Source organism: Lampris incognitus, chromosome 11, assembly GCF_029633865.1.
Source record: "Lampris incognitus isolate fLamInc1 chromosome 11, fLamInc1.hap2, whole genome shotgun sequence".
Taxonomy (NCBI): domain Eukaryota; kingdom Metazoa; phylum Chordata; class Actinopteri; order Lampriformes; family Lampridae; genus Lampris; species Lampris incognitus.
The window spans coordinates 57860153-57962179 of record NC_079221.1 but is presented as its reverse complement, the minus strand read 5'-3'; the positions used below and the strand labels follow the sequence as shown (position 1 = coordinate 57962179).

The 102027-nt window shown below is 48.0% G+C and overlaps 1 protein-coding gene across 1 annotated transcript; it reads right to left on the bottom strand.

Annotated features, from left to right (window-relative positions):
* Positions 1-11018: 11018 nt before the first annotated feature.
* sestd1 (SEC14 and spectrin domains 1) lies at positions 11019-74498 on the bottom strand. Its single transcript, XM_056289263.1, has 19 exons — positions 74244-74498; positions 62551-62620; positions 62318-62426; positions 59157-59247; positions 58607-58720; positions 56374-56487; positions 51733-51827; positions 50661-50716; positions 43811-43885; positions 43439-43596; positions 26201-26323; positions 21186-21380; positions 20718-20832; positions 16516-16675; positions 16237-16318; positions 13704-13826; positions 12722-12913; positions 12436-12545; positions 11019-11922 (listed from the first exon to the last, which is right to left on the bottom strand). Exons 2-19 carry the CDS (start codon positions 62618-62620, stop codon positions 11667-11669), a joined length of 2238 nt encoding a protein of 745 aa, XP_056145238.1. The 5' UTR covers positions 74244-74498; the 3' UTR covers positions 11019-11666.
* Between the last annotated feature and the right edge of the window lie 27529 nt (positions 74499-102027).

Below are 102027 nucleotides of genomic sequence, written 5' to 3'. Positions count from 1 at the left end.
TACCTGACTGGCTCCCCAGCAGCTGCCCTCACTCTCTGTCATACTGACTGTGCTGACTCCTGTCATTTCTGTTATTAGTATTTTGAAACTATAGTGCCACCTACTGGCGGAAGGGTTATTGCTCCTGCAAGGAAGTGATGCGGTGGCAGCCCATGTTGTCATAAGGGCATCATGTCCTGTCAGTATGAGCTCGCCTGAAAACAGCAAACCAACGCTGATGGATGTGCTCTGCAGTGGTTTGTGTGTCCGTAGAGTAGACCTACCTATCAGTACGTATGGCGCTAGCTCGTGTTGAAGTTACAAATGGATGTGTGTTGTGGGAACAGTTAAGTCATGGGGTTCTATGAGTGTTTAACGTTACGTCGGTTGTAGTGTGTGTGTGTGTGTGTGTGTGTGTGTGTGTGTGTGTGTGTGTGAGCTATGTACCGTTAGCCTAGCCTCGTGCAGGTAGCCTGACGTCACTTGCTGATAGCTGTGCATCACATTCACTGTTCTGTTTAGTGTGCTCTGTAGTTTACCTACCATATACTTCCCCAGCATTATTTGAAACTGGAAGGAAGTTCTCTAGTAATACAGCTATAGTTTACTGTTACATAGGAAAGGTTTGTTATGTTGAAGCTTGGATTGTACTTACCCTTGTGAATGTTGATCCTGGTGAGGGTACCTGTAAAAGAAACATGTTAATTGAGGTCACAATTGTTTAATATTCCTATTTTAATGTCTTAACATTGTGCTTTGTGTGTTTCAGTTTTACAAAATTGCAACAAGTGATTAAACTACTCCAGTGGAAAGCTTTGTCCCTCGTTCGTGTTAGCTATCTGTCTAGGCACTGCACAGAACTCGTGTGCCGAGGACAGAATACTGACTCTTTGTCATACTGACTCTTTGTCATATTGACTCTTTGTCATATTGACTCTTTGTCATACTGACTATCATATTGACTCTTTATCATATTGACTCTTTATCATATTGACTCTTTGTCATACTGACTCTTTATCATAGTGACTCTTTGTCATATTGACTCTTTGTCATACTGACTCTTTGTCATACTGACTCTTTATCATACTGACTTTGTCATACTGACTATCATATTGACTCTTTGTCATACTGACTCTAAGTCAAATTGACTCTTTGTCATACTATCATATTGACTCTTTATCATATTGACTCTCTGTCATATTGACTCTTTGTCATACTGACTATCATATTGACTCTTTATCATATTGACTCTTTGTCATATTGACTCTTTGTCATATTGACTCTTTATCATATTGACTCTTTGTCATACGGACTCTTTATCATATTGACTCTTTATCATATTGACTCTCTGTCATATTGACTCTCTGTCATACTGACTCTTTATCATATTGACTCTATCATATTGACCCATGTCATATTGACTCTTTAACATATTGACTCTTTCTCATATTGACTCTTTATCATATTGACTCTTTGTCATATTGACTCTTTGTCATACTATCATATTGACTCTTTATCATATTGACTCTTTGTCATATTGACTGTTTAACATATTGACTTTATCATATTGACTCTTTGTGATATTGACTCTTTGTCATACTGACTCTTTATCATATTGATTCTCTGTCATACTGACTCTTTATCATATTGACTCTTTATCATATTGACTCTATCATATTGACCCATGTCATATTGACTCTTTATCATATTGACTCTTTGTCATACTGACTCTTTGTCATACTGACTCTTTATCATACTGACTTTGTCATACTATCATATTGACTCTTTGTCATACTGACTCTCTGTCATATTGACTCTTTGTCATACTATCATATTGACTCTTCATCATATTGACTCTCTGTCATATTGACTCTTTGTCATACTGACTATCATATTGACTCTTTATCATATTGACTCTTTGTCATATTGACTCTTTGTCATATTGACTCTTTAACATATTGACTCTTTATCATATTGACTCTTTATCATATTGACTCTTTGTCATACTGACTCTTTGTCATACTGACTCTTTATCATATTGACTCTTTGTCATACTGACTCTATCATATTGACTCTTTATCATATTGACTCTTTAACATATTGACTCTTTGTCATACTGACTATCATATTGACTGTCATATTGACTCTTTATCATATTGACTCTGTCATACTGACTCTTTATCATATTGACTCTTTATCATATTGACTCTCTGTCATATTGACTCTTTGTCATACTGACTATCATATTGACTCTTTATCATATTGACTCTTTGTCATATTGACTCTTTGTCATATTGACTCTTTAACATATTGACTCTTTATCATATTGACTCTTTATCATATTGACTCTTTGTCATATTGACTCTTTGTCATACTGACTCTTTATCATATTGACTCTCTGTCATACTGACTCTTTATCATATTGACTCTTTATCATATTGACTCTATCATATTGACCCATGTCATATTGACTCTTTAACATATTGACTCTTTGTCATACTGACTCTTTATCATATTGACTCTTTATCATATTGACTCTTTAACATATTGACTCTTTGTCATACTGACTCTTTATCATATTGACTGTCATATTGACTCTTTATCATATTGACTCTTTATCATATTGACTCTTTGCCATATTGACTCTTTATCATATTGACTCTTTATCATATTGACTCTGTCATATTGACTATCATATTGACTCTTTGTCATACTGACTCTTTATCATATTGACTGTCATATTGACTCTGTCATACTGACTCTTTATTGTATTGACTCTTTGTCATACTGACTCTTTATCATACTGACTTTGTCATACTGACTATCATATTGACTCTTTGTCATACTGACTCTCTGTCATATTGACTCTTTGTCATACTATCATATTGACTCTTTATCATATTGACTCTCTGTCATATTGACTCTTTGTCATACTGACTATCATATTGACTCTTTATCATATTGACTCTTTGTCATATTGACTCTTTGTCATATTGACTCTTTAACATATTGACTCTTTATCATATTGACTCTTTGTCATATTGACTCTTTGTCATACTGACTCTTTATCATATTGACTCTCTGTCATACTGACTCTTTATCATATTGACTCTTTATCATATTGACCCATGTCATATTGACTCTAACATATTGACTCTTTGTCATACTGACTCTTTGTCATACTGACTCTTTATCATATTGACTAACATATTGACTCTTTGTCATACTGACTCTTTATCATATTGACTCTTTGTCATATTGACTCTTTATCATATTGACTCTTTATCATATTGACTCTGTCATATTGACTATCATATTGACTCTTTGTCATACTGACTCTTTATCATATTGACTGTCATATTGACTTTGTCATACTGACTCTTTATCGTATTGACTCTTTATCATATTGACTCTTTATCATATTGACTCTTTGTCATACTGACTCTTTATCATATTGACTCTTTATCATATTGACTCTTTATCATACTGACTCTTTGTCATACTGACTGTTGGTAGCCAGATGCGTCACGTCCCGTCTCGAGCCTTCCTTGCTGTGTGTAGGTGTGTTTGTTTTATCAAAACGTTCTGTGTCTGCTGTCTGCATGTGGGTCCTCAATTCCTGCTCCCAGTGTGACAACAGGTTGCTATTAGTAAAGGCAAATTATTAGCAGAATTAAAATCATCCAAGAAATTTTAGATCTGCAAATGAAAAACTGTGGTAATTTAACTAGTCAAAAGGTAGTGAATATTAATGTGCTACAAAGCCAGTTAGACAATATTTACAAGGCGAAAACTAGGGGTGTCTTTATTAGATCAGACATAAATGGCTTGAACAAATACAAAATACAAAAAAAAAAAATTGGGGTTAGAAGAGAAACGCTGAATTTACATCAGCAAGTAAGCTGATGGTTTATGCCATGGTAACTAATTATCCTGAAGTAATTTCTCAATATGTAGCTCAGTTTTATCTTCCTCGGCCCTTGCACCTTCTCATATTGAGTTCTGCTTAGACAATATTTCGATGGAGACAAATAAAATAAATAATGACTTTAGAGGTTTTTGTGGAAAGGAGATATCGTTATCCGAAACTGGCTTAAAGACAATACATCCCCAGGTAATGATGGTCTGACAGGGGAATTTTATAAAACCTTCACCTCGAAACTTACACCTTTCATGTTTACAGAATCTATTCAAAAGGGTGAGCTTCCCAGTACATTAACGCAAGGGCCATTGACTGAATTCCCAAGACAGAGATAGACTACACATTGAAAATTGGAGACCTATTAGTCTACTTAACAATGATGGTAAACTGTTTGCTTTGGTTTTTGCTAAGAGACTAAAACAAGAATCAAATCAGATGAAGTGCAATCCGGTTTTATGCAAAAGAGATGTATTAGTGATCATATTCGTTTGATACTGGATATGATAGATTATAATAGTCTAATACCTGGTGAGTTTTATTATGTTTATTGACTTCTACAAGGCTTCTGACATGACTGAACATGAGTTGATTTTTAAAGCCATTCCCTTTTTTGGTTTTGGGAAATATTTTCAAAATGCAGTTCAGACACTATATAATGGCTGTTCCAGCTCTGTGAAGTTAATGTATGTACATCAGAAATATTTAACAGCCATCGTGGTGTTAGATAGGGCTGTCCAGTATCTTCTCTCCATTTTTATTTTTGTTACCCAAACAATGGCTACACCTACTAAAAAGAAAAATCACCCTTCCTACGAATAAATGCAGAGGGGAAGAATTTCAAACTCTGTTAACTAGCAGTTGATACCACCATTTTTCTGAAAGACCAAAGTCAAGTTTCAAAAAAAGTGGCTTGTATAAATGAGTTTACTAATGTTTCAGGTTTAAAGATGTACTTGGATAAATCTTATTCCCAGTTAAACCTTGTGATCTGTCAGATTGTTACGGGATCCCAATTAAAGGAAAGGTGACTTACTTAAGTATTGTTATTTGTAAGAATTTGGAACAACAATCTAAATTAAATTTTGATCCGCTTATTGATAAAAAGCAATATTGAAATTGAATTCGTGGTTAATTAGAGATATTTCCATCTTTGGTAGGGTTCTGTTATCCAAACCAGAAGGGATCTCTAGATCAGTATATGTATCATTGTGGCTCAGTGTCCCAACAAATGTTACCAGGAAGTGGATAAGATGCTATGTGATTACATTTGGGGAGAAAAAACCCCCATTATCTTAAAAAAGAAGTTATTGGAGGTAGTAAAGAACAAGGTGGTCTTGAAGTCTTGGATATTAATTTATTGAATAATACTTTTAAGATTAAGTGGCTTATAGATTTATATTTATTTATTTTGCATGTATACACATCCTTTTTTATACTTTATTTTTATAAAGAAGCCCAGAGATGCAACAAAACGGTGGACTAAATTGTTGGTCTATGCAACACCTACGTATGTAGATGTTATACTGTTATGTCATACATGTCCGTACACACAGTAATGAGCAGTAATCATCTCGTGATTTCACAAATACAATCAATTTTTCCCAGTATTGCAAAAATGTATCAACCCTTAGATTTAGCAAAAAAGTAATTCCCTCCATACTTTGAATATTAGCCACAATATGTAGCCAGTAAGTCTTTGTTGGAGGTTTGGTCTGTAACCATTTTGGTGTTACAGCTTTCCAGCTGGCTGGCTTAAAGACCTTTTAAAGAATCCCAACAGTATCTGGTATGCTTTTCCCGCATATCTATTTAATTCTACTGGTGGCTTTGATTTTTTTTGTTAAAATGTAATTTTTCTGTTGACAAAATCCCAATTAAATTAGCCAACTTCCACAGACAAGCTCTTTTAGCATGGGTATTGGTATAAAAACACATCGTCAGTCCTCATAGATACTTTACCTGGAACAATAAGGATATTTTATACAAAAATAAATCAGTGTTTTATCGCTCATGGATTGACAACTGAATTTTAGTGGTTGGTCAGTTGATAGATAGAAATGGTGAGTTACTGTCATGTTAAGAAATTCTTCAAAATTTTAAGATACAATCACACCCAAATAATAGGCTGTTATTTTTGATGCTATTTCCATGGGTTCTCTTCAGCTTTTAACGAGTTGTAACCTCACAGAACTGAACATTATTAGCTTTAAGCAAATCTTTATTGGAGATATTGATATTCGCAATAAAACATGCAGTAACCGACACACCAGAAACGCTTTGGACTGTGTGTCACCTCCTGCAGCAAGACTCTTTTGGTCTTCTGTCATGATGGCTTTACAGTGGGAAAAGGCTTGTTGTATTCTAAACAACTATTGTGTTAATAACAAAGTGAAAGAAGTATCCTTCAAGGTCTTACATCCAACATACCTGCTAAAGAAGTCTTGGAAAGGTTGAAGCTAAATATGGAATATACCTGTGTTTTGTAATTCAGAGAAACTGTATTTCTTTTGTTTTTATCGCTGTGCCCACTCAGAGTTATGTTGGGTTGCTATGCAAAACTTTATAAATGGAGAAATGGTACTAATGTACAGATTAGTGTATTTGATGTGATGTTATATTTTGTGTTTTATGGAACGGAAAGAAATATTACCTACAGTTAAAGTCAAAATTACTAGCCCCCAAGGAACTATGGAACATTTCCCTAAAATTCTGCCCAATGTTTGCATCATTCATAAAACTTTACATAGTAAAACATTCATCAATGTTAAGGCCCCTATTTGGTACATTTTGGAATGTAATATAAACCAAAATAAACCATACCAAATGTAGTGAAAAGTGGTCAAAATTATTAGCACCCATGTGATTTTTTTTTTTTTTTTTGCTTTCAAACCACACCTGAGCAATCAATCAGCATTGAACTTAACTTAAGGGACTCCAGTGAACAGGGCTAGTGGCACTTGAACACTTGACTGAGAGGGACTCCTCTTAAATTCTTGGTAAGAAGTAATTTCATCATGCCAAAAAGTAAAGAAACCAGTCTGCAACTCAGAAAGAAGATAGTGGATGCTCATCTTAAGGGGGAAGGCTATACTGCCATTTCCAAGCGTGTCACGGTGTCTAGAACAGCTGTGCGTTGCATCATTGCAAAGCACAAGGAGACAAATTGTGTTAGAAACAAACCTGGGCCTGGTCCAAAGTGCAAGATTTCAAAAACTTTGGAGAGGAAAATAGTCAGAGATGTCAACAACAATCCCCGGATCTCTGCCAAGATGATTGTTGCTGAACCGGCCTCTTCTGGACTTGATGTTTCAAGGAAGACTGTTGTGAGGGCTCTTCATCGGGGTGGGCTTCGAGGTCATCATCCAAGAAAAAACTCCATTGCTCACACAGCGGCGGCACATCAGAGCCAGACTGACGTTTGCCCGTGAACATTTAAAACATGGACATGAGTTTTGGAAGTGTGTCCTTTGGTCTGATGAGACTAAACTTGAGCTGTTTGGGCACAGGGATGTTGCTTTTGTTTGGCGAAGGAAGGGAGAGGCCTTCAACCCTAAAAACACAGTTGCCCCAGTTAAACATGGTGGTGGGAGCTTAATGCTGTGGGGCTGTTTTGCTGCTTCAGGCACAGGGAACCTTGTTGGGGTGCATGGGATCATGAAGAAAGAAGACTATGTTGACATTTTGATAATGTAAAGACATCTGCTGCCAGTCTAGCTTTAGGTCGCTGCTGGGTCTTCCAGCAAAACAGTGACCCGAAGCATACATCCAAGTTGGTCCAAAACCTTTTGAAGGACACCAAAATCCAGGTCCTGGAGTGGCCCTCTCAGAGCCCAGATCTCAACCCTATTGAGAATCTGTGGCAGGAGCTCAAGGTTCATGTCCATGCTGGAAAACCACACAATGTGGATGAGCTGGAACAGTTTGCCGTGGAAGAATGGGCTGAGATCCCTCAAGAGACATGTGCCAACCTAGTTAGGAACCACCACAAGAGGTTGTTGTCAGTTGGGAGTCAGAAAGGTTACACTATTGACTATTAATTGCCAGAGGGCTAATCATTTTGGCCTTGTCATTTTAGTTTTTTCTTGTTTCAGTTCAGCGCATCAGTAAAATATCTTAATCAAGCTTAGTGGAGATTTTGTCTTTGTTCTTTTGGACGCCATTAAACTGTAAACACTTTAGGTTATGGTCATTTCCATGGAAAGTTAAGGGTTTGTTTGATTTCATAAAGGGGGCTAATCATTTTGACCTTAACTGTAAATAACTCAGCTTGTGGTTATTCTTGGTAAATTCCACGTCCACAGATCTGAACGGTCTGACTCCAGTCCTGCTGTCAGGGATTTGTTGGTGAACTCCGGCAGTACGGCACCTCAACTACAAATGTGGAAAACTACAAAGCTATGAAGACTTTCCATATTTTAAAGAAAGTAGACTTAAAACGAGTGGACTTTGACCTCTCCTGGTCTACACAAACTTTTTTTTCCTGTATGACAATTGTACACCTTTGTGTTGTAAATACAAATGTTTGAAGGAAAGAAAAAGCGCCATGTCAGCGCAGTCCAGCGGGGGAGGGTCATCGTGCTCGGGCCCGGTACAAGACCACCACGCCTCGGGATGAGGACGGCCTTAACTAAATGTTTTGTATTCTACGTGACTGTTGGGTGTGTGAACTGTGCTACTCTGCTACTTCTGTGTGTTTTGTTCCTGAGGTTTCGTCCATGTTTTTCCTGATAAGATGTTTTCGTCATTCATGTCTAGGGTCAAAGGTCAGTGTGTTGTGTATCGTATATTGCACTGACTGTAAAGCCCTTCAGGACTACTTTTTCATTTTGGGCAAACTTGGCTTCACCTGTGAGTGATGTCCGCAGTGGTTTCCTGAGGTTTTTGGAGGTTCACCTGCGCTCTAATCCACCAGTCTGGAGACCGTTATGCTGACCTGAGACACGCGTCACTGATCACTGTGATGAAAAGGTGTCATCGCTCTATCTGTCCTCTGCTATCGGACCTGTCTTCTCCTGTCTAGCCTGTGTGGTTCTTCCATAGTGCCCATGAGCAGCTTCAATCCTCTGAATCTAACAGGCATCACGTTAAAAAAACTCCTCTCAGGGGCGTCCGGGTAGTGCAGTGGTCTACTCCGTTGCCTACCAACATGGGGATCGCTGGTTCGAACCCCCGTTTTACCTCCAGCTTGGTCGGGCATCCCTACAGACACAATTGGCCGTGTCTTCGGGTGGGAAGCCAGATGTGGGTATGTGTCCTGGTCGCTGCACTGGCGCCTCCTCTGGTCGGTCGGGGCGCCTGTTCAGGGGGTACTGGGGGGAATAGCGTGATCCTCCCACGCGCTACGTCCCCCTGGTGAAACTCCTCACTGTCAGGTGAAAAGAAGCGGCTGGTGACTCCACATGTATGGGAGGAGGCACGTGGTAGTCTGCAGCCCTCCCCGGGTCAGCAGAGGGGGTGGAGCAGAGACCGGGACGGCTCGGAAGAGTGGGGTAATTGGCTGGAAACAACTGGGTGGGGGGAAAACAGGGGGGGGGGGCCCTCCTCTCATCATCCACAACAATACCTTGTGTTGTACCGTCCCTTCTAACACTACTCTGATAAAAGTCTTGTCACCATTTTTTCCATCACTCTACAGATACCAGATGCATTAGCCTGGGACTTGCGGTCTCGGTTTGACTTTTCCAGAAGGATCATGTGCCTATAAAACCTTGTGAGACAGAAACAGCTTTACTGAGAAGGACATCCACAGACACACAGCTTGAAATGACCTGAAGGATTTGAACCTCTAAGTACATGTTACTGACCCGTGTAAAAGAAGGCAGGGAGAATTTACTCTGCAGGCAAAGCTTGGACATTTTAATGAGGAGTAGTTTTTGCTCATTACTTTATAAATAATCTTCTAATTCCATGACAGGGTATGTTGAATTAAAGCACCATCTGTTACAGACTTTGGCAAAGGGAATGCCATCAGTTTGTAGCTACATCCACGAGCTGGGGATTCATGGGCACTGGTGGTGTAGCTACATCCACGAGCTGGGGATTCATGGGCACTGGTGGTGTAGCTACATCCACGAGCTGGGGATTCATGGGCACTGGTGGTGTAGCTACATCCACGAGCTGGGGATTCATGGGCACTGTTGGTGTAGCTACATCCACGAGCTGGGGATTCATGGGCACTGGTGGTGTAGCTACATCCACGAGCTGGGGATTCATGGGCACTGGTGGTGTCTGAAGAAAGAACAGTTCTCACAGCTTTTCTGAGCGTCTCAGAAACACTTTTCAAAAAACCTTTCTCAAAATGGTTCAAATCAACAAGCCGACTTGAAGGTGGCAGGTTTCCTGGACAGAAGAGTAACATCAAAGTGCCTCCTGTTGGACACAATACAGTACTGCAGTCAAAATGTCACTACTGTTCAGCTGGTTGACCTACAGAGGAAACATGAACCACATCTCCGATATCAGCCTCCATCTGTTCTGGACACAGACGTGAAGCAGCTACTTTATTCAGATGACGATATGGTTATTTATACACATGAAGGCCATGGCAACACTTAAACAGGTCTGCTGCTCAAACACACAGACCACACTTACAGATACAAAACAGCAAATAAACTGAAGTTTAGTGTCTCTGGTAATCAAATACTCAGCTGTCAGCGTCCGACTCAAACTTTCTGAGGACACGATCTGCCTTCTGACTGACAGATGACCTCACCTCCTCTCTGGACAGCGTATTTGGTGGCCATGGGGTAGAAAGAGCACTGATACTACTGTGTTAAAGCTCAGAGGTACAAGTCAACGACGGGGGAATCTCAATTTGTAGACATCTGGTGTTGTGGCCGTTTGCTTCTGGACACACGGGGCGACAATGGGAGACGAGGCAGGACAAACTTAGCAACATTGTGACCGCTCGCCTCCATGGTGACCTCTGCAGGGACCTTGTCTTCTCCTGTCCTTCCGGAGACTACCATGACGTCTGACCTCTTTAAAGGCATGAATACAGGATGACAAGATGATCAGTCACTAGGTTCTTCTGGATATGTCTGTATCTCTTCCAGACATGAAATATGGAGTTATGGGAAAATGAAGGGAATAAAAAGAAGACATGAGCTAATCCCAGCAGACCCAGCAGGAGAACTGGGAGACGACACTGGAGTCGGCCCAGTATTCCCAGTCTGTATCTCAGATTGGTAGGTGGTCCATCTGTTGTCCAGTCACCTCCTATACCCACAGGACTGTCCTAGTCTGATTCCCACAGACTGCCACGTGCCTTTGAGCAAGGCACTCTGGAAAACAGCAGCAGCAGCTCTAAATGGATCATGGGATGTCTGCGAAGCCAACTAGCCTTGGTAAGAGTTAGCACCACAGAGACGCCAAACACAGATAAAGACAGGGGCATGCTGGGAAAGTATACTTGGGAAACTACATTTCACATACACTCAATCACTCACTCACTCACTCACTCACACTCACACACACACACACAAACACACACACACACACACACACACACACACACACACACACACACACACACACACACAGCTTAGCTTTCTTATCCTAAATGTACAAATGCTGCGTTTTATGTTTGGGCATCAGTTTCTGGCGCAGTCCTGTGTTGTGAGTAACTGAGGCGCTCCATTAGAAGTAGATGATGATAATAATAATGATAACAACAATATCATCGTCATCATCATCATCATCATTGTTATTATTATTATGATTATTATTACTGCCATCATCAGGGGTTGCTAGGTGTTACTGATGACTAGCCATCCTGGGTACTTCTCTCCAAATCCTCCTCTTGTAGCTCGTCCTCCTCTCTCTCGTTTAACTCCTCCCCAATCACATCCAGCCCCGTCTCCTGATGGTCCACGCCCTGTGAATCCAGCTCCTCCCCCTGTGTGTGCAGCTCCGCCCCTTCATGTAGCTGAAGCCTGCGCTCCTCCACCAGCAGCAGACGCTCTTTGATGACCTCAGCAGCTGATGTCATCTCCCCTGGACTCCCAAAATACTGCTCACTCCTGAAGAGACAGAGAGACAGAGACAGGGAGACAGAGAGAGAGAGAGAGAGAGAGAGACAGAGAGATGGAGAGACAGAGACAGGGAGACAGGGAGACAGAGAGATGGAGAGACAGGGAGACAGAGAGAGAGAGAGAGACAGAGAGATGGAGAGACAGAGACAGGGAGACAGAGAGAGACAGAGAGACAGAGAGACAGAGAGACAGAGACAGGGAGACAGAGAGATGGAGAGACAGGGAGACAGAGAGAGAGAGAGAGAGAGAGAGATGGAGAGACAGAGACAGGGAGACAGAGAGATGGACAGACAGAGAGACAGAGACAGAGACAGAGAGAGAGAGAGATGGAGAGACAGAGAGACAGAGAGAGACAGAGAGACAGAGAGAGAGAGACAGAGAGAGAGAGATGGAAAGACAGAGAGATGACATGTGGAAGTAAAAGTCCAACCAATTAACAGAAAATGATAGTATACACACGTGTGTGTGTGTGTGTGTGTGTGTGTGTGTGTGCGCGCTTACCCATCGGGGAATATGACTGGTATGGCGAGCCTGTCCAGTAGCGTCTTCCCCACTGTGTCCACTTCCTCGAAAACCTCCTCCTCGGCCGGCCCATCCTCCTCTTGGAGGACCTGAACATTGAGGTCAAAGTTCAGGAAGTTTTCTGTCAGCCTAGCAGGACTCTTACACACTCTGCCTCTTATAATCACACACTACACTACAACTAATATCACAATATGACTGAGCAGTAAACACATCAGTGTGAGGGAGGGTGGACATCAAGGTACAGCGAGCAGTGTGTGCGTACTCTCTCGGCGGCGGTGTGGAAGGTGAAGGCCAGCTCCAGGCGGTGGAGTCTCTCCTCGGCCGTGACGCTGAAGTGTTTCCAGACACGGTGGAGGCGGGGCAGCGTGTCACCTGATGAGCGTGTCGTACAGCGGAGCGACTGACACAACACCACCGTGGCCTGCAGCAGCTGGCGGCCATAGTCATAGGTACTCTACAGACACACACACAGACACACAGAGAGGTCAGCGGATACCACTGGACTCGTCTACTGGGGTAGACACCAGTCCAGCCTTGACTTACGGACACTTGTGGTATTTTTTTCTTGCTGTGTGTGTGTGACGGCATCAGAATCTTTCCATTACAAACAACTGGGCATCCATGTTGCAACCACCTCCGCCCTAATTTTCACATGTATGTACACCTCCAACGGAGCTAACAACAGACTAACAACAACTAGCAGGCAAATTTCCAGCGGTGTGATGAATGTAGAATGTGTGCTAAACGTAGGACGTGTGATAAACGTAGGATGTGTGATAAACGTAGGATGTGTGATAAATGTAGGATGTGTGATAAATGTAGAATGTGTGATAAACGTAGGACGTGTGATAAACGTAGGCTGTGTGATGAATATAGGATGTGTGATAAACGTAGGCTGTGTGATGAATATAGGATGTGTGATAAACGCAGGATGTGTGATATATGTAGGATGTGTGATATATGTAGGATGTGTGATAATTGCACAATGTATGATAAATGCAGGATGTGTGATGAATGCAGGATGTGTGATGAATGCAGGATGTGTGATGAATGCAGGATGTGTGATGAATATAGGATGTGTGATAAACGCAGGATGTGTGATATATGTAGGATGTGTGATATATGTAGGATGTGTGATAATTGCACAATGTATGATAAATGCAGGATGTGTGATGAATGCAGGATGTGTGATGAATGCAGGATGTGTGATGAATGTAGGATGTGTGAGGACAAATGTAGCTGACCTGAGCAACGTCAACAAACTTCCTGTGTTTGTCCAGCATGCTCTTGGTCTCCTGAGAGTCCTCTCCCAGCCGGATATGAGTCTTCAACAAGGCCTCTAGCAACTCCCCTAACCACTCCACCGCCTGCAAGGACAGACACACACACACACGCACGCACGCACGCAAACACACACACACACACACACATATATATACACGTGTGTGTGTGTACATAGTAACAAACACACAAGTGAATCATTAGGTGGAGTGGAGGTGGTGTACAACTACTAATACTAGTACTACTACTACTATGACATGACAGAATAACAGAGAGGGAGGAACCACTAGAAGGTTCTGACATGACAGAACAACAGAGAGGGAGGAACCTCTGGAAGGTTCTGACATGACAGAACAACAGAGAAGGAAGAACCACTAGAAGGTTCTGACATGCCAGAATAGCAGAGAGGGAGGAACCACTAGAAGGTTCTGACATGACAAAGCAACAGAGAGGAAGGAACCACTAGAAGGTTCTGACATGACAGAATTACAGAGAGGGAGGAACCACTAGAAGGTTCTGACATGACAAAGCAACAGAGAAGAAGGAACCACTAGAAAGTTCTGAAAGCAACAGAGAAGGAAGAACCACTAGAAGGTTCTGACATGACAGAATAACAGAGAGGGAGGAACCACTAGAAGGTTCTGACATGACAGAATAACAGAGAGGAAGGAACCACTAGAAGGTTCTGACATGACAGAATAACAGACAGGGAGGAACCACTAGAAGGTTCTGACATGACAAAATTACAGAGAGGGAGGAACCACTAGAAGGTTCTGACATGACAGAACAACAGAGAGGGAGGAACCACTAGAAAGTTCTGACATGACAAAGCAACAGAGAAGAAGGAACCACTAGAAGGTTCCGACATGACAGAATTACAGAGAGGGAGGAACCACTAGAAGGTTCTGACATGACAGACTAACAGAGACGGAGGAACCACTAGAAGGTTCTGACATGACAGAATAACAGACAGGGAGGAACCACTAGAAGGTTCTGACATGACAAAGCAACAGAGAAGAAGGAACCACTAGAAGGTTCTGACATGACAGAATAACAGAGAGGGAGGAACCACTAGAAGGTTCTGACATGCCAGAACAACAGAGAGGGAGGAACCTCTAGAAGGTTCTGACATGACAGAACAACAGAGAAGGAAGAACCGCTAGAAGGTTCTGACATGACAGAACAACAGAGAGGGAGGAACCACTAGAAGGTTCTGACATGACAGAACAACAGAGAAGGAAGAACCACTAGAAGGTTCTGACATGCCAGAACAACAGAGAGGGAGGAACCTCTAGAAGGTTCTGACATGACAGAACAACAGAGAAGGAAGAACCACTAGAAGGTTCTGACATGCCAGAACAACAGAGAGGGAGGAACCACTAGAAGGTTCTGACATGACAGAATTACAGAACAACAGAGAGGGAGGAAGCACTAGAAGGTTCTGACATGCCAGAACAACAGAGAGGGAGGAACCTCTAGAAGGTTCTGACATGACAGAACAACAGAGAGGGAGGAACCACTAGAAGGTTCTGACATGCCAGAACAACAGAGAGGGAGGAACCACTAGAAGGTTCTGACATGCCAGAACAACACCTGGAATGAATGCTATTAGAAGAGTCCAATGTTTAAAAGGGGCAGTAAATGTTTTGAATCACCTGAGTTACATAGGCTAATGCAATGAAGCGTCTTCTAAGAACATCCTTTCCCTTTTACACGACGGTAAACCAACAGTACGGATGCAGTCCGACACTACGTGAGGTTTGATGGGGGGGTGGGGGGGTAAATACAGTGGATGTCTTCTTTTAAGGTTAACAATAGTAACGGATTACATTTTATAGCACTTTATCTAGACACCCAAAGTGCTTCACAGTGAAGGGGGAAACTCACCTCAACCACCACCAATGTGTAGCACCACCTGGTGGTGCATAGCAGAACGCTCACCCCACATCCGCTTGAGGTGGAGAGGGAGGAATCATTGAGCCAATTACATGGGGGGTGATTAGGTGGCCAGATGGAGAGAGCCAGGTTGGGAATGTTGCCAGGACACCGGGGAAACCCCTACTCTCTGTGATAAGTGCCACGGGGTCTTTAATGACCACAGTGAGTCAGGACCTCGGTTTAACGTCTCATCCCAAGGACGGCATCTCCTACAGCACAGTGTCCCCATCACTGCACTGGGGCATTGGGATTTTTTTTATCTATTAGGACCAGAGGGAAGACTGCCCCCTACTGACCCACCAACACCACTTCCAGTAGCAACGCAGTTTTGCTGGGAGGTCTCCCATCCAAGTACTAGCCAAGCCCACACCTGCTTAGCTTCCGTCATGCAGCAGAACCAGGGTCCATGTTGGTATGGCCGCTGGTTATGACCCTAGTGAAGCTACAGGTTGATTGGATCAGGAAAGACACGTGAGACGGGTTTCTACCAGCGATGGCATGAGTTAACTGGAGACACGAGGTGATGACAAGATGAAGACACCGGAGGGGGCTGCTGACCTGCAAGGCGTCTTCCTCACATTTAAAGAGCTGAACCATTTGTAGCATCTTCAGTCTCCTGACATCTACCATGTCCTCACATCTGCGTGCACACACACACACACACACACACACACACACACACACACACACACACACACACACACACACACACACACACACACACACACACACACCAGCATAAGTGAACATGAACAAATACATGTTGACTGCAGTGGAGTGTGGACGAGTGTAAGCAGCAGAGGATCCGGTCTGTCCCTCTGTTTGTGGATGTGGTACCTCTGTTTGCGGAGCTGCATGTCCTCCATGACAGCCTGGACATGCTGGATGTTGTCTTTGGTCTCAGGGCTGTCTTTGTCTTCCAGGGACCAGGAAGGCTGGTTAGCTATCTGGTCCAACAAAACCCGACCCTTTTCTCTCAGAGATGCCAGGGTGGCTTCTGCAGACAGGCAGGCAGACAGACAGACAGACAGACAGACAGACAGACAGACAGGCAGACAGGCAGACAGACAGGCAGACAGCAACACCACGTGTGAGACATTAAGGTATTTTAGTTAAAGGTGATGGACCTGGTGTTATATGTTAAAGCTGCATTAAGTAATCACAGGAAGTTGAATCAGTTCATCTGGACACGTTTATTGAGAGGGAAAAGTTTCATCACTCATCACTGACCTCTTCACTCATCACTGACCTCTTCACTGATCACTGACCTCTTCACTCATCACTGACCTCTTCACTCATCACTGACCTCTTCACTCATCACTGACCTCTTCACTGATCACTGACCTCTTCACTCATCACTGACCTCTTCACTGATCACTGACCTCTTCACTCATCACTGACCTCTTCACTGATCACTGACCTCTTCACTCATCACTGACCTCTTCACTGGTCACTGACCTCTTCACTCATCACTGACCTCTTCACTCATCACTGACCTCTTCACTCATCACTGACCTCTTCACTGATCACTGACCTCTTCACTCATCACTGACCTCTTCACTCATCACTGACCTCTTCACTCATCACTGACCTCTTCCCTGATCACTGACCTCTTCACTCATCACTGACCTCTTCACTCATCACTGACCTCTTCACTCATCACTGACCTCTTCCCTGATCACTGACCTCTTCACTCATCACTGACCTCTTCACTCATCACTGACCTCTTCACTCATCACTGACCTCTTCACTCATCACTGACCTCTTCCCTGATCACTGACCTCTTCACTCATCACTGACCTCTTCACTCATCACTGACCTCTTCACTCATCACTGACCTCTTCACTGATCACTGACCTCTTCACTGATCACTGACCTCTTCACTCATCACTGACCTCTTCACTCATCACTGACCTCTTCACTCATCACTGACCTCTTCACTGATCACTGACCTCTTCACTCATCACTGACCTCTTCACTCATCACTGACCTCTTCACTCATCACTGACCTCTTCACTGATCACTGACCTCTTCACTCATCACTGACCTCTTCACTCATCACTGACCTCTTCACTCATCACTGACCTCTTCACTCATCACTGACCTCTTCACTGATCACTGACCTCTTCACTGATCACTGACCTCTTCACTCATCACTGACCTCTTCACTCATCACTGACCTCTTCACTGATCACTGACCTCTTCACTGATCACTGACCTCTTCCCTGATCACTGACCTCTTCACTCATCACTGACCTCTTCCCTGATCACTGACCTCTTCACTCATCACTGACCTCTTCACTCATCCCTGACCTCTTCACTGATCACTGACCTCTTGACTCATCACTGACCTCTTCACTCATCACTGACCTCTTCACTGATCACTGACCTCTTCACTCATCACTGACCTCTTCACTCATCACTGACCTCTTGACTCATCACTGACCTCTTCACTGATCACTGACCTCTTCACTGATCACTGACCTCTTCACTCATCACTGACCTCTTCACTCATCACTGACCTCTTCACTGATCACTGACCTCTTCACTCATCACTGACCTCTTCACTGATCACTGACCTCTTCACTCATCACTGACCTCTTCACTGATCACTGACCTCTTCACTCATCACTGACCTCTTCACTGATCACTGACCTCTTCACTCATCACTGACCTCTTCACTGATCACTGACCTCTTCACTGACCTCTTCACTCATCACTGACCTCTTCACTGATCACTGACCTCTTGACTCATCACTGACCTCTTGACTCATCACTGACCTCTTGACTCATCACTGACCTCTTGACTCATCACTGACCTCTTCCCTGATCACTGACCTCTTCCCTGATCACTGACCTCTTCACTCATCACTGACCTCTTCACTCATCACTGACCTCTTCACTCATCACTGACCTCTTCACTCATCACCGACCTCTTCACTGATCACTGACCTCTGAAGACTGAAGAGGTCAGTGATGAAAGACTTAACGGACAGTGTCTTTAAGCATGCTCAATAATCCAGGTAAGGAAATCAAAAGAAGGTTGAATCAGTTCATCTGGTCTACACCATCTACAGGCCAGGACTCCACAATCTACACCATCTACAGGCCAGGACTCCACAGTCTACACCATCTACAGGCCAGGACTCCACAATCTACACCATCTACAGACCAGAACTCCACAGTCTACATCATCTACAGACCAGGACTCCACAGTCTACACCATCTACAGACCAGGACTCCACAGTCTACACCATCTACAGACCAGGACTCCACAGTCTACACCATCTACAGACCAGGACTCCACAGTCTACACCATCTACAGGCCAGGACTCCACAGTCTACACCATCTACAGGCCAGTGGCCACTCTTTCAAGGATGAGGATGTGACCATCCTTGATAGGGAGGAACGCTGGTTTGAATGGGGAGTCAAAGAGGCCATCTATGTGAAGAGGGAACAACCATTCCCGAAACGGGGGGGGGGGGGGGCTAAGAGTACATCTGTCACCATCTTACAATGCTGTGATTGCAACTATTCCCCAACCCTCTGTGAGTAGTACACATGACCACTGTAACTCTAGTTAATGGCCCAGACACACCAGGCCGACAGTCGGGCAACGTTGGGCCGCCGGTGAGCATCTGTGACCTTAGTGTTTGTGGTGTGTTCCGCACTGTCGGCACTAGTCGGACCCGTCGGCAGCTTTTTGGCCAATTCAGCAGGTTGAATCGGCGGAGCCCGTCATGGAGAGAGATCACTCTGACTGGCTGTTCCGCTTAGTGAATCAGTGTGGAGTGTACATGCTAGTTGGCTGTAGTCTTTGTGGTGTGTTCAATTGCTACTTTTTGGCCCAGATGGCAGGCGACGCAACAGTTGGCCTTCGTCAGCACTAGTCAGCTTGGTGTGTCTGGGCCCTTACTTTCCTTAATAGTCATGGTAATTTGCATATGAAACTGGTGGTTGGTTTGGGTGGTTGTACCACTGTATTGTTTATAAGGGTGGGGACACCTGCAGTCACTGTATTGTTTATAAGGGTGGGGACACCTGCATTCACTGTATTGTTTATAAGGGTGGGGACACCTGCAGTCACTGTATTTTTTATAAGGGTGGGGACACCTGCAGTCACTGTATTGTTTATAAGGGTGGGGACACCTGCAGTCACTGTATTGGTTATAAGGGTGGGGACACCTGCAGTCACTGTATTGTTTATAAGGGTGGGGACACCTGCAGTCACTGTATTGTTTATAAGGGTGGGGTACCTGCAGTCTCTGTATTGATTATAAGGGTGGGGACACCTGCAGTCACTGTATTGTTTATAAGGGTGGGGTACCTGCAGTCACTGTATTGTTTATAAGGGTGGGGTACCTGCAGTCACTGTATTGTTTATAAGGGTGGGGACACCTGCAGTCACTGTATTGTTTATAAGGGTGGGGACACCTGCAGTCACTGTATTTTTTATAAGGGTGGGGACACCTGCAGTCACTGTATTGTTTATAAGGGTGGGGACACCTGCAGTCACTGTATTGGTTATAAGGGTGGGGACACCTGCAGTCACTGTATTGTTTATAAGGGTGGGGACACCTGCAGTCACTGTATTGTTTATAAGGGTGGGGTACCTGCAGTCTCTGTATTGATTATAAGGGTGGGGACACCTGCAGTCACTGTATTGTTTATAAGGGTGGGGTACCTGCAGTCACTGTATTGTTTATAAGGGTGGGGTACCTGCAGTCACTGTATTGTTTATAAGGGTGGGGACACCTGCAGTCACTGTATTGTTTATAAGGGTGGGGTACCTGCAGTCACTGTATTGTTTATAAGGGTGGGGACACCTGCAGTCACTGTATTGTTTATAAGGGTGGGGACACCTGCAGTCAGGTGAGACTGAAGAGGTCACTTAGATGATGATGAAACGTTTCGTCTCTATAAACGTTGTGTCCAGATGACCTGATTCAACCTTCTTTGACTTAATGGACATGTATTAACGGACATTTATTGGAGAATCTTCCAGACTGACCAAGTCGTAATATTTAAAACAACTGACCAACTGTCTTTAGTTTCTCCTCCAGCAGTTTGAGGTTGAGCTGGATGGACGCGCCATCTGCTGGTGCAACATCAACACACAGCATGCCCAGTAGACTGTCCAGCTGCTGAGACAACTAGAGAGAGACACACAGAGAGACACAGAGACAGAGACAGAGAGACACACACACAGAGAGACAGAGACAGAGAGAGACACAGAGAGACAGACAAAGAGACAGAGAGACAGACAAAGACACAGAGAGACAGACAAGGAGACAGAGAGACAGACAAAGAGACAGAGAGACAGAAAAAGAGACAGAGAGACAGACAAAGAGACAGAGAGACAGACAGAGAGACAGAGAGAGACAGAGAGAGACAGAGAGACAGACAGAGACAGAGAGACAGACAGAGAGAAAGACTTAGCACTACAAAAGATGAATGCATACATTTATCTGTATGTATGTGTGTGTGTGTGTGTGTGTGCGCTCACATCATGGGCAGTGCTGTGGAAGGTGTGAGCAGACTGCAGGACACTCTGTCTGCTCTCCAGCTGTGTTGCCTGCCTGTAGCAGACGTCACTCAGCTGCTGCTGTAAACCCTTCAGCTCCAGCAGGTCTTCCTCATCACCTGCACTGAGCAAGGCAGCGATCTGCTGGTTCAACTCCACATACACCGCAAACCACTCCTGCACAGACACACACACAGGCAGGGACCAGATTGGAAACCCTGCTCACAGACAGTACTGGTTCCGGATGGGCTGGAAGGTACCAGTTAAAACGCGATAAAATGGAGAGCGTGAATCAAGCGATCTGATTGGCTCTTTAACATGACTCTTTAAGATGGCTCTTTAACATGACTCTAACAAGACTCTTTAAGATGACTCTTTAACAAGACTCTTTAAGATTACTCTAACATGATTCTTTAAGATGACTCTTTAATGACTCTAAGATGGCTCTTTAAGATGACTCTAACATGAATCTTTAAGATGACTCTAACATGACTCTAACATGACTCTTTAAGATGGCTCTTTAAGATGACTCTAACATGAATCTTTAAGATGACTCTTTAAGATGGCTCTTTAACATGACTCTAAGATGACTCTTTAACCTGACTCTAACATGACTCTTTAAGATGACTCTTTAATGACTCTAAGATGGCTCTTTAAGATTACTCTTTAAGATGGCTCTTTAAGATGACTCATTAAGATGACTCTTTAACATGACTCTTTAACATGACTAACAAGACTCTTTAACATGACTCTAACATTACTCTTTAAGATGGCTCTTTAAGATGACTCTTTAACATGACTCTAACATGACTCTTTAAGATGACTCGTTCAGATGACTCTAACATTACTCTTTAAGACGACTCTTTAAGATGATTCTTTAACATGACTCTAAGACGACTCTTTAACATGACTCTTTAAGACGACTCTTTAAGATGATTCTTTAACATGACTCTAACATGACTCTTTAAGATGACTCTTTAACATGACTCGTTCAGATGACTCTAACATGACTCTTTAAGATGATTCTTTAACATGACTCGTTCAGATGACCAACATTACTCTTTAAGACGACTCTTTAAGATGATTCTTTAACATGACTCTAAGACGACTCTTTAACATGACTCTAACATGATTCTTTAAGATGACTCTTTAAGATGACTCTTTAACATGACTCTTTAACAAGACTCTTTCACATGACTCTAAGATGACTCTAAGATGACTCTTTCACATGACTATTTAACATGACTCTCTAACATGACTCTTTAACATGACTCTTTAACATGACTCTAAGATGAGTCTTTAACATGACTCTAACATTACTCTTTAAGATGACTCTTTAATGACTCTAAGATGGCTCTTTAAGATGACTCTTTAAGATAACTCTTTAATGACTCTAAGATGGCTCTTTAAGATGACTCTTTAAGATGGCTCCTTAAGATGACTCTTTAAGATGACTCCTTAACATGACTCTAACATGACTCTAACATGACTCTAACATGACTCTTTAACATGACTCTAACATGACTCTTTAAGATGACTCCTTAACATTACTCTTTAGGATGACTCTTTAACATGACTCTAACATGACTCTTTAACATGACTCTAACATGACTCTTTAACATGACTCTAACATGACTCTTTAAGATGACTCCTTAACATTACTCTTTAGGATGACTCTTTAACATGACTCTAACATGACTCTTTAACATGACTCTAACATGACTCTTTAACATGACTCTTTAACATGACTCTTTAACATGACTCTAACATTACTCTTTAAGATGACTCTTTAAGATGATTCTAACATGACTCTTTAACATGACTCTCTAAGATGACTCTTTGACATGACTCTAACATTACTCTTTAAGATGACTCTTTAAGATGACTCTAACATGACTCTTTAAGATGATTCTTTAACATGACTCTAAGACGACTCTTTAACATGACTCTTTAAGATGACTTTTTAAGATGATTCTTTAACATGACTCTAAGATGGCACTTTAACATGACTGTTTAACATAACTTAAAGATTAATCTTTAACGTGACTCTTTTAACATGACTACGAGGACTCTATAAGATGACTCTTTAACATGACTCTAAGATGACTCTTTAACATGACTTTAACATGACTCAAGATGACTCTTTAAGATGGCTCTTTAAGATGACTCTTTAAGATGACTCCGTAAGATGACTTTAACATGACTCTTAAGGATGACTCTTTAAGATGACTGTTTATGATGACTTTAAGAAAATTTTTTAACATGACTCTTTAACATGACTCTTTAACAAGACTCTTTAAGATGACTCTTTAAGATGACTCTTTAAGATGATTCTTTAATGACTCTAAGATGACTCTTTAACATGACTCTTTAAGATGATTCTTTAACATGACTCTAACATGACTCTTTCAGATGACTCTTTAACATGACTCGGTCAGATGACTCTAACATGACTCTTTAAGATGACTCTTTAAGATGATTCTTTAACATGACTCTAACATTACTCTTTAACATGACTCGTTCAGATGACTCTAACATGACTCTTTAAGATGACTCTTTAACATGACTCTTTAAGATGACTCGTTCAGATGACCAACATTACTCTTTAAGACGACTCTTTAAGATGATTCTTTAACATGACTCTAAGACGACTCTTTAACATGACTCTAACATGATTCTTTAAGATGACTCTTTAAGATGACTCTTTAACATGACTCTTTAACAAGACTCTTTCACATGACTCTAAGATGACTCTTTCACATGACTATTTAACATGACTCTCTAACATGACTCTTTAACATGACTCTTTAACATGACTCTAAGATGAGTCTTTAACATGACTCTAACATTACTCTTTAAGATGACTCTTTAATGACTCTAAGATGGCTCTTTAAGATGACTCTTTAAGATAACTCTTTAATGACTCTAAGATGGCTCTTTAAGATGACTCTTTAAGATGGCTCCTTAAGATGACTCTTTAAGATGACTCTTTAAGATGACTCCTTAACATGACTCTAACATGACTCTAACATGACTCTAACATGACTCTTTAACATGACTCTAACATGACTCTTTAAGATGACTCCTTAACATTACTCTTTAGGATGACTCTTTAACATGACTCTAACATGACTCTTTAACATGACTCTAACATGACTCTTTAACATGACTCTAACATGACTCTTTAAGATGACTCCTTAACATTACTCTTTAGGATGACTCTTTAACATGACTCTAACATGACTCTTTAACATGACTCTAACATGACTCTTTAACATGACTCTTTAACATGACTCTAACATTACTCTTTAAGATGACTCTTTAAGATGATTCTAACATGACTCTTTAACATGACTCTCTAAGATGACTCTTTGACATGACTCTAACATTACTCTTTAAGATGACTCTTTAAGATGACTCTAACATGACTCTTTAAGATGATTCTTTAACATGACTCTCTAAGATGACTCTTTGACATGACTCTAACATTACTCTTTAAGATGACTCTTTAAGATGACTCTAACATGACTCTTTAAGATGACTTTTTAAGATGATTCTTTAACATGACTCTAAGATGGCACTTTAACATGACTGTTTAACATAACTTAAAGATTAATCTTTAACGTGACTCTTTTAACATGACTACGAGGACTCTATAAGATGACTCTTTAACATGACTCTAAGATGACTCTTTAACATGACTTTAACATGACTCAAGATGACTCTTTAAGATGGCTCTTTAAGATGACTCTTTAAGATGACTCCGTAAGATGACTTTAACATGACTCTTAAGGATGACTCTTTAAGATGACTGTTTATGATGACTTTAAGAAAATTTTTTAACATGACTCTTTAACATGACTCTTTAACAAGACTCTTTAAGATGACTCTTTAAGATGACTCTTTAAGATGATTCTTTAAGATGACTCTTTAATGACTCTAAGATGACTCTTTAAGATGACTCTATGACATGACTCTTAAACATGACTCTAACATGACTCTTTAACATGACTCTTTCACATGACTATTTAACATGACTCTTTAACATGACTCTTTAACATGACTCTAAGATGACTCCTTAAAATTACTGTAAGATGACTCTTTAAGATGACTAACATTACTCTTTAAGATGACTCTTTAAGATGACTCTTTAACATGACTCTAAGATGACTCTTTAACATGACTCTAACATGATTCTTTAAGATGACTCTTTAATGACTCTAAGATGGCTCTTTAAGATGACTCTTTAACATGACTCTTTAAGATGACTATGACATGACTCTTAAACATGACTCTAACATGACTCTTTAACATGACTCTTTCACATGACTATTTCACATGACTCTTTAACATGACTCTTTAAGATGACTCTAACATGACTCTAAGATGAGTCTAACATGAGTCTTTAAGATGACTCTTTAACATGACTCTAAGATGACTCTTTAAGATGACTCTAACATGACTCTAAGATGAGTCTTTAACATGACTCTTTAACATGACTCTTTAAGATGACTCTTTAACATGACTCTAAGATGACTCTTTAATATGACTCTAACATGACTCTAAGATGAGTCTTTAACATGAGTCTTTAAGATGACTCTTTAAGATGACTCTAAGATGACTCTTTAAGATAACTCTAACATGACTCTAAGATGAGTCTTTAACATGACTCTTTAACATGACTCTAAGATGACTCTTTAAGATGACTCTAACATGACTCTAAGATGAGTCTTTAAGATGACTCTTTAAACTGACTAGGCCGGGGTCTTCTGTGGCATGGGTCCCCCCTGGGCCTTGGGCCGGGGTCTTCTGTACTCTTTGACACCCCCCGACAGTCAGCAGAATTATTCATTTCTACTTATGAGACTCAGCCAGATTATTAACATAACATCCAGCAGAGGGAGCTGTCTCACTGGAGACACAACAGCATGGAGAGTGTGTGCATGTGTGTGTGTGCGTGTGTGTGTGTGTGTGTGTGTGTGTGTGTGTGTACCCACACTGTGCTGACTTTCGATCTCTTCGTGTTTCTGCTGCAGGGCCTGAGAAGCTCTGATGGAGTCTCCGATGGCCCAGTGAGACTTCAGCTGGTCACAGCCCGGACCCTCCAGCCAGTTCACCACCTGCACAGAGACAGTCAGCAGGTTAGTGGGTGTGAGACGGTGTGTGGACTGTGTGTAGTGTGTGTGAGACGGTGTGTGGACTGTGTGTAGTGTGTGTGAGACGATGTGTGGACTGTGTGTAGTGTGTGTGAGACGATGTGTGGACTGTGTGTAGTGTGTGTGAGACGGTGTGTGGACTGTGTGTAGTGTGTGTGAGACGGTGTGTGGACTGTGTGTAGTGTGTGTGAGACGGTGTGAGACGGTGTGTAGTGTGTGTGAGACGGTGTGAGACGGTGTGTAGTGTGTGTGAGACGGTGTGTGGACTGTGTGTAGTGTGTGTGAGACGATGTATGGACTGTGTGTAGTGTGTGTGAGACGGTGTGTGGACTGTGTGTAGTTTGTGTGAGACGGTGTGTGGACTGTGTGTAGTGTGTGTGAGACGGTGTGTGGACTGTGTGTAGTGTGTGTGAGACGGTGTGTGGACTGTGTGTAGTGTGTGTGAGACGGTGTGTGGACTGTGTGTAGTGTGTGTGAGACGGTGTGTGGACTGTGTGTAGTGTGTGTGAGACGGTGTGTGGACTGTGTGTAGTGTGTGTGAGACGGTGTGTGGACTGTGTGTAGTGTGTGTGGACTGTGTGTAGTGTGTGTGAGACGGTGTGTGGACTGTGTGTAGTGTGTGTGAGACGGTGTATGAGACGGTGTGTGTAGTGTGTGTGTGAGACGGTGTGTGAGATGGTGTGTGTAGTGTGTGTGAGACGGTGTGTGGACTGTGTGTAGTGTGTGTGAGACGGTGTGTGGACTGTGTGTAGTGTGTGTGAGACGGTGTGTGGACTGTGTGTAGTGTGTGTGAGACGATGTGTGGACTGTGTGTAGTGTGTGTGAGACGGTGTGTGGACTGTGTGTAGTGTGTGTGAGACGGTGTGTGGACTGTGTGTAGTGTCTGTGAGACGGTGTGTGGACTGTGTGTAGTGTGTGTGAGACGGTGTATGAGACGGTGTGTGTAGTGTGTGTGTGAGACGGTGTGTGAGATGGTGTGTGTAGTGTGTGTGAGACGGTGTGTGGACTGTGTGTAGTGTGTGTGAGACGGTGTGTGAGATGGTGTGTGTAGTGTGTGTGTGTGAGACGGTGTGTGAGATGGTGTGTGTAATGTGTGTGTGTGAGACGGTGTGTGAGATGGTGTGTGTAGTGTGTGTGTGAGACGGTGTGTGAGATGGTGTGTGTAGTGTGTGTGAGACGGTGTGTGGACTGTGTGTAGTGTGTGTGAGACGGTGTGTGAGATGGTGTGTGTAGTGTGTGTGTGTGAGACGGTGTGTGAGATGGTGTGTGTAGTGTGTGTGTGAGACGGTGTGTGAGATGGTGTGTGTAGTGTGTGTGAGACGGTGTGTGGACTGTGTGTAGTGTGTGTGAGACGGTGTGTGAGATGGTGTGTGTAGTGTGTGTGTGTGAGACGGTGTGTGAGATGGTGTGTGTAGTGTGTGTGAGACGGTGTGTGGACTGTGTGTAGTGTGTGTGAGACGGTGTGTGGACTGTGTGTAGTGTGTGTGAGACGGTGTGTGAGATGGTGTGTGTAGTGTGTGTGTGTGAGACGGTGTGTGAGATGGTGTGTGTAATGTGTGTGTGTGAGACGGTGTGTGAGATGGTGTGTGTAGTGTGTGTGAGACGGTGTGTGGACTGTGTGTAGTGTGTGTGAGACGGTGTGTGAGATGGTGTGTGTAGTGTGTGTGTGTGAGACGGTGTGTGAGATGGTGTGTGTAATGTGTGTGTGTGAGACGGTGTGTGAGATGGTGTGTGTAGTGTGTGTGTGAGACGGTGTGTGAGATGGTGTGTGTAGTGTGTGTGAGACGGTGTGTGGACTGTGTGTAGTGTGTGTGAGACGGTGTGTGAGATGGTGTGTGTAGTGTGTGTGAGACGGTGTGTGGACTGTGTGTAGTGTGTGTGAGACGGTGTGTGAGATGGTGTGTGTAGTGTGTGTGTGTGAGACGGTGTGTGAGATGGTGTGTGTAATGTGTGTGTGTGAGACGGTGTGTGAGATGGTGTGTGTAGTGTGTGTGTGAGACGGTGTGTGAGATGGTGTGTGTAGTGTGTGTGAGACGGTGTGTGGACTGTGTGTAGTGTGTGTGAGACGGTGTGTGAGATGGTGTGTGTAGTGTGTGTGTGTGAGACGGTGTGTGAGATGGTGTGTGTAGTGTGTGTGTGAGACGGTGTGTGAGATGGTGTGTGTAGTGTGTGTGAGACGGTGTGTGGACTGTGTGTAGTGTGTGTGAGACGGTGTGTGAGATGGTGTGTGTAGTGTGTGTGTGTGAGACGGTGTGTGAGATGGTGTGTGTAGTGTGTGTGAGACGGTGTGTGGACTGTGTGTAGTGTGTGTGAGACGGTGTGTGGACTGTGTGTAGTGTGTGTGAGACGGTGTGTGAGATGGTGTGTGTAGTGTGTGTGTGTGAGACGGTGTGTGAGATGGTGTGTGTAATGTGTGTGTGTGAGACGGTGTGTGAGATGGTGTGTGTAGTGTGTGTGTGAGACGGTGTGTGAGATGGTGTGTGTAGTGTGTGTGAGACGGTGTGTGGACTGTGTGTAGTGTGTGTGAGACGGTGTGTGAGATGGTGTGTGTAGTGTGTGTGTGTGAGACGGTGTGTGAGATGGTGTGTGTAATGTGTGTGTGTGAGACGGTGTGTGAGATGGTGTGTGTAGTGTGTGTGTGAGACGGTGTGTGAGATGGTGTGTGTAGTGTGTGTGAGACGGTGTGTGGACTGTGTGTAGTGTGTGTGAGACGGTGTGTGAGATGGTGTGTGTAGTGTGTGTGAGACGGTGTGTGGACTGTGTGTAGTGTGTGTGAGACGGTGTGTGAGATGGTGTGTGTAGTGTGTGTGTGTGAGACGGTGTGTGAGATGGTGTGTGTAATGTGTGTGTGTGAGACGGTGTGTGAGATGGTGTGTGTAGTGTGTGTGTGAGACGGTGTGTGAGATGGTGTGTGTAGTGTGTGTGAGACGGTGTGTGGACTGTGTGTAGTGTGTGTGAGACGGTGTGTGAGATGGTGTGTGTAGTGTGTGTGAGACGGTGTGTGGACTGTGTGTAGTGTGTGTGAGACGGTGTGTGAGATGGTGTGTGTAGTGTGTGTGTGTGAGACGGTGTGTGAGATGGTGTGTGTAATGTGTGTGTGTGAGACGGTGTGTGAGATGGTGTGTGTAGTGTGTGTGTGAGACGGTGTGTGAGATGGTGTGTGTAGTGTGTGTGAGACGGTGTGTGGACTGTGTGTAGTGTGTGTGAGACGGTGTGTGAGATGGTGTGTGTAGTGTGTGTGTGTGAGACGGTGTGTGAGATGGTGTGTGTAGTGTGTGTGTGAGACGGTGTGTGAGATGGTGTGTGTAGTGTGTGTGAGACGGTGTGTGGACTGTGTGTAGTGTGTGTGAGACGGTGTGTGAGATGGTGTGTGTAGTGTGTGTGTGTGAGACGGTGTGTGAGATGGTGTGTGTAGTGTGTGTGAGACGGTGTGTGGACTGTGTGTAGTGTGTGTGAGACGGTGTGTGGACTGTGTGTAGTGTGTGTGAGACGGTGTGTGAGATGGTGTGTGTAGTGTGTGTGTGTGAGACGGTGTGTGAGATGGTGTGTGTAATGTGTGTGTGTGAGACGGTGTGTGAGATGGTGTGTGTAGTGTGTGTGTGAGACGGTGTGTGAGATGGTGTGTGTAGTGTGTGTGAGACGGTGTGTGGACTGTGTGTAGTGTGTGTGAGACGGTGTGTGAGATGGTGTGTGTAGTGTGTGTGTGTGAGACGGTGTGTGAGATGGTGTGTGTAATGTGTGTGTGTGAGACGGTGTGTGAGATGGTGTGTGTAGTGTGTGTGTGAGACGGTGTGTGAGATGGTGTGTGTAGTGTGTGTGAGACGGTGTGTGGACTGTGTGTAGTGTGTGTGAGACGGTGTGTGAGATGGTGTGTGTAGTGTGTGTGAGACGGTGTGTGGACTGTGTGTAGTGTGTGTGAGACGGTGTGTGAGATGGTGTGTGTAGTGTGTGTGTGTGAGACGGTGTGTGAGATGGTGTGTGTAATGTGTGTGTGTGAGACGGTGTGTGAGATGGTGTGTGTAGTGTGTGTGTGAGACGGTGTGTGAGATGGTGTGTGTAGTGTGTGTGAGACGGTGTGTGGACTGTGTGTAGTGTGTGTGAGACGGTGTGTGAGATGGTGTGTGTAGTGTGTGTGAGACGGTGTGTGGACTGTGTGTAGTGTGTGTGAGACGGTGTGTGAGATGGTGTGTGTAGTGTGTGTGTGTGAGACGGTGTGTGAGATGGTGTGTGTAATGTGTGTGTGTGAGACGGTGTGTGAGATGGTGTGTGTAGTGTGTGTGTGAGACGGTGTGTGAGATGGTGTGTGTAGTGTGTGTGAGACGGTGTGTGGACTGTGTGTAGTGTGTGTGAGACGGTGTGTGAGATGGTGTGTGTAGTGTGTGTGTGTGAGACGGTGTGTGAGATGGTGTGTGTAATGTGTGTGTGTGAGACGGTGTGTGGACTGTGTGTAGTGTGTGTGTGTGAGACGGTGTGTGGACTGTGTGTAGTGTGTGTGTGTGAGACGGTGTGTGAGATGGTGTGTGTAATGTGTGTGTGTGAGACGGTGTGTGAGATGGTGTGTGTAGTGTGTGTGTGAGACGGTGTGTGAGATGGTGTGTGTAGTGTGTGTGAGACGGTGTGTGGACTGTGTGTAGTGTGTGTGAGACGGTGTGTGAGATGGTGTGTGTAGTGTGTGTGTGTGAGACGGTGTGTGAGATGGTGTGTGTAGTGTGTGTGTGAGACGGTGTGTGAGATGGTGTGTGTAGTGTGTGTGAGACGGTGTGTGGACTGTGTGTAGTGTGTGTGAGACGGTGTGTGAGATGGTGTGTGTAGTGTGTGTGTGTGAGACGGTGTGTGAGATGGTGTGTGTAATGTGTGTGTGTGAGACGGTGTGTGGACTGTGTGTAGTGTGTGTGAGACGGTGTGTGAGATGGTGTGTGTAGTGTGTGTGTGTGAGACGGTGTGTGAGATGGTGTGTGTAGTGTGTGTGTGTGAGACGGTGTGTGAGATGGTGTGTGTAGTGTGTGTGAGACGGTGTGTGTAGTGTGTGTGAGACGGTGTGTGAGATGGTGTGTGTAGTGTGTGTGTGTGAGACGGTGTGTGAGATGGTGTGTGTAGTGTGTGTGAGACGGTGTGTGTGAGACGGTGTGTGTAGTGTGTGTGAGACGGTGTGTGTGAGACGGTGTGTGTAGTGTGTGTGAGACGGTGTGACACAATAACATGAGCATCAGATGACCCGGCTCCTGTGTTTCTTACAGGTCAACCAAACAGCCCGGTGTAGACAGACCGCAGCCCGTCTGAGAGATTAACAAGATACCAGAACGGGCCGTCCGGGTGGCGTGGTGGTCTATTCCCCTGTCTACCAACACGGGGATCGCCGGTTCGAATCCCCGTGTTACCTCCGGCTTGGTCGGGCGTCCCTACAGACACAATTGGCCGTGTCTGCGGGTGGGAAGCCGGATGTGGGTATGTGTCCTGGTCGCTGCACTAGCGCCTCCTCTGGTCGGTCGGGACACCCATTCAGGGGGGAGGGGGAACTGGGGGGAATAGCAGCATCCTCCCACACGCTACATCCCCCTGGTGAAACTCCTCACTGTCAGGTGAAAAGAAGTGGCTGGTGACTCCACATGTATGGGAGGAGGCATGTGGTAGTCTGCAGCCCTCCCCGGATCAGCGGAGGGGGTGGAGCAGAGACCGGGACGGCTCGGAAGAGTAGGGGTACTTTGCCAAGTACAATTTGGAGAAAATGGGGGAAAATACAAAAAGAAAAGAAAAGAAAAAAAGGCCAGAATATGGGGGAAAACTGAGGGCTGAGGGTAAGAAACCACAGCCAGTAGTTGGTGGTTGTAGTTAGTGGTTTGTAGTTGGTGGTTGGTGGTTTGTAGTTGGTGGTTGGTGGTTGTAGTTGGTATTGGTAGTTGGTGGTTGTAGTTGGTATTGGTAGTTGGTGGTTGTAGTTGGTATTGGTAGTTGGTGGTTGTAGTTGGTATTGGTAGTTGGTGGTTGTAGTTGGTATTGGTAGGTGGTGGTTGTAGTTGGTATTGGTAGTTAGTGGTTGGTGGTTTGTAGTTGGTGGTTGGTGGTTGTAGTTGGTATTGGTAGTTGGTGGTTGTAGTTGGTATTGGTAGTTGGTGGTTGTAGTTGGTATTGGTAGGTGGTGGTTGTAGTTGGTATTGGTAGTTGGTGGTTGGTGGTTTGTAGTTGGTGGTTGGTGGTTGTAGTTGGTATTGGTAGTTGTAGTTGGTATTGGTAGTTGGTGGTTGTAGTTGGTATTGGTAGGTGGTGGTTGTAGTTGGTATTGGTAGGTGGTGGTTGTAGTTGGTATTGGTAGTTGGTGGTTGTAGTTGGTATTGGTAGGTGGTGGTTGTAGTTGGTATTGGTAGTTGTGGTTGGTGGTTTGTAGTTGGTGGTTGGTGGTTGTAGTTGGTATTGGTAGTTGGTGGTTGTAGTTGGTATTGGTAGGTGGTGGTTGGTGGTTTGTAGTTGGTGGTTGGTGGTTGTAGTTGGTATTGGTAGTTGTAGTTGGTATTGGTAGTTGGTGGTTGTAGTTGGTATTGGTAGGTGGTGGTTGTAGTTGGTATTGGTAGGTGGTGGTTGTAGTTGGTATTGGTAGTTGGTGGTTGTAGTTGGTATTGGTAGGTGGTGGTTGTAGTTGGTATTGGTAGTTGGTGGTTGGTGGTTTGTAGTTGGTGGTTGGTGGTTGTAGTTGGTATTGGTAGTTGGTGGTTGTAGTTGGTATTGGTAGTTGGTGGTTGTAGTTGGTATTGGTAGGTGGTGGTTGTAGTTGGTATTGGTAGGTGGTGGTTGTAGTTGGTATTGGTAGGTGGTGGTTGTAGTTGGTATTGGTAGTTGGTGGTTGGTGGTTTGTAGTTGGTGGTTGGTGGTTGTAGTTGGTATTGGTAGTTGGTGGTTGTAGTTGGTATTGGTAGGTGGTGGTTGTAGTTGGTATTGGTAGTTGGTGGTTGTAGTTGGTATTGGTAGTTGGTGGTTGTAGTTGGTATTGGTAGGTGGTGGTTGTAGTTGGTATTGGTAGTTGGTGGTTGGTGGTTTGTAGTTGGTGGTTGGTGGTTGTAGTTGGTATTGGTAGTTGGTGGTTGTAGTTGGTATTGGTAGTTGGTGGTTGTAGTTGGTATTGGTAGGTGGTGGTTGTAGTTGGTATTGGTAGGTGGTGGTAGTTTCAGCTTTGGGAGAAGCTCAGTCTGCTCTGGACAACAGCAGCCATGCAGCGCTACTTCTATAAACTATAAAACTACACAGAAAGTCAAACAAAAACCAGGTAAAAACACCACTAAAATGTGTAACTTTGGTCTGTCTCTCTTGCTCACACACACACACACTTTTGCTTTAGGTTGTCCGTCGTGTCCGATGATGACAATCCTGCCTCTGTCACTTGTGAGTCTTCTTATGGCTGTAAAGCCCAATCCGCGATCCACAATGTCTGCCACAGACAGAACAGGTGAAATCACTGACTGGGGGTGTAGGTGTGGTACTGGCTTCATGTCTCTTCAGACGTCTTCTGGTCCGTCGATCACCGCGGTCCTTCTCGAGGTTTTGCACCCCTTGTTGACAGAGCTGCCGCCAGATGGAGCGTTGGGCGGCAGTGTCTTCCAGCTGGCTCGGGTTCAGGCCGCACTTCTTTATGATGGTCTTCAGCTGGTCTTTGTACCGTTTTTCTGGCCCCCTGCCAAGCAGCGGCCAAGATGTAGCTGGCCATACAGCACTTTACGCGGTAAGCGCTCCTTTGGCATCCTGGTGACGTGACTGAGCCAGCGAAGTTGGTGCTGGGTGACGGTAGCCTCCATGCTGATGCAGTTGGTCTTGCGGAGTATTTCAGTATGGGGCACTCGGTCACGCCAGGTTCTCCTCAGGATGCATTGTAGGCATCTGATGTGGAAGGCCTCAAGCATCCTGAGGTGGTGGCTGTACAGGGTCCACGCCTCACAGCTGTAGAGGAGAGTCGTGATGACAACTGCCAAGTAGACAGATATTTTGGTGTGGAGGTTGAGGTCTTTGTTTTGAAAGACCCTTCTCCTAAGTCTGCCAAAAGAGGATGACGCTTGTTTAATCCGGTTTTGCATCTCCCTGCTGATGCTGCAGTCATCAGAGAGGAAGCTGCCCAGGTATTTGAAGGATTCCACTGTTGCGAGTGGTTTGTCGGAGATGTTGAAGGTTGGTGAATGAGATGGAGGAGTAGATGCCCACTGGCATACTACTTCAGTCTTTGCCACATTTATAGAGAGCCCCAGCCTACCATACGCCCTTGTAGCAGCTGCAAGGGTAGCTTGTAGTGCCTCGGGTGTGTGGGCCACAACTGCACAGTCATCTGCGTACTGTAACTCAATGATGTGCTCCGATGTCATTTTTGTGACCGCTTGGAGCCTACGGATGTTAAATAGGTTTCCATCTAGTCTGAAGTCCACAGTAACCCCACTGTCCTTCCTGATTTCCTTGTGGAGCAGCAATGTCACACACAGGAGGAATATGTTGAAGAGAACTGGAGCAAGGATGCACCCCTGACGTACCCCGGTGCACACCCTGAAGGGCTCGGATTCCTGGCCTCCAATGGTCACACGTGCCATCATCCCCACGTGAAATCTTTGAAGGATGTTGACAAACTTTCGTGGACAGCCAAACTTCAGGAGGATGTTCCATAGGATGTCCCTGTTGACTGTGTCGAAAGCCTTTGACAGGTCGATGAAGGCTATGAAGAGGTTCTGATGTTGCTCCCTGCACTTCTCTTGGAGTTGCCGTGCTGTGAACACCATGTCCACAGTACTCCTATTCCTCCTAAACCCACACTGTGACTCAGGCAACAGCTCCTCTGAGATGTGTTTTACCAGCCTGTGTAACATGAGTTTGGCCAGGACTTTTCCAGCACTCTAGAATTAGGAACTGTAACACTGCTACCACAACCTGATAAGGACCGACAGAGGTGTGACTCCTACAGGCCTCTAAGCCTGTTGAACGTCGACTATACAATTATTTCCAAGTTACTAGCTACCAGATGAGAAGACACTATGTTAAAGATAATTCATCCCGATCAAACAGGAGTTACTAAGAATAGACAAGGGTCAGACAATGTCTGCCGGTTATTCCATATTGTGGACTACGCACAGAGGAAAAGGGAACCCATGCTGATAATATCAATGGTTGCTGAGAAGGCGTTTGACAGGATCAAGCCTAGCTTCATGTTTCAAGGGCTAGAAGCCATGAATTCCAGGGAGAGATTAATGGGGTCCTGTCGGATGTTTTCTCGCTCTCTAGAGGGGTCCGACAGGGCTGTTGCATCTCGCCATTGTTACTTTCGATCGCCATCAAACTGCTCACTATCGTCATTCGGGCCAATACTGCCATCTCTGGTATCAAATTTGGTACTTCTGAGCACAAAATACCTCTCTACGTAGACGACGTTTTAACATACCTAACTGACCCAGCTGATTTGGTCCCTCCACTTTTTCAATGTCTACAAGAATATAGCGCAGCCTCGGCATACAAAATAAACGTATCCAAGAGTGAGGTTCTGCCCTTAAACACACAGAACTTGAACATCAGAACACTCACTGAACACCTGCAGGTATGTCCTTGTGGTTTTAAATACCTGGGCATCAACATCAGAAAACACCACGACAAAGTGCTCAAAGACAACTATTTGAATCTCTTGGAGAAAATTAAGACAGACACTCAGAGATGGACCAACGTGCCACTGTCCCTAATTGGTAGAGTGAACATAATTAAAATGTATGTATTACCAAAGCTTACCTTCCTTTTCATTTGTATCCCTCTGAGAGTCCCCAAGAGCTTTTCCAACGAACTTAACAAACTTCTCACCTCATTTTTGTGGCAAACTAAAATCCCAAGAGTAAAACTCTACTCTCCAGGCCCCTCATACTAAAGATGGTTTAAACCTTCCCAATTTCAGATGCTACTATCTGGCATCTCAGTTCTGGCCGATATGGATTTGGCTGCACACTGAGGGTAATGAGGTTAGATGGCTATCTATAGAACAACATGAGCTGAATACTACTCCTTTGAAAATAATTCCTTTCTTGGGCACAAAGAAAAGCCTCTCGTCAATCACAAAGAACCCCATAATTCGGAACACCTTTGGGGCATGGCAGGAGTCCCACACAATTTAGGGAATAGATATCTCATTATTAAGAAAGACCCCTTTATGGGATAACCCCAACATTCAAAATCTTATAGCTGATGGAACATTAAAGAAACGGGTCAATAATGGGATAAAAACTGTTGAAGACTTATATAGTGGCAATATACTGTCTACATGTCAACAACTATCTTCCAAATTTAATTTGCCAAGACACAATCTCTTTAAATACCTTCAAATCAGACACTGGGTCCAAGATAATTCTATAGATTTCCCATTTATTCCAAATGAATCACCCCTAGAGGATCATTTGCTTAACATACCAGTCTCCTCCGCTAGGGGGCTGATATCCTCAGTATACAACATCCTAAATAGAAATCTATCAATCTTTGAGAGGTTGTCTATTAAACGCAAATGGGAAACAGACCTAGAATGCAAGCAACTACAGTGTCCCTGATTGGCAAAATATTTTGGAAAGACCTCAGACAGTTCTAGTCTCTACAAATCACAGGCAGGTGCAATTGAATATTTTTCACAGAACACATCTCACCCCACACAGGATTGATGGGAATATATCCGCCATGTGCCAGAGGTGTAAGATAACTGAAGGCAAGCTGCTCCATATGCTCTGGAGTGGTCCTTACCTGGAAGAGTTCTGGAAGTTCATTATAACCACTGTTTCAGATACCATAGAGTACCAAATACCATATGACCCCAGGATTTGGCTATTGGGTGATGTTGACATGCTAACAGTAACTCGCCGTACGAAGTATTTCGTATTACTTGCCAGCACTGCGGGGGGGAAATTACCCTTATAAACCGGACATCAGAAAACTCACCATCACAAAAGCACTGGCTGAAGGAACTTTCATCATACTGCACTCCAGAGAAGATTCTATACAATGCCAGGGGAAAACTGCAATATCTAATAACATTTGGGACTCTCTTGGACTCTCTCCCTTCAATAAATCCACTGAGTGGACTCACCTATTAGAACTGTTGTGTTGTGTTGTGTTTTTTTTTCTTTTCTTAACATGTCCTTAAAGGACCTGAAGTTGTGAATGATGTTGAGCATTGTACCATTGTTGGGATGGGGGGATGGGGTGGGAGGGTGTGTTTATTTTGCTTTTTTCTTTCCCTTTTGCCTGTGTTTTTTTTCTCCTCTCGGTTTTCTGTTGTTGTATTTTGTACTTAAAACAAAAATGACAGTGTATTTGTTTGGTGTGTTGTCAATAAATAAATCTTTTTAAAAAAAAGCAGAAATGGCTCTTGCCAAGCATGTCTTACAGAGGGAGGACACTTGTAATCAACAACCTCGTGTCCTCTTCATTATGGCACCCATTAGTTTGTGTTGGTCCCCCTTCAAACTTCCTTTCATGAATTCAAGCTGTTCTGGGTGATTTCTTTTGAGATAAACTGCATTGGATTCCCCAGGCTGTTCTTTTCTCCCAAAGGAGGAAGGAGGACAAGGACTTATACGTTTGGCCAGTAGAGGTGCTGTTTTCCGCCTTCATTTTATCCAGAGGCTGCTTTATGGCCCAAAAGACTTGGTGTGGAAACCACTGGCACACAGTTTTGCAGAAGTTTGTTGGTCTGGGACTGCATGACTCACTGTTCCTCATGGATCTAAAGACTCTGAAGTTCCAGACCTTGCCACCTTTCTACCGCAGAGTTTTCACAGTGTGGAAAATATTGGTGAAAGAGAGGAAAGTGCAAAGTGACTCATTATAATGGCTTTTGAGGGAGCCTGTGGTGCATGGAGGACATCTGCATACCCCCTGCTGGGCAGGATCAGCAGTCACAGAAGTGTTCTGCAGAGCTGGGACTCTAACCCTTGGATCGGTGGTGAGCACTGCTGGACCTGACGTGAACAATGCAGCTGTTCTAGCGGCTGGTCTGGGGGTGCGTCCTGTGAGGATCATCAACAAGCTACTTGACCATTGGAGACGCTGCCTGACGGGACCTGAATCCCTCCTGTTAAATGAATACAGCAATGGTTTGATCTCGCCCCATACAGATGATCCTTTTCCTCATTTAAGTATTCGTCCTAGTTTTGATGACTGTTCAGGTTCTTTTTTAGATGAGAAGAGAAGTACTTTTCTAAATTTAGAAGAGGCAAAAGGCAAATTACTGTATGGAATGATGGTTAAGTGTCTAAACAAGGGTAAACTACACAGTCGTGTCGACACACCTTGGTGAAGTCATCTGGGCACGGGAGTTGATGTCAGACCTGCTTGGAGGGGTTTATACAAACCACCACTAACAAAGAAGGTTGCTGACTTACAGTGGAGACTTGTACAGGGGGTAGTAGCAGTTCATGCTTTTCTTACCCTTATTAGTCAAGGTGTAAGTGATAAATGTCGGTTTTGTGGCGTACGCTATGCTCGCCACAGTACACCCTGTCCCTCTCCCCCACTGTCGGGACCGGTGGGTTTTCTAAAACCCAAACACGGAAGACTTGAGAACTGCCGCTGGCCTGCTTCAGTTTGTTTCTGTGCTGGGCTAAAAGGAAATCTCCAGCCACAGATCGACTTGCTAAAACAGCATCGAGGAAACAGTTCAGACCTTCAGCTCTTCTTCTCCTCATGTCTAGAGGACACGTGATATCATTTCACAGCGCCACCTAGCAATACAAACACAACAGCTGGGTCTGAACTGAATACAAAAGGATGAGGACGGACAGCAAGAGACAGCATGAGGCTAATACTGATCACAGTACACAGAATACTAAACAAACACAGAGAGACAGACAGACAGAAAGATGAACTGAAAGAAAGACAGATGAGGACAGACAGGAATAGACAGGGAAGGAGAGGTGTGTTGTCGTTCTTATCAAGGTCAGTGTGTTTATCAGGTTAACAATGTCTACAGGACATAAAGGCCACACACACACACACACTTTTCCATCCATCCTCTTTACAGAACAGAAGTAGGCCACGGTCGTGCAACCCCTCCAAATCCTCCAGACTAGTGACCAATAGCTCCCTAGTTTCCATGGAAACCTCAGGCTCAGCTCCAAGATGACGACTGCAGCATCAACCAAGCCAAGGATGATCTGATCTGATCTGATCCGAGAGCAGCAGATCAGCCAGAGACCATCACACTCAAGCATTACGATAGACCGTTGGATAGAGCAAGCTACAGAAGTGTATTTCATTAGAATTATTGATGCAGTATCATCATGACTGACAAACATAGAGGCAACTTCAACGGAGGAGCAATCCTCGGGAGAGTGGACGAGGAGGGGAGAGCGACGGGAAGAGAAGTGTTGAACCTCCTCCCACTGCTTTCCCATCTTTATTTGTTGGAACGTGAAGAAAATAAATCCTGGAGGTGTTGGTGTGATTATTAGCTGCTCTGAGATCTGTTATTTATATTGGCTGACAGCAAGTCAAGGTTCATCAAGATAAGACAAACTCAAGACAAAACACGAGACGTTTTTAAAAGTTTGGCTAATGTTGAAGATGGAATGAAGATGGGATAAGTGAAAAAGAAATTAGACCCAATAAGAAAATGTCGATTCTTTTTTTAGTAAAACAGTCTCAGTGTGGTTGTGTTTAACCCTCCACTGAGGATGCACAAGCCAGTGCATTCTTAGTGCCGGTCCCAAGCCCGGATAAATGAGGAGAGTTGAGTCAGGAAGGGCATCTCGCAGAAAATCTTTGCCACCAATATGTGGATCATAAATCAGATTTCCATATCGGATCGGTCGAGACCCAGGTTACCAGCGACCACCACCTGTGCTGTTGGCCAGCAGAGTGCCGGTGGAAACTATGCTACTGTTGGGTGAAGGAGAAGGAGAGGGGGAAGGCATTTCCAGAGGCAGCAGGAGAGGAGGAAGGGGAGGCGTGTGGAGGTGAGAGTTGGAACTTTGAATGTTGGCACTATGACTGGTAAAGGGAGAGGGCTGGCTGACATGATGGAGAGAAGAAAGGTAGGTATACTGTGTGTGCAAGAGACCAGGTGGAAGGGGAGTAAGGCCAGGAGTATCGGAGGTGGGTTCAAACTCTTCTACCATGGTGCGAATGGGAGGAGTAATGGGGTGGGGGTAATTCTGAAGGAAGAGTATGTCAAGAGCGTGCTGGAGGTGAAGAGAGTGTCAGACAGAGTGATGAGTATGAACCTGCACATTGAAGGTGTATTGATGAATGTTATCAGCGCATATGCCCCGCAAGTTGGGTGTGAGATGGATGAAAAAGAAGAATTCTGGAGTGAGTTGGACGACATGGTGGAGAGGGTACCCAAGGAGGAGAGAGTGGTGATTGGAACGGACTTCAATGGACATGTTGGTGAAGGGAACAGAGGTGAGGAGGAGGTGATGGGTAGGTATGGTGTCAAGGAGAGAAATGTGGAAGGACAGATGGTGGTGGATTTTGTGAAAAGGATGGAAATGGCTGTGGTGAATACATATTTCAAGAAGAGGGAGGAACACAGGGTGACGTACAAGAGTGGAGGAAAGGGCACACAGGTGGACTATATCTTATGTAGAAGGCGCCATCTAAAAGGGATTGGAGACTGCAAGGTGGTGACAGGGGAGAACGTAGCTAGGCAGCATCGGATGGTGGTCTGTAGGATGACTTTGGAGACCAAGAAGAGGAAGAGAGTGAAGGCACAGCCGAAGATCAAATGGTGGAAGTTGAAGAAGGAAGACTGTTGTGTGGAGTTCAGGCAGGAGTTAAGACAGGCACTGGGTGGTAGTGAAGAGTTGCCAGATGGCTGGAAAACCACTGCAGAAATAGTGAGGGAGACAGCTAGGAAGGTACTTGGTGTGTCATCAGGACAGAGGAAAGAAGTCAAGGAGACTTGGTGGTGGAATGAGGAAGTACAGCAAAGTATACAGAGGAAGAGGTTGGCAAAGAAGAAGTGGGATAGTCAGAGAGATGAAGAAAGTAGACAGGAGTACAAGGAGATGCAGTGTAAAGTGAAGAGAGAGGTGGCAAAGGCAAAGGAAAAGGTGTATGGTGAGTTGTATGACAGATTAGACACTAAGGAAGGAGAAAGGACTTGTACCGATTGGCTAGACAGAGGGACCGAGCTGGGAAGGATGTGCAGCAAGTTAGGGTGATCAAGGATAGAGATGGAAATGTGCTGACAAGCGAGGAGAGTGTGCTGAGAAGGTGGAAGGAATACTTTGAGGGGCTGATGAATGAAGAAAATGAGAGAGAGAGAAGGTTGGATGATGTAGGGATAGTGAATCAGGAAGTTCAGTGGATTAGCAAGGAGGAAGGGAGGGCAGCTATGAAGAGGATGAAGAATGGAAAGGCAGTTGGTCCTGATGACATACCTGTGGAGGCATGGAGGTGTTTAGGAGAGGTGGCAGTGGAGTATTTAACTAGATTGTTTAACACAATCCTGGAAAGTGAGAGGATGCCTGAGGAGTGGAGAAGAAGCATACTGGTACCGATTTTCAAGAACAAGGGTGATGTGCAGAACTGCAGCAACTACAGAGGTATAAAGTTGATCAGCCACAGCATGAAGATTTGGGAAAGAGTAATAGAAGCTAGGTTAAGAGGAGGAGAGGTGATGATCAGCGAGCAGCAGTATGGTTTCATGCCATGAAAGAGCACCACAGATGAGATGTTTGCTTTGAGAATATTGATGGAGAAGTATAGAGGAGGCCAGAAGGAGTTACATTGTGTCTTTGTGTATTTAGAGAAAGCATACGACAGGGTGCCGAGAGAGGAGGTGTGGTATTGTATGAGGAAGTCGGGAGTTGCAGAGAAGTATGTAGGAGTGGTACAGGATACGTATGAGGGCAGTGTGACAGTGGTGAGGTGTGTGGTTGGAATGACAGATGGGGTCAAGGTGGAGGTGGGATTACATCAAGGATCGGCTCTGAGCCCTTTCTTGTTTGCAATGGTGATGGACAGGTTGACGGACAAGATCAGGCAGGAGTCTCCATGGACTATGATGTTTGCATATTACATTGTGATCTGTAGCAAGAGTAGGGTGCAGGTGGAGGAGAGCCTGGAGAGGTGGAGGTATGCACTGGAGAGAAGAGGAATGAAAGTCAGTAGGAGCAAGACGGAATACCTATGTGTGAATGAGAGGGAGGACAGTGGAATGGTCAGGATGCAAGGAGTGGAGGTGATGAAGGTGTATGAGTTTAAATACTTGGGGTCAACTGTCCAAAGTAATGGGGAGTGCAGGAGAGAGGTGAAGAAGAGAGTGCAGGCAGGGTGGAGTGGGTGGAGAAGAGGGTCAGGAGTGATGTGTGACAGAAGGGTACCAGCAAGAGTTAAAGGGAAGGTTTACAAGATGGTTGTGAGACCAGCTATGTTGTATGGTTTGGAGACAGTGGCACTGATGAAAAGACAGGAGGAGGAGCTGGAGGTGGCAGAGATGAAGATGATAAGATTTTCACTGGGAGTGATGAAGAAGGACAGGATTAGGAAGGAGCATATTAGAGGGACAGCTCAGGTTGGACGGTTTGGAGACAAAGCGAGAGAGACAAGATGGAGATGGTGTGGACATGTGTGGAGGAGAGATGCTGGGTATACTGGGAGAAGGATGCTGAATATGGAGCTGCCAGGGAAGAGGAGAAGAGGAAGGCCAAAGAGGAGGTTTATGGATGTGGTGAGGGAGGACATGCAGGTGGCTGGTGTGACAGAGGAAGATGCAGAGGACAGGAAGAGATGGAAACGGATGATCCGCTGTGGCGCCCCCTAACGGGAGCAGCCAAAAGAAGTAGTAGTAGTAGTAGTAGTAGTGGCAGTAGTAGTAAGGAAGCAAGCAAAATTGTAATTATATAAAATTTGTAATATAGTAGTAATAGTAGCAGCAGTAGTAGTAGTAATGTTGATAGGCACACCTTTACATTGTTGTACATACATACTGATTCATAAATAGTTTTGCATAAATAAATATAGTTTTAGATAATATATAGTTGACTCTCTATAATACATACACAGTATAGAATAGCATACTGGGAGCAGCCAAGTAGTAGTAGTAGTAGTGGTAGTCTCAGTGCGTGTGTGTGTGTGTGTGTGTCCTACCTGCATGACCTTGGTGTTGATCTCCTCCAGCTGAGTGCGTTTGTTTCGCTGTCTGCAGACCTCCTGGTATTTGGTGTATTGTTCTCTGAGAGAGTCCAGCAGCTTCATAACCTGAGGCTGAGCCAGTAGCTCCTCCTCCATAGGACACCAGGCTGGACCTGGAGGACACACACACCAATATCCTTTGCCCATCTATTCAGCCATCTATCTATCTATCCATCCATCCATCTAGTCATCTATTATTCATCAATCTATCATCCATCAATCTATGCATCCATACTATCTTTCCATTCATCCATCCATCCCCACTGATCTCTACAGGGGTTGCTGTCAGCAGACCATCCATCTGTTAATCTGTCACTCCTTCCTCACCTCCCTGTCCTACTCCTCCTCCCCCCTCTGAGCCATTAAAACGCCGCTGCTGCAGCTCTGACAGCAATTCATGACCTAGAGAGAAAGAGAAAGAGAGCGAGAGAGAGAGAGAGACAGACAGACAGACAGAGGGAGAGACAGACAGACAGACAGACAGACAGAGAGAATTGAATTTTAAAACAACTCTATTTAACAAAAAAATGATCCAAAAAGGGAGTCACGTGACTGGTTGACGAGAATGGCTGCATGAGGAAGAGCTGTGTCCCACCCGGCAAATAGTTACCTTTGAAAACTGACAAAAAGCCAATTTCCTTTGACTTATTGAGCAAGAAGTTGGCAATATAGTGCTACGATGCCAAACGCTACGAGAAATTCCGCGAATCCCTCCAAAACTGGCCCCAGCGGGGTGAAGGCTAACGAAGCGGCTAACGCTACTCAAGCTAACCAGAGGGCATCGCCGTCTCGCAACACATGAAACACCAATACACCCGTTGCTAGCTCCATCTCTGGTGAAGTGGCCAAAGAGTTTGCTAAACTCACTGCATTAATCTTGGAAAAGTCTGAGGCCCATGACAAGAAGCTAGAAGCTATATGGGTGACAACAAGAGCTACAGACAGCAAACTGGCTGAAATTACCAACCGCATTTCTCCTGGAGGATGCTAACGAAGAACCGGGAGCGAACCGGGAGCGAAGGAATACTTTACGTTTCATTGGATTTCCAGTGGGCAGCGAAGAAGGAGATGCCCTGTCATTCCTAGGCAAAATTTTGCCTGAGATATTGAGCATCAACTTCCCAAGGGGACTGGAAATTGACAGCACACAGGATTGGGGCATTACACAAAAGCCAATTTCCTAATCAAGCCTCGCCACCGAGACCCATCATTGCCAGGTTCCTGAGATTCCAGGATTGGAACCGCACCGCAGAGGCTGCACGCCAGTTGGGTCATGTTATCTGGAAGGGGCACCGCATCGTGGCCTCTGCCGACTGCTCCAAGTTGGTTAATGAGAAGCGCATAAAGTTCAACAAGTGCAAGAAGATGCTCCATGAAAAACACCTGAGATTTTCTCTCGACTACCCAGCACTACTCACCGTCAGATCAGTGCAGGATCCTCACCGATTTGATGACCATAAAAAGGCCCTGGCCTATATTCGCTCCCTTGGATAACCTGGGGGTTCCTTTGCTTTGGGTTAATGGTGTTTCGCGCCTCACCGCTCCAGAAATGTGGACGCTTTTTAAATGACCTGCTTTTCATGGAGGTTGATTTTGCTTTTCAGGGCAGAGAAACCACGGTGAGGTCAGTAAAACCTTTATTGGGCGACATAATACCGCTACCAATTCCCATTATGTAACGTTAGATTTTGGAGGTGAAGCAGTACGTTTTATCTATACAAATCTATCTTTATCTATACAAAGTATGAAGTATACAAAGCATGTTGGTTCCTACTACGGGCGTGTTCAGAAATCAGAAACAATTTGTCACCTCAGTCATGTACTTTCATACACAAAAGGGACGAAATTTCGTTTCTCCCAGCTCACAGCAGTGCAACACAAAAGACAAAAAACACATATCCAAAAGAAAACGACTCCACCAAAAACAAAAAACAAACGATGGCGAGATCAAAGCAAAAAACAAAACAAAACAACAACAACACATGAACAGTCAACAAAACTGCATTCAATAAATTTGCAACACAGTCCAAAAATGTCACTGTCCAGACAACGAATACTGCGCAGGATAACTGTCTTGGGTTAACAGTTTATTTTATTATTTTTTCGTATAGACTAGTTCGGTCTAATGTGTAAATAATTGCCCAAGTTCAACATGTCACGCTCTTTGTTACCAATGGTATGGTCACACTTGTGTCAGACAGACAGACAGGAGGATGTATTATCTGTGCTCCCGGATATCGGACACGAGCGCAGGAGCGGGGTGGGCGGGGCACTGTTTACCGCGGCTTCAAGTTAGAGAGTCACAGACCAAACTGACTATTTTGTAGCTTTTATTATATATGTATGTTTAGAGTTTCTTTGTTTTTTGTCTCATTTTTTTGTGATGTCATGCATAAATAGGTCATTATGAAACTTACAGCAAAACTTGTATAACACTTACTTTACATTATCTCAATCAGTAGTAAAGCGGTTTGAAGTTTATGAGCTAGAACGTCAGAGGCCTCCATAACAGAATTAAGAAGAAGCAAGTATTAACTTTCATTAAATCCAAGAAATGTGACATGGTGTTTATGCAGGAGACCCATTTACTAGCACAAGAATCCCAGAAGCTTTGTAGTGACTGGGTGGGCTTTGTGGAGGCTGCTTGTGGCAGTAGCAAGAGCAGAGGGGTAGCAACATTAATTAATAAGCAAGTACAATTCAAACACATAAGAAAGAGTGCAGATGAGGCGGGGAGAATTCTGTTGATGCTTTGTGAGATCCAGGGTAATAGCATCATACTAGCAAATGTGTATGCTCCAAAGATAGACGATCCTGCATTTTTTGGACTACTTGAGAAGAAACTAAATGATATGGGAGACTATCCAATTATCATGGGTGGGGATTTTAATGAAGTAATGGACCCAATACTAGATCGTAGCTCTCCATCAGCCCGCACCTTCAGAGCGCATGCGGTGCTCAAAGATATGTCCAAGGCATCTGGTCCGATAGATGTTTGGTGGCTATAAAACCCATTGTCAAGGGATTATACATTCTTCTCTCCACCCCATAGCTCACTCTCCAGGGTAGATTTCTTTTTGGTATCTCAGTCGCTAATACCCGCTATAGTATCAAGCAACATTCAATTCAATTCAATTTATTGTCATTAAAAACAATGTGCAGGCAGATGTTAAAAATCAAATGAGGGTATTGGTACATTGAGGGTACATTGGTAATATAATTCTTTCAGAACATAGTCCAATATTTCTTCATGCACTGTCCTTTAACGGGCCAGTTAAATCAAGTAGATGGAGATTAAACTCTAGCCATCCATTAGACGAGACCTTTAAGGAATCACTTAGATCACAAATTAATCCAACAGCTCCATTGGCAGGAGTAGCCTGGGAGACTCTGAAAGCCTTTTTTGAGAGGTCACAATTCAATACTCTTCATATAAGAAGAAGCAAAATTATGCAAAACTTAAGGTGCTTAAAAAAGATCAGAATTGCAGTCAAACTTTAAAAAAAAAAAAAAAACACATCCCCAGAAAATCTTACAAGGTTGACTAGACTGAAGTATGAGTTTAATTCAATTATGACTCACAGGGCAGAATTCTCTCTCTTTTGGGCCAGACAGAAATATTTTGAGGAGGGTGATAAGGCTGGTAGACTACTCGCCAAATACATTAAACAAAAAGAAGCAATGAGCACTATTCCAGCCATTAGGAGGGAAGATGGGCGTCTTCTGTCTGATCCCAAGGAGATAAATGTGGTTTTTAGAGATTTTTATGTAAAACTTTACACCTCTTGAGTCAGAAGTGGACAAAAATGACATTACTTAATTTCTGTCAACCCTCAATCTTCCATTGTTGTCAGAGGACCAGCTTAAACATCTTGATGCACCCATTACTATTGAGGAGATAACTGACGTTATCAAGCACCTACCCTCAAGTAAAGCACCAAGTTTTGACGGCTACACAGCTGAGTTCTACAAGGCTTACGCCTAGGAACTAGCACCGTTACTCCTAGACACCTATAATGAAGCTCTAGAGAAGTGAAAACTTCCCCCCTCTCTATCAGAGACCATTACTACCCTTATTCCGAAAGAAGGGAAGGACCCTTTAGATTGTAAAAATTTCAGACCCAATAGTTTGACCTCCTGTGACAGTAAGATACTATCTAAAATTTTAGCTAATCGGCTGGACAGGGTTATAACCTCTTTGATCCATCCTGACCCAGGGTGGTTTCATACGCTCCCACTCCTCAGCAGGCAACATTAGGAGATTTGTAGATATTATGTGGGCTACTCAGGATAACACCTCTCCTATGGCTGCCATCTCGCTGAATGCCGAAAAGGCATTCGACAGGGTGGAGTGGCAATATCTGCTCTCCACCCTGGAACGTTTTGGTTTTAGCAAGGAGTTCATAGATTGGATTGGTCTCATGCCAAGGCATCTGTGTTCACCAACGACATAATCGCTCCCTCATTTGAACTCGGACGAGGCACCAGGCAGGAAGACCCTCTCTCCCCTCTGCTTTTCGCCACTGCACTAGAACCATTAGCAGTGGTTATCCGTAAAGAACCTACATTTCCAGGCATTCAAATTGGTGACAAATGTCATAAACTGATGTTGTATGCAGATGACATTCTTTTGTTTATGTCTGATCCTGAACGCTCTCTTTCCTCCCTATTTAAAATTATTGACAAGTTATCATCCATTTCAGGTTATAAAGTGAACTGGACAAAGTCTGAGGCTCTCCCTCTTATGCCATACTAGCCCAAAAACCTCTTCCAATCAGGCACTTTTGCTTGGCCTAAGAAAGGCATCAATTACCTTAGAATAACGCCCCCCCCCCCCCCAACTGTCTGACTTGATTAAAACAAACATTGACCCCCTAATGGACAAACTGTGGGCTGATATAGAGTGTTGGTCTCCAATGTAACAGGCAAACATCCTTAAAATGAATTGTGCTCCAAAATTCAACTACCTACTGCAGGCTCTCCCGATCCGAATCCCACTGCACTTCTTTAAACAATTTGATCAACTTTGTAATAAATTCTTATGGAACAATAAACACCCAAGAATGAGCCTGCGAAAACTGCAGAGGCCAGTGTACAAAGGAGGCCTTGGGGTGCCTAACCTGTTATTTTACCACTGCGCTTCACTCTCAGGCATATGGCACAGTGGTCCTTGCCCCCGGACAGGGCTCCCCTGTGGCTCCATCTTGACATCACCATTTGCACTCCTCTTACACCCATGAACTATATCGCAGCCAAACTAGCTCCACAGTATCGGTCACATCCTATTTTGTCCCATATTCAGTGGGTTTGGAAGAGAATAGCTCAAACCCTTGATAATCTGTAAAAATTTTGTGATTTTCAGGAAAGCATGGCTCCCTTCCGTGTCCACCTGTGTATGAGGAATGGAACCTAACTCACAGCCACTTTCTTCTGTGTCCTCCTCAGATAAAGAGGATGGCTTTTTACCTTTTGAAATCCTCTTTGCTTTTAACTTTTCCTGTCTACCCTCTATGGGCTTCCTTTTAATAGACGCTTTTGATTTTATTTCATCATCCAACAGCATCTCTTCCTCAAGTACAGACTCTGCCACTCTAATAGCAGTCTGCTGTATTTGCTTCTTCCGACAATTCGGAATCAATTCATATCTTGCCCAGCCAATTTGCTATACTCCCTGCTGTCACTGTTTTCTTTTTTATTCTGTTTAACCTCCCCTACCTGCTCATCCTGGCCATCAACTTCTACCTGCTCAAATTCTGTTACCTTCTCATCGTGATCACCTTTTTTAACCTGCTCAACCCGAACACCTCCCTCTCCTGCCTGCTCAGTCCGTCTGTTTTCCTTATGTTCGCTGGTCTCGGTCTCTTTCTGTTTTCACAACCTGGTCTATTTCTCCTGCCTCTCACTCCCCAGCCTCCTGTCTGCCCTGTAGGGTAGACAGGGGATAGAGTTCACTTGACTAAATGGTAGAGAAGAGAGAAGACTTAGCCAAGTGTTGCCAGTGTCTAACCTCTCTTATTTTCAAGTCACCGCTCTCTGCCATGTTTTCTTGCTAGCTGATGGATGGGACAGGAGCTGAGTAGATAACATTATTCTCTTTGGACACTCAAGACGAGTTGGCCACCATCACCTACGTCTGTTCTCGGGTCACTTGAGTATCAGAGAACATATTTCTTTGATATCGAGCGCTTTAATATTTTTTTGGGTACCCAATTTTTGTTTTGTTTCAACTGTTTATGTGAGTGTTTCACACGGATCGATGAGTATCAAGTCAAGGATAAAGGCATTTCTTTCTGGGAGGTTTAACTGTTCATTGGTTTACAACAGTAAAATTTAACTTTTGATTAAGACTGAAAGAAAAAAAGTTATTGAACAAGAATTTGATTTTTATTATTTTCTTAATATCTAAACAATATTGTCATTCATTCATGTCATTCATTCGCTTTCATTCATAAGTCATAACATAAATTACAGCAGAAGATGATATGTACAGTGTTACGTCATGCCAATGAAGCCACTTCAATTTGAATTTGAGAGAGACGGAGAGACAGATAAAAAGACACAGCGAGAGATAAGTCAACAGTAGACACAGGAGATTGGTACCACAAACAAAGGCTTCTTTCACCCCACACACACACACACACACACACACAGAGCCATGTGGGGGGTGGATACTGAATGTTTAGCAGTTCTGACCATGATTCTGTTTTAGAACTTTACTGCTTTCACATAGTCTCAAACCTCTCAATACTTGCTACTACTACTACTATTACTACTACTACTACTCTACCGTCTTTAATACTGCTACTACTCTACCACCTTTAATACTAATACTACTGCTACTACTCTACCCCCTTTAATACTATTACTGCTGCTACTACTCTACCACCTGTATTACTACTACTACTACTACTAGTACTCTACCACCTGTAATACTAATACTACTGCTACTACCCTACCACCTTTAATACTAATACTACTGCTACTACTCTATCGCCTGTAATACTAATATTACTACCATAACTACTGACAAGTATATGAAGCCATTTCTGTGTAGAGTGAAAAAGTTCTACACAAAATAAAACATCAAATCAAATAAAATGATCAACAAATAAATAAATAGCAGAGACCCGTTTGAAAACCAGCAGATGAAACCAGATGGCGTGTGTGAATATCTTACCGGTCTGCAGGACCGTCTCAGGATCAAACGATGGCAGGAAGCTGGAATCAGCTGATCTGAAAAAGGACAGACGGACAGCTCTGGGTCAACCTAACCTGCTATGTTAAACAGCAGCTCTGGGTCAACGTAACCTGCTATGTTAAACAGACAGCTCTGGGTCAACGTAACCTGCTATGTTAAACAGCAGCTCTGGGTCAACCTAACCTGCTATGTTAAACAGCAGCTCTGGGTCAACCGAAAATGCTATGTTAAACAAGACAGCTCTGGGTCAACCTAACCTGCTATGTTAAACAGCAGCTCTGGGTCAACCTAACCTGCTATGCCTGCTATGTTAAACAGACAGCTCTGGGTCAACTTAACCTGCTATGTTAAACAGACACTCTGGGTCAACCTAACCTGCTATGGCTGCATGTTAAACAGTCCGCCCTGGGTCAGCCTAACCTGCTATGTTAAACAGCAGCTCTGGGTCAACCTAACCTGCTATGTTAAACAGCAGCTCTGGGTCAGCCTAACCTGCTATGTTAAACAGCAGCTCTGGGTCAACCTAACCTGCTATGTTAAACAGCAGCTCTGGGTCAACCTAACCTGCTATGTTAAACAGCAGCTCTCGGTCAACCGAACGTGCTATGGTAAACAGACACTTTGGGTCAACCTAACCTGCTATGTTAAACACAGCTCTGGGTCAACCTAACCTGCTATGTTAAACAGACACTCTGGGTCAACCTAACCTGCTATGTTAAACAGCAGCTTTGGGTCAACCTAACCTGCTATGTTAAACAGCAGCTCTGGGTCAACCGAACATGCTATGTTAAACAGACACGCTGGGTCAACCTAACCTGCTATGTTAAACAGCAGCTCTGGGTCAACCTAACCTGCTATGTTAAACAGACAGCTCTAGTTCAACCTAACCTGCTATGTTAAACAGACACTGGGTCAACCTATGTTCAGGTACGCAGCAGCTGATGACAGGGTGGTACAACTCCTCCTGACTCACTAAAACCCACACCACATGCTCATATCACATCTACATCAGCGGTGTGTGTGTGTGTGTGTGTGTGTGTGTGTAACTAACTTGTCCTTGTCCACAGAGCTGCTCTTGTTGCTGTCGGTGATGATTGACAGTTCATCCAGCAGAGACGTCGACTCCTTGGTGAATTTCTCAAACACCTGAAACCAAACAGCACAAACAGGGAGAGAAGATTTAAAAAACCATGTCCTTGTTACCAAGCAACCATTCAGAAAGCTGTGCATTGTGTTATATGTTAATACTGGGAATATTCAACACAGCCAACACACATCTCTGAGCCATCAGGATGCTGTATATACACACACACACACACACACACACACACACACACACACACACACACACACACACACACACACACACACTTGGTTTCTGCTCTGCCATGCACTGTCAACAGTGGGACCTTATATAGACAGGTGTGGGCCTTTCCAAATCATGTCCCATCCATTGAATTTACTACGGGTGGACTCCAATCAAGATGTAGAAACATCTCAAGGATGATCAGTGGAAACAGGATGAACCTGAGCTCCGTTTTGAGTGTCATAGCAAAGGGTGTGAATACTTATGTACATGCAATATTTCAGTTTTTTATTTTTAATAAATTTACAAAAATTTCTACAAAACCTTTTTCACTTTGTCATTATGGGGTATTGTGTGTAGATTGATGAGGGAAAAAAAGGAATTTAATCCATTTTGGAATAAGGCTGTAACATAACAACATGTGGGGAAAGTGAAGGGGTGGGAATACTTTCAGGATGCACTGTATGTGTGTATGTGTGTGTGTGTGTGGCGTGGCTGTAGCCTACAGAGGATAGGCAGTCATTACCAGTTAACAGCTGACACAATCAGCCTGCTTATAGTAAAGCTACTACTCTGTGTACTACTATGTGTACTACTTATCATGTCATCATTATTCTTCATCACAGCTGTTTTGAAGACTGCAGACCATCTTTTCCACTGCTTATGACATGTCCTATAGCCAAGTGGACTATGTGACTATCTTAAAGCTACATTAAGTGATTTTCTGACCGCTAGACCGCTGCTACACATCCCTCCCCTCCTGTCTCCACATTCCTCCCTTCCTGTCTCACATCCCTCCTCTCCTGTCTCTACATCCCTCCCTCCTGTCTATACATCCCTCCCTTCATGTCTCCACATCCCTCCATTCATGTCTCACATCCCTCCCTTCCTGTCCCTCCCTGTCTCACATCCCTCCTCTCCTGTCTCTACATCCCTCCCTCCTGTCTATACATCCCTCCCTTCCTGTCTCCACATCCCTCCCTTCCTGTCTCACATCCCTCCCTTCCTGTCTCTACATCCCTCCATTCATGTCTCACATCCCTCCCTTCCTGTCCCTTCCTGTCTCACATCCCTCCATTCCTGTCTCACATCCCTCCCTTCCCGTCTCACATCCCTCCCTTCCTGTCTCACATCCCTTCTCTCCTGTCTCTACATCCCTCCCTCCTGTCTATACATCCCTCCCTTCCTGTCTCCACATCCCTCCCTTCCTGTCTCACATCCCTCCATTCATGTCTCACATCCCTCCCTTCCTGTCCCTTCCTGTCTCACATCCCTCCCTTCCTGTCTCACATCCCTCCCTTCCTGTCTCACATCCCTCCTCTCCTGTCTCTACATCCCTCCCTCCTGTCTATACATCCCTCCCTTCCTGTCTCCACATCCCTCCCTTCCTGTCTCACATCCCTCCCTTCCTGTCCTACATCCCTCCATTCATGTCTCACATCCCTCCCTTCCTGTCCCTTCCTGTCTCACATCCCTCCCTTCCTGTCTCACATCCCTCCCTTCCCGTCTCACATCCCTCCCTTCCTGTCTCCACATCCCTCCCTTCCTGTCTCCACATCCCTCCCTCCTGTCTATACATCCCTCCCTTCATGTCTCCACATCCCTCCCTTCCTGTCTCACATCCCTCCCTTCCTGTCTCACATCCCTCCCTTCCTGTCTCACATCCCTCCCTTCCTGTCTCTACAGTGGCTCAGGTAGACTAAACAACGTGCTCACCATCCATATTTCAGCTGGATAATGTTCATAGGGAATTTAAAAGTAACACCGACGTTGTGCTATTTTTTCCGAATGTGTGCAGTGGATCTGCACAGTTCTTATGCTAACATACATGTTAGCATAAGAACTTGCTAACTTCATATGTATTTCTACATGTGCACGGAAACACATTTTTGCTGAGGGGTGCTGCACAGTATAAATGTGCAAGCATGACTATGTATACACACTTTGTTTTAGAATGTACAATGCTGAAGGATACACACATACATTTACACAACACTGTAGCATAGGCAGACATCACAGTGTGGGCGAGTACAGAGAAAATTAGGTGGGCCTTGTGACATTACTTGTCAGTGGATGTACACTTCCGAATGAACATCTTTTGCACGGCAGTTCGGAGCGTACAACAACATATCTGTCATATGGGAGTGAGAGAGGCGGGCCTTCTTTTGCTAAAGCACAATATGATCATTCAGCTAACTTCAGATGACACCCCCCCCCTTTTCTTTTTGGTATACAATCTGCCTCTACTGTGTACTTCCACAACAGTAATCAATGAGGGCAGCACAGTGGCCCAGTGGTCAGCACTGTTGCCTCATAGCAAGAAGGTCCTGGGTTCGAACCCCAAGCCGTCCCAGGTTCTTTCTGGGTGGAGTTGGCATGTTCTCCCTGTGTCTGTGTGGGTTTCTTCCAAGTGCTCCGGTTTCCCCCACCATCAAAAAGACATGCATGTCAGGGTTAATACCCTTGCCTGTGCCCCTGAGCAAGGCAATGGAAAGAGGAACCGGAGTCGGTCCCCGGGTGCTGCAGCTGCCCTCTGCTCCAATACAATAGGATGGTTACATGCAGAGAACACATTTCGTTGCAACCTGTACAATGACAAATTAAGTGGCCTTATAAAAATAATAATAATGACAATAATATAATAATCACCCCCATGGACCCACCACCCGCAGGGATGAGCATTGGGGTAGGGTGCACCGGGATGTGCTGACTTCCAGCATCGCATATTGGTCCTCGGGACATGGAATTTCATCTCTCTGGCAGGGAAGGAGCCGCAGCTGGTGCGGGAGGTGGAGCGGTACCAACTAGATATAGTTGGACTCACCTCCACACATAGCATAGGCTCTGGTAACAAATTCCTGGAAAGGAGGTGGACTCTTACTTTTCCGGATTTGGCCAAGGTGACAGGCGCCGGGCGGCTGTGGGGATACTCACAAGTCCCTGGTAGAGCACCGCCATGTTGGAGTTCTCCCGGGGAATGAGAGGGTCGCCTCTATACGACTGGACTCTATACATCCAGCAGAGAGACTTGCGCTCCCTCTGGGAGAAAGGTGTGTGGCCCAGAAAGCACCAGGAATTATTACCAATCTGACCACATCCTGTCCAGTCAATTCCCTGCAATGCGCTCGGGCCGGGGCTATACTGAAGTGCCCCCTAGCAAAACAAATCACTACTCCAAGTCCTTCATTCCTTCCACTATCAGGTTGTTAAATGCCGACAGTAGTCATTTTAAATGAATGCTTTATTGTGTTTTACACCACAGCAGTTGGTTTATACCTTGTGTGTTGGTCACATGGCTTGTGGGTCTGTACGTTCACTGACTGTAGTGGTGGAATGTGATGTGCAAGGCATCTCGGGATGCTTACTTTATTTATTCTTTTAACTTATGTGAATTTTTATCCTTCGCCAGGTCCTCGTGAGTCTGCATGCAGGGCCACACGAGGGTGCCAGTGTGCATCTCTTGCCCACGTACTGATCAGTCTGTTGTCTCTGATATACTGATGATTGCCGCTTGTCTGAGTTGTGTATGGTGTGGGTAGATTTTGGAACTGAAATGCCCTTCTGGGATAAATAAAGTTGTCTGAATATGAATGTGAATCTGGATGTGACTGCGGGTTGCTGGGGGGGAAGGCTCTGACTGTTGCGTGTGCTTATGCACTGAATAGCAGTTTGGAGTATTCGGCCTTGGAGTCTTTGGGTTGTGTCCTGGATAGGGTTCCACCTGGGGACTCTATAGTTCTGCTGGGGGACTTCAACGCTCACGTGGGCAATGATGGAGAAACCTGGAGGGGTGTGACTGGGAGGAACGGCCTCGCCGATTGGAAGCCGAGCGGTGCCTTGTTATTGGACTTCTCTGCGAGTCATGGACTGGCCATAACAAATACCATGTTCGAACATACGGAAGTTCATAAAAAAAGAAAAACACCTGGCTGATGAAATTACAAACATGGAGCACAAACATCCAGACTCCCTTCTCATTAGCCATGAGGGTTTCTTTTTTAGCCCATTTTGGATTTTTCTCCCCAGTTGTACCTGTCCAAGTCAAGTCCATTTTATTTGTGTAGCCCGATATCACAAATTACAAATGTACCTTCGGGGGCTCTGGTTAAAGAAAGGTAGACTGCCGTGTTGATTCTCAGTGTGATTTGCAGGACTTGCAGTCCTTTCATGTACCATGGGGTCATTTGATTCACCATTGATATCAAAAATGTCGCTTAACACAGATTTAACAGCAGCGCTTTTAAATCAAATCAAAGGTTCCCATGTTGCTGGTGGGCTGGTACCGAATGATTTTACAAACAGAAACTAGACTCATCATATACCAGTATGTAACTGTGGTCACCAGTCTGCTGAGTCCTGGTTCAGCTAGTTTGTTAAGTTAGTTACCAGTCTCTTGTTGAGCCAGTCGATGTGATCGTAGTCCAGACTCCCTCCAAACTCGTCAGTCAGCTGACATGGCTCAATGTACCGAGTAAGCTTATTGGCTGAAACCAGGATCACCTGACAGGAAGGAGACAGAAACACAATGCTGGAAATATACACTTATTTTTGGGCTGAAACAGAATTTTGAAATATTTCAGATGGTTGTCTGGCTTCTGGTCAACATGTCTGCCAGACAGGCCTGGCCTCAGCTGATCATTCCAGCCAGCCTTTACATTAAGTGAACTGTTTGTGTTTGACTGTCAGGCTATCAGACGGGCCTAGCCTCAGCTGATCATTCCAGCCAGCCTTTACATTATGTGAACTGTTTGTGTGTGACTGTCAGGCTGCCAGACGGGCCTAGCCTCAGCTGATCATTCCAGCCAGCCTTTACATTAAGTGAACTGTTTGTGTTTGACTGTCCGGCTACCAGACGGGCCTAGCCTCAGCTGATCATTCCAGCCAGCCTTTACGTTATGTGAACTGTTCATGTTTGCCTCTCAGTCTGCCAGACAGGCCTAGCCTCAGCTGATCATTCCAGCCAGCCTCTACGTTATGTGAACTGTTCGTGTTTCCCTCTCAGTCTGCCACAGGCCTAGCCTCAGCTGATCATTCCAGCCAGCCTTTACGTTATGTGAACTGTTCATGTTTGCCTCTCAGTCTGCCAGACAGGCCTAGCCTCAGCTGATCATTCCAGCCAGCCTCTACGTTATGTGAACTGTTCGTGTTTCCCTCTCAGTCTGCCACAGGCCTAGCCTCAGCTGACCATTCCAGCCAGCCTTTACATTAAGTGAACTGTTTGTGTTTGACTGTCAGGCTATCAGACGGGCCTAGCCTCAGCTGATCATTCCAGCCAGCCTTTACATTATGTGAACTGTTTGTGTGTGACTCTCAGTCTGCCAGACAGGCCTGGCCTCAGCTGATCATTCCAGCCAGCCTTTACATAATGTGAACTGTTCGTGTTTGCCTCTCAGTCTGCCAGACAGGCCTAGCCTCAGCTGATCATTCCAGCCAGCCTTTACATTATGTGAACTGTTTGTGTTTGACTGTCAGGCTATCAGACGGGCCTAGCCTCAGCTGATCATTCCAGCCAGCCTTTACATTATGTGAACTGTTTGTGTTTGACTGTCAGGCTACCAGACGGGCCTAGCCTCAGCTGATCATTCCAGCCAGCCTTTACGTTAAGTGAACTGTTCGTGTTTGCCTCTCAGTCTGCCAGACAGGCCTAGCCTCAGCTGATCATTCCAGCCAGCCTTTACATTATGTGAACTGTTTGTGTTTGACTGTCAGGCTATCAGACGGGCCTGGCCTCAGCTGATCATTCCAGCCAGCCTCTACGTTATGTGAACTGTTTGTGTGTGACTGTCAGGCTACCAGACGGGCCTAGCCTCAGCTGATCATTCCAGCCAGCCTTTACATTATTTGCTCTGAGCATGAATGATCAACAATACACGAATCAACTTAAAAATATGGATGTTGGCATCCGGGTAGTGTGGCGGTCTATTCTGTTGCCTACCAACATGGGGATCGCCTGTTCAAATCCCTGTGTTATACAGATATACCAACAACAATAATTCTAATATTACACAAAATAATGCAAGAATCATGGGTCCGTGGTGGTGTAGTGGTTTAAGCATCGGCTTTGTGTCGATGCAGTTGCCCACGGGGACCGGGGTTCGCACCCCGGTCTTGTCAGATCCGACTATGGCCGGACTCGATGAAGCGGCAATATTGGCAACGCTGTCTTTGGGAGGGGGGCGGAGTCGGCTTGTGTTCGTCACATGAATGCGTCTCTGTGTGTGTTGGAAAAAGCAGTGGTTCGGCCTGGAGTCGCCTTGTCACGAAAGTGGCGAGGCGACTCCTTCGAGACTGCCGGCCGGAGAGATGCAGTTGGCGAACGCATGCAGTACGAGGGTGGGTGTTTGAACTTAAATAGGGATCAATTGGCCACTAAATTGGGAGGAAAAAAAAAAAGGGGGGGGGAATCAGAAATAAATTTATAGAAGAATCATGAGCAGACTTCATGAAGACTGGTAGCAGTTGTATCTTCTATCTTACATCTTCTCAGGTAGGATGGGACTTCTGTATAACACGATGTTTTACTGCTGCTGGTGTGCCAACCTTCTACTGAGCCATGTACAGAAAGCCTCCAGGAGGACCTGCACAGCCTTGGTGACCTCTACGTGTGACCCCCTCTCACCTCAAAGCCCAGGCGGTCCTTCTCCTTCCAGAAGCAGAAGTGTGTGACCTTCTTATCCCAGAATTCATCTGGTTTCACCACACACACCAGGGAGACCTCTGCTGGGATCACATTCTGCACAATCACAGAGAGAGAGACAGAGAGACAGAGAGACAGACAGACAGAGAGCGAGCGAGTGAGAGACAAAGACAGAGAGAGAGACAGAGACAGGGTGAGACAGAGAGAGAGACAGAGAGTGTGAGTGAGTGAAAGAGAGAGAGAGAGAGAGTGTGTTAGAAGGCAAATGAGAAAGGTGTCTCCATCCCTTTACAGCAAAAACGTCTATTTAGCAACAGGTGGTGCGAAGTCTGTCAGTCCTAACCTTTGACCTATGGTGTATGGTGTGTGTGAAGCAGGTCCTCCTGCTGTAGCAGTTAAATGTCCACAGTCAGGAGTTGAACTGGGATAATAACTGTCATGGTTTGGCTCAATGGAAGCAACTTTTGCTAAACGGTAGGCAGATTCAGACCCTCCCACAGCAATACTGGTGCCCCAACAAATGTCTTCCTACCTGCAACATGAGCACCACAGTCTTCACGATGTTCCACTGAGACTTGCGTCCATCAACGATGACGGTGAACCCACGAGCTTTACACTTCTCACTGAGGGAGAGAGACAGAGAACAGGATTATACAGAGTGTTACGGCCCCAGTGCCGTGTGTGTGTTGTATATCTGTGTCATTCTCCCTCTCCGGGTAAAGCCCCGCCTCCTGTTGAGCCCAGGTGATTTCAGCCCCTCATCAGCTGGGGATAGAGGGCATGCATTGATGTCACTGTCCCACTGGAACACGCCCCCAGTCCTAGTGAGTGGCAAAACATCCTGCAACATGGCTGCTTCCAGTAGGGGAAGCCGTGACACCAGGATTATAACTCAAGATTATCTGCTTAAATTACAGGAAGTTGGACTTGACAGTGACCCGTACAGCTTACCAAATAACCAGTGGTCCGTGGACCTTAACATTTGGCCACAAATCAAGTTTCCTGATAACCATATGGACTTGATTTCTACACCAGGGAAATACACAAAGCAAAGCCTGAAGATATAAAAAAGTCTCGATGCTTGGTCGCACGTCAAGGCGGGAGTTGTTGGCGACATTAAAGTGACGACGACACCGATGGGCATTCTGGTTCTATGTGGACAGGGTTGTACAAATATTTATTTTATTTTATTAAATTACAACTGTAAAAACTGTAACGTTAAGCCAACCATTCTCCCCTTTGTTTGTAGAACACAACACAAGGACGGTTTTAAAAAATATGCTGACAAAAACTTATGAAAGATGCTAAATATTTAATTGATGAATAGTCAATACAGTATATGACTTTATGATTTTACCATTTAACATTACCCAAATATCCAACATAGCCTAACGTTAGCCTACCTGACACAAAATGGGAACCGCAAATCCACGATTCGGTGCCTGGATTCCAGTTGTTTCTGCGAATTACAGTGATCCATTTGTTTCTCTTTACCTTATCTTTCGGTAGTCTGCAAAAAGATAACCCCGATGTCTTGCGAAATCGGTCAGTGCAGTCTATCGCACAACAGCTCTTTCCCATTTTAGATGCGTTTTTGATGTATTCAAGCTGGACGTTAACGCTGCCACTCAGTCTTTTTGCCCTTCAGTGGCACGTTACCGCCGTGAGTTCTGCATCTGTGACGTCACCCGCATACCCTCGATATAACTTGGAGAGAGACGCCCAGCAGGGCCAGTGGGCCATTTTGGCAGCCAGAGAGAGAGAGACGCCCAGCAGGGCCAGTGGGCCATTGTTGGCAGCCAGAGAGAGAGAGCTCTTGTGTTAATGGTCAATACTCCTTGAGAAGGAGGGTGAAACCTGTTATTGATTGTTCTTGTTTCTTTCTTTTTGGTCTGATCTGAGTTTGTTTGTTATCTAAGCCTGGTTAGTTTCGAGCCAGCGCCTTCAGTTGCCCTTTTTTGTTGTATATGTTTGCTTAGGGTTAGTTTTTGTTAGCGCTGTGATGGCCTGGAAGCCTGGCCAGGGTTTCTCGCCACCTGCCGCCCAATGACTGCTGGAATAGGCTCCAGTATCCCTGTGACCCTGAGAGCAGGATAAGTGGTTCAGTTCATGGATGGATGGATAGTTTTTGTTAATAAACCCGTTTGTTTTTACACCTGCTTCCGCCTCCCACCTTTCTTATTCCTCCGGGATACTTTACTTTTTCTTTGTTACTTCCCCGCATCCCCTGGACATTTAACGGGACACATAACAATTGGGGGCTCGTCCGGGATAATTCTTTTTGAATAAGAGGGTTCGGAAGTGTATTCCTTGTGTGTGTAAGTTGTTGAGGAAGTTTGAGGAAGTAACTGTTCAATGCGGTAGTTTCAGTGTTTATATAAACATACATGCATACAGACAGACAGTCATAGTACAGACAGACAGACAGACAGACAGACAAAAATTAAAGGAAAACCCAACATAAAGTGTCTTAATAAGAAAGAAGAAGAAGAAGGACACTTTATTTGTCATTGCATTCTCACTATGAATGTGTCTCTGCATGTAACCATCCAATTGTATAGGAGCAGAGGGCAGCTGCAGCACCCGAGGACCAACTCCACTTCTTTCCATTGCCTTGCTCAGGGGCACAGGCAGGAGTATTAACCCTAACATGCATATCCTCTTGGCCAGCATCTCTTTAGTTTCCCCAATGTACAAGTCACGGCAATCCTCCTGGCACTTAACAGCTACACTATATTGCTCTGTTTGTGCCGGGGGAACCGATCCTTGGGTTGAACCAACTTCTGGTGCAGCAAGTTTTGGGGTTTGAAAGCAACTGAGACGCAGTGTTTGGAAAATACATGGACACAATGTTTACTGACAGAAACGTTTCATCCTTGATAGGCAGGAACGCTGGTTTGAATGGGGAGTCAAAGAGGCCATCTATGTGAAGAGGGAACAACCGTCCCTGAACTGAGGGGGGGGGGGGGCTAAGAGTACATCTGTCACCATCTTACAATGCTGTGACTGCAACTATTCCCCAACCCTCTGTGAATAGTACACATGGCCACTGTAACTCTAGTTAATGCCCACACCCATATTTGCATACGAAACTGGTGGTTGGTTTGGGTGGTTATGACACTGTATTGTTTATAAGGGTGGGGTACCTGCAGTCACTGTATTGTTTATAAGGGTGGGGACACCTGCAGTCACTGTATTGTTTATAAGGGTGGGGGTACCTGCAGTCACTGTATTGTTTATAAGGGTGGGGACACCTGCAGTCACTGTATTGTTTATAAGGGTGAGGTACCTGCAGTCACTGTATTGTTTATAAGGGTGGGGACACCTGCAGTCACTGTATTGTTTATAAGGGTGGGGTACCTGCAGTCACTGTATTGTTTATAAGGGTGGGGTACCTGCAGTCACTGTATTGTTTATAAGGGTGAGGTACCTGCAGTCACTGTATTGTTTATAAGGGTGGGGTACCTGCAGTCATTGTATTGTTTATAAGGGTGGGGTACCTGCAGTCACTGTATTGTTTATAAGGGTGGGGTACCTGCAGTCATTGTATTGTTTATAAGGGTGGGGTACCTGCAGTCAGGTGAGACTAAAGAGGTCACTTAGATGATGATGAAATGTTTCTGTTAATAAACGTTGTGTCCAGATGAACTGATTCAACCTTCTGGACTCAACATGTATATAGTGTGTGTGAACCTGGGGATGCTGAGTAGGTAGTCCAGTGTGGTGCTGAGTTCCTCCATGCTGGTCTGGTCTGAACACAGAGGGATGGTCAGTATGAGACCACTGCGCCGATCCTTACCTCCTATAGACAGGAAGACACACAGCTCATTTTTGTTAAGTAAGGAGAGTGTGTGTGTGTGTGTGTGTGTGTGTGTGTGTGTGTGTGTGTGTGTGTGTGTGTGTGTGTGTGAGTGTGTGTGTTGTACCTGAGAGGAAGGCAAGTTTCTTCTTAAGGATGGGAAGAATGCTTGTTGCTTCCATTCCGTCGGTAGACATCTAGCAGACAGACAAACATGTTGGTGTGATCAGGACGAACTGTAAAGCCATGTTCCCTTGTGATTAGACAGGTTTTATAGAAACATACTGCTTTGATGAGTATCTAGATCTTCACCCCCCCCCCCCCCGTGTATGTTTCTCATGGGGAAACAGAAAAGACTCAATTATATCAGCAACATGTGACCAGCCCTGGAATAGGCTCCAGCATCCCCGTGACCCTGAGAGCAGGATAAGTGGTTAAAACAATGGATGGAGGGATGAAAAGCCCTCCAGCGCCACTCTGCTCAATGATCCCATCTGGAAAAACCTAGTTGTAACCTGTAACCTGGTTGTCACACTGCCAGTTTGTCAGTAGTCCATCAGGCTGTCAGGTAGACTACCAGCCCACATGCCGACTCCAGCGGTGAAGTAAGCCAGACCAAGACACTTTCACACATACAGCCTTTAAAGCAGGTCTACCGTCAGTAAGCCACCATGGTGTCAGAGTGTAGATAGGAGGCTGGTACCAACATGACAATCAGTTATGGTAGTTTGATGACTAGAGACCTGCTAGCATTACTGCCAATGTTCAGAACCAGGAAGTGAGAATACAGCCATTTCATTAGTGCCTTAACCACGCAGAACGCCTGGACGCTCTGATGTAGGACATTCTTTTGTCTATGTGTATGGACCAATCACAAAGCTCTCAGGAGGTGACCAATTATTCCATGGTATCCAAGCATTTAAAACATGTAGCAGGCATCCAGGTGGCGTGGCGGTCTATTCCGTTGACTACCAACAGGGGGAATGCCAGTTTAAATTCCCGTGCTACCTCCAGCTTGGTCGGGTGTCCCTACAGACACAATTGGCCGTGTCTGCGGGTGGGAAGCTTGATGTGGGTATGTGTCCTGATCGCCTCCTCTGGTCAGCCGGGGTGCCTGTTAGGAACTGGGGGGGAATAGCGTGATCCTCCCACGCGCTACGTCCCCCTGGTGAAACTCCTCACTGTCAGGTGAAAAGAAGCGGCTGGCGACTCCACATGTATGGGAGGAGGCATGTGGTAGTCTGCAGCCCTCCCTGGATCAGCAGAGGGGGTGGAGCAGAGACTGGGACAACTTGGAAGAGTGGGGTAATTGGCCGGATACAATTGGGGAGAAAAGGAGGAAAAAAATCCCCCCCCCCCAAAAAACCCAAGTATTTCATCTCAAGCAGTTGGATAGAGTTCAGAAGAAATGTCAAATTGGATGAAGAAACCCCTTAACACAAGAGCTGATGAAGAGATAAGCCAGTAGCATCTTAAAACACCATTTTCCAAAACTTAACTAGTGTCACCTTTACAAGTCCAAATGACAGGGATCAGTGAAGAAATATTGTAACAAGTAAAAACAAAGGAAGAATAGAAAATAGAGCATGGAGAGGGTCACCTGATGGTGGTGAGGTGAGCACAATGTTTTGGATAAAGGTCCGTTTTACTTGGTTCTAATTATTTGTTTATCCTGACAAAAACTGTGCATTGGAAGCCACTTTGGTATGAACATTTCATGCTATGTCCCTAGAAAACTTTTTGGCCACAGTCTTTTGACAAAATGGGAAGAAACCAAAGGAACAGTGACAAAAAAGACAACCCATCTGTGCCCAGCGAGTGCACACAAGATGGCAACCAGAGCAAATCTGATATCTCAGATGAACTTGACCCTGCCCTAGCTAAAGCCCTTAATCTGATGACTGCCAATACTATAAAAATAATTGATGAAAAACTCAGTCCCCTGGCCAAGACTATTTATAAGCATTTTGCAAAGCTCCAGACTACTAGACAGAGGCTAGATGAAGCAGAGGCCAGAATTCTAGCTGTCGAAAACTACGCCACATCACATGAGCCGATGATTCTCAAACTGGAAAAGCAGGTCATTGCTCTAACGGAGAGTTTGGATATGGCACAGAACTACAGCAGGCGCCTGAATATTCAGGTCGTTGTCTTGGCAGAAGGCACAGAGGCAGCTGGTGGATTTCTCTGAATCATGGCTGCCCAGCATCCTCAAGATGACTACCAAAGCCAGGTGTATAAAACTGGAAAGAGCGCACCACTCGCTAGCACCGAAACAAGACCTGAATAAAAACCACAGCTTACTGCTGCGATTTCACATATTCAGAGATAAGCAGAAGGTGATGGAAGCAGCATGCCGTGCCAGCCAAGATGATGGTGCCTTAATGTCCAACAGATCCAGGCTCTAGTTCTACAATGACTTCTCAGCAATGGTGATGAAGAAATGCAAGGCAAATGATGTGGTGAAACAGTAGCTACAGGAGCATGGGATACCATATGCCATGTTCTTCCTGGCTATTCTACAGGTGTCCCAAGAGGAGGTTCATCACCCCGATAATATGAGAAGGCTCCTTAATACCATTCAGCTACCCCAGCGCTACAAGGACCCTGCCGTTTTGCTTACTCTCGATGCCAAGAAGGCATTCAACAGGGTCAAGTGGTCTACACTGGAGATCTGGGTGATAACTTTGTCAATTGGGTAAGGGTTCTTTACCATATTCCAACGGCAACCGTTCTGACTAATCGGCTGAGATCTAGAAACTTTCCCCCTCAACATGAAAATAGGCAGGGTAAACCTCTTCGCCCATTGCTCTTCAATGTTACTATCAAGCCACTGGCCCAAGCAATTAGGCAGAATGCTCGAATACCTGGTATTCTCATTGGAGAGAGGGAGCCTAAAATTACTTTATACACAAATGACGTGTTGATACTTTTATCAAGACCACAAAACCTCTGCTACCTGCATGATCCAAACCATTTTTCAACATTTGGTACATTTTCTGCGTACAAAATTAACTACCAGAGTCTGAGGGCATGCCACCGGGGTCTCTAACATCTGTCACATGCCTGTAAGAGCCCTTTCCTTTCCAGTGGTCACCCTCTGGATGCTATGAATGCAGATTTAGATCGTTGGACCCCCCTACCTCTTTCTTGGCTGGGTAGGATTGCTCTCATTAAAATGAACATCTTCCCCAGATTACTGTACCCACTGCAGATGATCATGGTTTAATTATCAAACAAGGTTATTAAAGTGATTCAAGGCTGGCTGAGTTCCGTTATCTGAAGCAAAAGGAAGCCCCAACTGAAGATCGCAAAACTTCAAATGGCTGGCTCTGATGGGGGCTTAGATATACCAAATGTGAGACTATCACCTGGCAGTACACCACTGGGTGATAGTGGATTGACTCAAATATGATCGAGCCTCAATTTGGCTCGACACTGAAAACCTCTCAGTCCAAATGCTCTTTGTTGAATTTGTTATCTATGAATAACTTTTAGTCTGTCAAGGACATCTGTACTAACCCTATCACTTTAAGCACAGTCAAAGCCTGGAGGTCCATCCATACTAGAGGGCCATGCTCGGTTAAAATCCCCTCTTACTCCTATTCTGACACGTAATAGGATGACACGGTATGGTGGCACAGTGGTTAGCGCTGCCGCCTCACAGCAAGAACATCCTGGGTTTGAACCCTGGGGTTGTCCAACCTTAGGAGTCATCCCAGGTCGTCCTCTGTGTGGACTTTGCATGTTCTCCCTGTGTCTGCGGTGGGTTTTCTCCAGGTGCTCCAGTTTCCCCCACCATCAAAAAGATACGCATGTTAGGGTTTATTATACTCCTGTCTGTTTCCTTGACCGAGGCACGGAAAGACAAACTGGAGTTGGTCCCCGAGTGTTGCACAGTGGCTGCCCACTGCTCCTAGCTACACAGCTAGGATGGCTTAAATGCAGAGCATAATTTCCCTACAGGGATCAATACAGTATATCAAAATCAAAATAAAAAAAAAAGAAGCCCGATGACCCAGACTTTCTACCAGGGTGTCAAGACCAGGGCTTTAAAGCATGGCACAGACCAGAACGTACTATCCCTTCAGCATTTACAGCCGCGAAAATGTCTGTGGTGAGTACATATTTCAAGAAGGAGGAGGAACACAGGGTGACAAAAAAGAGTGGAGCAAAGTGCACACAGGTGGACTATATCTTATGTAGAAGGCACGATCTACAAACCCCAATTCCAATGAAGTTGGGACGTTGTGTAAAACATGAATAAAAACAGAACACAATGATTTGCAAATCCTTTTCCACCTATATTCAATTGAATACACTACAAGGACAAGATATTTAATGTTCAAACTGATCAACTTCATTGTTTTTTGCAAATATTCACTCATTTTGAATTTGATGCCTGCAACATGTTCCAAAGAAGCTGGGACAGGGGCAACAAAAGACTGGGAAAGTTGAGGAATGCTCAAAATACACCTGTCTGGAACATTCCACAAGTGACCAGGTTAACTGGAAACAGGTGAGTGTCATGATGGGGTATAAAAGGAGCATCCCCGAAAGGCTCAGTCGTTCACAAGCAAGGATGGGGCGAGGGTCACCACTTTGTGAACAACTGCGTGAGCAAATAGTCCAACAGTTTAAGAACAACGTTTCTCAACGTACAACTGCAAGGAATTTAGGGATTTCATCATCTCCAGTCCATAATATCATCACAAGATTCAGAGAATCCGGAGAAATCTCTGCACGTAAGCGGCAAGGCCGAAAACCAACATTGAATGCCCGTGACCTTCGACCCCTCAGGCAGCACTGCATTAAAAACCGACATCATTGTGTAAAGGATATGACCACGTGGGCTCAGGAGCACTTGGGAAAACCATGGCCGGTTAACACAGTTGGTCGCTACATCTACAAGTGCAAGTTAAAACTCTACCATGCAAAGCCAAAGCCAGATATCAACACCACCCAGAAACACCACCGGCTTCTCTGGGCCGAGCTCATCTGAGATGGACTGATGCAAAGTGGACAAGTGTGCTGTGGTCTGACGAATCCACATTTCACATTGTTTTTGGAAATCATGGACGTGGTGTCCTCCGGGCTAAAGAGGAAAAGGACCATCCAGATTGTTATCAGCCCAAAGCTCAAAAGCCAGCATCTGTGATGGTATGGGGGGTGTTAGTGCCCATGGCATCATGGGTAGCTTGCACATCTGTGAAGGCACCATTAATGCTGAAAGGTACATACAGGCTTTGGGAGCAACATATGCTGCCATCCAAGCGACGTCTTTTTCAGGGACGTCCCTGCTTATTTCAGCAAGACAATGCCAGGCCACATTCTGCACGTGTTCCAACAGCGGGGCTTCGTAGTAAAAGAGTGCGGGTACTGGACTGGCCTGCCTGCAGTCCAGACCTGTCTCCCATTGAAAATGTGTGGCGCATTATGAAGCGCAAAATACGACAACGGAGACCCCGGACTGTTGAGCAACTGAAGTCGTACATCAAGCAAGAATGGGAAAGAATTCCACCTACAAAGCTTCAACAAGTAGTGTCCTCAGTTCCCAGACGCTTATTGAGTGTTGTTAAAAGGAAAGGTGGTGTAACACAGTGGTAAACATGCCCCTGTCCCAGCTTCTTTGGAACGTGTTGCAGGCATCACATTCAAAATGAGGTAATATTTGCAAAAAAACAATAAAGTTTATCAGTTTGAACATTAAATATCTTGTCTTTGTAGTGTATTCAACTGAATATACTAGGTGGAAAAGGATTTGCAAATCATTGTATTCTGTTTTTATTTACGTTTTACACAACGTCCCAACTTCACTGGAATTGAGGTTTGTAAAAGGGATTGGAGACTGCAAGGTGGTGACAGGGGAGAATGTAGCTAGGCAGCATCAGATGGTGGTCTGTAGGATGACTTTGGAGACCAAGAAGAGGAAGCGAGTGAAGGCAGAGCCGAAGATCAAATGGTGGAAGCTGAAGAAGGAAGACTGTTGTGTGGAGTTCAGGCAGGAGGTAAGACAGGCACTGGGTGGTAGTGAAGAGTTGCCAGATGGCTGGACAACCACTGCAGAAATAGTGAGGAGACAGCTAGGAAGGTACTTGGTGTGTCATCAGGACAGAGGAAGGAAGACAAGGAGACTTGGTGGTGGAATGAGGAAGTACAGCAAATTATACAGAAGAAGAGGTTGGCAAAGAAGAAGTGGGATAGTCAGAGAGATGAAGAAAGTAGACAGGAGTACAAGGAGATGCAGCGTAAAGCAAAGAGAGAGGTGGCAAAGACAAAGGAAAAGGCGTATGGTGAGTTGTATGAGAGGTTAGACACTAAGGAAGGAGAAAAGGACTTGTACCGATTGGCTAGACAGAGGGACCGAGCTGGGAAGGATGTGCAGCAAGTTAGGGTGATCAAGGATAGAGATGGAAATGTGCTGATAAGCGAGGAGAGTGTGTTGAGAAGGAGGAAGGAGTACTTTGAGGGGCTGATGAATGAAGAAAATGAGAGAGAGAAGGTTGGATGATGAGGGGATAGTGAATCAGGAAGTTCAGCGGATTAGCAAGGAGGAAGTGAGGGCAGCTATGAAGAGGATGAAGAGTGGAAAGGCAGTTGGTCCTGATGACATACCTGTGGAGGAATGGAGGTGTTTAGGAGAGATGGCAGTGGGGTTTTTAACTAGATTGTTTAACACAATCCTGGAAAGTGAGAGGATGCCTGAGGAGTGGAGAAGAAGCATACTGGTACCGATTTTCCAGAACAAGGGCGATGTGCAGAACTGTAGCAACTACAGAGGTATAAAGTTGATCAGCCACAGCATGAAGATATGGGAAAGAGTAATAGAAGCTAGGTTAAGAGGAGGAGAGGTGATGATCAGCAGCAGCAGTATGGTTTCATGCCACGAAAGAGCAGCACAGATGTGATGTTTGCTTTGAGAATGTTGATGGAGAAGTATAGAGGAGGTCAGGAGGAGTTACATTGTGTCTTTGTGGATTTAGAGAAAGCATACGACAGGGTGCCGAGAGAGGAGGTGTGGTATTGTATGAGGAAGTCGGGAGTTGCAGAGAAGTATGTAGGAGTGGTGCAGGATATGTATGAGGGCAGTGTGACGGTGGTGAGGTGTGCGGTTGGAATGACAGATGGGTTCAAGGTGGAGGTGGGATTACATCAAGGATCGGCTCTTAGCCCTTTCTTGTTTGCAATGGTGATGGACAGGTCGACAGACAAGATCAAGCAGGAGTCTATGTGGACTATGATGTTTGCATATTACATTGTGATCTGTAGCAAGAGTAGGGTGCAGGTGGAGGAGAGCCTGGAGAGGTGGAGGTATGCACTGGAGAGAAGAGGAATGAAAGTCAGTAGGAGCAAGACGGAATACCTATGCGTGAATGAGAGGGAGGACAGTGGAATGGTGAGGACGCAAGGAGTGGAGGTGACAAAGGTGTATGAGTTTAAATACTTGGGGTCAACTGTCCAAAGTAACGGGGGGTGCAGAAGAGAGGTGAAGAAGAGAGTGCAGGCAGGGTGGAGTGGGTGGAGAAGAGGGTCAGGAGTGATGTGTGACAGAAGGGTACCAGCAAGAGTTAAAGGGAAGGTTTACAAGATGGTAGTGAGACCAGCTATGTTATATGGTTTGGAGACAGTGGCACTGATGAAAAGACAGGAGGAGGAGCTGGAGGTGGCAGAGATGAAGATGATAAGATTTTCACTGGGAGTAACGAAGAAGGACAGGATTAGGAACGAGTATATTAGAGGGACCGCTCAGGTTGGACGGTTTGGAGACAAAGCAAGAGAGACAAGATTGAGATGGTGTGGACATGTGTGGAGGAGAGAGATGCGGGGTATATTGGGAGAAGGATGCTGAATATGGAGCTGCCAGGGAAGAGGAGAAGAGGAAGGCCAAAGAGGAGGTTTATGGAGATGGTGAGGGAGGACATGCAGGTGGCTGGTGTGACAGAGGAAGATGCAGAGGACAGGAAGAGATGGAAACCAATGATCCGCTGTGGCGCCCCCTAACGGGAGCAGCCGAAAGTAGTAGTAGTAGTAGTAGATTGTTGTTATTATCATTATTTATTCTTTCTTATTTGCGCCAACTAATTTTATTTGTCATGTTGTGTCTGAGCTGCTTTGTTCTTTGTATATGAAAAATTTAATGAATATATCTTTTTTTAAAGTGCAGGATAACCACTGGCTTATCCACATTTTGTTTTGTTGTGTGTTTTACTTTTTGTCCTCTGTGTGTTGGTGTGTGAACTGTCGGCCTCTTTGTCCATGCTGCTCTTTGGTTCAATGTCAGTCCAGAAGACAAGCGGCCCTGCTGGACTGTTCAGCACTGACATGACGTGTAGAAGACAAACGAGGATGATGTGCTGGTAAGATGTGGAGGTGAGCACATTTGCATCGTTGCAAGTCAAGTTTCCCAAGAAACCTCCTCTGTGTCACTGTGCAAAGGTGTTCAGGTGCAGCGCCACACAAGCAGCCATGTCTAACCCTTCAGACACACAACGGGTCAACAATCAGACACGAACCAAGCAAAGACCGGATCTCCGCTGCCTCTGCTTCCACCGACACCAACGGTACTGACCTGCTTATGGTTACACTGGTTATACTGGGTAATAATACTGGATCTACAGCAACTGTCGTCAGGTTTGGCTGGTCCTCGTCTGAGTACTGGTCACAGTCTCTGTGTGAAGACTGGCTGCAATTTACGACATGAATGTGAGGGAATGTTACCATGACAACATGTCTGCACATCTTTCCATGTCTTTGATCAAGTGAACACCTTTGTCTGGTTTCATTCAGCCGCCACAGGAAGTGCTGTGTTGTGTTTGACCATATGACAACATCGAGACGTCATGTGACTAGAGATCATTAATATGTCTTCACCTTTCAGCCAGAAGGAGAAAAACATGGCCTCCACCAGGGCAAGAGGCGCAGACACACTGCCACCATGAAGAAACAAGGAGTTACAAACCCATGTAAGCCCAGTTTACCGAGGGGAGTCCTGCTACGTCACACCGCCACAGCTCTGCTACAGCAGTCTGCAGACTGACAGCAGCCAGCACCTCTCCTTTCCTGTCTTCCTTCACAGCAGAGCTCAAGAGCTCAATCTCAGGACATAACCATACCCCCCCACCACCAGCACCTCTCCTTTCCTGTCTTCCTTCACAGCAGAGCTCAAGAGCTCAATCTCAGGACATAACCATGCCCCCCCCCCACCACCAGCACCTCTCCTTTCCTGTCTTCCTTCACAGCAGAGCTCAAGAGCTCAATCTCAGGACATAACCATGCCCCCCCCCCACCACCAGCACCTCTCCTTTCCTGTCTTCCTTCACAGCAGAGCTCAAGAGCTCAATCTCCGGACATCACCATGCTGCCCCCACCACCACCACCTCTCCTTTCCTGTCTTCCTTCACAGCAGAGCTCAAGAGCTCAATCTCAGGACATAACCATGCCCCACCATCACCACCACCATCACCACCAGCACCTCTCCTTTCCTGTCTTCCTTCACAGCAGAGCTCAAGAGCGCAATCGCCGGACATAACCATGCCGCCCCCACCACCACCACCACCACCTCTCCTTTCCTGTCTTCCTTCACAGTAGAGCTCAAGAGCTCAATCTCAGGACATAACCATGCCCCCCCACCACCAACACCTCTCCTTTCCTGTCTTCCTTCACAGTAGAGCTCAAGAGCTCAATCTCAGGACATAACCATGCCCCACCATCACCACCACCAGCACCTCTCCTTTCCTGTCTTCCTTCACAGCAGAGCTCAAGAGCTCAATCTCAGGACATAACCATGCCCCCCCACCACCAGCACCACCACCAGCACCTCTCCTTTCCTGTCTTCCTTCACAGCAGAGCTCAATCTCAGGACATAACCATGCCCCCCCCCACCACCATCACCACCAGCACCTCTCCTTTCCTGTCTTCCTTCACAGCAGAGCTCAAGAGCTCAATCTCAGGACATAACCATGCCCCCCCCCCACCACCATCACCACCACCAGCACCTCTCCTTTCCTGTCTTCCTTCACAGCAGAGCTCAAGAGCTCATTCTCAGGACATAACCATGCCCCCCCACCCCACTACCACCACCACCAGCAACTCTCCTTTCCTGCCTTCCTTCACAGCAGAGCTCAAGAGCTCAATCTCAGGACATAACCATGCCCCCCCCCACCACCATCACCACCACCAGCACCTCTCCTTTCCTGTCTTCCTTCACAGCAGAGCTCAAGAGCTCATTCTCAGGACATAACCATGCCCCCCCTCCACCACCACCACCACCACCACCAGCACCTCTCCTTTCCTGTCTTCCTTCACAGCAGAGCTCAAGAGCTCAATCTCAGGACATAACCATGCCCCACCACCAGCACCACCACCACCTCTCCTTTCCTGTCTTCCTTCACAGCAGAGCTCAAGAGCTCAATCTCAGGACATAACCATGCCCCCCCTCCACCACCACCAGCACCTCTCCTTCCCTGTCTTCCTTCACAGCAGAGCTCAAGAGCTCAATCTCCGGACATAACCATGCTGCCCCCACCACCACCACCTCTCCTTTCCTGTCTTCCTTCACAGCAGAGCTCAAGAGCTCAATCTCCGGACATAACCATGCCCACCACCACCACCACCACACACTCTGAAGTGGTGTGGAGGAGCGTCAGCTGGAAGGTTGGAATGTGAAATAAAGGGTGTGTTGTGTGTGTGCCATATTAATAGAACAGGGCAGTGAAGACATGACGGGCCTGCTGGAGACAACACCACCTCACAGACCACTTCACAGACTACCTCACAAGCCAGACACCAGGAAAAACCACCTCACAAGCCAGACACCAGGAAAAACCTAGTCCAGCACACGCTCCACACCAAGCCACCTCAGACAGCAGCGTGTGCTGGCGCCACCCGAGTCTCGCCACAGAGAGTGGGTGGGTTGTTTACTGACACACCGGCAGAAGAGGAGGGCTGAAACAAACCTGCTGTGGTCGCTGTTAGCTCTGGTTTGTGTTAGAAAAGGTGGACATGTAACCAGCAGCACGTCTTCATCACATCTGTCATTCGGCCATGTCGTTAAAAAGGGGTCTGCTCATGCTGACGACAGACGGCTGTCCTACTGACCGCCAGCAGGCCTGCAGGGCAGCTCAGCGGGCAGCTCAGCAGGCAGGCAGCCCTGCAGGCAGGCAGGCAGCCCTGCAGGCAGGCAGGCAGCCGTGCAGCAGCTCTGCAGGCAGGCAGGCAGGCAGACAGGCAGCCCTGCAGGCAGGCAGGCAGGCAGGCAGGCAGGCAGGCAGGCAGGCAGGCAGGCAGCCGTGCAGCAGCTCAGCAGGCAGGCAGGCAGCCCTGCAGGCAGGCAGCCCTGCAGGCAGGCAGACAGGCAGGCAGGCAGGCAGGCAGCAGGCAGACAGATAGGCAGGCAGGCAGCAGGCCCTTCTCGTCGTCCCGTGTGAGCGGATAAAGGCAGACAAGCGGCCGTTTGAACGAGCGCAGTGCGTCCTGCAGAGAGAGGGGCTGGCTCCGGCTGGCTCCGTCCGGCACAGAGCGGCCCAGCGACCTACATGCGCTCGCTGGGCCGCTCTGCCTTCCGCCCGGGACCACACACGTCCTGCCCGTCCGTAAAGCCGAACCGCTCGCTGGGCCGCTCTGCCTTCCGCCCGGGACCACACACGTCCTGCCCGTCCGTAAGCCGAACCGCTCGCTGGGCCGCTCTGCCCTCCGCTCGGGACCACACACGTCCTGCCCGTCCGTAAAGCCGAACCGCTCGCTGGGCCGCTCTGCCCTCCGCTCGGGACCACACACGTCCTGCCCGTCCGTAAGGCCGAACCGCTCGCTGGGTTTTCTTACTTTATCCGTCGTGGCGGCTCAGCCGCGGAGCGTTGCAGTCTGGCTTGCTTCCCGGCGTCCCTCCTTTTCTCGTCCGGCTGCGCGATTTATTTTCCTCCTTCACCTCCTCCTCCTCTTCTTCCTCCTCCTCCGCACGACAAACACGAGTTCTCTCCCATCTGCGGCCACGCCGGAACCGAAGAAACCCTCGCCAACAGCCGCCACGTTCCGCTGCCCCAGACAACCCGGGACCAGCCTCTCTTTCTTTCCACACACCGTCTCTCCACGAAGCAGTCCGCACAGTCCAGCGGGGGGGGGGGGGGGGGGCACGAAGCCACGCCCTCAGACTGAGGCCTTCCGGCACCCTCGGCAACTCAGACTTCCGTAAACCTCACTTCCACATCCGGCCATCGAGACGTTATCCCAGGAAGTCACATGTCAGATTATTTGGTTAATGTCGTTGATGAGACCCGTGACTGCGTTACATCAGCCCGACTCGTTACATCTAATTTAATGTTACATCAGCCTGACTCGTTACATGTAATTTAATGTGTTACAGCGTTACATCAGCCCGACTCGTTACATCTAATTTAATGTGTTACATCAGCCCGACTCGTTACATGTAATTTAATGTGTTACAGCGTTACATCAGCCCGACTCGTTACATCTAATTTAATGTGTTACAGCGTTACATCAGCCCGACTCGTTACATGGAATTTAATGTGTTACAGCGTTACATCAGCCCGACTCGTTACATCTAATTTAATGTGTTACAGCGTTACATCAGCCCGACTCGTTACATGGAATTTAATGTGTTACAGCGTTACATCAGCCCGACTCGTTACATCTAATTTAATGTGTTACAGCGTTACATCAGCCCGACTCGTTACATCTAATTTAATGTGTTACAGCGTTACATCAGCCCGACTCGTTACATGGAATTTAATGTGTTACAGCGTTACATCAGCCCGACTCGTTACATGTAATTTAATGTGTTACAGCGTTACATCAGCCCGACTCGTTACACGAAATTTAATGTGTTACAGCGTTACATCAGCCTGACTCGTTACATGTAATTTAATGTGTTACAGCGTTACATCAGCCCAACTCGTTACATGGAATTGAACGATAACTTTACGTGGGATCGAAACTGGAAAGCATCTGAACCTGTGGTTGTGAGATACGTTACATAGCCAGCAGTATTTCCAGATACCGTCCGGGAAGTTTTACCTGGCGGGGCTGCTCAGGTCATTAGTTTAGTTATTTACCGGAAGTACTTCAACGTGTCACTGTACAAAAACCCACCTGCGGCCACTTCCCTGCTGTGCCCATTCCCTTCTGCAGGAGCAGGGGGCGCCATTTTGAATGGCTGCTTCATTTTTTTTAAACAAAACTTTATTTAAATCCAATTCAAATATTTACAAAGAGAACACGCATACGCACACACACATGCACACACACACGCATACACACACACACACACACACACACATATATATATATATATATATATATATATATAGAAACAACACAGCAGAGGGAACAATGAAAAACCCCAAACTAAATAAATGAACATATTGAAGGCCTGCTATACTGCGCCAGTCTGAACCTGTTGAAGGCCTGCTATACTGACCCGGTCTGAACCTGCTGAAGGCCTGCTATACTGCCCCAGTCTGAACCTGTTGAAGGCCTGCTGTACTGACCCGGTCTGAACCTGCTGAAGGCCTGCTATACTGACCCGGTCTGAACCTGTTGAAGGCCTGCTGTACTGACCCGGTCTGGTGGCTTTCTGGTCTGACATTTCGCAGAGATTCAACACAACAGTTAAGTTCCATGTTAAACTGAACAACACGTTGTCTTTCACTTGACCACCTGCATTTGTGAATGTAAAGTTTACCACAGAAAATAAAGAATGGTTGAAAGGCTGCTTTACAGACGCCCCCGACGCAGCACTGTGGCGCCCCCGCCAGGCTGAGGTGCGCAGGTACATGATCCAAAACCGTTCCAGACGCAAATGAAACAACAGATGAATAAACAGTAAACACAGTATGGTGATTCTAAACTGACACTGATAGAGCCACTCAGGTAATAACAGCGATGGATCAGTGACAGACAGACAGTCCAGAGCTGCAGGCCACAAGCACTGAGACGCACCCCAATGACATCACACGTCCTGTTTCTGACACTGTGAACCCCCAAATGCCCTTTCCTCCTCTATGTATCTATACTTTATAATGTCTAATGATCATCTTACTGTGTACTATCTACTACTACTACTACTACTTTCGGCTGCTCCCGTTAGGGGGCGCCACAGCGGATCATCCGTCTCCATCTCTTCCTGTCCTCTGCATCTTCCTCTGTCACACCAGCCACCTGCATGTCCTCCCTCACCACATCCATAAACCTCCTCTTTGGCCTTCCTCTTCTCCTCTTCCCTGGCAGCTCCATATTCAGCATCCTTCTCCCAGTATACCCAGCATCTCTCCTCCACACATGTCCAAACCATCTCCATCTTGTCTCTCTTGCTTTGTCTCCAAACCGTCCAACCTGAGCTGTCCCTCTAATATACTCCTTCCTAATCCTGTCCTTCTTCATCACTCCCACTGAAAATCTTATCATCTTCATCTCTGCCACCTCCACCTCCTCCTCCTGTCTTTTCATCAGTGCCACTGTCTCCAAACCATACAACATAGCTGGTCTCACCACCATCTTGTAAACCTTCCCTTTAACTCTTGCTGGTACCCTTCTGTCACACATCACTCCTGATACTCTTCTCCACCCACTCCACCCTGCCTGCACTCTCTTCTCCACCTCTCTCCTGCACTCCCCGTTACTTTGGACAGTTGACCCCAAGTATTTAAACTCATACACCTTCGTCACCTCCACTCCTTACATCCTCACCATTCCGCTGTCCTCCCTCCCATTCACACATAGGTATTCCGTCTTGCTCCTACTGACTTTCATTCCTCTTCTCTCCAGTGCATACCTCCACCTCTCCAGGTTACTATGTTACTATGCACTGTATGTATGTATAATGTAAATGTATGATGATCATGATCATGTCTACTATGTACTGTATGTATGTATGTATGTATGTATGTATGTATGTATGTATGTATGTATGTATGTATGTATGTATGTATAATGTATAATGTATAATGTATGATGATCATGATCATGTCTACTATGTACTGTATGTATGTATGTATGTATGTATGTATGTATGTATGTATGTATGTATGTATGTATGTATGTATGTATGTATGTATGTATAATGTTCATTCATTCATTCATTCATTCATCATCAGACGCTTCTCCGGGGTCAGATCGCGGTGGCAGCAAGCTAAGCAGGGCACTCCAGACATCCCTCTCCCCAGCAACGCCCTCCAGCTCCTCCTGGGGGATCCCAAGGTGTTCCCAGGCCAGATTGGACATGTAGTCCCTCCAGCGAGTTCTGGGTCTACCCCCGGGTCTCCTCCCAGCTGACTATGCCCGGTAAACCTCCAAAGGAAGGCGCCCAGGAGGCATCCTGATCAGCCACCTCGACTGGCTCCTTTCGATGCGAAGGAGCAGCAGCTCTACTCCGAGCTCCCTACGGATGACCGAGCTCCTCACCCTATCTCTAAGGCTGAGCCCAGACACCCTACAGAGGAAACTCATTTCAGCCACTTGTATCCATGATCACACCCTTTCGGTCACTACCCAAAGCTCATGACCATAGGTGAGGGTTGGAATGAAGGTAAACTGAGAGCTTTGCCTTCCGGCTCAGCTCCTTCTTCACCATAACGGTCCGGTACAACGTCCGCATTACTGCTGATGTTGGACCATCCGCCTGTCAATCTCCCGCACCATCCTACCCTCACTCGTGAACAAGACCCCGAGATACTTGAACTACTTCACTTGAGGCAACAACTCATCCCCAACCCGGAGGAAGCAATCCACCATTTTCCAGTAGAGAACCATGGCCTCAGACCTGGAGGTGCTGACTCTCATCCCGACCATTTCACACTCAGCTGCAAACCGCCCCAGTGCACGCTGAAGGTCATGTTCTGATGAAGCCAACAAAACCAAATCATCTGCGGAGTAGAGATGCAATTCTGAGGTTCCCAAAACGGACACACACCTCACCTTGGCTGCGCCTTGAGATCCTGTCCATGAATATCACAAACAGAATCAGAGACAAGGGACCACCTTGGTGGAGTCCGACACCCACCGAAAACGTGTTTGACTTTGTGCCGAGAATGTGGACACAGCTCTCACTTCGGTTATACAAGGACCAGATGGCTTGTAGCAACTGCCCCAGTACCCCATACTCCCGCAGACCCCCCCCCCACAGAGTGCCCCGGGGTACACGGTCGTAAGCCTTCTCCAAGTCCACAAAACACATGTAGACTGACTGGTCAAACTCCCATGCCCCCCTCAGCACTTCCACAAGGCTAAATAGTTGGTCCATTTTGGACCAACTATTAAAACACATCTACAAGTCAAGCCGCTCAGGAGGCCTGACAGTCCGCTTACACCGCCGCAAGGCTAGAGGCTCCAACTCAGGCCCCTGCAATGCCACAGGAGAGGAGGCAAGTGGCAGTTCCTGATGACCTGGAGACAGAGCCTCCAACTTGGGCGTCGTTAAGAAATTCTGAACGTCATCACTCCAGTCCGGCTGAAATGTCTCTCCTGTCTTCAAGAGGCTTCTCCTGTTTCTCCGGTAAGCATGGCCAGTTTTGGTTCTCACAGCATATGACCGTGGTGCCACCTGTTCCAGGACCATCGCTTTTGTGCTCCATGCAGCAGGCTCCTCTATGCGCACTACAACATGCCTCGCCAGTTCTGGTAAAGGCTTGGATCCCTTGTCATAGCTGAGTTTTTGTTTGTGTTTTAGGCTCCTTATGTGAGCCTGGACCTCTGCCTCACAGTTTTTAGTGTCCAGCTTTGGAAGTCTAGTGCGCAACTTCCGTCCCATAAGGATCTCAGCCGGAGAATAGCCACTTTCGAGAGGCGATGATCTGTAAGCTAAGAGGGCCAGGTATGGATCTGTATCACTCTGTGCACACTTCTTCAGGAGTCTTTTTATGATCTGGACCCCCTTTTCAGCCTTCCCATTTGCTTGTGGGTACAGCGGACTAGAAGTTATGTAGCTAAAACCATAATGTTTTGCAAACTGCTTAAATTCATGACAAGAAAACTGTGGGCCGTTGTCTGTAACCACCTCTTGAGGAATGCCGTGTCTAGCAAAAATGGACTTCAGATGAACTATGACACTTTGTGCTGAAGTCGTTGATAGTAGAGCTATTTCTGGGTAATTTGAGAGGCAGACAATGGCTAACAAATATTCCTTTCCATTGCAGTAGAAGAGATCAGCCCCAACCTTCTCCCATGGTTTTGAGGGCATCTCAGACAGCATCATTGGCTCTTTGATTTGCTTATAATGAAACTAAAGGCATGTGACACAGTTGCCAACCATTGTGTCTATGTCTTCATTCATCTTTGGCCAACAGATAGCCTCTCGTGCCCTGCGTTTACATTTCTCTGCCCCTAGATGCCCCTCGTGCACCCTGGTCAGCATCTCTTTACGCACTGAGGTAGGAATCACGATCGTATTGCCTTTGAGCGTCACACCATCCACCAGTGAGAGCTCAGACCTGAGTGGGTGATACTGCTCGCACGAGCCCCTTTGCCAGCCATGCTCCATGTTTTCCATTACTTTGGAGAGAATCGGGTCTTTGGTAGTCTCCTCTGCTATTTTCCTGAGCTGTTGATCAGAAGCAGGGAGTGTGTCCTTCACCATGTGAACATGCAGAGCAACATCCACCTCAGTGCTGCTACAGCACACCTGAGACACGACTGGAGTGGCACGAGAGAGCGCACCAGCAATCAACAAACAAGGCCCTGGCACATAGGTAAGGACAGCATCATACCTTTGTAGCTTCATCATCAATCACTGGATGCGAGGGGACATGTCATTCAAGCTTTTTCGGGCAATGGCTATCAAGGGCTTATGGTCTGTCTCAAGAATTACTTTAGCAAGTCCATATATGTATCCATGAAATGCCTCACAGCCAAAAACCAGTCCAAGGCACTCTTTTTCAATTTGTGCATAACGACACTCCGCCTTTGTCATAGGGTGTGATGCATAAGCAACCGGCTTCTAGGAACCTTCATGCTGTTGCAACAATACGGCATGCATCAGTTTCGATGCATCAGTTGACACTTTAGTTGGCCTGTCAGCTTGAAAAAACTGTCAGCACAGGCTAAAACACATTTAATGTCCCCCCCATTCCGCGTTATGGGCAGCTGTCCACTCAAAGTCAGTCTTGGCCTGAAGGAGCTTTCGCAAGTGTGCTGTTCTCCATGCTAAGTTAGGGATAAACTTCCCAAGATAGTTTACCATTCTAACCACCCGCCCAAGGCCTTTGCTGTCAGTTGGTGTTGGCATGGCTTTTATTGCCTTAACCTTTGACTCATCCGGCTGAACACCACTTGGAGATAACTTATCCCCAAGAAATGTCAGTTCCCTCACACCAAACTGACACTTTTGCCTATTGAGTTTAAGACCATGTTGCTGTACTCGTTGCAGCAACTGTTCCAAGTCTCTGATCGTGCTCTTGTATTGTAGAGTCCCAAACCACCAAATCATCCACATAGACTCAGGCCCCCTCCAAGCCCTCGATGATGCGCTCCACTGCCTTATGGAACAATTCTGGAGCCGAACGAATCCCAAAGGGTTGTCTCTGGAAGGAGCATCTTCCAAAAGGAGTATTGAATGTACAAAGTTTTGCACTTGGCTCATCCGGTTTCACTTGCCAGAACCCATTTGGTGCATCCAGTTTAGAAAAGTAATGAGCACCAGCCAGTTCACTGGCTATTTCGTCACGTTTTGGAATTTGGAAATGTTCCTGTTTGATGCAGGCATTGAGGTCTTTTGGGTCCATGCATATAGGCAGCTTACCACTCTTTTTTCTCATGCACACCATTGAATTGACCCAGTCAGTTGGCTCATCGGTTTTCTTTATCACCCCCAAAGTGACCATTCTTTCCAACTCCTTTTTGAGGCCGTCACGCAGGGGAACAGGAACCCGTCTTGGGGCATGAACCACAGGTCGTGCATTATCAGTGAGTGTAACTGAGTGAACAAATGGCAAGGTACCGAATCCAGTAAAGACGTCGTCATATCGGCTAACAATCTCCTCAGAAATACTGCTTGGGTCCGTTAGAGCATACACACGCTTAACCAGGCCCGGGTCCTCGCATGCTTTGTCTCCGAGTAATGAATCATGACCCTCTGGAACAATAATAAATGGGAGTGATTTGCATTTGTCTTTCACCTTGACAGTGAGTTTGCAGGTGCCGTGTGTTTGAATGGCCTGTCCATTGTATGCTTTCAAAGCAAATTCAGTCTTTGCTACAGTGGGTCTCCAGCCAAAACTATCAAGGTCCACAATGTTAATCAAATTGGCTTTAGCAACCATGTCGAGCTTTAAGAAGAGAGGAGCACCATTTACTTCCAAAGATGCCACCCAGTTATCACCTGTCACTGCATTAACTGTGGGTGTATTCAACTCAGTTGTCACTGTGCCAACAACAAACTCAGAACAATCTGCTTCTTCCACAACATGAATACTGCGCCTCGCCGTCTTTCCTTTTGCAACACACATCCTTGCAAAATGACTTTTCCCACTGCATTTCAGACATATTTTGCCATAAGCTGGACACTTTCGAGCCTGATGACGTGTGCTACATCTACTGCAATCAAAGAGCTTTTCGCTGCGCTCCGCTGAAAAGTTGTTCTCGGGACGCTCTCTTGTGTAGTTATCAATCACATCGCCAGGCACTTTCTATATCCAAGGATGATTGAAGAGTGTTTGTGCTGAATGTTTTCATGTGAAACTGGGCAAATTCGCTTGCCTGACATGTCCGAAATTGCACCATCCAAAGTGAGCTCAACCTCCCTCAACGAGCACTCTGATTTTTTTGTCGTTTATTCCAAAAACAATTTGGTTCCTTATCATTACATTACAGCCATTTAGCCGACGCTTTATCCAAAGCGACTTACAATAAGTGCATCATTTAACGTAGGAAATCAGGAGAACTACTAGTCATCAGAGGTCATAAGTGCACCTAAACAAGCATCTAAGAGCAAAACCAGTGCTAAAGTAAAAGTGCAAGAAAGAGTTTTTTATGAATGAATACGATAAGTGGTAAGAACAAGTAGCAGGGTAGTAGTTCTTGAGGAGGTGAGTTTTCAACCTGCGGTGAAAGATGGGCAGCGACTCGGCTGTCCTGACATCAGTGGGGAGTCATTCCACCACTGTGGGGCCAGGACAGAACAGAGCCATGACCGGGTCCATCAGCAGCAGGGGCCTCTGAGCGACGGGGCAACCGGGCGTCCCGAGGCAGCAGAGCGAAGTGGTCGGGCGGGGGTGTAGGGCTTGACCATGGCCTGGAGATAGGAAGGAGCTGTTCCTGTCACTGCCCTGTAGGCCAGCACCAGAGTCTTAAACTGGATGTGAGCAGCTACTGGGAGCCAGTGTAGGGACAGGAGAAGGGGAGCTGTGTGGGAGAACTTCGGGCAGTTGAAAACCAGACGAGCTGCAGCTTTCTGAACAAGCTCCAGAGGTCTGATGGCCGACACTATTTCATGTTCTACTCGACATGGCCTTCCAGCTGCAGCCCATCGACATGGCCTTCCAGCTGCAACCCATCGACACGGCCTTCCAGCTGAAACCCATCGACATGGCCTTCCAGCTGCAGCCCATCGACATGGCCTTCCAGCTGAAACCCATCGACACGGCCTTCCAGCTGAAACCCATCGACATGGCCTTCCAGCTGAAACCCATCGACATGGCCTTCCAGCTGCAGCCCATCGACATGGCCTTCCAGCTACAACCCATCGACATGGCCTTCCAGCTGCAGCCCATCGACACGGCCTTCCAGCTACAACCCATCGACATGGCCTTCCAGCTGAAACCCATCGACATGGCCTTCCAGCTGAAACCCATCGACATGGCCTTCCAGCTGAAACCCATCGACATGGCCTTCCAGCTGAAACCCATCGACATGGCCTTCCAGCTACAACCCATCGACACGACCTTCCAGCTGAAACCCATCGACATGGCCTTCCAGCTGAAACCCATCGACATGGCCTTCCAGCTGCAGCCCATCGACATGGCCTTCCAGCTGAAACCCATCGACATGGCCTTCCAGCTACAACCCATCGACATGGCCTTCCAGCTGAAACCCATCGACATGGCCTTCCAGCTGAAACCCATCGACATGGCCTTCCAGCTGCAGCCCATCGACATGGCCTTCCAGCTGAAACCCATCGACATGGCCTTCCAGCTGAAACCCATCGACATGGCCTTCCAGCTGCAACCCATCGACATGGCCTTCCAGCTGAAACCCATCGACATGGCCTTCCAGCTGAAACCCATCGACATGGCCTTCCAGCTACAACCCATCGACATGGCCTTCCAGCTGAAACCCATCGACATGGCCTTCCAGCTGAAACCCATCGACATGGCCTTCCAGCTGAAACCCATCGACATGGCCTTCCAGCTACAACCCATCGACATGGCCTTCCAGCTGAAACCCATCGACACGGCCTTCCAGCTGAAACCCATCGACACGGCCTTCCAGCTGAAACCCATCGACACGGCCTACAGCTGCAGCCCATCGACACGGCCTTCCAGCTGAAACCCATCGACACGGCCTTCCAGCTGCAGCCCATCGACACGGCCTTCCAGCTGAAACCCATCGACACGGCCTTCCAGCTGCAACCCATCGACACGGCCTTCCAGCTGAAACCCATCGACATGGCCTTCCAGCTGCAACCCATCGACATGGCCTTCCAGCTGCAGCCCATCGACACGGCCTTCCAGCTGCAGCCCATCGACACGGCCTTCCAGCTGAAACCCATCGACACGGCCTTCCAGCTGCAACCCATCGACACGGCCTTCCAGCTGAAACCCATCGACACGGCCTTCCAGCTGAAACCCATCGACACGGCCTTCCAGCTGCAGCCCATCGACATGGCCTTCCAGCTGAAACCCATCGACACGGCCTTCCAGCTGAAACCCATCGACACGACCTTCCAGCTGAAACCCATCGACACGGCCTACAGCTGCAGCCCATCGACACGGCCTTCCAGCTGAAACCCATCGACACGGCCTTCCAGCTGCAGCCCATCGACACGGCCTTCCAGCTGAAACCCATCGACACGGCCTTCCAGCTGCAACCCATCGACACGGCCTTCCAGCTGAAACCCATCGACATGGCCTTCCAGCTGAAACCCATCGACACGGCCTTCCAGCTGAAACCCATCGACACGGCCTTCCAGCTGAAACCCATCGACATGGCCTTCCAGCTGAAACCCATCGACATGGCCTTCCAGCTGAAACCCATCGACATGGCCTTCCAGCTACAACCCATCGACATGGCCTTCCAGCTGCAGCCCATCGACATGGCCTTCCAGCTGAAACCCATCGACATGGCCTTCCAGCTGAAACCCATCGACATGGCCTTCCAGCTGAAACCCATCGACATGGCCTTCCAGCTGAAACCCATCGACATGGCCTTCCAGCTGAAACCCATCGACATGGCCTTCCAGCTACAACCCATCGACATGGCCTTCCAGCTGAAACCCATCGACATGGCCTTCCAGCTGAAACCCATCGACATGGCCTTCCAGCTGAAACCCATCGACATGGCCTTCCAGCTGAAACCCATCGACACGGCCTTCCAGCTGAAACCCATCGACATGGCCTTCCAGCTGAAACCCATCGACACGGCCTTCCAGCTGAAACCCATCGACACGGCCTTCCAGCTGAAACCCATCGACACGGCCTTCCAGCTGAAACCCATCGACATGGCCTTCCAGCTGCAGCCCATCGACACGGCCTTCCAGCTGAAACCCATCGACATGGCCTTCCAGCTGAAACCCATCGACATGGCCTTCCAGCTACAACCCATCGACATGGCCTTCCAGCTGAAACCCATCGACATGGCCTTCCAGCTGAAACCCATCGACCTGGCCTTCCAGCTGAAACCCATCGACCTGGCCTTCCAGCTGAAACCCATCGACATGGCCTTCCAGCTGAAACCCATCGACACGGCCTTCCAGCTGAAACCCATCGACATGGCCTTCCAGCTGAAACCCATCGACACGGCCTTCCAGCTGAAACCCATCGACATGGCCTTCCAGCTACAACCCATCGACACGGCCTTCCAGCTGAAACCCATCGACACGGCCTTCCAGCTGCAACCCATCGACACGGCCTTCCAGCTGAAACCCATCGACACGGCCTTCCAGCTGAAACCCATCGACACGGCCTTCCAGCTGAAACCCATCGACACGGCCTTCCAGCTGAAACCCATCGACACGGCCTTCCAGCTGCAACCCATCGACACGGCCTTCCAGCTGAAACCCATCGACACGGCCTTCCAGCTGAAACCCATCGACACGGCCTTCCAGCTGAAACCCATCGACACGGCCTTCCAGCTGAAACCCATCGACATGGCCTTCCAGCTGAAACCCATCGACACGGCCTTCCAGCTGCAGCCCATCGACACGGCCTTCCAGCTGAAACCCATCGACACGGCCTTCCAGCTACAGCCCATCGACATGGCCTTCCAGCTGAAACCCATCGACATGGCCTTCCAGCTGCAGCCCATCGACATGGCCTTCCAGCTGAAACCCATCGACACGGCCTTCCAGCTGAAACCCATCGACATGGCCTTCCAGCCGCAGCCCATCGACACGGCCTTCCAGCTGAAACCCATCGACATGGCCTTCCAGCTGAAACCCATCGACACGGCCTTCCAGCTGAAACCCATCGACACGGCCTTCCAGCTGAAACCCATCGACACGGCCTTCCAGCTGAAACCCATCGACATGGCCTTCCAGCTGAAACCCATCGACACGGCCTTCCAGCTGAAACCCATCGACATGGCCTTCCAGCTGAAACCCATCGACACGGCCTTCCAGCTGAAACCCATCGACATGGCCTTCCAGCTGAAACCCATCGACACGGCCTTCCAGCTGAAACCCATCGACACGGCCTTCCAGCTGAAACCCATCGACATGGCCTTCCAGCTGAAACCCATCGACATGGCCTTCCAGCTGAAACCCATCGACACGGCCTTCCAGCTGAAACCCATCGACATGGCCTTCCAGCTGAAACCCATCGACACGGCCTTCCAGCTGAAACCCATCGACACGGCCTTCCAGCTGAAACCCATCGACACGGCCTTCCAGCTGAAACCCATCGACACGGCCTTCCAGCTGAAACCCATCGACACGGCCTTCCAGCTGAAACCCATCGACACGGCCTTCCAGCTGAAACCCATCGACACGGCCTTCCAGCTGAAACCCATCGACACGGCCTTCCAGCTGAAACCCATCGACATGGCCTTCCAGCTGAAACCCATCGACACGACCTTCCAGCTGAAACCCATCGACATGGCCTTCCAGCTGAAACCCATCGACATGGCCTTCCAGCTGAAACCCATCGACACGGCCTTCCAGCTGAAACCCATCGACATGGCCTTCCAGCTGCAACCCATCGACACGACCTTCCAGCTGAAACCCATCGACACGGCCTTCCAGCTGCAGCCCATCGACATGGCCTTCCAGCTGCAGCCCATCGACACGACCTTCCAGCTGAAACCCATCGACATGGCCTTCCAGCTGAAACCCATCGACACGGCCTTCCAGCTGAAACCCATCGACATGGCCTTCCAGCTGAAACCCATCGACATGGCCTTCCAGCTGAAACCCATCGACACGACCTTCCAGCTGAAACCCATCGACACGGCCTTCCAGCTGAAACCCATCGACATGGCCTTCCAGCTGAAACCCATCGACATGGCCTTCCAGCTGAAACCCATCGACATGGCCTTCCAGCTGAAACCCATCGACATGGCCTTCCAGCAGAAACCCATCGACACGGCCTTCCAGCTGCAACCCATCGACACGGCCTTCCAGCTGAAACCCATCGACACGGCCTTCCAGCTGCAGCCCATCGACATGGCCTTCCAGCTGAAACCCATCGACATGGCCTTCCAGCTGCAGCCCATCGACATGGCCTTCCAGCTGAAACCCATCGACACGGCCTTCCAGCTGAAACCCATCGACATGGCCTTCCAGCTGCAACCCATCGACATGGCCTTCCAGCTGAAACCCATCGACATGGCCTTCCAGCTGAAACCCATCGACATGGCCTTCCAGCTACAACCCATCGACATGGCCTTCCAGCTGAAACCCATCGACATGGCCTTCCAGCTGAAACCCATCGACATGGCCTTCCAGCTGAAACCCATCGACATGGCCTTCCAGCTACAACCCATCGACATGGCCTTCCAGCTGAAACCCATCGACACGGCCTTCCAGCTGAAACCCATCGACACGGCCTTCCAGCTGAAACCCATCGACACGGCCTACAGCTGCAGCCCATCGACACGGCCTTCCAGCTGAAACCCATCGACACGGCCTTCCAGCTGCAGCCCATCGACATGGCCTTCCAGCTGAAACCCATCGACATGGCCTTCCAGCTGAAACCCATCGACACGGCCTTCCAGCTGAAACCCATCGACACGGCCTTCCAGCTGCAACCCATCGACACGGCCTTCCAGCTGAAACCCATCGACATGGCCTTCCAGCTGCAACCCATCGACATGGCCTTCCAGCTGAAACCCATCGACATGGCCTTCCAGCTGCAACCCATCGACATGGCCTTCCAGCTGCAGCCCATCGACACGGCCTTCCAGCTGCAGCCCATCGACACGGCCTTCCAGCTGAAACCCATCGACACGGCCTTCCAGCTGCAACCCATCGACACGGCCTTCCAGCTGAAACCCATCGACACGGCCTTCCAGCTGAAACCCATCGACACGGCCTTCCAGCTGCAGCCCATCGACATGGCCTTCCAGCTGAAACCCATCGACACGGCCTTCCAGCTGAAACCCATCGACACGACCTTCCAGCTGAAACCCATCGACACGGCCTACAGCTGCAGCCCATCGACACGGCCTTCCAGCTGAAACCCATCGACACGGCCTTCCAGCTGCAGCCCATCGACACGGCCTTCCAGCTGAAACCCATCGACACGGCCTTCCAGCTGCAACCCATCGACACGGCCTTCCAGCTGAAACCCATCGACATGGCCTTCCAGCTGAAACCCATCGACACGGCCTTCCAGCTGAAACCCATCGACACGGCCTTCCAGCTGAAACCCATCGACATGGCCTTCCAGCTGAAACCCATCGACATGGCCTTCCAGCTGAAACCCATCGACATGGCCTTCCAGCTACAACCCATCGACATGGCCTTCCAGCTGCAGCCCATCGACATGGCCTTCCAGCTGAAACCCATCGACATGGCCTTCCAGCTGAAACCCATCGACATGGCCTTCCAGCTGAAACCCATCGACATGGCCTTCCAGCTGAAACCCATCGACATGGCCTTCCAGCTACAACCCATCGACATGGCCTTCCAGCTGAAACCCATCGACATGGCCTTCCAGCTGAAACCCATCGACATGGCCTTCCAGCTGAAACCCATCGACACGGCCTTCCAGCTGAAACCCATCGACATGGCCTTCCAGCTGAAACCCATCGACACGGCCTTCCAGCTGAAACCCATCGACATGGCCTTCCAGCTGAAACCCATCGACACGGCCTTCCAGCTGAAACCCATCGACACGGCCTTCCAGCTGAAACCCATCGACACGGCCTTCCAGCTGAAACCCATCGACATGGCCTTCCAGCTGCAGCCCATCGACACGGCCTTCCAGCTGAAACCCATCGACATGGCCTTCCAGCTGAAACCCATCGACATGGCCTTCCAGCTACAACCCATCGACATGGCCTTCCAGCTGAAACCCATCGACATGGCCTTCCAGCTGAAACCCATCGACCTGGCCTTCCAGCTGAAACCCATCGACCTGGCCTTCCAGCTGAAACCCATCGACATGGCCTTCCAGCTGAAACCCATCGACACGGCCTTCCAGCTGAAACCCATCGACATGGCCTTCCAGCTGAAACCCATCGACACGGCCTTCCAGCTGAAACCCATCGACATGGCCTTCCAGCTACAACCCATCGACACGGCCTTCCAGCTGAAACCCATCGACACGGCCTTCCAGCTGCAACCCATCGACACGGCCTTCCAGCTGAAACCCATCGACACGGCCTTCCAGCTGAAACCCATCGACACGGCCTTCCAGCTGAAACCCATCGACACGGCCTTCCAGCTGAAACCCATCGACACGGCCTTCCAGCTGCAACCCATCGACACGGCCTTCCAGCTGAAACCCATCGACACGGCCTTCCAGCTGAAACCCATCGACACGGCCTTCCAGCTGAAACCCATCGACACGGCCTTCCAGCTGAAACCCATCGACATGGCCTTCCAGCTGAAACCCATCGACACGGCCTTCCAGCTGCAGCCCATCGACACGGCCTTCCAGCTGAAACCCATCGACACGGCCTTCCAGCTACAGCCCATCGACATGGCCTTCCAGCTGAAACCCATCGACATGGCCTTCCAGCTGCAGCCCATCGACATGGCCTTCCAGCTGAAACCCATCGACACGGCCTTCCAGCTGAAACCCATCGACATGGCCTTCCAGCCGCAGCCCATCGACACGGCCTTCCAGCTGAAACCCATCGACATGGCCTTCCAGCTGAAACCCATCGACACGGCCTTCCAGCTGAAACCCATCGACACGGCCTTCCAGCTGAAACCCATCGACACGGCCTTCCAGCTGAAACCCATCGACATGGCCTTCCAGCTGAAACCCATCGACACGGCCTTCCAGCTGAAACCCATCGACATGGCCTTCCAGCTGAAACCCATCGACACGGCCTTCCAGCTGAAACCCATCGACATGGCCTTCCAGCTGAAACCCATCGACACGGCCTTCCAGCTGAAACCCATCGACACGGCCTTCCAGCTGAAACCCATCGACATGGCCTTCCAGCTGAAACCCATCGACATGGCCTTCCAGCTGAAACCCATCGACACGGCCTTCCAGCTGAAACCCATCGACATGGCCTTCCAGCTGAAACCCATCGACACGGCCTTCCAGCTGAAACCCATCGACACGGCCTTCCAGCTGAAACCCATCGACACGGCCTTCCAGCTGAAACCCATCGACACGGCCTTCCAGCTGAAACCCATCGACACGGCCTTCCAGCTGAAACCCATCGACACGGCCTTCCAGCTGAAACCCATCGACACGGCCTTCCAGCTGAAACCCATCGACACGGCCTTCCAGCTGAAACCCATCGACATGGCCTTCCAGCTGAAACCCATCGACACGACCTTCCAGCTGAAACCCATCGACATGGCCTTCCAGCTGCAGCCCATCGACATGGCCTTCCAGCTGAAACCCATCGACATGGCCTTCCAGCTGAAACCCATCGACACGGCCTTCCAGCTGCAGCCCATCGACATGGCCTTCCAGCTGAAACCCATCGACACGGCCTTCCAGCTGAAACCCATCGACATGGCCTTCCAGCTGCAACCCATCGACACGACCTTCCAGCTGAAACCCATCGACACGGCCTTCCAGCTGCAGCCCATCGACATGGCCTTCCAGCTGAAACCCATCGACATGGCCTTCCAGCTGAAACCCATCGACACGGCCTTCCAGCTGAAACCCATCGACACGACCTTCCAGCTGAAACCCATCGACACGGCCTTCCAGCTGCAGCCCATCGACATGGCCTTCCAGCTGAAACCCATCGACATGGCCTTCCAGCTGAAACCCATCGACATGGCCTTCCAGCTGCAGCCCATCGACACGACCTTCCAGCTGAAACCCATCGACATGGCCTTCCAGCTGAAACCCATCGACACGGCCTTCCAGCTGAAACCCATCGACATGGCCTTCCAGCTGAAACCCATCGACATGGCCTTCCAGCTGAAACCCATCGACACGACCTTCCAGCTGAAACCCATCGACACGGCCTTCCAGCTGAAACCCATCGACATGGCCTTCCAGCTGAAACCCATCGACATGGCCTTCCAGCTGAAACCCATCGACATGGCCTTCCAGCTGCAACCCATCGACACGGCCTTCCAGCTGAAACCCATCGACACGGCCTTCCAGCTGCAGCCCATCGACATGGCCTTCCAGCTGAAACCCATCGACATGGCCTTCCAGCTGCAGCCCATCGACATGGCCTTCCAGCTGAAACCCATCGACACGGCCTTCCAGCTGAAACCCATCGACATGGCCTTCCAGCTGAAACCCATCGACATGGCCTTCCAGCTGAAACCCATCGACACGGCCTTCCAGCTGAAACCCATCGACATGGCCTTCCAGCTGAAACCCATCGACATGGCCTTCCAGCTGAAACCCATCGACATGGCCTTCCAGCTGAAACCCATCGACACGGCCTTCCAGCTGAAACCCATCGACACGGCCTTCCAGCTGCAACCCATCGACACGGCCTTCCAGCTGAAACCCATCGACATGGCCTTCCAGCTGAAACCCATCGACATGGCCTTCCAGCTGCAACCCATCGACACGGCCTTCCAGCTGCAACCCATCGACATGGCCTTCCAGCTGAAACCCATCGACACGGCCTTCCAGCTGCAACCCATCGACACGGCCTTCCAGCTGAAACCCATCGACATGGCCTTCCAGCTGAAACCCATCGACACGGCCTTCCAGCTGAAACCCATCGACACGGCCTTCCAGCTGCAGCCCATCGACACGGCCTTCCAGCTGAAACCCATCGACACGGCCTTCCAGCTGAAACCCATCGACACGGCCTTCCAGCTGCAGCCCATCGACACGGCCTTCCAGCTGCAACCCATCGACATGGCCTTCCAGCTGCAACCCATCGACACGGCCTTCCAGCTGAAACCCATCGACACGGCCTTCCAGCTGAAACCCATCGACACGGCCTTCCAGCTGCAACCCATCGACACGGCCTTCCAGCTGAAACCCATCGACATGGCCTTCCAGCTACAACCCATCGACATGGCCTTCCAGCTGAAACCCATCGACACGGCCTTCCAGCTGAAACCCATCGACACGGCCTTCCAGCTGAAACCCATCGACACGGCCTACAGCTGCAGCCCATCGACACGGCCTTCCAGCTGAAACCCATCGACACGGCCTTCCAGCTGCAGCCCATCGACATGGCCTTCCAGCTGAAACCCATCGACATGGCCTTCCAGCTGAAACCCATCGACACGGCCTTCCAGCTGAAACCCATCGACACGGCCTTCCAGCTGCAACCCATCGACACGGCCTTCCAGCTGAAACCCATCGACATGGCCTTCCAGCTGCAACCCATCGACATGGCCTTCCAGCTGCAGCCCATCGACACGGCCTTCCAGCTGCAGCCCATCGACATGGCCTTCCAGCTGAAACCCATCGACACGGCCTTCCAGCTGAAACCCATCGACACGGCCTTCCAGCTGAAACCCATCGACACGGCCTTCCAGCTGCAACCCATCGACACGGCCTTCCAGCTGAAACCCATCGACACGGCCTTCCAGCTGAAACCCATCGACACGGCCTTCCAGCTGCAGCCCATCGACATGGCCTTCCAGCTGAAACCCATCGACACGGCCTTCCAGCTGAAACCCATCGACACGACCTTCCAGCTGAAACCCATCGACACGGCCTACAGCTGCAGCCCATCGACACGGCCTTCCAGCTGAAACCCATCGACACGGCCTTCCAGCTACAACCCATCGACATGGCCTTCCAGCTGAAACCCATCGACATGGCCTTCCAGCTACAACCCATCGACATGGCCTTCCAGCTGAAACCCATCGACATGGCCTTCCAGCTGAAACCCATCGACACGGCCTTCCAGCTGAAACCCATCGACACGGCCTTCCAGCTGAAACCCATCGACACGGCCTACAGCTGCAGCCCATCGACACGGCCTTCCAGCTGAAACCCATCGACACGGCCTTCCAGCTGCAGCCCATCGACATGGCCTTCCAGCTGAAACCCATCGACATGGCCTTCCAGCTGAAACCCATCGACACGGCCTTCCAGCTGAAACCCATCGACACGGCCTTCCAGCTGCAACCCATCGACACGGCCTTCCAGCTGAAACCCATCGACATGGCCTTCCAGCTGCAACCCATCGACATGGCCTTCCAGCTGCAGCCCATCGACACGGCCTTCCAGCTGCAGCCCATCGACACGGCCTTCCAGCTGAAACCCATCGACACGGCCTTCCAGCTGCAACCCATCGACACGGCCTTCCAGCTGAAACCCATCGACACGGCCTTCCAGCTGAAACCCATCGACACGGCCTTCCAGCTGCAGCCCATCGACATGGCCTTCCAGCTGAAACCCATCGACACGGCCTTCCAGCTGAAACCCATCGACACGACCTTCCAGCTGAAACCCATCGACACGGCCTACAGCTGCAGCCCATCGACACGGCCTTCCAGCTGAAACCCATCGACACGGCCTTCCAGCTGCAGCCCATCGACACGGCCTTCCAGCTGAAACCCATCGACACGGCCTTCCAGCTGCAACCCATCGACACGGCCTTCCAGCTGAAACCCATCGACATGGCCTTCCAGCTGAAACCCATCGACACGGCCTTCCAGCTGAAACCCATCGACACGGCCTTCCAGCTGAAACCCATCGACATGGCCTTCCAGCTGAAACCCATCGACATGGCCTTCCAGCTGAAACCCATCGACATGGCCTTCCAGCTACAACCCATCGACATGGCCTTCCAGCTGCAGCCCATCGACATGGCCTTCCAGCTGAAACCCATCGACATGGCCTTCCAGCTGAAACCCATCGACATGGCCTTCCAGCTGAAACCCATCGACATGGCCTTCCAGCTGAAACCCATCGACATGGCCTTCCAGCTGAAACCCATCGACATGGCCTTCCAGCTACAACCCATCGACATGGCCTTCCAGCTGAAACCCATCGACATGGCCTTCCAGCTGAAACCCATCGACATGGCCTTCCAGCTGAAACCCATCGACACGGCCTTCCAGCTGAAACCCATCGACATGGCCTTCCAGCTGAAACCCATCGACACGGCCTTCCAGCTGAAACCCATCGACATGGCCTTCCAGCTGAAACCCATCGACACGGCCTTCCAGCTGAAACCCATCGACACGGCCTTCCAGCTGAAACCCATCGACACGGCCTTCCAGCTGAAACCCATCGACATGGCCTTCCAGCTGCAGCCCATCGACACGGCCTTCCAGCTGAAACCCATCGACATGGCCTTCCAGCTGAAACCCATCGACATGGCCTTCCAGCTACAACCCATCGACATGGCCTTCCAGCTGAAACCCATCGACATGGCCTTCCAGCTGAAACCCATCGACCTGGCCTTCCAGCTGAAACCCATCGACCTGGCCTTCCAGCTGAAACCCATCGACATGGCCTTCCAGCTGAAACCCATCGACACGGCCTTCCAGCTGAAACCCATCGACATGGCCTTCCAGCTGAAACCCATCGACACGGCCTTCCAGCTGAAACCCATCGACATGGCCTTCCAGCTACAACCCATCGACACGGCCTTCCAGCTGAAACCCATCGACACGGCCTTCCAGCTGCAACCCATCGACACGGCCTTCCAGCTGAAACCCATCGACACGGCCTTCCAGCTGAAACCCATCGACACGGCCTTCCAGCTGAAACCCATCGACACGGCCTTCCAGCTGAAACCCATCGACACGGCCTTCCAGCTGCAACCCATCGACACGGCCTTCCAGCTGAAACCCATCGACACGGCCTTCCAGCTGAAACCCATCGACACGGCCTTCCAGCTGAAACCCATCGACACGGCCTTCCAGCTGAAACCCATCGACATGGCCTTCCAGCTGAAACCCATCGACACGGCCTTCCAGCTGCAGCCCATCGACACGGCCTTCCAGCTGAAACCCATCGACACGGCCTTCCAGCTACAGCCCATCGACATGGCCTTCCAGCTGAAACCCATCGACATGGCCTTCCAGCTGCAGCCCATCGACATGGCCTTCCAGCTGAAACCCATCGACACGGCCTTCCAGCTGAAACCCATCGACATGGCCTTCCAGCCGCAGCCCATCGACACGGCCTTCCAGCTGAAACCCATCGACACGGCCTTCCAGCTGAAACCCATCGACACGGCCTTCCAGCTGAAACCCATCGACACGGCCTTCCAGCTGAAACCCATCGACACGGCCTTCCAGCTGAAACCCATCGACACGGCCTTCCAGCTGAAACCCATCGACATGGCCTTCCAGCTGAAACCCATCGACATGGCCTTCCAGCTGAAACCCATCGACATGGCCTTCCAGCTGAAACCCATCGACACGGCCTTCCAGCTGAAACCCATCGACATGGCCTTCCAGCTGAAACCCATCGACACGGCCTTCCAGCTGAAACCCATCGACACGGCCTTCCAGCTGAAACCCATCGACATGGCCTTCCAGCTGAAACCCATCGACATGGCCTTCCAGCTGAAACCCATCGACACGGCCTTCCAGCTGAAACCCATCGACATGGCCTTCCAGCTGAAACCCATCGACATGGCCTTCCAGCTGAAACCCATCGACACGGCCTTCCAGCTGAAACCCATCGACACGGCCTTCCAGCTGAAACCCATCGACATGGCCTTCCAGCTGAAACCCATCGACATGGCCTTCCAGCTGAAACCCATCGACACGGCCTTCCAGCTGAAACCCATCGACATGGCCTTCCAGCTGAAACCCATCGACACGGCCTTCCAGCTGAAACCCATCGACACGGCCTTCCAGCTGAAACCCATCGACACGGCCTTCCAGCTGCAACCCATCGACATGGCCTTCCAGCTGAAACCCATCGACATGGCCTTCCAGCTGCAGCCCATCGACATGGCCTTCCAGCTGCAGCCCATCGACACGACCTTCCAGCTGAAACCCATCGACATGGCCTTCCAGCTGAAACCCATCGACACGGCCTTCCAGCTGAAACCCATCGACATGGCCTTCCAGCTGAAACCCATCGACATGGCCTTCCAGCTGAAACCCATCGACACGACCTTCCAGCTGAAACCCATCGACACGGCCTTCCAGCTGAAACCCATCGACATGGCCTTCCAGCTGAAACCCATCGACATGGCCTTCCAGCTGAAACCCATCGACATGGCCTTCCAGCTGCAACCCATCGACACGGCCTTCCAGCTGAAACCCATCGACATGGCCTTCCAGCTGAAACCCATCGACACGGCCTTCCAGCTGCAGCCCATCGACATGGCCTTCCAGCTGAAACCCATCGACATGGCCTTCCAGCTGCAGCCCATCGACATGGCCTTCCAGCTGAAACCCATCGACACGGCCTTCCAGCTGAAACCCATCGACATGGCCTTCCAGCTGAAACCCATCGACATGGCCTTCCAGCTGAAACCCATCGACATGGCCTTCCAGCTGAAACCCATCGACATGGCCTTCCAGCTGAAACCCATCGACACGGCCTTCCAGCTGAAACCCATCGACATGGCCTTCCAGCTGAAACCCATCGACATGGCCTTCCAGCTGAAACCCATCGACACGGCCTTCCAGCTGCAGCCCATCGACATGGCCTTCCAGCTGAAACCCATCGACATGGCCTTCCAGCTGAAACCCATCGACATGGCCTTCCAGCTGAAACCCATCGACACGGCCTTCCAGCTGCAACCCATCGACATGGCCTTCCAGCTGAAACCCATCGACATGGCCTTCCAGCTGAAACCCATCGACATGGCCTTCCAGCTGAAACCCATCGACATGGCCTTCCAGCTGAAACCCATCGACACGGCCTTCCAGCTGAAACCCATCGACACGGCCTTCCAGCTGAAACCCATCGACATGGCCTTCCAGCTGAAACCCATCGACACGGCCTTCCAGCTGCAGCCCATCGACATGGCCTTCCAGCTGAAACCCATCGACATGGCCTTCCAGCTGAAACCCATCGACATGGCCTTCCAGCTGAAACCCATCGACATGGCCTTCCAGCTGAAACCCATCGACATGGCCTTCCAGCTGCAGCCCATCGACACGACCTTCCAGCTGAAACCCATCGACACGGCCTTCCAGCTGAAACCCATCGACATGGCCTTCCAGCTGAAACCCATCGACATGGCCTTCCAGCTGAAACCCATCGACATGGCCTTCCAGCTGAAACCCATCGACACGGCCTTCCAGCTGCAACCCATCGACATGGCCTTCCAGCTGAAACCCATCGACATGGCCTTCCAGCTGAAACCCATCGACATGGCCTTCCAGCTGCAACCCATCGACATGGCCTTCCAGCTGAAACCCATCGACATGGCCTTCCAGCTGAAACCCATCGACATGGCCTTCCAGCTGCAACCCATCGACATGGCCTTCCAGCTGAAACCCATCGACATGGCCTTTCAGCTGAAACCCATCGACACGGCCTTCCAGCTGCAACCCATCGACACGGCCTTCCAGCTGAAACCCATCGACATGGCCTTCCAGCTGAAACCCATCGACATGGCCTTCCAGCTGAAACCCATCGACATGGCCTTCCAGCTGAAACCCATCGACACGGCCTTCCAGCTGCAGCCCATCGACACGGCCTTCCAGCTGAAACCCATCGACATGGCCTTCCAGCTGCAACCCATCGACATGGCCTTCCAGCTGCAACCCATCGACATGGCCTTCCAGCTGAAACCCATCGACACGGCCTTCCAGCTGAAACCCATCGACACGGCCTTCCAGCTGCAACCCATCGACACGGCCTTCCAGCTGAAACCCATCGACATGGCCTTCCAGCTGAAACCCATCGACATGGCCTTCCAGCTGCAACCCATCGACACGGCCTTCCAGCTGCAACCCATCGACACGGCCTTCCAGCTGAAACCCATCGACACGGCCTTCCAGCTGCAACCCATCGACACGGCCTTCCAGCTGAAACCCATCGACATGGCCTTCCAGCTGAAACCCATCGACACGGCCTTCCAGCTGAAACCCATCGACACGGCCTTCCAGCTGCAACCCATCGACATGGCCTTCCAGCTGAAACCCATCGACACGGCCTTCCAGCTGCAACCCATCGACACGGCCTTCCAGCTGAAACCCATCGACATGGCCTTCCAGCTGAAACCCATCGACACGGCCTTCCAGCTGAAACCCATCGACACGGCCTTCCAGCTGCAACCCATCGACACGGCCTTCCAGCTGAAACCCATCGACATGGCCTTCCAGCTGAAACCCATCGACACGGCCTTCCAGCTGAAACCCATCGACATGGCCTTCCAGCTGAAACCCATCGACATGGCCTTCCAGCTGAAACCCATCGACATGGCCTTCCAGCTGAAACCCATCGACACGGCCTTCCAGCTGAAACCCATCGACACGGCCTTCCAGCTGAAACCCATCGACATGGCCTTCCAGCTGAAACCCATCGACATGGCCTTCCAGCTGAAACCCATCGACATGGCCTTCCAGCTGAAACCCATCGACACGGCCTTCCAGCTGAAACCCATCGACACGGCCTTCCAGCTGAAACCCATCGACATGGCCTTCCAGCTGCAACCCATCGACATGGCCTTCCAGCTGAAACCCATCGACATGGCCTTCCAGCTGAAACCCATCGACATGGCCTTCCAGCTGAAACCCATCGACATGGCCTTCCAGCTGCAGCCCATCGACACGGCCTTCCAGCTGAAACCCATCGACATGGCCTTCCAGCTGCAACCCATCGACATGGCCTTCCAGCTGAAACCCATCGACACGGCCTTCCAGCTGAAACCCATCGACATGGCCTTCCAGCTGAAACCCATCGACATGGCCTTCCAGCTGAAACCCATCGACATGGCCTTCCAGCTGAAACCCATCGACACGGCCTTCCAGCTGAAACCCATCGACACGGCCTTCCAGCTGAAACCCATCGACATGGCCTTCCAGCTGAAACCCATCGACACGGCCTTCCAGCTGCAACCCATCGACATGGCCTTCCAGCTGCAACCCATCGACATGGCCTTCCAGCTACAACCCATCGACATGGCCTTCCAGCTGAAACCCATCGACATGGCCTTCCAGCTGAAACCCATCGACATGGCCTTCCAGCTGAAACTCATCGACACGGCCTTCCAGCTGAAACCCATCGACACGGCCTTCCAGCTGAAACCCATCGACATGGCCTTCCAGCTGAAACCCATCGACATGGCCTTCCAGCTGAAACCCATCGACATGGCCTTCCAGCTGAAACCCATCGACATGGCCTTCCAGCTGAAACCCATCGACATGGCCTTCCAGCTGAAACCCATCGACATGGCCTTCCAGCTGAAACCCATCGACACGGCCTTCCAGCTGAAACCCATCGACATGGCCTTCCAGCTGCAACCCATCGACATGGCCTTCCAGCTGAAACCCATCGACACGGCCTTCCAGCTGCAACCCATCGACACGGCCTTCCAGCTGAAACCCATCGACATGGCCTTCCAGCTGAAACCCATCGACATGGCCTTCCAGCTGCAACCCATCGACACGGCCTTCCAGCTGAAACCCATCGACATGGCCTTCCAGCTGAAACCCATCGACACGGCCTTCCAGCTGAAACCCATCGACATGGCCTTCCAGCTGAAACCCATCGACATGGCCTTCCAGCTGAAACCCATCGACACGGCCTTCCAGCTGAAACCCATCGACATGGCCTTCCAGCTGAAACCCATCGACACGGCCTTCCAGCTGAAACCCATCGACATGGCCTTCCAGCTGAAACCCATCGACACGGCCTTCCAGCTGAAACCCATCGACATGGCCTTCCAGCTGAAACCCATCGACATGGCCTTCCAGCTACAACCCATCGACATGGCCTTCCAGCTGAAACCCATCGACATGGCCTTCCAGCTGAAACCCATCGACACGGCCTTCCAGCTGAAACCCATCGACACGGCCTTCCAGCTGCAGCCCATCGACACGGCCTTCCAGCTGAAACCCATCGACATGGCCTTCCAGCTGCAACCCATCGACATGGCCTTCCAGCTGCAACCCATCGACACGGCCTTCCAGCTGAAACCCATCGACACGGCCTTCCAGCTGAAACCCATCGACACGGCCTTCCAGCTGCAACCCATCGACACGGCCTTCCAGCTGAAACCCATCGACATGGCCTTCCAGCTGAAACCCATCGACATGGCCTTCCAGCTGCAACCCATCGACACGGCCTTCCAGCTGCAACCCATCGACATGGCCTTCCAGCTGAAACCCATCGACACGGCCTTCCAGCTGCAACCCATCGACACGGCCTTCCAGCTGAAACCCATCGACACGGCCTTCCAGCTGAAACCCATCGACACGGCCTTCCAGCTGCAACCCATCGACACGGCCTTCCAGCTGAAACCCATCGACATGGCCTTCCAGCTGAAACCCATCGACACGGCCTTCCAGCTGAAACCCATCGACATGGCCTTCCAGCTGAAACCCATCGACATGGCCTTCCAGCTGAAACCCATCGACATGGCCTTCCAGCTGAAACCCATCGACACGGCCTTCCAGCTGAAACCCATCGACACGGCCTTCCAGCTGAAACCCATCGACACGGCCTTCCAGCTGAAACCCATCGACATGGCCTTCCAGCTGAAACCCATCGACATGGCCTTCCAGCTGAAACCCATCGACACGGCCTTCCAGCTGAAACCCATCGACACGGCCTTCCAGCTGAAACCCATCGACATGGCCTTCCAGCTGCAACCCATCGACATGGCCTTCCAGCTGAAACCCATCGACATGGCCTTCCAGCTGAAACCCATCGACATGGCCTTCCAGCTGAAACCCATCGACATGGCCTTCCAGCTGCAGCCCATCGACACGGCCTTCCAGCTGAAACCCATCGACATGGCCTTCCAGCTGCAACCCATCGACATGGCCTTCCAGCTGAAACCCATCGACACGGCCTTCCAGCTGAAACCCATCGACATGGCCTTCCAGCTGAAACCCATCGACATGGCCTTCCAGCTGAAACCCATCGACATGGCCTTCCAGCTGAAACCCATCGACACGGCCTTCCAGCTGAAACCCATCGACACGGCCTTCCAGCTGAAACCCATCGACATGGCCTTCCAGCTGAAACCCATCGACACGGCCTTCCAGCTGCAACCCATCGACATGGCCTTCCAGCTGCAACCCATCGACATGGCCTTCCAGCTACAACCCATCGACATGGCCTTCCAGCTGAAACCCATCGACATGGCCTTCCAGCTGAAACCCATCGACATGGCCTTCCAGCTGAAACTCATCGACATGGCCTTCCAGCTGAAACCCATCGACACGGCCTTCCAGCTGAAACCCATCGACATGGCCTTCCAGCTGAAACCCATCGACATGGCCTTCCAACTGAAACCCATCGACATGGCCTTCCAGCTGAAACCCATCGACATGGCCTTCCAGCTGAAACCCATCGACACGGCCTTCCAGCTGCAACCCATCGACACGGCCTTCCAGCTGCAACCCTTCAGCTGCTTTTAAACAAGCCATCGTTGTTGTTGCCGTCGCCGAGACACTTGACTCCTGGTGCCATGTACTGGTTGGCTAAAATAACCATAAGTGATTCAACGCAGAGAGCCGTTTAACATGCTTTATTCGCGCTCAACCAGGCACTGCCCTAAATCAGTTTATGGCGACCCCTCTGGGGGTCACTGTCGTACTAATGTAAACCAACCTACGACACATCAGTACACCCAGTAAGAGCGCTTGCAAGCTCTATTTAAGAGCGACAAGGTCTTCTGGTAGTGCGGAATTACTGGTGGAAAAGCTTGGTGAGAAATGTTTTAAAAATAATCACAACACATGAAAATATTCAGTTAATGTACATCAGTCCTTGCTAATAAG

Excerpts from the sequence above, each read along its gene's own strand:
- sestd1 (XM_056289263.1), bottom strand. The coding sequence starts at position 62,620 with ATGTCTACCGACGGAATGGAAGCAACAAGCATTCTTCCCATCCTTAAG. Across the intron at positions 43,597-43,810 it reads AGGAGGAGTAGGACAGGGAG|GTCCAGCCTGGTGTCCTATG; the intron begins GTGAGGAAGGAG and ends TGTGTCCTCCAG. Across the intron at positions 21,381-26,200 it reads AGATCGAAAGTCAGCACAGT|GAGTGGTTTGCGGTGTATGT; the intron begins GTGGGTACACAC and ends GTGTCTGTGCAG.